Below are 112,378 nucleotides of genomic sequence, written 5' to 3'. Positions count from 1 at the left end.
ATGAGGCGACAACCATCGCTATAGGGGAACCCTATGACCATGAGGGCTGCAGCTCTCTCCAAGGTCAGACAGAAAAAGGGCCCTTCTTTTACAAGGAGGCACGAACAAAGGCTCCAAAGAGCTGGGTGTGGAACAGTGGGATGGATGGGTGGAGGTGGCAGTGATCCGCACAGATCAGAGTGGTTTACATGGAGGTCAGCCTACTTTTCTGGAGTGATGGTGAAGGAGGGCTGGTATGCTGGATGAGGCTGAGGGTGGGTCAAAGTTTAGGAGCCTGGAGGAAGGAGGGAAGCTTAAGTTTGGTCAACACAAGGTACCTGGTATTTTGTCCAGATTGGTCGGTGAGCACAAGTGGTAAAGCTAATCACTGATGAGAAAAAGGAAAAAAAAGGGGGAATTTGGACGGTCTATGTCTGACCTTGTCATAGGTAAACAAGGGGGCATCCGTGAGTAGCATCTAAATCACGTGGGGAAGGCTGGTTCCCTGCTGTCAGCCTTCTGGGACACCAAAGGGTGGGGGGATTTTTTTAACCGTCGCTTTGCAGAATCACAGGGCTAAGGTAAAGTTCAACATGGTCAGAATGCAGCGAAGTCTCTCCATGGATTCAATCAGAGGCTGACGGGGTACAGAAGTAAGCTGATGCTGAGTTCTCGGGTGAGCCCACACCTAGCTCCCGGCATTTCTCGCGCGGGGCGAAGAGGCAAGGAGCAGCAGCGCCCGCGGCAGGACGGAGGCAGCCGCCATCTGCGCGGGCGACACCGCGGCCGGAGACTGCCCGCGCCGCCGGCCCCGCCCCCGCGCGGCCCCGCGCGCGCTCTCGGGTCTGCGCAGAGCCGGCCTCGGCGCGTGCTCGGCGCCGGGCGGCGGTGACCGAGGGAGGCGCGCAGGAGCCCATCCGCGCGGCCGCCGAGCTTGAGGGGGGCTGGGGGCGGCAGTGCTCCCAGCCGGAGGGGCTCCAGCCCGGCGGCGGCGGCGGCGCCCGCGGCCCCTGAGGGAATTAAGGACGAGGCCGCGAGGCGACGACGCGGCGCGGCCCCCTCCCGCGGCCGCGCCCGGAGGTGAGTTTCCTGGGGCCGGGACGGCCGCCGGGCGTGGGAGGGCGTTTCCCGGGCGGGGCGGTGGGGGTCGTGCGGTCGGGTCGAGCCGCCGCACCCAGTCTTTGTCTCGGCCTCGGAGCTCGCGGCCGCGACCCCGGAAGGGCGCGGCGGCTGGGGCGCGGCTCCTGGCCCGCGCAGGTGAGGCGCCGCTCCGGGCCCGCGGACGGTGCTGCGCTTCCGAACGCGCCGCCGTGGTTCTCGGAAACTTCGAGTTCTCTGTTCTCAGAATGCAGAAGCGCAATACAGAAACACACAGCCTGTCTGTTTGGGGTGGATAGTCCTTAGGTAACTTCCTTCGCTGGCTCCCGCAACTTACTTTTCTTTTGCAGGCTTGATGGTCTCTGTCTTCATATGGAATGTCTTTTTTTTTTTTTTTTCCTCTGTGTCCGTTTTTATTTTCGGTTTGTTACTTGTTAGCAATCACGAACGTTACTGTGGCATCCAGCGTTGGTTCCTTTGCACTTAATTTGAGATCACTGAAAATGAAGATAGGAAATCGGCAGTCTGTATTTATGTCGGTGTGGAGTTGTACAATATGGCAGATTGTACAGGCGACGTGAAAACCAGCTGCCTTACTTCGTAGTCACGGCTCCAGTGTGGTTTTGGATTGTTGATAGGGTTTTCAATTACACTCTAGTTTTCATGGGAAAAACGCTTTAAAAGTTGACCTTGTGTCTTCCATCTAAACATGGTGAAATTCAGATTGATTTAAAAAGGACTTAAATCCAATGAATGTTGAGCACCTATGTATAACACAAGTTAGAGTACTAAAAGATCCCGCATGCCAGATTCCGCATGCGGCAACTAAGACCCGGCGCAGACAAATATTTTAAAAAATAATAAAAGGCAAAATGTTTTTTTAAAAAAAAGAACACAAACAATAATGATGCAAAGCAGAAACTACTACATATTGAGCACTCAGCCCTGCGTGTGGTAAATACGCATACTTAATTACTTAACATTTAATGCTAATCACCTAGTATACCATTCGAGTGTTTTTAGTACCTATTGTGTGCTGAGTGCTAACGATATGGTGGTTTCTATTATAGGTTTTTGCCTTTAAGGACTTTACGTTGTCTTTGGAGGAGACAAGTAATTACACATGTAAATGCCAGTCTGCCTAGAGAGAAGCTACAAAGGAAGAATGTGGGGTGTTGTGAGAGCGAATAACGGGGGTACATATCCCAGCTAAAGAAATCAGTTAAGGTTTTCCTCGGAAAGTAATCTCTGAGCTCGAGTTATCATGGGTAAGTAGGTGAAGGTGACTCCCAAAGGAGGGAAGAAAGATCCAGGTAAAGGAAATCAGTTCCACTGAGGCTTGGGAAAACAAAGTTTTGGAAACTGAAGGTCAGAGCAGTTGGATTGAGTGTAGAAAGCAAAAGGGGGCTGTGGTTAGGGCCGGAGAGATGAGGTGGGGCCTTTTAAACGATGTTAAGGATTTGGGACCAGCTTTTTTTTTTTTTTAAACTCTCATAGGGACGTTTTCAAACCACTCAGATGTAGTGAGAGGATTTAAACCTTATTCGAAGAGTAGTGGGAGGTCCCTGAAGGATTTTAAGCAGGGAAGTCCCACATCAAATTTGGATCTTAATCAAAAAGACCACCCTGACTCCTGTGTAGAAACTGAATTGTATGGGGACAAGAATGGATGTTGGGAACCACCTAGAGATGACAGTTGGGACTAGGGTTGTGGCTGTGAAGGCAGGGCAGATTCTAAGAGTACATAATTGATCTCAGCTTGCTGTGTTAGTAATTCTATATTCATGCCTTTTGGAGGAATTATGGAAGGTTTTCTAAAGGAGATTGTGTTTGAGATGGGTTTTGCAAAGTAAATAACATTTCATTATGGAGCCCATTCAGGAATGAGAATGTCTTGGTGTCAAAGGATGGCCGACTCAGCTACCTTGACAGTTTTTGCAGAAGTTTCACCTTTCTCCTCGGATTTTCGCACTTAAATTACTTCTGTCACACTTTGGTCATATAACTCCCTCGTTAACAATTTTTTCTAGAAGACAACAAAAATGTATTTTCTTTATTACTGCTAAGATAAGCTGGAACTTTCCAGAAGATTTCATTTTTTATGTATCTAATAGTTAATAAACTAGAATTCACAAAATATACAAATAAGTTGTCTTTTAAAGTGTTTGATCTGATGCTGCCATAGTTTGCTCTTGGATGCCTGATCCTGTTCCATTGAAGATGTAACTGAAAGGTGATCCTTTGGTTTCTTTCCCCTTGTGTTGAATGACTTTATCCTTAAGGAGAAACTAGCTTCTACATAGCATGCCGAGTGGCATAATATCTTAAATACATAATCTTTAAAAAAAAAAAATCCTGTGGTATATGTTTATATAAATAAGTAAAATTTGTAATATGCCAATTTTTCCTTTCAAATTCTAATGTGTACATTTCTTAGTAGTCTAAATCTATTTTGACTGGATTTTCCTTTTAGTGGATGTGTTCCAAAAAGCTCAGTCTACTCTGTCTCCTGACTGATTTTATTACTGCAGTTGTTGGGAGTAAGTGGGATAATATTTGAGAAGGTGTTTAGTAAACTGTGATATACAGTACAAATGTAACATGGTAGTGGTACTAATTGGAAGTAAACTGAAGCAAAAGAAGGAAATTCTATTCATCTGTCCATTCTGATGCCCAGCCTCATGCTGATAACTGAGATATTTGTCAGATGGCTCTTTTATTCTCTGCATACAGAACATGACTTAGGTTCATTCGTGTCACATGACTGATTATTGTAGACGCTCACTCAATGGATATAAATCTTACATGGTTCATTTCCATATTACTAATTTATGGTAGGAAATACCTAAAATAGTGGTGACTTTATGTCCATTATAGAACAAGTTTTTACTTCATAATTCTATGCCATGTTTGCAATTAGTAATAAAGTATGTCTTTTCCTTATTAGTCTGCAAATTCCCTGGTGATAGATACTGTGTCTGTCCTATTGACTCTTCTGTCATTAGTTCCAAACCAGTGCCTTGCACACAGTGGTGGGAGGGTCAATAGGTATACAAATGTTGCATAATTAGTGAAATTAAAAGTAAAATTTCATAGCCATGTGAAAATTAAAACTCGAAACTAAGTCTGAAGGTGTTTCTTACCGTAAATCCTGAGGTTATGATCCGAGACTGGCAAAAGAGAAAGGAGCATAGCATTATTGTATTCTCAGTATTTCTTTTGCTCTCAAAACAACCTTCTTAGGAGGATAATTATCTGCAAGTTACAAGTTAGGCAGCTGAGACTTAGAGAAGTTAAATAACACTTAAGCTCAAAAATGATGTAGCCATTATTCCAATACAGGTCTGTTCTTCATTCTCTTTTGCTGTTATGAAACAAGTAAAAACAATTTATCAGTAGCTTATAACTGTAAAATGATGAAAAATATTAGTAATTTGCTAGAGAACAGTAACCTATTAACGGAAAACATAGTGAGATACTTTAAGGATGGCCACGGCTTGCTTTGCGCTTGCTAAGCACCATGGAAGAAACAGGAAATGTGTAAGCTGTGATACCTGTTCTCAAGGATCTTGGATCTAGTAGAGCTAAAAGAGACAATGGTAAATAGTAGCAGACAGTATGATTTAAATGCCAAAAATCTAAATGCTGTAGAAGAGGATTGTTAATAAGGGTTTAATATTTCACCTTTACAGTAGATCTTGAGCTGGGACTTGAAGGATTCAATCAGGGTTTGAATGCCTAGAAGGATGGTTACAATGTGAACAAAGAAGTGGAATGAACATGTTATATTTATGAGACAGGATCATATCTAAACTAAAGAATTATTTTAGAGTAGTTAAAAATGTTAGAAAACTGTCAACTGAAAAGCAAACAGCACCACCAGAATGTAATGTCTGCAGAGGCTGGGATCTTTGTCTGTTTTGTTCAGTATGTATCCCAGGCACCTAGAATCATGCCTGCTATATACTATGAGCTGAATAAATATACATTTTTAATATTTTAAACAACTTTATTTAGATATAAGTAATATATACTAAGATAGATATATTTAAGAAATACCATGTAATAAATATTTTAAAATGAAATAGTATTTAACTGTCTATACTGCTTTTTAAATAAAAAAGAAGCAAATAAGTCAAAATATAAACTTCTCTGAAATCTGAATAGTTGGGATGGGTGTTTTTATTTTTCTATTCTTTTCTGTATGTTTGAAAGGAAAGGGTTTTTTTGTGGGGTTTTTTGTTTTGTTTGTTTGGGGGGGGGGGGTTGCCCATGCATGTGGCCTGTGGGATCTTAGTTCCCTGACCAGGGATTGAACCCAGGCCCAAGGCAGTGAAAGCGCCGAGTCCTAACCACTGGACCGCCAGGGAATTCCCAAAAGGGAAGTAATTCTTAAAGTGAAGCAGTTAAATAGTTTTAGAAATGTGAGATTTGAAGGACAAGGTCTTAGGAGAAAACCATGAAATTCTGGCTTTCTGAATGTATTTTCAGTTTGTCTTCTGGTTTTTAAAGTTTTTTAATCAAAATAATATATTCACATAGTTTAAAAGGCAAATATGTAGTGTCAGAAGATTTAAAACTTAAAGTGCTCCCACTCTTTCCCTAAAGACAACTACTTTGAATTTATAGCTGTTTCTTCTGTAATTTATAGCCATAATTCTAAACAGTATATATTTTGAATTATTAATTGTGAACATTGTATTTTGTATTGCTGTTAGGATAGATAACTGTTTTAGCTCTCTTATGCTTACCTGTTTTTCCTCTCACATTCCTTTAATGGCTTTAGCTAAGTTTTTTCCATACCATAAACAAAAATGTATACTCCCACCCCCCTTTGGATCTCTGATTCATCCTTGACCCAGAGATAATGTAATTGTATGTATCTAATATGTGTAATAAGCACTTGCAAACTCAAAAGAACATTGACAGTGCTGTATCTTATATTTAACAATCATCTTTGATGGTTGCATTTTTAAAGCATATAGTTTATTTAATTGGGTAATCCATTTAAGATGCTATACATTTTTGATATTTTAAAAAATATCTCCTCCTTTCTCTGATTTATTACTTTTTAAATCTAATGCAAGGTCTAGGGAATAATTTTGAAGAGCAGTACCAGAAGGATTAAGAAGTCTTTAGAAATACAAAATATCCTCTTCAGACAATAAAGACATCCAACTTGCCTTGACTGTTGGATGCTATTCTCTTGGATGTGGCTTTAGTAACTCCTCCCAAAAGCTAGCTAAAAGGGGAAAAGGTAGCCTGTGAGGTTCTCCTTGGGGGTGCTGCTGAAGGTGCCCTCCCCCACCTTATGTTGGGTACTAACTCCTCTGCCTCATTGCATTTCCTCCTTTTTCCTTCCTTTCACTTTCCCCTTGTCTTTCAGAATTGCTCACGATTTTGTTATGAAAAGGCTAAGAAATAAATTCGCTACCAGTTTATATTCAATTCATAATGAAAGGAATAGAAGTATTTAAAACAAGTTTCCATGTTATTTTCCAGAGCAGACTCCACTATCCTGTTTTCATTCCTAACAAAACAGAAGCTAAGTGGCAATCAGTGCTCCAGGCAAATTGATTGTGATTCTGAGCCCAGTTCCATTAGCAGTAGGATACTGGAAAGGAAGGCAGGACCTAAGATTATTCAGACTGATGTTATCTGGTGAAAGGCTGCTGCTGGGTCCTCAGTCACCCAGATTTAATTCATCTCTGATACTGTGGAGACTTTTAAAGTGGGAGCAGTATACTGCTGCTGCTAGTGCCCATCTTCTGGTTCTCACTGGTTTGAAATGGGTCTGGTAGCTCTTCAATGGCTATTACTGAGCAGGTCTGCCCTCTTTTCAAATATGCTTAACCCATGCCTCCTGCAGTGGAAGTGCAGTCTTAACCACTGGACCACCAAGTACTTTAAAAAGCTACAGTCAAAAAAAAAAAAAAAAAGCTACAATCACATCTTTAACATTGACCATTATTCCACATATCATCGAATATCCAATCAGTGTTCAAATGTTCCTGATTCTTTCATCGCTTTCTTTCATTTAGTTTCTTTAAATAATAATGTGAATATGGTCCATATATTGTAATTAGTTGATATATCTCTTAAATATTTAAAAAGATTATGTCTACTTTTTTCTTCTCCCCGGTAATATATATATATTGAAGAAAATGGATCATTTCTCCTGAAGAATTTGCCACATTCTGGATTTTGTTGATTGCATCCCTGTGATGTCACCTGATCATCCTCTGTGCCCTGTATTTTCTGTAATCTGATGTTTAGATCTAGAGGCTTGAATAGATTCAGATTCATATTTTTAGAAAGAATTCTTCACACACGGTGGTTGAGTTTTCACACTGAGGCATAAATATTTATGTCTGTTTTCTTTGTGATGTTAGAGCCATTGATATCATTGCCTAGGTCTGTTGCATTATGGGTTGCAAATTGGAGATACTCTAATTTATAAACCTTCATTTCGCTGAATTCATTTATAAAGGAAACTTCTTTTATTAACTCTTTGATTATTGTGAGTTAGTTCATACAGGAAAGACAGGATGAATACTTGACTCTTTCCCTTTTTTGCCAGTTTTCAAAATAGTAAATTGATACCCTGCTGTTCTGGAAAGATGACCAGTGAATGAGTTTCTGTGTTTTAATGAGTATCAGTATGAACTTGTATTTGCTGTATTTCAGTTCATATAGTTGTTTTTCAGTCCCATCTTTGGCCAGTTGTAGCCTTTTCAGATTGACTTCCAAATCTTTTTTTTTTTTTTTGGCTGTGCCATGCAGCATGCAGGATCCTAGTTCTCAGACCAGGGATCAAACCTGGGCCCCCACAGTGAAAGCATTGAGTCCTAACCTCTGGACTGCCAGGGAGCTCCCAACTTCTGGATCCTTTTGACATTAATCCAAGATGTCAATACAAGGCATACAGTACATATTTCCTGTCCCAGGCCTGGAGTCAACCATTTCTTTAAGAAACTGATTTGTTTTGGCAGGAAATGGTATTTGGAGACCACAAATCTGGACGGTGGGTGTGCTGTTTCTGATTGCTTATTGCTTTTTGGCCTTTTCAGTTGGACAGGGCTACTATGTATTTTCTTAGCAGTAAATACAGCATAAGTTCATAAAGTTCCTGATTTAAAATTTAGGATTACAGGATTTTTGCTTGGCTTCTTTGATTTTTCTATTTCTGTCTCTTTACTCTTACTCTGAAAAAAATCTTCGTTTTTAGGGACAGGTCGTAATTATTTCTTTGCTTTATCTCAGGGTCTCTTGACTTCAGCACTGTTAACATTTTGGGCAGTACTTTCTTGTGGGGGCTGTCTTGTACACTGTAGGATTTTCAGCAGCACCCTAACCTCATCTACTAGATACCAGTAGCACCCTCCACCCCAGTTGTTGTGACAACCCCAGAATGCCTCCAGCCATTACCGGATGTCTTCTTAGGGGCACAGTTGCCTCCTGGTTGAGACCCACTGCTTCATCTTTATACCATAGTTTCATATATATACACAATACTAATACATAATTACTAATAATATGATTACTAGAAACTTTATTTTTCCTCTTTGGGTTCATCCTACTAGCATATACAGTAAAGTTACCATGTTTTAAAATTACTTGAAATAATTCTTCTCTCTCAGTTCAGTTAATTCATTTCATTTTTACTTTCAGTTTTTAGATTGCTTTTTTTAAATTTAACTTTTCTTTTTTTAAAAGAATTCATTTATTTTATTTTATTTATTTATTTGGCTGTGTCAGATCTTAGTTGCGGCACACGGGATCTTGGTTGTAGCATGTGGGATCTTCGTTTTGGCACATAGTCTCCTTGTTGGCAGAGCACGTGGGCTTAGTAGTTGTGGCGCATGGGCTTAGTTGCCCCGCAGCATATGGGATCTTAGTTCCTAGACCAGGAATCAAACCCCTTGTCCCTTGCATTGGAAGGCGGATTCTTAACTACTGGACCACCAGGGAAGTCCCTTAACTTTGTTTTGTAGGTGTGTAAAATATTTACATGGGTCCAAAGTTGATCTAAGAAACAAGATATATTCAGAGAAATCCTGCTTCTGGCCTTATCCCCTTCACCCAGTGCACTCCCTCCCACTTTATAAGTAACCTTATCTATTTATTTTTTTGGTTTACTTTTTCATTTTTTCCTAATGTAAACAAATATACATATATTCATGTCCACTCGTTTCTTAAACAGTACAATATCATACATATTTTTCTCCATTTTGCATTTTTCACTTAACAGTGCATCCCACTGTGTGGATTTACCATACTTTATTCAACAAGTCCCTATTCATGGACAAGTTAGGGTTTTTTACAGGCTTTGCTGTTACAATCAATGCTGTAAACAGTACTACAGTGGATAGTGTATTCACCTTTTTATATTTTTGCTAAAGTATCATTGGGATGGATTTTTAGATAATGGGATTTCTAGATGTATGTGTCAAAGGAAAAACAGAGCTGGACAATAGTTAAAGCAGTAAGACCAGATTCTGTTCAGGAACTATTGCAGTGGGGGAAGAGACCTCAGTGTGGAACTGAACTCAATTCTGAATGTAAGATGGACAAGTGGGGATTTATAGTCAAAGAGCAAGATAGGGGTCAGTGGATAGAAAATTACTAACAGAAACCTCAAAGGTAAGGGGGGCTTCTTGCTAAACTGAACTACAGTCTTCTTGCTGAAGGCGGGCCAGGTGATCAGGTATCATGGTGGGCCAGGGGAAAGTGAGGAATTCGATCAGATATCAAGGCTGGCAGGATTCTGGGTAAAGCCACTTAACAAGATTCTTGCTAAAATTGGGCTCTACAAGGACAGAAATAGAAACCCAAGTCCAGGCCTCCTAGAGAAGGTGCATCAGAGGAGCCTGACTGTAGTTTGGTCAAGGAGAGAGTCTTTGTCATATACATACGTGACTAGGTAATACCAAATTCTCTTCCCAGGTGGTGTACCATTTTGCATTCCCACCAAAAATGTTTGAGGCTCATTTTTGCCAGTCTGATCGGTGAGCAGTGGTATCATATTATAGTTTCAATTGCATATCTCATTGTAAGTGAGACTGACGTCTTTTCACTTACTTTAGGGCCATTTGCTTCTCTCTTTCTGAGAAGTCTCTTCATATTTGTTGTCTTTTGATTGCTGGCCCTTTTCTTCTCTGTATCAGTTCTTAATAAACCTTTTAGTTGTGATGCCAGTTTTTTGTTTGTTTGGTTTGTCATTTGTCTTTTTACTTTGTAGAAAAAAATTTTTTAAATTTTTACTCTTATACAGTTAAATGTATCAGTCTTTTCCCTTATTGCTTCTGAATTTGAGTTATAGGAAAGTTGTCTTCCAGGTTATAGAGAAATTTACCATGTTTTCTTTAATCATTAAAGAGTTTGCCTTTCTAAAGTTTTTTTTTTATTGTGGTAAATATATACATATATAACAAAATTTGCCATTTTAACCAGTTGTAAGTGTACAATTCAGCAACATTAATAATATTCGCAGTGTTGTATAACCATTACCACTATCCAGTTCCAAGACTTTTTCATGGTCCCAAACAGAAGCTCTGTGCCTGTTAAGCAGTAACTCCCCATTCATCTCTCCCCCCAGTCCCTAAAAACCTGTATTTTATTCTCTGTCTCTATGAATTTGCTTTGTATGAATATCAATATAGGATTTCTAGGTGGCGCAGTGGTTAAGAATCCAGCTGCCAATGCAGGGGACACGGGTTTGAGCCCTGCTCTGGGAAGATTCCACATGCCACGGAGCAACTAAGCCCGTGCACCACAACTATTGAGCCTGTGCTCTAAAGCCCGTGAGCCACAATTGTTGAGCCCATGTGCTGCAACTACTGAAGCCCATGCGCCTAGAGCCTGTGCTCCACAACAAGAGAAGCCACCTCAATGAGGAGCCAGCACACCACAAAGAAGAATAGCCCCCTGCTCACATCAACTACAGAAAGCCTGAGTGCAGCAACAAAGACCCAACACAGCCAATAAATTAAATAAATAAATAAATAAGTAAACAAATAAATAAATAAACTTTTTTTTTTAATGCTAAGAAATATCAATACAACTAGAATCATGCAGTTTTTGTCCTTTTGTGTTTGGCTTATTTCACTTAATATTTTCAAGGTTCATCCATGTTGTAGTATGTATCAAAACTTCATTCCTTTTTATGGCTAATTAATATTCCATAGTATGTATATGCCACATTTTGTTGATGGACATCTGGATTGTTTTCACCTCTTGGCTATTGTGAATAATGCCTCAACCACCAAATTCTTTTCCACAGCAGCTCCATTTTACACTTGCACCATTTTACATTTCAATCAGCAATGTTCCAGTGTTCTTATTTCTCCACATCCCTGTCAAAACTTATTTCTGCTTTACTAAATAATAGCTATTCTAATGTGTATAAAGTGGTATCTCCTGTGACTAGTGATGTTGAGCATCTTTTTCATGTGCTTATTGGCTACTCATATTTCTTTGGAGAAATGTCTGTTCACATCCTTTGTCCAGTTTTGAATTGGTTTGTTTTCCCTGCTGATTTTAAGTTGTATTTTTCTTGATTCCTCATTTACTTGATAGCTGTAAACATCTGACTACTTTCCAGAGTCCTGACTAAGTTGATTCTAACAGTTTCTGCTTGTTTTTCAATGTTTCTGTGGGGACAGGAGCTTGGAGCTGCCTATTCTTTCATTTTGCTGACAACACCCTCAAGTTCAAGTTTTATTTATTTATTTATTTATTTTATTGGCTGTGTTGGGTCTTTGTTGCTGCACACGGGCTTTCTCTAGTTGCGGCAAGCGGGGGCTACTCTTCCTTGTGGTGCGCGGGCTTCTCATTGTGGTGGCCTCTCCTGCTGCAGAGCGTGGGCTTCAGTAGTTGCGGCACATGGGCTCAATAGTTGTGGCTCACGGGCTCTAGAGCACAGGCTCAATAGTTGTGGTGCATGGGCCCAGTTGCTCCGTGGCATGTGGTATCTTCCTGGGGCAGGGATCAAACCCGTGTCCCCTGCATTGGCAGGCGGATTCTTACCCACTGCGCCACCTAGGAATTCCACGGGCTTTCTTTTTAGTTGCGGTGAGTGGGGGCTACTCTTCGTTGTGGTGCATGGGTTCCTCATTGCTGTGGCTTCTCTTGTTGCGGAGCACGGGCTCTAGGTGCGTGGGCTTCAGTAGTTGCAGCACATGGGCTCAATGGTTGTGGCTCACAGGCTCCAAAGTGCAGGCTCAATAGTTGTGGCACGGGCTTAGTTGCTCTGCAGCATGTGGGATCTTCCTGGAGCAGGGATCGAACCCGTGTCCCTTGCATTGGCAGGTGGATTCTCAACCACTGCGCCACCTAGGGAGCCCCCAAGTTCAAGTTTTAAATCTTCTATATATCTGGAGTTTATCTTGGTAACAGTGACTTCATATGACTGTTGAGTTTATTTAAAAGTCCATCTTTTCCTGATTTTTTTGTACGGCTAATAGTATGGACTCTTCATGGGTTTTTATTTTATTCAGTGAGTTATAATCTATTAGTGTCATTATATACTTTGATGTTCCATTTCTCAGACTTGTCCAGTGGGAGCCCCTTCAGGTGGCTTCAGTGTCCTTTTGATATGTTTTCATCATTCACTGAGCATCGTCTTACTTTCTGGAGCAAGATGTTTCGGCTTCATTTGTTCTTTCTCTGCCCCAGCACTGGAATCAGCGTTTTCTCTAAGAAGCCATGATTCTTTTTCTTGGAAAATTGTATTTAGAAACCAAGATGTGGGCTTTTGGTATGCTTATTGCTTCTAGTATGTCATTGCTTCCAGGACCTCTCAAAGGGCAGATGGCTTGGACTATTTTAAACATCGATTTCTTTGCTTATTTCTTTTTCTTTTTTTTTTTTGACATACAATAAACTGCATATATTTAAAGCATACAATTTGATATTTTTTTCTTATTAGTAATGTATGTATGGCAATCCCAATCTCCCAATTCATCCCATCCCAGCACCCCCTGCTTTCCCCCACTTGGTGTCAGTATGTTTGTTCTCTACATCTGGGTCTCTATTTCTGCCTTGCAGACTGGTTGATTTGTACCATTTTTCTATATTCTGCATATATGTGTTAATATACGGTATTTGTTTTTCTCTTTCTGACTCACTTCACTCTATAAGACAGTCTCTAGGTCCATCCATGACTCTACAAATGTCCCAATTTCATTCCTTTTTACAGCTGAGTAGTATTCCATTGTATGTATGTACCACATCTTCTTTATCCATTCATGTGTTGATGGACATTTAGGTTGCTTCCATGTCCTGACTATTGTAAATAGTGCTGCAGTGAACATTGGAGTGCGTGTGTCTTTTTGAATTATGGTGTCCTCTGGGTATATGCCCAGTAGGGGGATTTCTGGGTCATATGGTAACTATTTTTAGTTTTTCAGGAAACCTCCATACTGTTCTCCATAATGGCTGTATCAATTTACATTCCCACCAACAGTGCAAGAGTGTTGCCTTTTCTCCACACCCTCTCCAGCATTTACTGTTCATAGATTTTCTGACGATGCCCAGTGTAACTGGTATGAGGTGATACATTATTGTAGTTTTGATTTGCATTTCTCTAATAATGAGTGATGTTGAGCAGCTTTTCATGTGCCTCTTGGCCATCCGTATGTCTTCTTTGGAGAAATGCGTATTTAGGTCTTCTGCCCATTTTTTGATTGGGTTGTTTGTTTTTTTGATATTGAGCTGGATGAACTTTATATATTTTGGAGATTAATTCTTTGTCTGTTGATTTGTTTGCAAATATTTTCTCCCATTCTGAGGGTGGTCTTTTTGTCTTGCTTATAGTTTCCTTTGCTGTGCAGAAGCTTTGAAGTTTCATTAGGTCCCACTTATTTATTTTTGTTTTTATTTCTATTACACTAGGAGGTGGATCAAAAAAGATCTTGCTGTGATCTATGTCGAAGAGTGTTCTTCCTATGTTTTCCTCTAGGAGTTTTATAGTGTCTGGCCTTACATTTAAATCTTTAATCCATTTTGAGTTTATTTTTGTGTATGGCGTTAGGGAGTGTTCTAATTTCATTCTTTTTACATGTTGTTTGCTTATTTCTTACATTATTTTTGTTGTAAAGGCAAAAGAGTATTGCAGAAAGTTTGGGAAAGAGAGAAAATAATCCACAAGTTTAATTCCCCCAACAGTAACTGTTTACACTCTTGCTTCTCTCTGTTTTTTCATATGCATTCAATTTCATTCCTAGTGAATGAATAAGTTTTGTTTCTTGTATTTTCACTTATGTGGTATCTTTTTCTATTTGGCTATATACATTGCTTCATAATTGTTTTTAAAGGATACATATTACCCCATCAAGGAGCTGTATCCTGACCTTTTTTTTTTTAATTTTTTTATTTTTATAAATTTATTTGTTTATTGGCTGCATTGGGTCTTCATTGCTGCACATGGGCTTTCTCTAGTTGAGGTGAGTGGAAGCTACTCTTCATTGTGGTGCGCAGGCTCCTCATTGAGGTGGCTTCTCTTGTTGTGGAGCACAGGCTCTAGGCGCGTGGGCTTCAGTAGTTGCACACGGGCTCAATAGTTATGGCACGCAGGTTCAGTAGTTGTGGCGCATGGGCTTAGTTGCTCCTCGGCACGTAGGATCTTCCCAGAGCAGGGCTCAAACCCAGGTCCCCTGCACTGGCAGGAAGATTCTTAATTAACCGCTGTGCCACCTAGGAAGTCCCCTGACCATTTACTTTATTTTCAGTTTTTCCTAACAAATAACAGCTGTGGTAGACATATGTTATGTACATAGCTTACGTTGTTGTTCTTGTAAGTTCCCAGAAATATGGAAGATCAGGGTCAAGAGATATGAGTATTTCTACAACATGTAAATATATCTGATCAGTTTGCTTTCCCCCAGAATTGTAAGAATGAGTTTATATTGATTTGATATTTTGTTACCATTGGAGATTGAGTGAAATGTTTACACTCACTATTGTTTGTTATTAAACCAAGGGGTACATTATTTTTTTCATCATAACTTTTTTTTTTTTTGATTATGCTGCACTTACAGGATCTTAATGACTGGGGATTGAGCCCGGGCCCTCGGCAGTGAAAGTGAAGTCTTAACCACTGGACCACCAGGGAATTCGCTTCATCATTCCCCTTTTATGAATTCTTTCTTTTGTCATAAGATTATCCAAATCCAAAATTTATTTTTTTATTCTTGCTTTAAGTGAAAGTGACAGCTTTGAGTCAGATCACTTGTTCTTAAGACCCCTTTAGTGCTGCTTTAGGACTACATAATAACTTAATGTGAGAGAATATTAATGCATATGTTGGAATGAATTTATTTAAAATACTATATTAAGAACTTTAACTTATTTTTCTTTTTTACTTTTACAGTAAGGCAAAAGACAATGAAAGAAGTAGATAATCTTGAAAGTATAAAGGAAGAATGGTAAGTTAATGTGTTATTTTATGTGTTTTCTGTGTTGTTACTATCTTTCTATATTTTTACTGCATTTCATTGACTTAGTAAGTTTTCATTATGGTTATCTGTTAAGTACCTAGTAGTGATACATGTTAAAGGTTTTTTTCCATAGCTGCAGTAAACGGATGTTAGTGACGTTATATATCTTCTTGTGATTAATTATTTTAAAAAGTGTTAAATTTCTCTCTGCCCACATTATTTCTGTTATTTAAATAAGAAATTAAAGTAACTGTTTACTTCATTAGTCTCTTCATTTACTTCGTTAACTCATTACTTCATTAGTAACTGTTATACTACCTTGGAGTCATAGTGGAAATGTAATGACTTTGATGTCAGATAAATCTAGGTTTGAATCCCATCTCTGTCTTGTACTACTTCTTTGGTCTTTGATCAGCTTAGGTGGATTTTTTTGAGCATCAGTATCTCGTTTAAAAGGAGGAAGGTATGCATAGGTACCTGAAAAATTTTTGTGAGAATTAAATAGCCAGTGTAAAGCACTGAACATAGTGTTAGCGCATAGCAGACATCCAATAAATGGTAGACGCAAAGTCTGTGGTTCTTATTAATATAGAATTCTTTATTCCCACTTATCTGAAGAGAAGTATTTATTTTAGTATTATGTTCTTTGTTTTAAATACTTAAAGAGGTAAATATCTTTCATTCGTAGTCTATTTAAGGAGACAGGTAAGTATTTACAAATACTTCGTGAACATTTTCTATACCGAACAAATATTATTTGTTATTTTTTCACTAGAGTACTTATTGTTTTATATAAATATCTGATACTAACTATGTAATTGTAAGGTTGTGTCAAGAGCCTCTAAGACCGCCTCCAGATGTGATGATTTGCTTAGAGGATTCACAGAATTCAGCATGTAGTCATACTAATGACTAAGGTTTCTTGCAATGAAAGGATACTTAGCAGGAGGGCGAAGTCCAGGGGAAATCAGGCATAAGCTTCCAAGAGTCCTTGCCCACTGGAGCCACTAGGACGCATACTTTATTCCTCCAGTAATGTTATGACAGCACATGAGAGATATTGTCTACCAGGGAAGTTCATTGGAAATGAGCCTAGGGTTTATATTGAGAGCTAGCCACACATTAAAATTCCAGATTCTCATAAGAAAAGTAAAAAGGCCTTTCAAAGAACAGCAAAGATTCTTTTTAATATTTATTTTATTATTTATTTGGCTGCACTGTCTCTTAGTTGCAGCACATGGAATCTTTAGTTGTGGCATGTGAACTTAGTTGCAGCATGTGAGATCTAGCTCCTCACCAGGAATCAAACCCAGGCCCCCTGCATTGGGAGCAATGGAGTCTTAGCCACTGGACCACCAGGGAAGTCCCTTTGAAAGATTTTTTGATGTGGACCATTTTTTTTTTCTTTGAAGCCTATTGAATTTGTTACAATATTGCTTCTGTTTTATGTTTTGGTTTTTTGGCTGCAAGGCATGTGGGATTTTAGCTCCCCAACCAAGAAGAGAACCCACACCCTCTGCGTTGGAAGGCAAAGTCTTAACCTCTGGACTGCCAAGGAAGTCCCGAATGACTGATTTTAAAGAGTGAAATTAACTTATTACTTCCAGCTGTTTTATGGAGATATAATTCACATACCATATAACTCATCCTTTTAAAGTATACAATTCAGTAGTTTTTAGTACATTCATAGGATTGTGAAACCATTACCACAGTCAGTTTTTATAACATTTACATCACCCCAAAGAGAAACCCCACACCTATTAGCAGTCATACCCCATTCTCCTATGCCCTACCCCTGGCAACCACTGAAGCACTCTCTTTATAGATTTCCTTATTCTGGGCATTTCATATATATGGAATTATAGAATGTGTGGTCTTTTGTGATAGGCTTCTTTCATTTAGCATAATGTTTTCAAGCTTCATAATGTTATAATGTATCAGTGCTTTGAATTTAATTAAATGATTAGTAGGATGTCTATACAAGAATGTTAGTAACAGAGTTTATAATTTTCTTGGTAAAAAAAAATAGATTTTGTTAGCAACAGCGGTCCAGTAAAAAATGAAAAGAAGACTGATTTCCTAACTGTATCAGTTGCTCAAATATTGTAAATGGTGAAGATCCATATTTACCATAGTGCTACCAAGGTGTAAGCAGATGCAAATCTTTCACCTGTTTGAACAGCTATCTGATAACCTTATTTATGCAGAACACAGTAGTGAATGAGAAAGTGAGCAAAAGAGGCTTTTCTGAACCAGAATAGATGTTTCATACTACCCTTCCTGAAGTTTTTATACTTTTTATTATTACAGAAACCCCTAGGATTTCAGCACTATTTACTTAACGTAATAGCTTTGGTAATCTGGTTTCAGAGTTCAAAGGAGAGTATTGATTTCATCATAAAATGATGATAACAATAAAGAAAAGGATCAAAGAGTAGAAAACAGATGAAATAATATAAGTTGTCTGTATGTATTTAGTATTGATACATTGTATTTAACTAGAATTTACATTTGGGTCTGTTCTTTGTGTTATACAGTTCTATGGAGTTTGACAAATTGCGCTAATGTGTGTAGTGTTGCATTTTTAATTCCATATACCAGTTGCTGGTATAAGGAAAGCACTGGCCTTTGTATATTAATCTTCTGTCCTGCAACTTTGCTATAATTGCTTATTAGTCCCAAGAGTTTTACATTATTGCTGATTCTTTTGAATTTTCTACGTAGACAGTCTTGTTGTCTGCAAACAGAGACAATTTTTCCTTTGTCTTGATCTGTATATTTTTTTATTTCCTTTTCTTGCCTTACTGGTTTAGCTAGGATTTTCAGTGTGGCATTGAAGACAGTGGTGAGAAGGGTCATTCTTGTTTTATTCCTGATCTTAGGAGAAAAGCATCTAGTTTCTCATCATTACGTATGGCATTAGCTTGAGGGGGTTCCTCTATTCCTAATTTGCTGAGAATTTTTATCATGAATGGGTGTTAGGTATTGTCAGGTGCTTTTTCTGCATCTGTTGATATGATCATATGATTTTTCTTCTTTAGTGTGTTGATATAGTGGATTACATTGATTGATTTTCTAATGTTGAACCAGTTTTACATACCTGGAATAAATCCTGCTTGGTTGTGGTGTATAATTATTTTTTTACATATTGCAGGATTCAAAATACTAGTATTTTGTTGAGGATTTTGCACTTATGTTCATGAGAGTTTTGTCTGTAGTTTTCTTTTCTTGTAATGTCTTTATCTGGTTTTAGTATTGGAGTAATGTTGTCCATATAGGCTGAGTTAGAAGTATTCCCTTCCACTTTTATTTTCTGAAAGAGATTATAGAGAATAGGTATCAGTTCTTCCTTAATTGTTTGATAGAATTCACCAGTGAAATCATCTGTGCCTGGTGCTTTCTGTTTTGGAAGATTATCAATTATTGATTCAATTTCTTTAATAAATGTAAGCCTATTCATATCATCTATTCCTTGCCATGTGAGTTGTGGTAGATTGTGCTTTTCAAGGAATTGGTCCAGTTTATTTAAGTTAATCAAATTTGTGGGCATGCATCTCCAACACACTGTACTCTGAACCTCTTAAAAGCCTAGACTGTTTCTTATTTGTGTTTGTATTTTCCCCACCTAACAGATAGTAGGTACTCAATAAATGTTTGGAGGACTTGGGTTAGCATAATAAAGTTTAGCAGACTTAACATACCAAATATATATGATAAAGGACTAAAACTTCAGCTACTCTGGATGCTCAGCTTTATTGGCTTTGTACTTAGTAATTAGTAATTAGTAATATAAACTGCTTTCTGAACAGAGGAAACAGATACCTTACTGTGTGCCAGCATGTGTACTGGTGAATACTGGGTACCAGGTTTAAATAGGCCTTTATGTGTACTCACATTTAATCTTCATAACAGCTGTGTGAGATAGGCGGTAATCCTAAAATGTAATATGGATTGTCTGAAGAGTATATATGGACAGAATTACCTAGAAGAGTAAAAAAGAATATTCCTAAATTACAACATTGGCCTGCTATCAGCATTTTAATAACAATCTAGTAATGGCTATTTTGAGAGACAGTCTAGCACAGTGATTTAAAGTAGGGGCGTTAGAAGCCCGAGTTCCATTTTCAGCTCTGCCTCCCAAGAGCTTTGTGATCTTGGGCAAATTGCTTAAGCTTTTTCTTTACCTATTAAATGAGGATAAAAACAATATGTGCCTTTTAGGTCACTATGAAGATTAAATAAGTTAACACATGTAAAGTACTTAGAATAGTTCGTAACATGTATTAATAAATGCTTAATAAATATTAGCTATTAAGAGCAGCTTTATAATGTATTATGGTTAGCATAGACTTGAAAGATGGATTAACAGGGTTTGAATTATGTTTCTGCCACTTACTAGCTGTGTAATCTCTAATGTGTAACTTCTTTGTGACCCATTTTCTTTTTTTTTTTTAATTGGAATATAATTGCTTTACACTCTTGTACCAGTTTTTGAGGTACACCAATGACTCATTTTCTTTGTCTATAAAATGTGGCTGAGAGTATCTGCCTTGTAGATCCTGGCATAGTGTAAGAGCTATGAAAGTGTTGATTATTATTTATGAAATCTGAAAATTTATTATCTCAATGCATTTATGAATTTTCTATGTTTCTTTAGAAATAATCAACCAGCAACCATATTTTTATCAAACAAAATCTTAGATAATATTTCTTATATGACAAAATATAAACATGCACACACAGACACAAACAGTAGATGGGGTGGTCAGAATGGAGGAAGGAGGTCAAAAGGTACAGACTTCCAGTTATAAAATGAATAAGTCATGGGATGTAATGTACATTGTGGCGAATTTTTTAAAAATATTTATTTATTTATTTATTTTGATTGCAGTGGGTCTTAGTTGTGGCATGTGAACTCTTAGTTGCAGTATGCATGTGAGATCTAGTTCCCTGACCAGGGATGGAACCTAGGCCCCCTGCGTTGGGAGCACAGAGTCTTATCCACTGCACCACCAGGGAAGTCCCATCACAGTGACTTTAGTTAATAATACTATACTGCATATTTGAAAGTTTCTAAGAGAGTAAATCTTAAAAGTTCTCATCCCAAGGAAAAAAAATTTTGTAACTATGCATGGTGATGGATGTTAACTATTAACTAGACTTATTGTGGTGATTATTTTGTAATATATACAAACATTGAATCGTTATATTGTGTGTCTGAAACTAAAATACTGTTGTATGTCAGTTATACCTCAATTTAAAAAGAAAGAAAAAAACCCAATAGAATTTTAAACCACTGCAAATGAAGGTCTTGAGTGGGAAATTTCATTCTAAAGTGTACAGAGGAGCAAAACTATGATTATGACTGTTCTTCACACCTTATCACCTTTAGTTTCAGGCGTGCTTTGTGTTACCAAAAAGTACATAGTAACCCCATTTTGAGACCTTTACAAAGAACACATTGTTTTTTTTTACTCTGGGCTAGTGGTTTTCAACGTGGTGGGATTTTACCCATCCCACCCCCAGAGGCCATCTGGCATTGTCTAAAGATGTTTTTTTATTATTATAACACTGGGGGGTAGGGGGGAGTCCATGCTACTGGCATCCAGTGGGTAATGGCACAGATGCTGCTAAACTTCCTACAGTGTACACGACAGCCTGCACAACAAAGAATTAACCGTCCCCAAATATCAATGGACTGAAGTTGAGAAAACCCTGCTCTGGACCAAGAAGGTTAAGGACTTCCCAGGGCCACATACCTACTATATTAATTTAGAAGAGGGTTTCAACTACAGGCATGGAGGTAGCATCTCAGTTCTAGATCCCTTAACTAGAACAATTTATGTATATTTAGAGAATTAGTGGTTAATAGTGCTTATTTTTCTTTTTTTGTATGTGTAGGGTTTGTGAAACAGGATCTGACCACCAACCTCTTAGTGATAATCAACAAACAAATTGTGAATATTTTGTTGACAGCCTTTTTGAGGAAGCTCAGAAGGTTGGTGCCAAATGTTTGTCTCCCACTGAACAAAAGAAACAGGTAAGTGTCCATAAATTTCTTCTCTCCCAGTCGTTTCTCAAAATATGGACCTTTAGAGGTCAAAACTTTTCATAATAATAGTAAGATATTATTTACTTTTTTCACTGTGTTGAGTTTGCACTGATACTGCAAAAGCAGTGGTAGGCAAAAGCAGCACTTTAGGAGGAACTGAGTGGCACTACTCTGTACCAGTAATTACTGTATTCTCTCCTTGCACTTGCAGGGGGAAAACACTAGTTTCAATTAAGAATGTCCTTGATGAAGCAGTGAAACTTACATGTCATTAAATCCCAACTCTTCAGTATACATCTTACTAATATTCTGTGATAAAATATGAAGTATACATTAAACATTTCTACAATATACAGGAATATCTTAAGGAAAAGTACAGTTGCTTCAGATACAACTGGATGGTCTGCTTTTTCATGGTGTACTGTTTTTACGTGAAGGAATTATTTACAGACAGCTGGTTATTCAGTCTTGGATATTCTACAGACATTTTCTCAAAATGTATGAAGCAAGTTTGAGACTTAAAGGAAAACAACTTACAATATTTGTTGCAAATGATAAGATTTGACTTCATCAACTTCTTTAAATTAAAGTAAGAATTTTGATAAACTGCCACCATATACTTGACAGCTTCCCAAAATTTAAAAGATTTTTCTGATGGGATTATTGTCATATTAATAAATATACATTTTTTGTATGTCATGTTATGAAATATATCAACATTTGGAAGATTTGCATAACTCCTTGAGCCAGTGTTTTCCAAATGATCAGTATGTGATGTTATAAAATGTTGCATGGGTGAAAAAGTCAAAGTGTCTCTAAAGGATTTTAGTGTAACGGGTATACAAAAATAATCAAATTTCAGATTCCACATTCAGATTCTCAACTAACCTTTTTTTTTTGGCTGCGCCAGGTCTTAGTTGAGGCACACAGGATCTTCATTGCAGTATGCAGGCTTCTTAGTTGCAGCATGTGGACTCTTAGTTGTGGCATTCATGCGGGATCTAGTTTGCCGACCAGGGATCCAGCCCGGGCTCCCTGCATTGGGAGTGTGGAGTCTTACCCACTGGACCACCAGGGAAGTCCCTCAGCTAACTTTTTTTTTTTAATTGAAATATAGTTGATTTAAAATGTTGTGTTAGGGAATTCCCTGGCGGTCCAGTGGTTAGGACTCTGCACTTTCACTGCTGAGGGCGTAGGTTCAATCCCTGGTTAAGGAACTAAGATCCCACAAACCACGTGGCACAGCCGAAGGAAAAAAAAAGTGTTGGTTTCAGGTGTACAGCAGAGTGATTCAGTGGTATATGTGTGTGTGTGTGTGTGTGTGTGTGTGTGTATAAGGTATATATACACACATACTTTTTCAAATTCCTTTCCATTATAGGTTATTATAAGATATTGAATATGTATAATTCTCTGTGCTATGCAGGAGGCCCTTATTGTTTATTTATTTTATGTATAGTAGTATCTGTTCATCCAAACTCCTAATTTATCCCTCACCTCCCCCTTTCCCCTTTGGTAACCATAAGTTTATATTCTGTATCTATGAGTCTGTTTCTGTTTTGTAAGTTCACCTGTATCGTTTTTTTAGATTCTGCATATGTTTTATCATGTGATATTTTCAGCAAACTTTTGAGATGCTAGCACTTACTACATTTTGATGTAGTATCTTGGAAAAGTTATTAACAATCTGCTTTTGGGGACTTCCCTGGTGGTTCAGCAGCTGAGACTCCACACTCCCAATGCAGGGGGCCCAGGTTTGACCCCTGATCGGGGAACTAGATCCTGCATACATGCTGCAACTAAGAGTTTGCGTGCTGCAACTAAGAGTTTGCGTGCTGCAAACTAAGACCCCATGCAGCCAAAATAAATAAATAAATACATACATACATACTATAAAATAAGATAAAATGCTTCTTTTGTAACTACGTATCTGTATGAGGCTTGATTTTTTTTTTTTTTTTAAACTATATTTCAGTGAAAACAACATATCACAGCAGACTGAAGGCAGTAGCAATTATGAGAATCCAGCTGGCTTTTTGAAGTCAGACATTAGAGATCCCTTTAATTTATCTTTTAAATTTTAATTTAAAATTTTATCAGAGTTTAAGTACTGAAAGTTTAAAGTCTAATAGTTCTGAAAGACTTATGTTGAAAAGTAGCAACCGTATTCCTCCATGGCCATGATATCTACTTCCCAGAGGTAATCACTTAGCTATTTCTTCTGGTATGAAGTCTGTATTTCTAATAATATACTAATAATGATAGTTCTTGATTTTTTTAGTTTTTCAAATTATGTATTGACTTTTTTAAAGTAGGAGATGAGACTTTAGCTCTTATTCTACCTCCTGCCCAAACCACCTCCTCTCATTTTACTAACATAACTATGTTTTGGGATTAAATCAGTTATCATTCTTTATAGCTTTATAGCTTTATAAATACTGTACAGCATAACTGTGTCATATAGAGTGTTATGATACTTCTTTTCCTGACTGTCTTTTAAATTTTCAGTAGAATTAATACTTTTTTTTCCCTTCCATATTGGCTTTATTTTCTTTGTGCCTGTTGTTAATTCATCCCCAGACTCTCGTGGTAGGCTGTATCTTATTTCAGTATGTTTGAACACATGAGATAATTTTACCAGTTTAATTTTTTCTGAAGGACAGCTGTGCTGAAGCCCTTCATCTTTCTCCAGTGTCCTGTAGCGGGGTTATACTGCTGCTGCCCTGGAATCTGTGATCCTGAGCATTCTCTTTCTCTCTCCTCTCACTTCCTGTGCACTGAATTCTGTGCCTCTCCCAGCCCACCCTGTGTGTTTACATTTTTATGAAGCCAGTCTGGAGGTAGCTTTATGAACAAAGTGTGTGTGAAAAGCGTGTGTGGGAAATAGATGGCTTAAAGCCTTGTGCACCCGAATTTGCCTTTGTTCTGCCTTCACATGTGATTGATAGATTGCTGTTCTGGCCTCTGAGCCTGTGTGTATGGCATGTTTTTGCTCCCTACAAGCTGTTAGAATCTTCTCTTTAATATGCTCATGTTCTAATGGGTTTTGATATAGTTTCTTTTTTATTCATTCAATACAGAAACTTGTATTTTACCATCCTAGGACATTTTCTCATGTTGCTTCTTTGATATTTTGCTCCCCTCTGTTGCTGGTCTCTTTAGAATATTTTTACTTAGATAATGGATCTCTTGGACTGAATCCCTTATTTTTTCTTATTTGTCCTGTTTTCCACCTCTTTGTTGTTTTGTTCTATTTTAATTGGGGTATTTCTTCAACATATATTCAATCTTTTTATTTCATTTCTATTTTAAGTTTCTAAGAGCCCTTTTGTTCCCCGAATATTCCCTCCTACTCTCTCAAACATCTTCTCTAAGTGTATTGTCATTTTTGGATTTTTGTTTTTAAGTTTCTTCTGTTTTCCTCAGTGTCTTTTTTTTTTTTTTCCCCTTGGCCATGCTGCGTGGCTTATGGAATCTTAGTTCTAGTTCCCTGACCAGGGATTGAACCCAGGCCCTCAGCAGTGAAAGCACCAAGTCCTAACTACTGGACCACCAGGAAATTCCTCTTCTCAGTGTCTTTATGTGCTCTTTTCCTATTTGTTTTGTTCTCATTCTTTTCTTTTTTTTTTGTTAATTTTTATTGGATTATAGTTGATTTCCAATGTTGTATTAGTTTCTGCTGTACAGTGAAGTGAATCAGTTATGCATATACATATATCCACTCTTTTTTAGATTCTTTTCCATATAGGTCATTACAGAGTATTGAGTAGAGTTCCTTGTCCTATCAGTAGGTCCTTATTAGTTGTCTGTTTTATATATAGTAGTGTATATATGTCAATCCCACATCCCAATTTATCCCTCCCCCCAATTTCCCCCCTGGGTAACCATAAGTTTGTTTTCTACTTCTGTGACTCTATTTCTGTTTTGTAAATAAGTTCACTTGTACCATTTTTTTAGTTCTCATTCTTCTCTGTGAGTACCATGAGAGTAGAGTCTTGACAGTTTGGTTATAGGTAAATAAAAGAGCCAATATGGTATAGTGGTGAAGAGTATGGATTCCAGCCCCAGCTCTACCCTTACTGACTGTGTAATATTGGGCAATTTACTCAATCTTCTGTATTTCTATTTCCCCATCTATAAAAAGGATAAAATAATACCCACCTTGTGTGGATTTTAAGAAGACTAAATAAATCTGTGTAGGGAAAGTGCTTTTAAACAGTGCTTGGTACATACTAAATGTACACACAAGTGCTCTCTCAGGTAGGTGGGTAGGTAGATTGATAGATAGGCAGGCTATATTCCAAAAAAGATCTTTAAAAAAAAAAATAGGTAGGCTAATAATATATGCTATTATTATTATGTTTTCTCTAACATCGTAATGAAGTGTCTGTTACATATTAGGCACTCAGTAAGCATATGTTGAATGAATACGTGCTAGAGACAAGGGAGGGTCCCTAATAGTCTGATATCTTCTTAAATGGTTTTTAATCAGTCCTTCTGTGTTCAACCTAAAGCATTTCAGCATTCTACTGTATTTCTGAACCTTTCTATATTTCTACAGTAACTTCTTTGTTTGAATAAATGAATAAATATTGTTCTTAGGAAATGATGAACAAGATGTTGAGAGATGAAATATTGATAACAGTAACACTGATAGTTTATATTTGAAGGAATAGCCATTAATTGCTCATAGTTTTTTTTCCCCTCCTTTTATTATTCTTTATGTTCAAAGTCTAATGTTCAAGTCATTTCAAAGTCCTTCTCTAACTGTTGAGAAGTCTGTTCTGGCCAGAAAGCTTTAGTGTTCTTTGAGATGGCACAGAATATTTTTGCAAATGGGTTCTCTTAAAGAAAATTTTTAATGATTTATTTTAAACTATTATTCATTATGAACCATATTGTATGTGTACATTATAATTTTTGATATTTTACATTTGAAGCTTGCTCTTAAGAATGATGTATTATAAAATTTGTAGCTATGTGTAGTAATAGATGTTACACTAATTGTAGTAATCATTTTGCAGTATATACATAAGTCGGACTTCCCTGGTGGCACAGTGGTTAAGAATCTGCCTGGCAGTGCAGGGGAAATGGGTTTGATACCTAGTCCGGGAAGATCCCACATGCCACAAAGCAACTAAGCCTGTGAGCCACAACTTCTGAGCCTGTGCTCTAGAGCCCAAGTGCCGCAACTACTGAGCCCATGCATCTAGAGCCCATGCTCCCCAACAGGAGAAGCCACTGCAATGAGAAGCCTGCTCGCCGCAACTAGAGAAAGCCCACACATAGCAACAAAGACCCAACACACCCAAAAATATATATATGTGTGTGTATACACACACACACACACGTCAAATCATTATGTCGTATACCTAAGACTAATACAATATTATATGTCAGTTATATCTCAATTTTAAAGAAAAGATTAATACATAAAATATGCACTGATAGAAGAAATTTTCAAGGGACTTTTAATCTGCTAGTACATTTTATTTATTAACATGATGCGTTTTGTTTCTTACTGCAGGTGGATGTAAGTATAAAATTATGGAAAAATGGATTTACGGTCAATGATGATTTTAGAAGTTATTCTGATGGTGCAAGTCAGCAGTTTCTGAACTGCATCAAAAAAGGGTAAGTAATCTTTGTAAACAGAAGGATGTTTTAGATATGTTTCATTTTGGAGATTCATTTTTAATGTTGTTCACACATCCCTATGTATTCAAAGATACTTTTTCTTTTGTAAATTCAGATTTTTCATAAGATGGGTTTTCTTAAGAGAGCCACAGCTATAATTTTAAAAGGTCAGGAATTTGAATTCTGATCAACCAAAATCTGACCTAAATTGATTCACTTTGCCAAGTGTCACTTAATACCACATCATATCCTACTTGTTATTTAATAATTATGTTTAAATATCTGTATAGTTTTTGAATCGTGATTTCCATTGCCCTGTACTGTGTATTTTATATATTTATGATAAGAACTTGAAAATCACCTATAATTTCATTACCCAGAGGTTTTACTGTCATTAACATTTTTGTTGAATTTCATTTTGGCATTTTCTGTGCATAGATTCATATATAATGTGCATATATATATTTTTTAATTTTGACTATCTTGAAATACTTGAATATATCTGCATATTATTTTGTTACAATGGTGACCCATAATTTTTATATATATACTTAGTTGTTGACAATTTGATTATTTCTTGTCTCCCACTATAAAAAATATTTGTGACTATCCATGTATTTAAATTTTTTTAATAATTTTATTTTTTTAAATAACTGCTTTATTGAGATGTAATTAGCCTACCATAAAATTTACCCCTTTAAAGTATACAATTCACTATTTTTTAGTATATTCACAGAGTTATGCAACCATCAGCACTATTGATTCCAGAACATTTTCATCACCCAAAAACCCCATACTAGTAATCACTCTCCATTTGCCCCTCACAGCCCTACACAACCACAATCTACTCTCTACCTCTGTGAATTTGCATATTTTGGATATTGCATATAAATGGAATCATTTTGTGTCTGATTTCTTTCACTCAGCATAGCGTTTTCAAAATTCATTCATGTTGTAGCTTTTTTTTTTTTTTATTGACTGTGTTGGGTCTTCATTGCTGTGCATGGGCTTTCTCTAGTTGCAGTGAGCGGGGGCTGCTCTGTTGCGGTGTGCAAGCTTCTCATTGAGGTGGCTTCTCTTGCTGCAGAGCACAGGCTGTAGGCGCATGGGCTTCAGTAGTTGTGGCACATGGGCTCAATAGTTGTGGCACACGGGCTTAGTTGCTCCACAGCTTTTCACTCTTGTACCAGCTTTTGAGGTACACCAAAGTGAATCAGCTGTTTTTATACATATATCCCCTCCCTCCCACCCTCCCTGTCCTGGCCCTCTAAGGCATCACCCATCATCGAGTAGATCTCCCTGTGTTGTACAGCAACTTCCCACTAGCTATCTATATTACAGTTGGTAGTGTATATGGGTCTGTGCGTGGGCTTTCTCTAGTTGTGGAGAGTGGGGGCTACTCTTCATTGTGGTGCACGGGCTTCTCACTGCAGTGGCTTCTCTTGTTGTGGAACACCGACTCTAGGCACATGGGCTTCAGTAGTTGCAACACATGGGCTCAGTAGTTGTGGCTCGAGGGCTCTAGCATGCAGGCTTTGTAGTTGTGGTACACGGGCTTAGTAGCTCCGCAGCATGTGGGATCTTCCTGGGCCAGGGATCAAACCCTTGTCCCCTGTATTGACAGGTGGATTCTTAACCACTGCGCCATCAGGGAAGTCCACACATTGTTTTTATTTTATTTTATTTTATTTTATTTTATTTTATTTTATTTTATTTTATTTGTGCAGTAAATATTTATTTTAAGCTATTGAAATATATCTGGGCAAGAAATAACATACATAATTATTAATATTCTTTTACTTTTATATCATGGTTACAATATACAAAGCACTAGTTCCTATATGGTCTCATTTGATCACTATAGTATCTCTGAGGCAGGCAGGACATCTGTTATCCCCTTCTAGAACTGAAGAACTGAAGCTCAGGAAGGTTCACACATTGCTTTTAAATGTCATGTGTTCTTTAGTCTCCTTCAGGAGGGAATGGTTCCTCAATTTTTGTTTTTGTCTTTTTTTAATGACCTTGACACTTAAAGATTATGGGCCCAAATTATGTAGACTGTCTCTCAATTCAGATTTCCTAACTTCAGTAGTGATTTGTTCTTTGCTTTCCTTTATGTTTATGGTTTTTTTTCTTTTGCTTTTCTTTATGGTTTTTCATTTTATCTGTTTTTTGAACTCTGTGTAAATGGAATGTGTTTATTGTTTGTGTCTACTCAGCTTATTTCTTTGGAATATTCATCCATGTTGTTGCATATAGCTATAGTTGGCATGAATCCCAGGAGCAATATAAGAAAGATAGATAAATTTGATTATGTAAAATCAAATGCCAAACTGGGAATACTTGTTGCACATATATCCTGTAAAGGGAATACATACACATTTCTTATAAATCAATAAGAAAAAGATGAAAAGAGTATTTTATATGTTTGTAACATTTGATCTACTTTATAACAGAATAATAGTGTGCATGTGGTAAAAATGAATGACGTACTCATATACTAACATGAGAAGTTTTCTATGGTATATTGCTTTTTTTTTTTTAAGCAGTTTGCAAAATACAGAATAGTGTGCATAGAATGATACCATCTTTGGGAAAAATAATATAATAATTATGTGGAATTTTACTATATAGAGAGAGAAAATTTAGGAGACACACCCCAAAGTTTTTTATTAGAGTGAGAGTGAAATTATAAGGAGTGTCACTTTTGGGGGAGGGGGCTGTCACTTTCTTTTTTATGTGTTGTTTTATAGAACAAGCATGTAGCTATGTTTTCATTTTAAAAAATGAAATACGAGCTTGATTTTTCTCTGACTATATTATTTTAAATACATTTAGTTTTTATTGTATAGGATATTATGTTCCTCTTATTACTGTATATATTTCTATTCTTTTTGCATACAGAATATGTTTTTCAGAGAAAGAAAAAACATATTAAGGGCTTTATCACTTTCTTTCTTTACTTTCCAAGGGAATTACCTTTAGAGTTACAGGGAGTTTTTGATAAAGAGGAGGTGGATGTTAAAGTTGAAGATAAGAAAGATGAAGTGTGTATGTCAACAAAGCCTGTGTTCCAGCCCTTCTCAGGACAGGGTCACAGACTGGGAAGGTGAGTGGGCTCATGATCGGTACCTTCCAGAAGCAGAGGCTTGACTAATATTCAGCTTGTCGTTGTTTTACTACGTGGACCACATGTATAGAGTTTATCATTTCTCCCACTGGAAATGAAATTTTTCACTTTAACTTTTATGAGAAGTTCTAAGTCATAGTCGTCTTAGTGTAAAGTAACACATGCAGGCACTACACCAAAAAGTCATGGAGGCTTTTTTGGTTTTATCAGATCAGAAGGGCCTGGCTTAATGAGGACATTGGGCAAAATTGGGTGGTTAAATAATTTTTCCTTCCTTGCACCCTCCACTTGAGCTTTGCCGTTCATGTCACAGAGTACATAGGCTGGCTTTAGGATATAGGGTTCTGTAGTATAGTTACCAGCGCCTTCAGCATTGTGTTCTCTGATCAGTATCTGAATTTTGAGGAAATAAAAGTGAAATAATGCCTGATAAAATTAGTGTCAGTATCAGAGCCTTTAATTATTTTCAGATTTTGTAGTGTTCATCTTATCTAATCATGCCTGTGGCAGAATATGCAAAGAGGTTAAATATAGGACTGCTTTTGTTTTTATGAATTCTCATATATTAATTATCAAGATTGGTAAGGTATATACATGCATATTCATCCACACATATAAAAATATCCAGATGTGACTCTCAGAGTGATCAGGAAATACTTTGCTTCCTTTCATTTCCTTTATAACCAAGGACTATTCTCTACAGGGAACTTTCCATTTTTTTTAGAAATTTTAACCTGGGGAGTAGGTAAAGGTAAAGTCCATAGATCTGTCAGCACTATAAAACTGTTCTGTAAGGCACTATTCAGATACAGAAGTATGCTATTCAAGTATACCTATGTAACACTCCACAAGCTTACAAATTACTTAGATGTGCATAATTTTATTAGATTCCTATAATCATGTATGATGGATATAAATGATGTTAATATCTTTATGTGTTAGTCAGGGAACAGCTGTGACTGGCTAAAATCTTCCCAGAAGCTGTACTTAACTGTAAAGTTTTAGTGATCGTTTAGTGATAAAGTTTTGCTTAATGAAAAACATGCATCTGACTTGTTTTCTGGATTTTCTTAGTGCTACACCAAAAATTGTTTCTAAAGCAAAGAGTATTGAAGTTGAGAATAAAAATAAGTTGTCTGCTGTCCCACTAAACAATCTGGAACCCATCACTAATATACAGATCTGGTTAGCCAATGGGCAAAGGATTGTCCAGAAATTTAACATTTCTCATAGGTGAGTCTTCCGTTTCATTATTTGTCTTATTTTTTTCCCTAAGTTTTAATTATATTTCTTCTTTTCAGATCAATAAATAGTTTTTATTAAGAACTAACCAAGAATCTTAATAAACATTTCTCTAAACAGTATTTTCATGACAGTGGAACTTCTTGGACATTAATGAAGTATTTTCAGTCTGTTCGATGGATTCTCATTTTGCTAGTTTTTCTGCTTAACTGGATACATAATTTTAAAAGAATTATTTTCAATATGTTTTAAGTTGATCATTAGCGTTATGTGTGTATTTTTCTGTTAATTGTAGAAAAAAGTAATATAGGAAAATAGTGAAAGAAACAAATCAATTTAAATGCCATCACCCAGAGATAATCACTATTACGAGTTTTTCCAGTCTTCTATCTATTCTTTTTTTTTTAATCCTTAAAATTTTTACACATTCCCATCATTTTTTGAGCATTTTCTTGTTTATTGGCTTAAAACTGTTTTTCAGGTTTGTCCTGTACATTTTCTAAGAAGCACTGGTTCTTTTTAGTGGCCAAGGGAATTGAGGGTCTGGTTACTTAGGTATACTTAAACTGCCACCACTTCCAGGCCCTCTGAGCGAAAGAGCTACAGGTGTCTATGCATACATACACATATGTGCACGTGTGTGTGTGTGTGTATATACTTATACTAACACACACACACACATTTACATCTATGTTTCTGTATCTTTGCATATTGAAAACCATGAACTCACATAGATACCTCTAATTTCAGTCCACCATCACAGGGTTTATTCTAGTCTTCCCTTTTCCATATTTGTAACTAACTTCTTCGCTTTCTCCACTTTAACTTTCTTCCGTGAGAAACCTGGCTCCAGTTATTCTCAGTATATTTATTTATTGATCTGTTCTCCTGTATGTAACCAAGCTCCTTTTTCTCTGCTGCCTCCCCCCCACGTGGAAGGCTCCCTCTTCCTGCTGGGTCTCTTGACACATCACATCATGCCAGTGACCCATTCGTGCTCTTGGGCTCTGGAGACAGTGCTGCCTATCCTCCCCCATGCGTGGACGCTCTCCATCTCTTTCTGGTTCTGACACACTGCAGTTGGCCAGTTCTCTGTGTGAATGCTCTTTTTATTCTGCTGAGACTGCCTGCTGTGCACCATCTCTCCTATATTCCTAACCCCACTTGGCTTCTGACACTCTGCACTGGACAGCTCTTCTCTGTGGACATTCTCCTAACCCTGCTCCTACTCTAACCATCCCCACCTGCCTCCCTCTACATAGATGCCCTCCTTGTACTTGTCAGACTCTGACACTAGGAAGGTGGGCAGCTTTCCTCTGCAGATGTCCTCTTCACCTTCCCTGGACTCTGATTCCCTATTCTGGGTCACCACAACTCCCTCTCATATCTGGTCTGTGTGCGGTCATAGTATTGTATGTATGTCAGTCCCAGTCTCCCAATTCGTTCCCCTTCCGCCTACTTGGTAACCATAAGTTTGTTCTCTGCATCTTGTTTGTTTCTTTTTAGGGAAATAAAATATTTTAATCCCAACATGTTTGTCTAGAAAAATACTTCTGGCATTTTCAGTAACAAATAGTCACCTAGCATTTTTTTCCGCTGAGTGACTTGAAGCACTTAAAAAACTTTGGCCAACAGTATTTATTAAGTGATAATTAACCAACCTTTGTTTTTTAATTGGAATATTTAGTCCACTTTTAATAATGTTACATAATATCCTGAACTAGTTAGGTTTAAGGCTACCATCTTGCTCTTTGTTTTTTCTTTACCCCATATCTTTTTATTTTTCATTTCTCCTTTCTTACCTGTTTTTGCGCTTAAAGAGAATATTTTTTTAATCCTCTCATAGCTTTTTATTTTATTTATTTTTTATTTTTTTAACATTTTTTTGATGTAGACCATTTTTTGAAGTCTTTATTGAATTTGTTACAATAGTGCTTCGGTTTTGTTTTGGTTTTTTGGCTGAGAGGCATGTGTGATCTTAGCTCCCCGACCAGGGATCAAACCCGCACCCCCTGCATTGGAAGGTGAAGTCTTAACCACTGGACTGCCAGGGAAGTCCCATCTCATAGCTTTTTAGATTGGCATTTCTTTATTCTCTTAGTATTATGGAGATCACAGTACACATTTTTAATTTTTACTGCACAGTTCCTTTTATCTTTATTGTTTTCTTTTTATATTTACATTCTTTGCCATAAGGTTTAGCCTTTAGTTATCCAGTTTTTGGTACCCAAATAAATACAAGTGACCATTTTCTTGACTTTTTTGATAATCTGCACAGGTTAACAAAGTGGCAATTAGTGAACTTAATTGAATGGGAGAATTCTGTCTTTGGTGATGTCATATTTCATTAATTCTTGTTTGCACATTTTAGCATTTCTGAAATGGGGGTACATCCTATAATTTCTCGTTGGCCATATGGCAGTCATGACACAATTGTCTTTGCCTTGGCATATGCCTCAAAGCATGCAGAAAAAGTGTCAGCTTAATGAAAGATCATCCCAGAGACAGTAGTGGAGTACTTTTTTAAAGTATGCTGTATCATCAACACACTGTTGATACAGAAGGGAGTATTATATGGAAAAAAACATGTACATTAATGACTGAAACAGAAGTGATTTGAAGGATCTGAGTCTGAATAACATTCAAGTGTTAGAAATGACTTAACTATTTTATTCTAATCTTATTATAGAAGTAAATGTGATTTGATGAATGTTTATGTGAAAATAAGTTAAAAGTGCTCTTTCAATATATTTAAAAATTCTATGTGTTTAAGAAAGAATTTTTAAAGTAGTATACAAGATGACAGGGCTTAGAATCAATGGCATCTTAGGGGGTATTTTTTGGCCATGCCACATGGCTTGTGGGATCTCAGTTCCTCGACCAGGAATTGAACCCAGGCCACAGCAATGAAAGCCCAGAATCCTAACCACTAGGCCACCAGGGAACTCCCAGTGGCATCTTAGTTTTGATGAACTGTATACATGCTCTCCCTCTCAAAATACACACAAAGTTGCATAAACATAACTTTGAGCTACCTTCAAGATTGCAGTGATTGTGTTACGTTATAGTGTTCATTATACTAACTGAAAATCTACCTACACTGGGTTAAGAATTTTCTTAATTAGATTTGAAGCACAGCCTGACCTGGTATTTAAGAGATAACAGCCTCTGTCTGTGTAGCATTACTGGTTGGACCATGCAGAGCAAGATATGTAGAGTTTTCTGTTACAGAGACTTTCAGGCGTGTGGAAAAGCGCAGAGAAGATATAATGATCCCTCACTCAATTCCCAAAGAACTATGTTTAAGCAAACCCCAGACTTCATATCATTTCACATGTAAATATTTCATAATGTGTTTCTGAAAGATGGAGACTCAAAATGTAACCATAATACCCTTGTCACTATACCAGGGGTCAACCTTTAAAAGATAGCCCAAGTGAGTATTTATATCATCATTATTTGATTATTCTATGTATTAACATAACCAGATATTGTCACAAGTTATTACCTTAAATTAGCTAATTCAGGTTTTCATAAAATTATATTAATAGTTTGTGCTATTTTACAGGATAAGCCACATCAAAGACTTCATCGAAAAATACCAAGGATCTCAGAGAAGTCCTCCCTTTTCCCTGGCAACAGCTCTTCCTTTCCTCAAATTGCTAGATGAAACACTCACACTGGAAGAAGCCGATTTACAGAATGCTGTAATCATTCAGAGACTCAAAAAAACCGCTGAACCTTTTAAAGAACTTTCATAACATTGATTTTTGATACACTAAGTGGGAAGTTTCCAGAAAAACGATGGTCATAAGTAGACATGCAAACCAAAATGGGGGAAAGTCAGATTTGCTGAGCTTTGAACTATTTAACTCCTTTCTGGTGAGAAGATTTTAAAATAAGTAACAGGAAAGTGTAAACTATGAATGGAAACTATATTCAATGAACTTTTCCAGAAGGCTACTCAGAAAGAAAAATATACTTATTTTCAAATACCAGTTATGCAACATAAGATATATTAAATAACTATATCATTTAAAATCTTAATATGATATAAATTAGCAAATATGTTCACAGCATCTTTCATTTAAACATCATTTCCAGACATCAGTGATTCGTTTAAATGTTAGCTGTCTCCGATTTTTAAAATAGCAATACATTAAAAAATTGTACATGGCAGGTTAAAAACATCAACATAATTTTTTTATATCTGAGATAACAGTCAAAAGGCTGGAAGGAACTGCTTTCACCACAGTTATGCTTAAACCTCAGAAGTGTTCCCAGTTTGCATTGTCTGATGGCAAGATAAACGCTCAAATATTAATTTGGCAGCAGTATCTGGGATGTATTTTCATTTAAGAATAAAATTGTGTAGCTTAGTATAGTGTCAGTATCAATCTGCCGATTCACATTTCAACATTTTCAGAACATGTAAATTTAAAACAATTCTTTCTTCTCTCGGAATCCCAGTTTATCCCCTACTTTATTTTCTTTCAAAAATTAAGGGATTGTTCTTAGCTAACATTTGGAGTGAGCCATTTGTTTGCTACCACTCACGTAGACGCTAATGCTAGTGGTGTCACATTACTAATTAACATTTTTTAAATGCGTCATATAAAGTTATGGTTTTCTATTTCATACACCAGACAGCCTATTTATATATTATAGGGTTATTTATTACATTCTAATGTCACTAAGGAAAACATGCTAGATTTTTAACTAAAACTGGTTAGACTTCAGTATTTCACTGTCAGATTAAATCCCCTTGCCTCAAAATAAGTTTAAGAAGCTTTTTGCAGATGACATATTGAATCATATTTAAAGTGAAATATACATTGAGTGTGCCAAGGAACTAAGTGGCCATGCCAGTCAGCAGTAACGTTCATAGGGTGCTGGACGTCTGCTGGGAAGAGCAGTTCTCAAACTTTTTGGTCTCAAGGCTTTTTGTTTATGTGGGTTATATATATTAATATTTAAAATAAAAAGTTATAAAATATTCATTAAAATAATAAACATGTGTTAATATAAAGAACATTTTAATGAAAAATGTCTATTTTCCAAAATGTAAAAAGATTTAGTGAGAAATGTAGCATTGTATTTCATTTTTTGCAAATATCTTTACTGTCTGGTGTAAGGAAGACAGATGGAATCTCATCTGCTTCTACATTCAGTCTGTTGCTGTATCACACATCATGTAGCCTATAGTAAATGCTGCTGTACATTCATGAGAAAGTGGAAAACAAATAACATCTTAGTATAATTATGAAAATAGTTTTGACCTCACAGACCCCTTGAAAGAACTAATCTTTTAAAGCAATGATTTGCAGTGATTCTCAAGCCCTAATGTGTAAGGATCACTTGGGAAGCTTTTCAGCATGCCTGTTACCTGCCACATACCGCACACATTTTAGCAGTTCATTATATCTGGGATGGGTTCCAGATCTCTGCATTTTTAATCTCAAGTAATTCTTAGGTATGTAGTAGGAGAACCAGTCTTCAGGAAATCCTGCACTAAGCTTTCACCCCAAGAAAATAAAACCTGCGTGCTTCCCCATGGACAGTGCAAGACTTGACTAAAATAGCACTAAGACTTTTGTATTTATCCTAGTCCCCCACCACTTAACTCTGAACTAATCATGAGGTAAACCTATGCTTTATATTCTGTAAGCACAGCTGAGACAAGGCTGCAACATTTAAATGAGGTTTTCGTTAAAGGCTCAGGGATAGCAAAAGGGAAATATACACATGACCTGGTTTATAAAATATATCTTCTGTTTGAAGCTTTAAGAATGCTTCCTTTTCTAGTTCTTAGCCTTCCACATGGCAGAGGTCTATCTGTGTATCAGGAAGAAAGGGAGAACAAAGGAGAGCCTTTTCCTTTTGTCACTTACCTTAAGAAATGAACAGATATATAATAGAAAATATTTATTGTAGGTAATGTTTACGGCTATGGTAGAGCCCTCTAGTGAAACAAAAATAATGACATTCTTAAAAAAATGAGGGGATGGTAAAATCAGAGATAACGATGATTGTTAATTTTCAAGAATCTGTAAGAAAATGTTTCATATAGGCCTATCATGCAGCATTTTATAATTTTTATTTGCATAAATATAAGTCAATTTGTAATTCTCCATATATTCTGTAAAGGGGCTTCTTGTTGGAAATATTTTTCTTGTACATATAGAAAAGCCTCTTTTGTGGATTTTCCAGTTTATAGTAATTATTAACCAGAAGACACATTAGAGGTTTTCTTGTGTGTACATGTAGGATATACCCCAATGAGAAGTTCTATAAAGACCTGTCATCAGCAATAACCCTCATGTTTATAACTGTGAAAATTAACGTAGATTATATTCTTAAAGGTTTTCTAAAGTGAGAACCATCTGATAAAGCTTTTTACATTAAAGTTTAAAATTTTGAAGTCATTAATTAAATGTGTAGAATATCCAAAACATGTTGACTTTAGAAAACAAGCTGAATTTAGCAAGGGAAGGCAAACTTGAAAATAAGCCAGCATCTTAGATGTGGAATACAATTTGACCTAAGTAGTTATTTCAAAACTGGCATCAGTCAGTTTAAAACCATTGTTGGGGCTGATACATAGAAGTGCATATCTAATTTTACAGATTCTGGTTTATTGGTTAAATTACTATGCATTATGCAGGTTTTAAAGGTGATCTTATTTATTTTATGTACTTCTGTCATTCAGAGTACTTTTCATTATACTTGGTTGTGTTGAAATTACGTGTGCATCTGTTTCAGTGCCTTAAAGTATTTCGAAAGCAATCTTAAAGAACTATTGTCTTAAAGATGAAACACTGTTCATTAAAAGAATCTGTGAAATAATTTACATTTGTTTGTTATAAAATAGTTACATATGGATGCATTTGTCATTTTTATTTGGCAAAGTCATTCAGTTTGAGAGTCAACAAACATTTATTAGGTGCTTCCTGTTTGCCAGGTACTTTAACCAGTGTTACTTTCATTTAATACTCAGAAGTGTTAAAATGTGATATTTTTAATACTAACTCGGTGGTTGTGTTTATTTCTTACACCATCCTTTGTGTCCTTAGTTGAACTAGCATGAAGACTCCTAAGTAAGATTTACCCTTTGTTCTTTCTCAGTACAAAGCATTTAATTTAAACATTGCTCATCACACTGTCTTCAAATAGAAGTGGCTTACTCAGTACACTAATATTTGACTTTTTGTCATTCGATTTAAATGTATGTTTTTTGCGCAACAATTCATATTCATTGGAGAACATTATACAGTTATGCCAAAATGATCTTTAGCTCACCTATTAGTCCACCATTCAGAGATAGCCACTAGTAATGTTTTGGTGTGCATCTTTTCAGATATTTTTAAGTGTATCAGTCTTTAGTTTTATTTTGAAAGGCAGACTTCTTGGTTATTGTAGGTTTGTTTTACTTATTGAAATCTACTTATTTGTCTTTAAAAATTGCATTTGGAATCTGCCATCACTTTAAGTAGAATAGGAACCGTTAGGGAGAAAAATGTCTTTTAGTTACATTTCTGTGCAAAAAAGGGGAGGAAGGTTTCTGTGGGGGGTTTTTTGTGGAGTGTTTTTTTTTCTATTGCCCACTTCCTTTCTAAATTAAAATTGTGGTAGTATATGCAACAAAGTATAAGTATTGTGAGTGAAGTGTTTCCAAACCTGCTAAAATTGCTTATAAAAAGTGTCATGTTAAAACGTAAATTATCCAAAGAAACTCACCTTGAGTTCGTTTAGTTTCCAAGAAATTAAACCTTTAACACATACATTACCTAGTTCTCTCTCCACTGTTTGCTAGGGCTGCAATCAAGGAAACTGAAGGTACCCATTTTCTAGATTAAGGAATTGAGGCATGGAAAATGGAATGACTTGCTTTATACTGGGTAGTGTATACTTTAGGATTAGATTTAGCTGTAATAGGAAATCCAAAATAATAATGACTTACAGAATAAGTTTTATTTCCCATGAAAAAGTCCAGAGGGAAGCAGTTCAGAGCTGCTACATCAACTTCAAAAATCATGACTCCAGTATTGTCTTTTTTTTGGGGGGGGGGTGGAGGTGGGGGGGTGCCTATGTTGGGTCTTCGTTGCTGCGTGCAGGTTTTCGCTACTTCTGGAGAGCGGGGGCTACTCTGCCTTGTGGTTCACAGCCTTCTTATTGAGGTGGCTTCTCTTGTTGAGCATGGTTTCAAGGTGCATGGGCTTCAGTAGTTGTGGCGCATGAGCTTAGTTGCTCCTCGGCATGTGGGATCTTCCCAGAGCAGGGATCGAACCCATGTCCCCTGTATTGGCAGGCGGATTCTTAACCACTGCATCACCAGGGAAGTCCCATGACTCCAGTATTGTTAATCAGCTGATCTCAGCACCAGTTAACTTGAGGTCTCCAGATAGCCTCGCTAGCACCAGCCATTGTATTTGCATTTCATCATTTCATCCAGTAGAAGAAGCATATCCGTTCTGTTTCTTAAAAAGCTATTGAGATGTAATTCACTTACCTTACAATTCACCCATTTAAAATGTACGACTCAATGGTTTCTTAGTATATTCACAGAATTGTGCAGGCATCACCACAATCTGATTTTAGAATATTTTTATCTCTGTAGGAAACCTCATTAACAGTCTTTCTCCAACCTCAGTTCTAGGCGACCAAGAAGCCTACATTCTTTCTATAGGTTTAGCTTTTTGGACATTTCATATGAATGGAGTCATACATTATGTGGTCTGTGACTGGCTTTTTTTTCACAACATAATGTTTTCAAAGTTCATCCATGTCCTTTATAATACTAATAGTCCATTATATGAATATTCCTAACAGTCTAAACATTTATCCATCAGTTGATGGACATTTGGGTTGTTTCCTCTTTAGCTATTATAAATAGTGCTGCTATGAACATTTGTGTTCAAGTTGTGTGATCATGTTTTCATTTTGGTTAAATTCTTAGGAGTGGAATTGCTGGGTCATAAAAATTTTCTACTTTTGAAGGACTGCCAAACTTCCAAAGCACCTGCACTGTTTACGTGCCCACTTCCAATGTATGATTTTCCACATTCTCCCCAACACTTGTTATTGTCTTTTTAATTATAGCCTTCCTAGTGGAGTTTTGTATTTCTTGTAGTTTTGTATTTCTCTGGTGACATGAGTATCTTTTCATGTGTTTACTGCCCATTTGTCAATCTTGGAGAATTATCTATTCAAATCCTTCGCCCAGTTTTTAACTGGGCTTTTTACTGTTTAGTTTTGAGTTCTTTATGTATTCCAATACAAGTTCTTATGATTTACAAACATTCCTCCCATTCTGTGGGTTGTCTTTTCACTGAATGCATGGTTTGCAACACAGTTTTTCATTTAGATGTAATGCAACTTATGCTTGTGGTGTCCTAAGAAACATTTGTCTAACCCAAGATTATAAAGATATGCTCCTATTTTCTTCTAAGAGTTTTATAGTTTCAGCCTTTACAGTTAGGTCTGTGACAGGTTTTCAGTTAATTTTTGTATGTGATATGACCCCTTCCCTTTTAAGGACCTTTCTGGGAAATTGCCCACACCACTCAGCTTCCATTCACTGGCCAGGACTTAGTTACGTGGCGATACCCCATCATCTGTATTAGGCTGGAGAATGTGTATTTCGGGCATCCTAAATCAATTTTTTTAAGAGGGTTGTAACCTACTCAGTCATAAACTTAGTTCGAGCAAGTCGATTCTATTGCTTCGTTTTCCTAATGAACCTGTTTGTCGCCTTTCACGAGGATTTAGCAGGAGAGCTTAGCGCGAACCGCCGCTGGCTGTCACTCCCTCGGAGTCCCACCCCAAGGAAAACTGTCCCGAGTGACTTGCCGGCCCTTTCCCCCAACAGATATGGGCTCTTGGCGGTTTTCACTTCGGGGACCCGACCCCAGGCACTTTGCGGCTTCCCGGTTTCCCGCGCGTGGCCCCCGGCCCGCGGCGCGCCCGCCAGCCCGCCCCTCTTCGCGCCGCGCCCACTCGGCCCCGGAGCCGCCCTCCCGGTGGGGCCGGCCGGGCGATAACACCCAGGGCGACGGCCGCAGTGCGGGTGCAGCCGTGCGCGATGGCAGCGTCCCCGGAAGGGACCTCGGCCCCGGCCGTGGAGACGCCGTCGCCCGCGCGGCAACCGCGCGCCTTGGAGCCGGGCTCGGTGAGCGCACAGCGAGGGGCGCGAGGGGAGCTGGGGCTGAGCCGGGCGCGGGGCCCCGGGGACCTTCCGGGCGTCTGGGAGGAGCCCTTCAGCCAGCCAGCGGCAGCCCCGCAGGGTCCTCGGCCCGAGCCTCCGGGTGCTGAACCGCTCCTGGGGGAGTCTGACAGTTGAGAGGCGCTGAGGGTATTCGCCGCCCCAAAGAGAACAGGATGGGAAACCGCGTCCTAGGCAAGTGAAGGAAGCCCCTGATTGCTTCGGCTAGTCAGGCAGGGCCAGGGCCAGTCTGGGGCTCTCGTCCACCACGCTCCGGGTACTTTCCGAGGTCTCTTGAACCCTGGGGCAGGCAGGGCTTTCAGTTGTGCGTGAGGAGGCTGCCTTCCTTCCCCCATCTCCAGGCAGATGCTGTGGGCTTAGCCACCCGCTCAAACCGGGCCTCCTCCAGGCACCAGGCTCTCCTTGAGGAGACCGCCCCCAGAGATGTCCTTCTGGGTAACCAGGCTCCGAACTGAGGGTAGAGGGCCGCTGGGAGCCCAGGGGCGTCCTTAGCCCCTCCGCGTCCCCCCTCCCCCCACCCCCTGGATGGGTCTGGGGCGCATGTGATTCAGGGTGGCTGTGTTGGAGAGGAGTTCGGACGTCTGAGCGTCCTGCTGAGTGCAAAATCCACGGCCTGCTCTGTGCTCCACGCAATCATTCTGTCTGTGGCTTCACTTCATCGCCTCAATTCCCTTTTGTTGACTCAGTGCTCCCTCTCAGTCACCTTGGAGCTAAAGACCGTGGCCTCTAAGAAAGAAAGCTAGATCAAGAGGCCCTCTGGGGACTCTCATTTCCCAGGGAAGTTTAGACATTCAGGGTGAGATGAATGGCTAGAGGGGTATGTTGTCCATGAAATGCTAACGTTTAATTCTCATAACAACTCCATGAGGTATATTATCTCCATTTTACATGTGAGGAAATGAAGCTCAGCCTCACTAAGTACCTTGTCCTGGGTCACACAGCTAGAAATGGCAGATGTGGAGAATTTGCATTCAAATTTGCCAAGTTTGTCTAACTCTGAAACTTGTTCTCAGTTGACTGAAGGGCTTATGATTTAAGTAGGCAACTGTCTTTTTCAAGATTCCAAGATTATATCATACACCTAGTTTCAGCTGGAATTTCTTTTTCTTTTCAAGTGCCTTCCATGTACCAGAAACTGGATGGGTACGTTTAGGAGAGACCAGAGTCCCATTATGGAGGGCGCGGGGGTAGGGAGAGCTATCATATTGGACTCTGACAGCTGTTAGGTTTTCTGGAATTGAAATAATGTCCACCAAAATGTCAGGAAAGGAGACCACATCCTGCCTCATGTGTGGGTAAGAAGAGTGCAGAGGATTTGATAAACCCTTATCCGGGAAGACCTTCCTTTGCAAAGAGCCCATTTGGGGTGCCTGGCAAGATACCAAAATGGGTGAAGCCATAGTTGCTCTCCACTCCCCCTCCCATCTCCAGGCAAAAGATGAAAAAGAAGGATTCCCAGCATCTTTGGAAGAAATAGCACTTTACACAAGTGTCTTCATGGCATTTATTCTTTCAACAAATATATATTGAGCATTGTTCTAGGTACTGCGGACATGGTGGTGAAAAAAGTTATATAGTTCATGCTTTTAGAGAGTTTATATGCTGGTGGCAAGAGGCAAGAAATAAATAAGCATATATCCTGTAGTAAGTACGACTGAGAGAGATTTGGGTGGTCAGGGAAGGCCTTTCTAAAGAGATGACATTTAGGCTTCAGCCTGAATGGCAAGAAGTCAGCTCTTGCAAAGACCTGGAGGAAGAGCCTTCCAGACAGAAGGGACAGGAAGTGCAAAGGCCCTGAGGCAGCAGCAGACAAGGTCATTATGATCAACAAGAAAGAGGCTACCATGGTTGAGGAGGGCTATCTGAAGTGAAGTGGAAAAGGGAGTAGGGGCTGATTGGATGGGCTCCTGTAGGCTATGAGGGAAGCACTTGGAGTTTTATTCAAACTGTAATGGCAAGCTGTTAGAGGGTTTTAAACAGAGATAAGACACAATCTGATTTATGTTATGAAAAGATTACTTTGGCTGCTGGACGGAGAGTAGATAGTAGGGTATGAGAGTAGAAATAGGGAAGCCACTTAGGAGGCCCTCACTGATAGGTTAGACAGGGGAGTTAGGAAAGAGGAATCAAGGATAACTCCTAGGTTTGTGGCCTTAGCTGCTGAGTGGACATTGGGGCTATTTCATGCAACGGGGGTAATAAGGTTAGGAGGTTAAGACAATGGGAGAGAAATCATGAGCTGTGTTTTGACCATGCTAAGCTGAAATGCTTGTTTGGCAGCCACATGGGGCTGTGAGTAGACAGTCTGATTTCGAATCTGGAATTCAGTGGATAGCTTAGGGATATATACACATATCCCTAAATGTGTGTGGGGGGGTGTGTGTGTGTACACACATATATTTGGGGTCATATGCATCACTTCATTTCAGTGGTTGGTTCGCAGACAGTCTCTCCAGAAAAAAAAAAAAAAAAAGAAAATGCTCTGATTTGTAATGTTTGCTGATTTCTATGGTATAAATACTCACACCATGGCTGATTTCAGGCTACCAGTAACCACTGCCTTGCAAAAGTCCCGGACATTTAACAATCAGTTCCCAGAGCCATTGCTTCATTTGTTCATCAAAACATCCCTTGAAGTTGGCAGGAATATCCATTTGACAGATGAGGCTTAGAGAGATAAAGTGATTTATTCAAAGTCACACAGGAAGTTGGTGGCAAAATTAGGGGCCACCTGACCCCCAGTGGACTCTGGCTTGCTGACTGGGACAATAAAACAGACCGCAGCAGGAAGCACTGTGGGAGAAATATAAGGAAGAACTACCCCCCCCCCGCTCCCCCCCCCACCCCGCCCTGCCAAATTTTTAGAGGTCATGGTTTAGGATTTTTTTTTTCCTTTCTCTAACTCACTTCCTTTTACAATGATTTGGGACAAATTAGGACTGAGAGGTTGCTGGAAAAGCCCTCAAGATATAGGGACCTCAGGATGCTTTTGGAAGTCAGGCGACTGTAGGGAGCTGTTGTGTGTCTGTGGCGGCTTAGCTCCTGTGTCTCCCCCAGGACAGCAGAGCTGGTCGCCTCTCCTTCTGTACGAAGGTGTGCTATGGCATTGGAGGGGTCCCCAACCAGGTGGCCTCCAGCGCCATAGCCTTTTACCTGCAACTTTTCCTGCTTGATGTGGCACAGGTGAGTGTGGGCAGCAGCCTCGGGGCCCCCTACTCCCATCTTCCTTGGTGTCTGGCTCTTTCCCCCGCCTATACTTCCATCCTCACCATCCTTGGTAGATGGCATTTCTGACCCAAGCTTGACAAAAAACTAAATACTATTGAGGGCAACCTCCTCCAGGGTATTTATTACAGGCTGTTTGTAGTGGGAAAATGGGAAACAACATGAATGCCCTAAAATATAGAAGCAGTTGGATAATAAGTTGGGCTATATCCACAGAATGGACTATTGTGTCGTCCCTCAAAAGAATGAATTAGATCTGTACCAGTTGACTCAGAAGGATTTCCATGACGCACTACCAAGTAAGAAAAGTTAGTTTTAGAGAAGAGTACATAAAATGATCCCATTTCAGCAAAACAAAAATATGCCCCATATATATGGGTGCATGGGTATGTGGATGTATATATGTCTGTACATGTGGAAAGGATGAGCATGGAGAAAGTAAATTCCAGAAGAATATCTGCCAGATTCTTAATGTTGGCTCTAGGAGGGAATGGTGGAGGATAGAGGGTAAACAAAAAAGAAGTTTTCAATAAGGTACCCATGATTTATTTATTATTTATTTATTTATTTATTTTTCCCATGATTTTTTTAATGACACTGATACGATCCCATTATGTGTAAAATTATAAATTGCAAATGGACATAAGGAAATGCAGGAAAGCATGATCAAAATGCTCCTGTCGGTTGTCTCAGGATGGTGGGACTTCAGATGAGCTTTGCTCAATATTTTTCTGTACTGTTTGAATGTGTTTGTAATGAGTGTATCATTAATGTAATCAGAAAAGTCAATAAAACATTTTCATTGTGAAACACAAGGTCCGCCTCTGACTGTCAGCTTCGGTGTGCCCTTTTTGCACTGAGCCACTTCAGGGGGGCGTCTCTCAAGTCTTCTCCAAAAGTGACTGGGCATAACAGGAATGTGCTAGTATACAGCTGTCACTCCCTCCCCCTGTCCCTTCTCTACTGGTGCAGATATGCCCTCAGAGCTTTCTAGATTCCTGTCCTGGAAGAGACCAAATAGCTCTTTACACCATGGCTCCGGCCCCTGCCAGTTTCCCAGATCTTCCTCCTGATGGGCGGCAGGACCAGACACCCTCTCTAACTCTGCCAGACTTTGGCTTTTCAGATCCCTGCTGCCCAGGTGTCACTTGTCCTGTTTGGAGGGAAGGTGTCTGGGGCAGCTGCCGACCCTTTGGCTGGGTTCTTCATCAACAGAAGCAGGAGGACAGGGTCTGGACGACTCATGCCCTGGTGAGCAGCCCCTCGGTCCTCAGGGTCCCGGCACCCACCCCTGGCTTGAGATCACTGTGTTTGCCACAGCTGCTTCTTAGTGGAAAACGCTGTGGATGGTTAGAGGACAAGACTGGACAGAAGGTGACAGGAATGGACTGGGTCTGACTGAGTCATGCAGGTGTTCAGAGGCCTCTCCCTCACGGGTGGCACAGAGCTGGACCAAGCCTCCAAGAGTCGCAGGCCTGGCCCTGGGGGTCTAGGAGTGTGGCCGGGCTGAGCTGGATGTCTTGGAAGGTCTCCAGAGGAGATATGACTTGCTTGTGCCCCAGGGTCCTGGATACAGAGAACAGCACCACCCAGCCCCTAAGTGCTCCAGCCCCTGCTCCTGGCTCCCTTCTTGTCCCCTCAGCCACCTCTCCCCCTCCATGGCTCCCACTCTGAGAGCCCCGGCCCAGGGCTTCTCCAGGGGCCGAGGGCTTAAGCCCAGAGGGCTCAGGTTGCTCTAGACCCACCCTTTGCGTGCCCTGTCCCGGTGCCGTGGGGCGCTCCACCCGGACGGTGTTTCCACAGGGTGCTGGGCTGCACGCCCTTCATTGCCTTGGCCTACTTCTTCCTGTGGTTCCTGCCCCCCTTCACCAGCCTGCGGGGCCTCTGGTATACAACCCTCTACTGCCTGTTCCAGGCCCTGGCCACGGTAAGCAGGTGGCCCTCCTCCTGGGCCCGGATACCTGGATCCCCATTGCTGGCTGGAGGCTACTCTGAAGTGTTCGTGGTGGGGGCAAGCGTCCAGGTTCCCGCTGCCCACCTGCTCACCAGGTGGTGACCGACCATTAGCTTTTCTCGTGGGCTCTAGGCTGGGTGCCCCTCAGCCCCTAACTCTGGGTTGAGGGGGTCCGTGGGGACGTGCCAGCCTGGTGCAGACCTGGCCTGGGGAAGCTGCCAGCCTGGGTTGGCAGTCTGGGGGTGGGCTCCCTCCTAAGCTCCGCCTGGTGCCCCAGTTCTTCCAGGTGCCCTACGCAGCGCTGACCATGCTCTTGACCCCCAGCCCCAGGGAGCGGGACTCGGCCACTGCGTACCGTGAGTGCAGGAGGGCGTGGCGTGGGGTGGGGTGGGGTGGCTCTATCCTGGCCCCACAAGTTCAGTCACCTTGCTTCACAATGTGTCCCAGGGATGACCTTGGAGATGGCAGGGACGCTGATGGGAGCCACTGTCCACGGACTCATCGTGTCTGGTGCCCACGGGTCCCACAGGTGCAAGGAGGATGCGCTCCCAGGACAAGTGGCCATCTCCCCCAGTGCGGTGAGTGCCCAGGTGGCCCAGATCCACTGGGACCCCTGCTTTGGGGTCACCTCTTTCTTCCAGGGCTGCTTCTCCCCCGGATCTCTTCGTGGTTGTCTGGGGGCTCGGCTTTGCACACCATGCCCTCTCATTCCTAACCTGCTCCTCTGGCTGAACCCACTACCCCCATCCTCCCTGCTAAATCTGCTTCTCCTGCTGGGTGCCTTCTAAACATGGAGTCAAACAACAGATCAGCAGGCCATCTGGAGGGGAGGAATCAGACCCCAGAGAAGGGACAGGGGTCGGGAAGGGCCACAGGCAGGGGCAGGGGAGAGACAGCAGAAGGGTTTGGTGTCCGGGCAGAGCTCTGGGCAAAACGCATCCTATGACCAGTGCCACCCAGCCCTGAACAGGGGACCGCCAACCCCCACACCACCCTCAGCGTGAGAGTTAGCCTCTCCCCTCAGAGCAGGTCCCTTTCCAGCGATTAGGGGACATGTGTCTATTTATCCATCAAGTTCATCTTTTATTTCAACCCCCCCCCCACCCTTCTCCTTAAGCAAATGACATCACTGACCTCCACCAACATTTGAGAATTAATGGTATGAGAATAATACCACCAATACCCATGGTTCACCACCCGTAAGAAAACATTACAAGGAAGTCCTTGTGTATGCATCCCCAGACCCACCTGCAGCCCAGCCACAGACTTTGCCTGTGTACAGGGCAAAATGAAGCTGTAGGGCCCCAGAAAGAGTGGGGAAGTCAATCTCCCCTTCCCATGGCCCACTGCCCCAATCAAGGCATTGCCTGGATGGGGGTGGGTGAGAGGCTCCGCCCTCAGAACCCATCATGGTGCTATGAGCCTATGACCAGAGGGGTTTTTTTACCCTCCCTGCTTCCATGCCTAGGCCCCACTACAAGCGCCCTCCCCGAAGCTACTGGGTCACTGTCTGGGTGAGGGTGAAACAGAGGGTGGCAGTGGCTTTGGGTTGGGGAGCAGGAGGCCAGGCGGGGTCTGGGGTGCCAAGAAGTAGAGAGCAGGAGGCTGAGAACCTACCCCTCCAGGAGGTGGAGTCTCACGTGAGCCCAGGTGAGACACATTCAGGTGCCTCTTGGTAGTTCCGGCTCTGTTGTCGCATCGACTTCACTCACAAAACACAAATTCATGGATGAAATCATCATGAATTTCAAGGCAGCAGAGCATTAACCCCCAAGTGCAGCCCCTTCTGAATGTGGGACCCTGTGCAACTGTGCTGGACACACTGGTGAAACCTGCCCATCTCCCTCTTTCCTCCCCCACCAGAGGCGACCCCTATCCTGAACTGGGTGCCTGTTACTCCCATGCACGCCTTAGATGTATTTCATTATATTTGTGTCTTCCGCTGAGTGCAAAGTAGCACCGTTCCTGTTTTTGACATTTATCTGTGACATCGGGCTCCACACTGTAGCTGTCTCCTCAAGGATGTCCCCCCCACACACCCCAAGCCCCTCATTGTGGATGCACAGGGTCCCTCATTCGTCACTGCAACCTCAGAGTCTAGCACGCAGAAGTCAGCAGCAATGAATATTTGCTTAAAATAAATGGGGGTGGGCTGGGGAGGGTGCTTAGACCCAAGGAGGCATGGATGCACACAGGAGGCACAGGGCCAGCAGAAGGACCACCCTGGGCCCTTAGATCTCCCTCTCCTGCTGGGCTGACTGGGAGGAGGGACACCCAGCATCCTTGAGCTTGGGCTGAAGGTGCTGCTCCCATTGGGAGATACTCCTGCCCAGCCCTGGTATCCCCACTTCCATGGGTTGAAGACACCACCCCTACCAAAGTTCTGTCCTGCCCCACAGAGTCGTCTTTACTCCATTGCAGCCGCCGTGGTTACTGTGACTTATCCCGTGTGCAGTAGTCTGCTGTACCTGGGGGTGAAGGAGCAACCAGGTAGGTATGGGGATACAGGCAGAGTGTGGGAAGCAGAAGCTGGCGGCAGGGCTCTTGGGCATGGGTCTTGGTTTTGAACTCCACCAAGCCAAGAAGAACCCTTCCTGTGTTGCAGACACCTCTGCCCCAGCCTCAGGCCAGGGCCTGGGCTTTCTAGCTGGGCTGGGCCTCACGGTTCGGCACCCACCCTACCTGAAGTTGGTCATCTCCTTCCTGTTCATCTCAGCAGCCGTTCAGGTACCTCTGGCCAGGCTGATCCCCACTGGTTTGGCTCTGGCCATACTGACCCTGCATAGATTCAGGTTCAGTCTCTCGTCCCCACTGCACCGCAGAGAAACCAGTGGCTGACAAGCCTGGCGAGACTGGTGCTGGGAGGAGAGAAACCTACCTAGAGCTTGTGGGGCTGGGGAGGGTCAGGGCCCAGACGCCAGGAAGCTGATGGTGTCTGGGGTGGCAAAGTCCACTGATCTCAGCTGTGCTGGGGAAGGGGACTAGGAATGGTGTTTATACCTGTGTCAGGGATAAGAGGCCTTTGTTGGGGAGGGGACTGCACGATGGCGGCAGGAACCAGAGCTGGAGGTCCCGAAGGCGAGGCCAGACTTGAGACCTTGGCTTTGCCCTTGACTTCCAAGTTTCTGCCATTTCCAGTACGTGCCCACTTCCTGTCGACCTTCTCAGGTGCAGCAGAGCTACCTGGTCCTGTTCTGTACACACGCCTCCCAGCTGCACGACCACGTCCAGAGCCTGGTGCTAACCATCCTGGTGAGGGGACCTGGGGTGATGGAGGCAAGGTCACCGAGGGGCCTGAGCTGGGGATGTGTGATCCTTGACATGACAGGTGTGGCCGGAGTTCTGGGGGCCAATATTCTGGACTCTGCTGTGGTCTTAGTCACCTGCATTTCAGCAGAGGGTGGAATTGGGGCCAGAGTCATAAAGTTCATAGCCACTAGTCCCAACCAGGGGGCAAGATCAACATTGGGCATCCCACCTAAAAGCCAGGGCTTTCAGAACCTGGCAAAAGGCGCTGGTGGCGTGTCCTGGGCTGTGATGATTCTGTCTGCTCACAGGTCTCGGCAGTGCTGAGCACCCCGATGTGGGAGTGGGTTCTGCATCGATTTGGGAAGAGGATGTCGGCCCTGGGGATCTTTGTGAGTGAGGCAGGAAGCAAGGCCTGGGGGGACTTGGGGCGGGGGGGGGTACCTTGGAGCCTGAGTCTCCTGCGGGCCGGCAGGGCTGCATCTGTATTCTCCATGTCCTCAGTGCCTAGCACTGGACCAGACGCAGGGTGTCATAAGTAAAGAGTTGTGAGTGTGTGAATCAAAGAGCAATTGGGGCAGGGGTGCAGGTACAGGGAGCAGCTCGTGTGTCTGTCTCCCTAGGGGATGGTGCCATTTGCAATCCTGCTGGCTGCTGTGCCCACGGCACCCGTGGCATACGTCGTGGCCTTTGTATCTGGCATAAGCATTGCTGTGTCCTTGCTGCTACCCTGGTAGGCTGGGTGAGGGGAAAGGGGAGTGGGAGCTTCACGTCCTTCCTAATGGGTGTCCCTCCTTCACACCACCCCGCTGTCCCTGGCCCCTCGTGCACAGGCTGTGCTGGGGAGGGGCTCTCCCCCTTGTGGTAGATGGAAGCTTCCAGCTTTGTCCACGGAGCCCTCCTGAAAGAGCACCAGGTGGCAGGAAGAGTGGACAGCTGGGTGTTGGGGAAATACAAGCACACGTATTGCTTGGCTCTCTGTGGGCCAGTCCTGGACCTGGGCAGAGGGGACCCAAGGGTGAATCTGTCTCACTCTCTGTCCCGAGAGAGCTTGTAGGCTGGTGGCTGTCAAGGGGATAAAAGGGATAATTCTGCAGCCCCCTCCCCCAGGTCCATGCTTCCGGACGTCGTGGATGACTTCCAGCTGCAGCACCAGCACGGCCCAGGGTTGGAGACCATCTTCTACTCATCCTATGTCTTCTTCACCAAGCTTTCAGGTGCAGGTGCCCTGGGCATCTCCACTCTCAGCCTGGAGTGAGTCCCAGAGTTGGGCTGTACCAGAGGCACAAAAGACTAGTGGTGTAGGAAGCAAAGGGCAGAGTCCCCACCCTAGCCAGCCGGGGGCCACCCGTGAGTCCAGCTTTGTGCACATGACTGGGAGGGCCCTTCTTGGCGGCTGTACCCCTTCTGAAGCCTCTGCTTCCCACATTCTCAGCTCTCTCGGAACTCCCCCTGGTCTGCTAGTTCCCTCACGATCCCTTCCCCCGTAGTTAGGCTGATCTGGCCAGGACATGAATCCAGTGTCAGGATAGCATGGGGGTTGGGCATTTGGAACCCGTCCATCAGGAAGTCAGGCTCTGAGCGGGAAGCACGGGATGGTGTCTCTCCAGTTTTGCAGGGTATGAGTCAGGAGCCTGCAAGCAGGCGGAGCAGGTGGTGGTGACCCTCAAGGTCCTCATCGGTGCCGTGCCCACCTGTATGATCCTCGTCGCTCTGTGCATCCTCATGGTCGGCCCCACTCCAAAGGCGCCGAGTCGGGACAGCTCCCGCTCCCTTGGGAGGTAGGCACCTCGCGCACAAGGGTACACACAGGAGGGCTGCCAACATCCAGGAGGCACGCAGACGTGCATGGCTCTCATTTGGTCATCTCTACCTGATGTCCCACAAGCATGGCAGTCAGTCTTTTTTTTTTTTTGTCCCTAAATATTTATGTATTTATTTGGCTGCACCGGGTCTTAGTTGCGGCACAGGGGATCTTTAGTTGCAGCATGTGGACTCTTAGTTGCGGCATGCATGTGGGATCTAGTTACCTGACCAGGGATCAAACCCGGGCCCCCTGCATTGGGAGCGTGTAGTCTTAGCCACTGGGCCACCAGGAAAGTCCCCATGGTAGTCAGTCTTAACGGGCCCCAAACTGAGTCCATCTTCCTCCCCCATCCCTGCTCCTGCCCCGCCCCCATCCCGGTGAATGGCACTGCCCTCCAGCCTGGGAGCCGACCTTGGAGTCGTCTTCCACTCTTCCCCCTACAGGCTGCACTGAGCAGCCCTCTGACCTTGTTCTTCCCCCTTCGAAGCACCCATCCCGCTGCCTGGGGACGATCTGCTTGCTGCCTGGCTTTCGCAGTAGACTGTGGGGGCCCTTGAAGGCTGGGGCTGTTTTCTTCACTTTTGTGTCCCAAAAGCTCAGCCCCGAGCCGGGGGCCAAGCAAGCGCTGCAGTATCCACACGTCTGGTCCAGCAGACGTTCGCGAGCCATGTGCATGGTTTTGCAGATGCCCACAGACTTACAAACACGAGCCCGTGTAGATACAGAGGACCACACAGGAGAGGCAGGAAGTGGCTCTGTCATGGGTGCCTCCCTGCTCGGTATGGATGGCCTGGGACGCCAGCCCATCTTACTGAGATCATACGTCATGCTTGGGGAGTGACGCGTAGATGGGGAATTGCTTGATGAGACTTGGAGAAACAGGGTCATAGCTTCCTTCACAGGGTTGAGAAGGGGAGGAGTTGCTAGGGAGACAAGCAGCAGCCACTGATACTTCCAGGGGCCCCCACCCACCCTCATCCCGCTCTTTGGCTTCTTCCCTTTCCAACAGAAGGACCAGCTACAGCCTTGCTTGAATTTGAGACTCCTGTGAGCCTCAACGGCAGGAGCAGCGTCTTCTCGGCTCCAAGTCCCCCTTTCCTCTCAGCCCTTCGGCACCCCTGCTTCACAGTTTACACACGACCCGTCTCTTCCCCTGGGTTTTGGAATCTTCAGTGACTCTCCTGAAGGAAGGGGCCTGGGCTGCAGGACCCCACCTGTCATGTCTTGCCTGTTGACCACAAGACATCTCAGATAGGCCTCACCCCAGCTCCAAGCAACTTGTGACCTGGAAAGCATCCTAGTAGCAGCTCTTCCTGGAAAAAGGAAGCCCCTACCCGTCTGGTCTGCAGACTTCACGTCGGAGCACCAGGCCCACCAACCTGCTTGTATGGCAAAGCTACCTAATAGGACAGACACAGAACTCTTGTTTCCCCTTGATGGTCCAGTGGATATCTGAGAGGCTGACAGACCGCACATGAATGGGCAGAGTGGGGACAGATGGACACGCTGCGATGTCCAGTGAGGACACACAGATGCAACGAGGCCAACAGACCCCACGGGGAGTGAACGGGGCCAGCAGTGGGGACAGACTGAGCAGGGCATGAGGGGTTTCTCAAGCCTCTCCCTTCGTGCAGCTAAACTGATGACACTGTTTCTTGAAGTGGACACAGACTGATATCGTGCCACCAAAGATCAATCATTTTTATGAACAAAAGTTATTTTTGTGGAAGTATTTTCCTGAAAGCTTATCGTTTTTTGTTTGTTTTTGACCTCGCCTCTTGGCATTCAAGATCTTAGCTCTCCGACAAGGGATGGAACCTGTGGCCCCTGCAGTGGAAATGCAGAGTCAACCACTGGACTGCCAGGGGAGTCCCCTGAAAGTTTATCTTATAAAAGCACAGGAACCACCGTTTTCTATAGGCCATGTCTTTGGGAAAGAAAGATCCACTGAGATTTATTTTTTCAGAAACAAATTAAAGGGTTTATCTTCTATTGAGTCTGTAAAATTTGACTGTGGCCAGCCTTCTCATCCCCTTCCTGGGACAACCCTGTCCAGAGGAGGGAAGGGGAGGGTGCCTGATGTCACTGAAACTGGCTATGGCCCCTCAGCCATATGTCCCAGAATCTGCATTTCCCCAGACCAAAGATGCCATGTGGGAGGTGGGTTCCTTCCTTCCTTTGGAAAAGACAAAAATTGAGACTCGATAGCGGCCAGGGCAGCAGACCACGGTGGCTCATGTGGGTTTGGGACCTGGGGAGGAGTAGGGGAACCCGTGGGGGGCCCTGAGGCCCCAGCAACTTCTTCTAGAGAAGCCTGGATACCTAATGGGGGATCAGGAGGTGCAGACCTGCCCCCCACGTTTCTCCCCAGCCCCCAGCTCTAACCCCTCCTGAGCCCACTGCCCAGGGCTAGGGGCCCTTCCACTTCCTCTTTAGACCTCTGGCTGCCTCTTAGGTGTAAGATTAGGTGCAAGGTCTAAGATGGCCAGAGCTCAGACACACTCAGACAGGATGTGCTCCTCAGAGCTTAAAGCATTTAGCTTCCTCTACAAATGCGGTAGCACAAGAAGGAATCTGACCTCAGAACCTGACTAAGAGGGCGTGCAAAGTGTGACCCGGTCTGTTTGATGCCTGAACTTTCTGGCCCTGTGACACTGACATGGGTATCTAATCCTTGAGGTCACAGGGCTCCAGGGAAAGAGGTGGGCTCAGTCTCTCTTCCTTCCCCATCTGATTGACTCCGGAAGAGGCTTACAGGAAGCTCTACTCACCCCTTGCCGTGCATAGGCACACACACCACACATCCACACACAGAACTCTTGACACTGGAAAATCACTGGCTGTGTGGAGACAGTACCTGGTATGACAGAGGGCCTGGTAGTTTCTACCATGTTATGTTATGCTGTGCTTTGGAAACCTAGGCAACACAGGTGGGATCAGAGGCTTGTGCCACATTTTGTTACCTATACTATTTCCCAGGAGCGCAGTCTCAAGGAGCAGAGCTCCACTGTACAAAGACGGCTGCAGGGGGCCACCTCTGGGGGTCAGGGGTTTGACCTCAGAGACAGGAGGCGATCATGGGTTGGCCAAAAGCTATAATTCCATTTCTTCCTCATAGCAGCCCTATGAAGGTATTATGATTCTCATCTTCAGATGAAGAAACAGAGAGATTAAGCAACTTGCCTAAGATCCGTTGATGGTAGAAATGGTCTTGTATTCTAGTTGGCCTGATTCCAAAGCTTGTGGAGATGGCCAGGAATGGCTGATCCAGGACTTTGGTATCACAGGACCGCTCCTCCTCTGAAACCAGACGCAGCATCCTCCCCATACCCCATGTCCACATCCCTCCTCTGACCCCCACCCTCCTAGAGCCCATCCTCCTGCTTGCCACCAAGGTCTCTCCTTGCCACCAAGGCCAGCCCTGGGCCTGTCGCCGGCAAAGGCAGGCATCTCCCCTTGCCCCTTCCCTCTCCACTAGCTTTTGCATCTCCACTTAAATCCAGGAGAGCATGCCATTCATTGCTCAAGACCCTCAGGCCACCCTTGCATCCCATCAACAGTCCCTCAAGGCCTCACAAGATCAGGGCACTGCTAAAGTGTCACTTCCTCAGGAAGGCCTTTCCTGCTTCCCCACAATCGCCTCCTCCACCCCCAGCTCTCGTTTCGCTCCACCCGCGTTGCTTGCGCTCAGTAGAACCTATCTCCACATACAAGTCTATATTTATCAATGGCTTTCTTGTTTATTGCTTGACACCCGTTAAAACTTAAATGTCACGAGGGCAGGGGCTTTGACCGCTACATCCTCAGTGCCCAGAAGCGAACGTTCAACATGAACGAACGTTTGCTAACTGAACAAGTGAATGTCAAACAAACAGAAACAGCCTTTCCTGTTCCCTTCACTTTCTCCTCTCCAAGTAATCTGCCTTAGTCTCCTCCCCCCACCCCCGCTCCACAGCGTGTGTCCTCACCCTCACCTGCCATTTCTTCCTTAACCCACTGAACCTGGACTCAGCCTCCTCACTGAGGAGAGCGCAGCCTGGCAGGCACACTCCAGCATCGGGAAAGGGAGAGGGGAGTTTGTATGTTGCTTTCCTCTCTTACGTGTGGTTTTAGTCAACTTTTTAAAACAAATCTGAGCCTCCACTTATTTTTTTGAAAGAAATGTGTACACTGTTACCTACACGTTGGGACAGCTCTGATGATTAAGTGGGGGGACACTGACCAAGGAAACCTCAGTCTGCGGTAGCTGTAATGCTGACCTTGCCTCTTCAAAACCCTGTCCTCCCTTGGTTTGCAGGACACCTCCCTCCTGGTTCTCCTCCACCATCTCTGACAGTTCTTTTTCTTACTTTTCCTTTGCTGCTTCTTCCTTCGATGCTCTGTGGTTGTCTCGGGCTTCCCAGGGCCGTGTGGTCTCATTCACTACCAGCACCTCTACCCCACTCTATTTCCAACCCTGAGCTCTCTGCTGACCTTCAGGTCCCCAGAATCGAAGATCAGATGCCCATCTCAGTGTCCTCCAGGCAGGTAAAAGATCACATGTCCAAAACTCCTCACCTTCTCTCCACACTTGTCTTGTCTTCTGCATTTTCAGTAAATTTACACCAACATCTATCCAGTCACCAAAACTCAAAACTTGGTCTCTTCTTAGTTTTCTTTCTCTCCCATTCACGCCACCACCCCATTCCCCATATATACCAAGTGTGGATTAAGCAAGGGAAAGTGTTGCAATTTATGGGTTCTACCATTATCAGATGGTAGAAGTTATCTGAAACTGAACAGAAAGCTGTAACACCAGATATCGATGGGTGTGGCTCATAACACACATGGTGAACTGATATAGCTATCTGTTAGGTGTTTGAGGTGTATGTGTGTATGTGTATTTGTGTATCCCTATGGGACTCAGTTCAGCTGGGTACAGTTATCTGTGTTCACCTAGTGTTTCTTAAGGACATAATTGGTGCTCAAGCAACAGGAAATTCAAGTTATGCTCTAACAGTTCCCTAATGTAGCAATTGTGTTGGAACAAATTTGTTTTCAAAACAAACATTATAACAGAACTGAGTGTTTATGTGTGTGGGTGTAAATATACAGAAATCCTAAATGGCACCATAAATATTAAAGGAATAAAATAAGTATTTTAAAACATTCCCACAAAAAAAAAAGAAAAGAAAAGAAAAGAAAAAGGCGTACTCTGCAACTCATTATTTCAGGCCAGAATAAGCGTGATACCAAAACCAGACAAGCAAAGTCAAAAAGAAAGGAAATTTACAGGCTAATCTTATTTAAGAACATAGAAGCAAAAATCTAAAACACAATATTAGCAAACTGACTCTGGTAATGTCTAAAAAATAAATACATCATGAACATATTGGGTGTATTCAACGATGCAAAGTTAGAAAAATCCACTAAGTGAGATTTACCACATTAACAGATTAAGGGAGGAAAAAATTATAATCTCAATAGATACAGAAAGAACCATTTGATAAAAATCTAACAGCCATTCATGACAAAAGTACTTAACAAGCCAAGAAGAAAAGGAAAATTTTAAACCTGAGAAAGGATATCTACCAAAAACCTATAGCAAGCGTCACTTTTAATGGTGAAATAGTTCCTTTAAAATCAGGAATAAGGAAAGGATGCCCACTATCCACAAAACTGTCATTACTTGTGAATGATATGATTGCCTACATAGAAACCCCAAAGAATCTACAGGTAAATTATTAGAATTAAAAAGACAGTACAGCAAGGCAGTTGGATATAAAATTAACAAAAAAGAATTGCATTTTATATACCAGCAACAGTTATAAAATATAATTTTTAAAAGATATCATTCACAGTAGCAACAAAAAATATAAAGTACCTAGGAATAAATGAACAAAGTGTGGAAAAACTCCTTCTGGCCATGATGGAGCAATAGAGACCAGATCTCACCTCTATGCTAAAACAATTAAAAATAAAAAACAACAAAAACCAAAACCTGGACAGAACATATGAAACAACAGTTTTCAAGGCACTGACATCAGGCAACAAAAGAGTAATAATCTCTGAGAGAAGGGAAACAAGTTAGGTGAAACTTACAACTGCCTCACTTTACTGCCTTGAGAATTTCCACATGACAGTGAAGAGAACCATTTGGGGTCCAGAGGGCTCCTTGAGTTGACATGAGTTGGAAGGGACCAAAGTGGCTAGAGTCTGCAGGACAGAATAGTGGGGGAGTGAGTTACTCCACAAAAGAAAACTCGGAACATCTACAGAGGGTTCCCTCAAGTACCCAACAGAACGTTGATTAAAGAAATAAATGTGGAAGACAAAACTTTCATAAAAGGAAAGATAAATGTGACTTCATTACATTGTAAATCAACTATCCTTCAATAAAAGTGACTTCTTTAAAATTAACTATGTTCAACAAAACACACCATCAAGGAAGAGAAAAGACAAGTCACAAGCGGGGTGAAGATATTAGCCACATATGAACAACATCTAGAATATACAAAGAATCCCTACAGCTTGGTAACATAAAATTGTAAATCAACTACACTTCAACTTAAAAAAAGAGAATCCCTACAACTAGACAAGAAAAAGAAAACCCAATAGAAATTTGGGCAAAAGATAAGAACAGGCATTTAGCAAAAGAGAAAACTGGAATGGCCAATAAACACATGAAAGATGCTCAATTTCATTGTTGGTCTGGAAGTAAAAATCAGGATCACAGTGAGAAACCATATAGAACTACTAGAGGGTCATAAATTAAGAAGCCTTGAGCCTATAGAACAACAGGAGCTGTTGGGAATGAAGACTGATATAAGCACCTTGGAAAATAACCTGAATTTACATACACCCTGTTCTCCAGCAACTCCACGTCTAGGTAAAAGACCCTAGGAGGGACTTCCCTGTTGGTCCAGTGGCCAAGAATCTGCTTTCCAATGAAGGGGACACAGGTTCGATCCCCGGTCAGGGAACTAAGATCCCACGTGCCGCGAGGCAATGAAGCCTGTGTGCTGCAACTACTGAGCCCATGCGCCACAACTAGAGAGGAGCCCATGAGCTGCAACAAAAGATCCCACGTGCCACAACTAAGACCCACAGCCAAATTAATTAATTAAAAAAAAAAAAAAAAAAAAGACCCTGGAGAGACTTTTCAAACACCTGCATCAGGAGTCATTTAACAAGAGTATTCAAAGCAATACTGTTTGTAATTGCAAAAACAGAACCAGGGAACAATCCAAATGTGCACAGCAAGAAAATGGATAAACTGTGGTAACTTAAAACAGTGAAAGCAACAGAACATGCACATAACAAGTATGAATCTTAGAAACAATACTGAGTGAAAAAAAGCAAGTTGTAGAAGACTACATACAATAAAGTACCATCATATAAAGCTCAAAAACAAGGGAAAGTAAACACTACATTATTTAGGCCAATGTGTATAGGTAATCATGGTGAAACTCCTTTTTAAAAAGAAAAAGGGAATTCCCGGGAGGTCTAGTGGTTAGGACTCAGCACTTTCACTGCAGCGGCCTAGGTTCAATCCCTGGTCAGGGAACTAAGATCCTACAAGCCTCATGGTGGGGCCAATAAAAGAAAAAGAAAAAGAAAGAAAAGAAACGATAACTTATAACAATCAAGAGATTAGTCACCTCTGGGGTGGAGCTACCTCTATGGAGAAGCATCTAGGAGGGATACACAGAGAGTTTGAATGGTTCCTAGTAATGTTCTGGTTCTTAAATTAGGTGGTAGGTGGTTCACTTTATTACTAAGCCTTCTTACACTGTACATCTATTGCATTTATCAAATAATTCCATACACAATTTTTAAAAATCTGGGTGCAAAATAAGATTTGTAAATAATGCTTTTATGCAAAATATTCTCAATGTAACATTAAATAAAGAATTTAGCTCTTCTCTCCCTGTTTCCTTCTCTCCCAAAACCAACAAATACTGGATTATCTTCTATGATTCCAATGATTATAAATAGTAGAGGCCAAGGAGACATCTTTTGTTTGAGAGCTGTCGTGGAATCAGATATGCTGCAAAGAAATAACATATTCTGGACTGTCCACCAGAAAAAATACAAAGATGACCTACACATATGTAAAATCAAGAACATTCCTCTATACCGGAAATAATCACAAAGCAAACACCATCAAAACACTCACAAAAGCCACAACAACCATTAGTGATTTTATTGAAGACTCATTCACATTTTGCTGGATTCTGACCAGCGAAATGATTACATCATACCCCTTGAGGCACCTACACTGATCTTACTACGGGGTACCCCAGACTCCCTCTTGGTGCTTCACGGTTGTGTGCTTCCACCCCACCCAGACACTTCCTTCGAAAATGGAGGCAGGCCTCAGACTGTCCTCAGCCACTGCTCTCAGACAACTGATTCCAGACAAGTGGCCTCCACTTCCATTATTCCAGCAGCTCCTCTAATGCATTTCTACCACAAAGTGGGGCCTGGCTCCTTCCCATCTCAGCTCCACCTTCATAAACTATAGCAGACAGACAGGAGTCCTCAAGGGTACAAAATACTTCTTTCCAGATGATTTTAAAAGAAAGGGGGAAAAACATGTATTTGGGCTCCTATGCATCTGAGCTTCTATGGCTGAAACAATTTATCTGCACATGTGCTCTGACCAGCCACACACCGATCTGTTTGTTATGCTGCAATGGCTGAAGGTTATGACTCTGAAGGCAGTGAGAAGTGGTGAGTCTATCTGAAGCTGGACTCAGGGCTCCTTCCTCTATGCTAAGCTGGCGCTGCAGCCCATAATTATAATAAACTATCTCAGATTCAGTGAAACCTCCAACTTTCTGAAAATACTCTCGCAGATTCTATTCTGGCCTTTAAGAACTGAACACAGGGCAAAGAAAAATACCAAAATTAAAGTGACAATGTAAGGGAGTTGATTACTGGGGGAAAAAATAGGACATTTTCATGATTCTCAAAATGGGGGTGGGGAGAAACCTATCAGGGAGAACATCATGAGTGTTGACAGCACAAAATCATGCCGTAGGCCTCACCTATGCTTGGCATTATACTAGTAACATCAGGACACACTCAAAGGGTCCAGAGGGAGTCAAAACACTTGAAATTTGATTTGAAATTTGCCCAGGGCCAGGTTTTAGGAGTACCTGGGCCTCTGTCAGCCAGAATTCTCTAGGGAAGTGAGAGGGTTAGGTTTAAACCCTGGGAGGTCCAGCCAACATTAGAACTACCTCCTGTTCTAGGTAGCCCTGGGAGCAGCAGTCGATTCTTTGTCTTCCTTTGAGCTCTGCTGATCCCTGCTCATTTGGGGTAAAACAATACACCGCAGCAGATGTCCTCCAGCACTGCTTGCATGCAACTTTAAGCCAAGAAAAAGATCTGTAGCAATGCTGAGGTACCTTTTAAGTGCATCTAAGAGCTTTAACACCGTTTGGGGCAAGGGACAGAAAGCCTCGAAAAACCATAAAACACAATCCACATGGCACCATGATACTGTTTTGTGCCGGGAATTCTGCCCTTAGACAAAACCACACAGTCATGAATACACAAGTAATCACTTTCTGAGCCATCTAACAAAGTCTGGGCTCTGCCGCAGGGTAGGGAATGTCAGCATGAAGGGAAATGTGGCCGGGCCAGCCTCAGCAAGTGCTTCGCCTTCCGGCGACAGTGCAAATCCCAGCTGGGGAGTTTCCATCTCGGAAAAGAGGCCTGGTTTGTAACAACCTCATCTGAAAGGCTATGCAGCAAACAGTCTGCAAACAAGTGTCAAACTATACTGCCAACATGGTTAGAACAGCCCGTGATACCTACGCTTTGGGCAGCAGATCCTCTAAAGATGTAAGAGAAGGACCAAGATCAAGACTCTGAGAAAGAGTCTCTAAAGTCATTTGATCTGCCATCTCTTATGATTATTTCCTGCGCGGCTATGAAGGTTAAGGGGATGAAGCCTTCACTATCAGCACAGAGAAGGATCCAGTGGGAGTCTGCAAGGTAAAACAAACACACAGGCCATTTAGGATATCCTGTCTTACTCTATAAGGGAAAATATGACAAATATGACTTTTCTGAGGGAAAGAATGTAGTTGTTGATAATCTTGAACCTGACCATCACAAGACTTTACAGAGAATGGGAAGATGGAGGGATCAGGTATAATTTAGGGTCAGGTTATATGGCAGGAAGGGGATACTCACAACAGGTTATAGCTAAGGGACACATATTTTCACACAGCCTAGGCATTAATCACTCAGTGCTCTGCATTTGAGCTTGTGTGTGTATGTGTGCATACGGGTGTTAGGGGTTGTATGTAGTGTCCCTACCTTACCTACATGCTGTTAAGCAGTTTCTCCAGAAACCATGTAAAGTTGGGAACAGCTACCCTTTGGAGGAAATTTCTATATTCTAGAGACCCATACCAGCCTCTAGACATCCAAGGAGGCTGAGCTGACTAGAGCTAGATTAGAATGGCCCAGATAATCCTAAATAGTTTGTTCTGGGATAACCTAGGGCCACTAGCATAACACATACCTGGACTTTCTCTGGTTCTTTCAAGTCTACTGTGTCTCACCTGTTTACCCTGTAATTTCACTTCTGAAAATCTACACTTTCTAAAAACATGTAAAATATGCAGAGAGTTTTTATTATTTATGGTAGTGAAAAACTGGAAACTGCCTAAACATCAAGAAAACATGGCAAAGTAAAACATGGTACTAAGATTAAATCCTTCTTATCACAAGGAAAAAATATTTTTTCTACCTACAAGGGTGAGTCAAAAATTATGTGTACTCCAGTTATATTAAAACTTCTGTTGGCTGCACTGTCTTATCAGCGCTAACCGTTCAAAGCTACTGTTGCCCCAGTCACTGCTGCTGCAGGTGTGAATGTGTAACATCAGTTCACTTGTAACTGTGGTGCAAGCAAAAATGGATGCCCCACTTGTGACTTGCACAAAAGAAGAGCAGCATGCAGTGATTCATTTTCTGTGGTCTGAGGGTGTACCTGGCCGTTATATATCAAAGACTTTGTGCACAGTTACGAAGAAAGTGTTTTGTCGCAAAGAAGAGTGTATTAATGGATAGAGAAGTTCAAAGAAGGTCGCACAAGTGTTAGCCATCAAGAAGGAGCGGATGCCCATCCACGGCCATGGCTGATGACAACATTGAGCGTACACGTGAAATGATTCTGTTTTCTGGGATTCTCAAGGGCCAGTATTGGAACATTATCAGGAAAAAGGTTCAACAATCAACAGTGCCTGTTACAGTGAGATGCTTATTGAAGCACTTAAGCCTAAACTTCGGATTAAATGCAGACGACTGCTATCCAAGGGCGTTGTGATCTTGCATGATAATGCACGTCCGCACACTTCCGTCCACACTGTCGACACTCTGTAAAAACTTCATTTTGAGGTGTTAGAGCATCCTCCCTATAGTCCTGATCTTGCTCCATCGGACTTTCACCTGTTTGGTCCCCTGAAAGCAGCCCTAAGAGGATGAAGATTCACTTCTGATGAAGAAGTGAAGATAGCAGTGCATTCGCGGCTCACAGCTCAGCCTAAAACATTTTTTAATGAGAGAATACGAAAGCTTGTTGACAGAGGGACAAAGTGTGTTGAAAAGCAAGGAGATTTTGTTGAAAAATGATGTATTTGTCTTTTCTAAAAGTTAATTGAAGTAAATTCTACAGCCAGAGTGTAGATAAGTTTTGACTCACCCTCGTATATGAGATAATGGATGTTCACTAAACTTACTGTGGTCATCATTTCATGATGTATGTAAGTCAAATCATTATGTTGTACACTTTAAATTTATACAGAGCTGGGAATTCCTAGCGGTCCAGTGGTTAGGACTTTGCGCTCCCACTGCAGGGGACATAGGTTTGATCCCTGCTCGGGGAACTAAGATCCCACAGGCTGTGCAGCATGGCCAAAATAAATAAATAAATTTATACAGTACTGTATGTCAATTATATCTCAATAAAACTAGAAGAAAAAATTTTACAGTACACCCAGGATAGAATTAACCCCACCCAGTAAAAATGAAAATTATGAAGTCATATCATAAATGCATGTGTTATGTCAATTATATCTCAATAAAAGTTCAAATAAATAAATAAATAAATACATGCATGTGTTAAAACAGAAAAGTGCCGATGCTACACTGTTAAGGGGGAAGAAATGAAACAAAATTTTATGTTCAGTGTAGTGGCTGTCAGGAAAAGACTGACACGTAAGAAAACCACCATGCTCTCCATCGGAGGGAACACAGGCATGACTCAGTCCCTTGCCATCTAGGAGTGTCCTTCATGTCCAAATATTTACTGCATACTAAAATGACAATCCCTTAAGAAATATTCGGCAATGCTGTGATCTTTATGTTTCAGTGCAACAGGTAAATAAGGTTTTTTGTCATTTCCTTGCAATTGTTACATATTGTTTTGTAATTCTAGTTTTTTCATGTGTACATTTAGGTTTTCCAGCTAGGCTGTAAATTCCTTAAGGGCAAACCCCTTATTTTCCATATGTTTTGGCACCTATAATAGGCCTGGGTATACAGCAGACAACTAATAATACTTTTAAATTATCTAATGAATCACTGAATGGTTGGTACACTTCATTTTCATTACCAGTGAAAGTTATAAAATAGACGGAGAGGGTATTGGGTAGAGTCAATTTCTGAATTTTACCTACCATGCAGCATTTCAATGAGAGAGAGGCCAAAAGTCTGTTGGACTGTACTGAGTCTTAGCTTGCCATTGCAGAGAAGCACAGCTCTTTTTTCAACATCAGGACCTAAAAAATAAGATTTCTTCAAATATAAAAATAACAGTTGTTAAAATGATTGCATAAGCAATGGAGTTAACATTTCCCAAGAACAGAATCTATAGTTTTAAAAATTCTTATCTATTACCACTATCAATTAGACTTGAGTTTTAAATAAGGAGCTTTTCGCTGCATTATTTAACACAACTAAAGAATCAGACAAAACACAACCCCTAATTTCCTTTTTCTCTGTTCTTCTCCAGGGTTCTGTCTTTATTGTTAAGAACTGCCTTTCCTAGAATACGACTAATAGCACTATAGGATGATAGACGGCAGCCTGAGAGACACAATCTGATAGTGAGGATCAACTGCTTGGCTGTTTTAGATACACGCATACCTCAGAGATACTGTAGCTTCGGTTCCAGACCACCACAATAAAGCGAATATTGCAATAAAGTGAGCCACATGAATTTTTTGGTTTCCCAGTGCATATACTATAGTCCATTTAAGTGTGCAACTGCATATGTCTAATAAAATAATGTACATACCTTAATTAAAAATGCTTTATTGTTAAAAAATGTTAGCTATCATCTGACAATGCAGGGTTGCCACAAACCTTCAATTTGTAAAAAACACAGTATCTGTGAAGTGCAATAAAACGATGTATGCCTACATAACTGAGAAACTTTATGCTTTCTTTATTGGGGAAAAAATGCCAAGAAAGACTGCCCTAAGTCGTGGAGTGGCAGAAGATTTGCCTAAGTAAAATAAACTGTGGTCAAAATTCACTTAGTTTAGAAAACGTACAAATAACAGTGATTTTTAAATTTTAGAAGTCATTAAAAATTAATTCAACTTTAAAAATTGTTTCAAATAAATAAAATAAAATAAAAACTAGAAAAAAAAATTGTTTCAAATATCCATAGAGAAAGAAAATATAAAACGATTATAGCTCTCATTTAAGACACATTGAGTCCAAAGGTATATCCATAGAGCATAGAATGAAAACCATAATTTCTAATTTTATATTATTTGAAACCATATCTTCACATAAGCATTTCTAAAAGTTTTTAAGTTATGTCTAACTTATTTTCTTTTTTTTTTTTATAAATTTATTTATTGGCTGTGTTGGGTCTTTTTTGCTGTGCGCGGGCTTTCTTTTTAGTTGCGGTGAGTGGGGGCTACTCTTCGTTGTGGTGCACAGGCTCCTCATTGCCGTGGCTTCTCTTGTTGCAGAGCACGGGCTCTAGGCACATGGGCTTCAGTAGTTGCAGCACATGGGCTCAACAGTTGAGACTTACGGGCTCTAAAGCGCAGGCTCAATAGTTGTGGCGCACGGGCTTAGTTGCTCCGCGGCATGTGGGATCTTCCTGGAGCAGGGATGAAACTCGTGTCCCCTGCATTGGCAGGTGGATTCTCAACCACTGTACCACCTAGGAAGCCCCTTATTTTCTTCTTAAAGTTATCACTACTCATTTTCTGACTGCTAAGAAATATAATTTCAACGACAAAAGGTAAACTGTACTCCATTTGTGGTAGGATCAACAACTCAAAAGATATGTCTACCAAGTAATAACATTTTAAAAGATATCACATAAGTAAACTGTAAGGGCCATAAGTAACTAATCTTTATCTTAACTCTTATGAAATGTGGCTTCTGAAATTATAGGGGGAAAACTCTTCACTGCTTTTGATTATTTTGCTTTTTTTCTTTTATTTTTCTCATTACAAAAGGAATATATGCTCAACATAAAGAAGTAAAACAGAAACTTATAATGCAGAAAGTAAAGTCCCTAAAATTCTACCTTCCACGAGTCCTTACTGATAACAGCTTGGTTGGATTAGTTCATTATAAACTGAGAAATTAAGGAACTGAAAGGCAAAAAAAGACATTATTTTTACTTTAAAAAAATGCAGAGACTTCCCTGGTGGCGCAGTGGTTGGGAATCTGCCTGCCAATGCAGGGTACACGGGTTTGATCCCTGGTCCAGGAAGATCCCACATGCCACGGAGCAACTAAGCCCGTGTGCCACAACTACTGAGCTCTGGAGCCCGCAAGCCACAACTATTGAGCCCATGTACCCCAACTACTGAAGCCCATGCCCCTGGAGCCCATGCTCCGCAACAAGAGAAGCCACTGCAATGAGAAGCCCATGCACCACAACAAAGAGTAGCTCCCACTAACCACAACTAGAGAAAGCCCGCACGCAGCAACAAAGACCCAATGCAGGCAATAAATTAATTAATTAAAAAAAAATCTAGGATTGAGATGTTAAATGTTTATAAATATTTGTTTCAATTAGCTTTGATATATAAAATAACTAGGATCCCTAACGTGGTTGTGAAATTAAATGGAACAAAAAAATTTTAATCAGTGATATAACTGATTTTTAATTGCTTTATTTGTGATTTAACTGGTTTTAGGGACAATTTAGGAATTTGAAGAAGGACTAGGTATTAGATGATACTAAGAAATTATTATTGTTATCAAGTGTGATAATGGTACTGTGATAATTAAAGAACATATGCTTATACTTTAGAACATCATCCCAAAATACTTATGGCTGAAACACCATGACGTCTCTACTTAAAAAATATTTTAGAAAACAAAAAAAGAAAAAAAAAAGGAAACAATTATGGCAAAATGTTAACAATCATTAAACCCAAGTGACAGATATAGTTTCATTATGTAGTCTTCTCATATGTTTACAAGTTTTCATAATAAAAAAGGTATTTTATGTATTTGAAATTTTTATGATAAAATAATTTTAATTCAGTTTTAAATTATTCTTTGGTTCTTTTAAAAACCTACAACCTTCAGTCAGTAAAACAGTAGTTTTATGAAAAAAACTAATTAAAATAACTTTTTGAACATTCTTTAAATAGTATCAATAATTTACACATTATTTATTATTGATTTCAATACCAACTTTCTGCAAATATTTTTTAAAACAAAGATTTATAAGTCCACGGTAAACAACTCAGTGTGGTATTGTTAAAGTTTTAGATAAAGAAACCAGCATTACAGTAGCTGCAGTAAGAAGAATCCAGAACTAGATCTCAGTATATATGTTTATGTATGACAAATGTGGTAGATCAAGTTCAGTGGAATTAAGATGGTTTTTTATTCCAAAAAAAAAAAAAAAAAGATGGTTTTTTAATAATGTTGGTAGCACAACTGGTTATCTAACGTTCAGGAAATTTTAATTAAAGATTAAAAACTTAAATGTAAAAACTAATGTAATAAAATAATTCAAGAAAATCTAGACTATTATATATATATCAATTTCTAGAATAATAAAAAAACCTCCTGTAAACTGATAACTCCATAGCAGTAGGCAATTCACATTCAATTGGCCAAAAAACATGAAGACATATTCAAATTCACTAATGGTAAAGGAAATACAAATTAATAAAAAGTGAAATACCACTTCACACTCATCAAATTGGTGAGGATGTGACAAAAAGGACAGTCCCTTAGGTTGCTGACAGGCATGTGATGATGCACTGTTTAGCAAAAACTCTTTGAAAGGCAATCTGGCAACTATATTAAAAGCAGAAACATATATATATTTGCACTTGCATTTCTGGGAACCAAGCCAACAGAAATAAAAGTCTGAATACAAATAGATACTTATGAGAATACTATTACAGTACTATTTGGAGTGGCTAAGAACTGAAAACAAAGTGAATGTCCTTCAACAAGGGAATGGCTGAATAAACATCATACTCAGCATGAAGTAAAGAATGCACCGCATGACCCCATTTTTGTAAAACAATGACAAAATCACCACCAACACCTCTGCCTCTATATACCTATGCATACAAAGATCTGTGCGTAATAGTACGAAGTAAAATATAGAAGGATCCACATTAAGCTGCTAGTTAAGGTAGGTTATAGAGAGGAGGAGCAGGGCCAAATTTGATGGGGAAGGAAAGTGTTCATGATAAAAACAGATATGATATGATCCCATTTGTGTAATATTTTATGTTTGCCTATGCTGGCATAAACGGATGCATTAAAAATTTTTAATGACTATGACCTTTCTTATAAACGGAAGAGTGTCTGCAACTGAATAAGGAAAAGGTTTTCAGCATGATTTAAAAACATTTTTCTAAATATAGATTGCCAGAATGAGTGCAATCATGTTTTCACACCATGCATATGATGAAATCACGGTGTGTGCTGGTATGTATGCCCGTCTGGATGACAGACAACCAACCTGGAAAGATGTAACAACTTGCCTGAATATAACATGCCCAGGTCAGTGAAGTTCAATTAGAACGCCATCTTCCTCATCAACAAATTTCTCTTGCAGTACCTACTGGCTTCTGGAGCCAGTGGTAGCTCCTCAAAGGAGAAGTTACCTGGCAAGTGATGTGAACATAAGGCAGATCCCAAGAGAGTGGATACACTGGAGAGGATTTCTTTCCATTACGCAGAAAGTCTGTGAGTTCAGAAAGACGTTGCTGCACTTCAATCAGGTTCCTAGATAAAATTTCCAGTTCCTTAGATAGCTGATAAGTTTCCTTTTCTCCTTGTAAGTTAGGAGGTTCCGTGGTACTGGTGTGGTCTGGTGTGCCGCTGGGTCTGGGCAGTGTTACTGACTGGTTAACAGGCCCAGCATCTAGACTTTCTAGGGCTGTGGAGGCATCACAGATACTGGGTGAAGGACTTTTGATTTCTTTAATAAGGGTTCTTCCAGGCCTTCCACTTGGACTGCTGCTATTACCTGTTAACAAGAGCCCTCCGTTTTGGTGACAAAAAGCTGGGGAAAGACTTTCGATTAGCTTTTTTCTATTGGCTTTATTTAACAGAGTACTGAAAGCAGAGTAACCACTCTGGTTTTCACTCAGCGTCATTGGAGATTCTTCTTCCAACATAACTTCTCTAACAATCAAACGAATCATATACTGATCAGACTTTGAAGAAGGAAGAAATGCCAAATCAGAGGATTTTTGTTTTCCTACCAAAATTAGTAATAATTTATCTGTCAAGAAACACATGCCTTTTGGTTTTTCATTACTCTCTAACCGAATTTGCTGGATGTTTGGCATAAATGATGGAATGACAGCATAGATAAAAATTATATTACATGTATTGGAAGCCACTGCGACTACCTGTGCTTTAAGATTAAATGCTATCAGATCAGGAACCAGAATGCCTGGGATGGTGACTTTTCTGTTCTGGGTAACCTCCTCCTCAAAGGTCAAGAGGACCAAATGTGAAGAATCCAGGCCAGTTCCTGTCAAGCAGTCCTTTTTTCTTAGGCAAATAAGAGAACTAGTCTCAGGTTTAGATCTACTGAAGTGTATATGAGTTAGATCCAAAGGATCAGAAATGGATGAAGAAAAGGGAGAAACTGGTATTTCAGAATTTGTTTCAGAGGAAACTTCATCAACAACTGGTAAAGTACACAGACAAGCGTCTTCACCACCAGGGGAAACGTCAAAGGTTCCAGTTGCATTTAAGCCACAAATCTTATCTAGTGGAAGCTCAGTGGCTATAGCGACCCGTGAGTCCACAGTGGCTCCTATTGAGCGGACGTAGCTGTCCACATCAAATACTGGGCAGACGGAGCATCTGTGAAGAGTCTTCTGAGCACTGTCCCAGATATAAGAATGCAGGCTGCTGCCTACTGCCACCACCAGCCTCTGGCCATCCTGGGTCCAACATGCACAGTGAATGAGGCCTTGGGTGTTGATGTCCACTTTGACCTGGGAACTGTCGCAGTGAACATTGTGGAAAATGGAGACATCCTGTGCAGTCAACACAGTAAGGACAGCACTTTTGGGGTGCCACACACAGCCCTGGGGAAGGACAGGGAGTGACTGTCTGATCTCACAGGTCTGAGATATCAGCCATTTGCTTGTCTCCGTAGTGCCAGGACACAGCTGCCACACGATGATATGCTTCTCATGCTGGACAGCGAGCAGAGTGGGTGTGTCAGCTGTACCAGATGGGGCCCAGGACACTCTATATACATGTTCAAATTGTCCAATGACCGCTGAGTCCCCAAACTTGGCCTCCCCACTGTGAAGGTGTAAATCGGTCAGGACTACTTGATTCCCATCAGTCCAGGCAAGGCCATGAATTGGGTGTATTGCTTGATACAGTGCATTCAGTCCAGTCCTGAGAAGTTTTCCTTTTCCCAATTCCATCCTATCTGATAAAGGTTATCTGAAATAATTAAGAAGGGAAGTTATACCACAAGAATATAATCAGACAAATTCAGGATGCAGGACATTTTACAAGACAACTGGCTCAGCCCTTTCACAGGTTATTATTGGGAGAGAATAAAAGGATGGGAGGAATTTGGCAGAGTAAAAGCCTGCCTGGAAGCGCTGAGAAATTATTTTTCCTGCAACATAAGTCAAACTTTTGAAACCTAATGAGTAAAATATTTTAATAAAATTTTAATAATGGGGATGAAATTTCAGATTTTGTTGTTGTTGTTCCACAGATTTATTCTATGATCGCCTCTGTGGAATACTGGTTTTTAACACTTGGCTATTTAGGCAGCCAAACATATATTCAGGGCACCTCTAGTTCAAACTTCCCTGATCACAGATACTAAAATCAGCAATATAGGCAAAACAAGAGTAACGCTTACGGCAGCAGTTCTTGGTTCAAAATTCCAAGCCACTCATAGGAAATCAGGTAAACAAAAAATGTACACTCTGATTACCAACCCTGTGTTTCTTTAAGTTACTGTAATCACAATTTTTAATGTAGCCTCACTATGACACTATGATGAATGAGAAAGTACCAATAAAATATGCAAGATGCACATAGGGCCTGAAATGAGCCAACTCATCATGGAGTTGATCAATACTACAGATGGCTGCCTCTAGTCCTTTTGTAAACAGAGTAGGTAACAATTACAGGTATATGATAAGATCAGAAGTGTGTATAAAGATTAAAATCTTATTAAATGCCAAAACCTAATTGCAAAGTACATCATGTAATCTGAAAGAGTAATAATTTTTATTGCACTTAAGGATCTAAGATATTTTAAAAGAATCTCATTTTTTAAGGCTTTCAAATAGCTTTATTTCATGTATATTTTTCTTTTAGTTCGCTCAAATCTGACTCTTGTCAGTATGCTTTATTTCATTTCATTTTGAACACTGAAGGGAGAGCAAAAGACAACACTTAAACTCCCATTTGTCATCAGTTTAAAATATGGTAGAACCTTACTAACTTCCATCAATTTTGATGGTAAAATTTCGTGGTTAGCCTTTCTATGAAATGTGAGACAGGTCAAAACAGAGGAAATCAGGATCACATTGTTACTGAATATGCAAAACCAGACCATATTCTATAAACACACAAACATACTACCTGAATTTGCTGACCAAACTAGAAGGAAACGAAGGGAATAAACGTGTCCGGTATGTGCCACACATGGTGCTGGTCATCTAGAATTCAACACAATCCTTGTAATTGTCCTGTGAGCGTAGCACTGTTATTCTTATGTGAGAGACAACAGAGCTGAGCCTCTAGAAAGTTAAGAAACTTGCCCTTCATATCTTATAACAAAACACCTTCCAGATAGATTAAAGATCCGAATGTGTAAAATGAAAATTAAGAGATTTAAGACTTTTTACACTACTATAGAAATACTCAAAAGTACATGTATGTGTATAAGGATTTACCATAGCATCTTTTGTAACAGAAAAACCTAAATGTACATCAATATGGAAATAAATTAAAAAATAAGGAGGTTCCACCATGTGCTGCAACTACTGAAGCCCACACGCCTAGAGCCTGTGCTCTGCAACGAGAAGCCACGGCAATGAGTAGCCCCAGCTCGTCGCAACTAGAGAAAGCCCATGTGCAGGAGCAAAGACCCAACAAAGCCAACAAATAAATAATTAAAAATAAATAAATAAATAAGGAAGCTCCATGAGTACTGATATGGAACCCCCCCCCCCAAAAGCAGTGAAATTCACAAGATAACATGCCTAGTAAGCTCCTATTCATGGAGAAAAAAAAATCCACCTGTATATGTCCATATGCATGTGTTTGTATATATTTACATAAAGATGCAAAAAAAGATCAGAAATAACACATACCAAAATGTTCACAGTACATACTGAGATGGAGTGAGATGGTAGAAGAGAGAAGGTGGGACCTTCTTTGTATTTTCTGCATTTTTTGGAAAGACTGTTTTTTGGGGTGTTTTTAAAAAATATTTGCTTGCACCAGGTCTTAGTTGCGGCACATGGGCTCCTTAGTTGTGGCATGCAAACTCTTAGCTGCAGCATGCATGTGGGATCTAGTTCCCTGACCAGGGATGGAACCCAGGCCCTCTGGATTAGAAGCGTGGAATCTTATCCACTGCGCCACGAGGGAAGTCCTGGAAAGACTGTTTTTATAATAAATATACAGTCAAATAGTCCTTTTCTCATTGAAAAAAGAAACTAAAGATTCAAATGTAAAAAATACTTAATTTATAAAAAGCTCTTACAAGCCAGTTAAAAAGACAAAATTTTAAGTGGCCAAAGAATATAGACAGGCAATTTACAAAAAAATTATGATGATTAATAAACACATTCTAAGTGATGTTTAATCTTATTAGTTACCAAAGAATTGTCTAAACTTGCGGTGTCCATTTCTTCACCACTCATTCTCTTCTGAACCCACCCCAAATTGACTCCATTCCCATCTCTTCTCCAAAACAACTCTCACCAACCCACCAGTGCTATCCATGTTACTGAATCCGATCGACATTTTTCAACCTTGTTTTACTTAGTAAATGTCAAAGACAGAACTTGAGAAGCTGCCTTCAGACTCTAAATCCAAAGAAATGTATTCTCCTCCAAACTGGTAAATTTGCTTTTAACTTTTCTGCAAATTTTTTTCTCATTCCTCTTTGCTAGCTTCATTCCTACTCTTAGAATCTTTTACTAAGACAGAATGGTCTGTTATACTTCTATACATGATGTCAGATTAAGTGGTTCTGCCGTGGCTTGCTAAATTGAGAAATATATCCTCTGTCATTACTAATGAAGAAAACTGCCATCCTAAACCCACTGGTCTTGTATGAGATAATATATGTTTTCCCCTAATATCTACTTATGCACTTTTAAAAGACTTTTATTGATAAATAATGCATGATACATTTTCCTTGGCAGAGAAAATTCCTAATGGGCCAATTACATCAAAAGCAATTTATCTGATATGTTTTAGGCCACCCAAGTCAGTCTAATGTCATTGAGGGTATGTACAGTCAAGGTTAGCACAGGGTAAGGATTTGTGAATAAAGGAAAAACAAATTTGATAATAAAGTTACCGAGATTTTTTAGAAGAATTAATTTTAATATTTTCCTTTAGTAACAAGAAGAAATTTGGTAAAAAACTAAAAATAGAGTTATCATATGATCCTGCAATCGCACTCCTGGATATATATCCAGAGAAAACTATAATTTAAAAAGATACATGCAACTCAGTGTTCATTGCAGCACTATTTACAATAGCCAAGACATGGAAGCAACCTAAATGTCCCTCGACAGATGAATGGATAAAGATGTGGTACATACATACAATGGAATATTACTCAGCCATAAAAAAGAATGAAATAATGCCTTTGCAACAACATGGATGCACCTAGAGATTATCATACTAAGTGAAGTAAGCCAGAGAGAAAAAGACAAATATATGATATCACCTATATGTGGAATCTAAAAAAGAAAAAAAAAAAAAAAAATAGAAATTAACTTATCTAGAAAACAGAAATAGATCCACAGACATAGAAAACAAACTTATAATTACCAAAGGGGAAAGGGGATGCATTTAAATTAGGAGCTTGGGATTAATGTATATACACTACTATATATGTTGATGTAAGATGTTATGGAAAAACCCAAACAAACTTTTTGGCCAATCCAATCCAATATCAATAGATAACCAACAAGGACCTACTGTGTAGAACAGGGAACTATACTTAATATTTTATAATAACCTATAAGGGAAAAGAATCTGAAAAAGAATATATATAATCTTTTTCTGATGCTTATATATGTATGTAAACTGAATCACTGTGTTGTACACCTGAAACTAACACAACACTGTAAATTAACTATACTTCAATAAAACTAAATTAAAAAATAAAAATTAAACAAAAAAAGAAATTTGGTCTACTTTTCTCAAAAACCCAATGATAATTACAAAAATCCATTCCAATCCTTTCTACTCCATTATTTGTCCAGGTACTGACCACCTATTCCTTTTTAGTAGGGAAGGACAAGAAGTCCTCTTCATTTCAGTCTCTTCTCTCCCACAGAACCTGGACTCTACGTGTGTTGGGTAGAATTATCTTGAGAAAAGTCACAGCTCTGGTAATTTTACATTTCTGCTCAAATATCTTTGATGAGTCTCCACAGTCTATGTCTATAAAAGTTCTTTCAAAATATTTTAGCAAAGCACTGAAGGCTTTAAATTGTCTTATACTGCTCTACCTTTCCAATCTTATCTCCCTGATCATAAAGGGTCTGCTGAAGAATTTGGAATTTAGAGGAACCAGCACACATTCATGCAACAATGTGCAGAACAAACCTGAGAAACTAGGAAGTTGACAGGTTTAATAAGAGGCCATGAAATAGTTTGAATGTCACGATAAGAAAGTGAGCCAAGTTTGTAGCTACTCCAGTAGAGAAAGAGGGCCAGGTTCAAGAGATACTTCTAAGGTAGATGAAATAGGTATCTGTAGGAAAACATTCAGAAGTCTTTCTGAAACCTTGAAAATGTTACTAAAAGTAACTAAAGTATGTAGGCCCAGCAACTGGATGCAGGATGTCCTGCTCCAGCAGCGGAGGAACTAAGGGTGCTGAGCGTGGAGGCCATGGGGACATAGGCTACCGTGGAAACAGAAAATTGACCCTCTCTGGGGGCGCAGCCCCCTTCTCACCTGCACACATAGACGGGTAAGATTCCTCAGGGAAGGAACCACCTAAGACAGGAACAGTCACACAGGGGCCAACAGGGGTGGAACACAGACCCTTAATCCTTCTGAGAGAGGTCTCCTGCCCCCAACGCTGCTTTGCTTTCCAGGCCCAGCTCAAATTCACGCCCAGCTCAAACTGGGACCCAGGAGGCAAACAAAGATCATTGCCCCCAGTCATGTGAGGCCTTTGTTTGTTTACTTCAAAGATAACCTTGATTATGGGAAGAAATTGGGGGTGTTAGACCCTTAAGCTATGCCGAGAGCTCAATAAAAGCAACGTGGGATCAATCAGCGAGGCTCTTGATCCTAGAGGTCTTGAGTCCCCGGGTCCCATCTTTCTCTTCAGTCTGTGTCTGTGTTTTCTTCAAGCTTGCGGCACCCGTCACTCACCTCGAGTCGCCTGGGCAGGTATCAAGTAGGATGAGTGGTGAGGAAGAAAGGAGAATTAAGGATAACATGCAAATTCTTAGCTTGGGAAATTGTTAAACCATTAATCAGAGATATAGAAGGTGGAGCATGCTTCAAAGGTAAGAACAATGTATAGTGTGTGACAGGTTTAGTATTAGATGTGCTTCATTTAAGATGTTTATAGGGTAGCACTGCACCTTAGACAGTCAGCAGTAGGATATGGGAGTCCTGTAGAGTTGGTAGTTAAAAGATCAGAGAGGGACTTCCCTGGCGGCGCAGTGGTTAAGAATCTGCCTGCCAATGCAGGGGACACGGGTTTGAGCCCTGATCCAGGAAGATACCACATGCCGTGGAGCAACTAAGCCTGTGTGCCACAACTACTGAGCCCACGTGCTGCAACTTCTAAAGCCTGTGTGCCTGGAGCCCATGCTCCGCAATGAGAATCCCAGGCACCTGCAACCAGAGTAGCTCACCACAATTAGAGAAACGCCCAGGCGCGGCAACAAAGACCCAACACAGCCAAGAAATAAACAAATAATCTTTAAAAATTAAAAAAAAATAAAAGATCAAAGAGCCAAGACAGCAAAGGCTGAAAGGACCTTCAGGTGTTCCCCAATTATTTTGTATCTTTTTAAATATTTACAATTTGCCTGAAGCTAACTGTATACCTTTCGGTCTCTCAACCCTCACACTATACGATTTCTCAAATCAGGTGCACTGGTTGTTTCAAGAGAAAAGCAGACTGTATTAATTCAGGGGAAAGGTGGTCAGAACCAGGACCTGGTGCTTAGTCTATGGCCATTTAATCCTTCTGTTTTTAATCTTCTTTAAAGACAACTCATAGTGAGAATCAAGGGGCTCAGGTGAATTGGAGCACTTCCAGTAGGTTTAAACAGTTACATACTGCCCAACTTGTTCTTCTAAATGTATTGTGTTTTCACTATAAAATAATTCCAAGTTCTTTACATTTATTATTGTTTTAAATTAACACACAAGAAAGGTCAAAGGGAGCTAGAGATTCTCATACTGAGTTAAGTCAGAGAAAGACAAATCCCCATATGACATTGCTTATATGTAGAATCTTAAAAAGTGGTACAAATGAACTTATTTACAAAACAGAAATAGAGTCACAGATGTAAAAAACAAACTTATGGTTACCAGGGAGGAAAGGGGGGTGGGGGGGTGAGGATAAATTGGGAGACTGACATATACACACTACTATACATAAGAGAGATAACTAACTAGGGAACTCTACTCAATACTCTGTACTGATCCATATGGGAAAAGAATCTGAAAAAGAGTGAATCTATGCATATGTATAATCAATTCACTCCGCTGCACAGCAGAAAATAACAAAACATTTAAAATCAACTATACACCAATAAAATTTTTTTCAAAAAGAGGTCAAAAGGTAAATTCACAAAAAAAACACTCATCCGAAGAAAATTATGCCAACATCCCTCAAGACATTTTTTCTACGCAGTTTGGGTTAAGCTTTTTCAATCATACTGTACAATTTCATACCATGATGTTTTCACTTCACATTATACAGTAGGATTTACCCATGCTATTTAAAAGCTTTATAAATCATTTTTAGAAGCCACTTAATATTCCCTTTTCCTCACTGTTTTGAGGAAGTTCCAGAATTTTTCCTCACCGGTGAGATACCTGGTGATAGCCAATTTTATCCTTTTAAAAATAACCCTGAGATAAAGGCGTTTATGTGTAAAGCATGTTCTTCACTTTGAATGGCTTCCTTAGGATATATTCCCAGAACTATCACTCCTGAGTAAACAGGGAATATGTTCTTTGGTGGAAACCCACCCCCTCGCTCGCGCTCCTCCGCCAGCCCTCGCACGTGGCCCCCCACCGTTCTCTCCTTGGTCTCCGCACACCTGGGACACTTCCACTTCTCCCCCGTCCCTCACAGTGCCTGTCCCTCCACTTCCCTCCCCGCCCACCTACAGCCTCCCCACAACGGCCAGGCCGGTAAGCAGTGGAGACAAAATACCTTTGGTATCACCGCCCTACAGAACACCAATCTCCCGGGGGCCGCCGGGACTCACAGCCCGCAGATCCAAAGCTCCGAGAAGGTACCGGAAGCATCTGCTCGCAGGCCCCTGATAGGTTAGCGGTGGCTGGGCAAGCTCGGCAATACCCCCTGTCTATTGGCTATTGAATGCGTCCCGTTATGAGACGGTCCTTCCCATTGGTCAATAAGTTCGGGCTTTGCCGCACGGACCTCTGGGAGTTGTATTGCCGGTGAAACACCACCGAAGGTAAGCCAGCTACAATTCCTGTCTTGAGAGGTTTAGCGTCTTCCCCAACTTCTCATCGGCTCTCTTAGTCTAAGAAGGAGTCCGGGGGCCCTAGAGTCAACACGGTTTCTTAACCTTTTGGGGGGGGGGGTAGGGGAGTCGAGGACCTCTTTAAAATATGATAAAAATCTCCTCGGAAATGTTTTCTTCTGCGTACGCAAAATAGTGTGTATTTAACTGAAGCCGCTCCATGGACCTGACCTAATTACAAACCGCTATTTCCACACTTAGCCCGAAAGTGCCTACCCGTGGCCAGGGCTCAAGAAGCTAGTGCGTCACTAGACTTAAGACCAGCTATACTCCTGGGAGATGCTGGGCCACACCTTGGGGCCGCCCATGGGGAATTTCAGATCCTGACCCTCACAATACAGTTGACCATCATGGTTCTTGAACACACAACCAGCCCTCCTTCAACGATGCTGATAACCTTTAGTCTCTGCCTTGACATTCTGGGAGAGTGGGGGGAGGGGAAGTGGGACATCTAGGGCCCACTCTTCTTTGCTCAGGCTTTCTCCCCACGCCTATCTTCCAGCATCACTTGTCAGAGGCATACCTTTATATCAATTTTTGCAGCAACGCATGAAGAATGAGAAAAAGAGACAGAAAAATTGAAATCCCGTTCAATTTTCAAACTAATGTTACCTCCTCGAAAAAAATATCTTTCCAGATTCTTGGGTCTCCTGTGGGTGGAGGTGAAGGGTCTGGTAGAATTCATTCATTCATTCATTCATTCATCTCACAACTTGAGTCCCCCCACGCTGTAACTGTCTGTGTCCTCACCCATCACAGATTCAATTCCTCAAGGACAGCGATTCTGTCTTAATTCAGTTGGTATCACCAGGGCGAAGTTCTCTGCCTTGAAAGATGGGAACCCACCGGTGCGTGCGTCAGAACTACGCAGTATGGAGAACAGGAGTTTAGGGTGGGTGGGGGAGATTCAGTAATTACTGGTTTCTTCTCCACCACCCACCCCGCAGCTTGTCCTTGCAGATTCGGACAGCCTAGCTGGGGTAGGTAACTTTCTGGTGCTTCCATTACGTTCTGAACTCTATGGCAGGGAACGCAGTTAATGAAAGTGTTGGTTTAGTTGCCGGCCTCTCCCCCTAGTCTGTGAGACATAGTTGACCGCGCCCCAACCCCCCTCCCCAGCCAAACACAGAGTAAGTGCTAGATAAATGTGTTAAACAGATGGATGGATGGATAGATGGATGGATGGATAGACGGATGGATGGATAGATGGCTGGGTGGGTGCACGAGTGTCTGCATGCCTCCCTCACCATCCTCGCCAGTCAGTGGGTTAATGATCTTTAGCTTGGTCAAGCTCCCAAGCAGCCGCGTCAGGGTCCCTTCCCCCGGGCCCCGCCCCGGTCGACCCCACCTTTCCGCGCCGCTCCGCCCCGCCGCCCCCTTCCCGGTGGCCCCTCCCCGCGCAGGTCCCGACTCCAGCCGCACCTCCTCCGACTCTGCAGTGGCGGCGGGGAGGCGAGCCGGAGCGCCAGCGGGCCAGGGCCGGAGCCGAGCCGGGGTCGGGGCAACAGCGGGGACCCTCGGAGGCGGGGCCAGTGGGACCGTGATGGGCGTGGAGATCGAGACCATCTCCCCGGGAGACGGTACCGGGTGGCGGAGCCGGGGGAGGAGGAGGGGTCTCGGGGCGGAGCCCTGCGGGCGGGGGTCCGATTCCGAGGTGGCGCGGAGGGTACTGAACAGGGGGAGCGGGCCTAGGATGGGGGCGGCGGGAGAAGACCCCAGATGGGATTGTTGGGGGTTCAGCAGACATCCTTCGCCATCCCCTTCCGCGCCTGCTCACCTAGAGGAACGAAGGTGGCGGCTGGGAGGCTGGGGTCTGCGGCCCGCCACCGCCCCGGGGGCCTCCTGCTGCTGCTGCCGCGGCTGGAACCACTCGGTTATCCGCTACTCCTGATTTCCTAGGGCCGTGTTTTAGCTCCGCTTTCCCTGTCCTGCTCGGTGAGCTTTGGAAACAGGCGAAAGGACATGCTTTGGGGTCTCTTCTGCCCCGGGCAGCCCCCTTCTAACGCGCCCCCCTCCGGGCCTTGCTTGGGCGGCCCCCTGCGATCTGGGCGGTGAGACGCCGTAGAGACCGAACCAGTCTGCGAAAGGAGGAGCGCTTCCTCCACTACCTCTGCATCTTGCTTTATCCTCCCTGTCCCACTCAGCCTCTCCGGCCATCCTGTCCACTCCCATGGCTTTCATTATCGGCTTCAAACCGATGGCCTCCAAACTTAAGCCTCCAGCCCAGGCTTCCAGTCTGAGTTCATGGTGGTCTATTTATCCAGCTGCTGCTCAACCTCTGCCTGGACGTCCCACGGATCCCTCAAAGTCAGCAAGTCCAAAACAGAACTCATGCTCCTGGTCTTCCCCACTCCCAAGCGCTACTCTGTGTTCCCTTGTTTCCTGCCTCGGGATTGTCACCAATTCCCCAAGCCAGATATTACAAGCAACATCCTTGTGTAATTGAGTTTAGATGTGCCAGGAGTAGCTATTTCTTTATTTCTTAAGCCAATCTTAATTCAGACTGGAGTCCACATTTCTGCAGGATTTGACAGGCAAACAGCATGTCAGACGTTACTGACACTCCACCCCCCTCAGGAAACTGGAGGGACTCTTGTTTCCCGGCCAGCTTCCTTATTTAAAAGCAGTGGTCCCTAGAAGTCCCAGCCACAACCTTGGACCACTCATGGGGTACAGGCTTCTTTTTCCGTACTGGACACCAGGTGCTGGGTCCCAGGAAGCATGTCCCTGAAGCCTTGTTACCATCTCCCCAACCCCTCTGCCCACACTCCGCCGCGCCCCCCCCCCCCCCCCCCCCCCCCCCCCCCCGCCACCACTGTCATCGAGTTCTGCCAGGGGCCTCCGGGCCTCGTCTCCCTTCCCTGGCTCAAATAAGCCTTTAGAGTTTTCTCTCCTTATCCTCCCTCCCTGACTAGGGACAAGGGGTATTTTCTCTTGAAGACTCTTGAAGGGGATCAGAGTTTTAGGGAAAGCCTGGAGGAACTTTGACCTTCTGCTTTTAGCTCAGTCTCAACCCCTGAGTCAAGGAAGCACAAAAGGGCCAGGTACTGTGCTATAACCCAGAGGGGGGAATGTACCAATTAATATTTCATCAACTATGCTGCCATGCTGGGGATATCTGTCTTGGTCAAGCCCACACCAAATCCTGCCAAGTTCTCCTAAGGTTCCATCTCCTCACCCCCTGCCCTACTTCAGGCCAGCATCATCTTTCATCTGGATTTCTTCACAGTCTCTAAACTGGTCCCCCCACCTCCAGTGTCACCTCCTGGTCTTCCGTGTGGCCTCCCACCTCACCCCTACCATTTTCTCCACTGCAGCCTTAGCACTCTTTAAAATGCATATTTGACCCTACCCCTCCCTGGGCATAAAATGTTTTAATGAATCTTCCTTTTTCTCCAGACAGACACTGATATAGCCTCTTGTTGCCTTCCATGCTAGAGCCTCATCTCTTACTACCAGTCCCTACCCCCACTACCAATTTTTCCTCCTGCTTTATCGAGCTGCTTTATTGAGCTGTCTGCACGTTGTTAAACACACCAGTCATTCAGCAAATATTTATTGAGCATATACTGTGTGCCAGACCGTAGGGTTACATCAGGGAACCAGACGGGGTCCCACTATTGCTTGACTCAAAGCCTTTGAACATGTGGTTCACTCTTCCCAAATTATCTCGCTTACTTCCTTTGGCAAACTACTCATCTTTTAAGACCCAGTTTAACCATAATCTCCTCCCTGGTACTTTCCCTGACACAGTCAGTCAGTTGCTCCCTCCCAAGGGTCCCCATCTAAATGCTGGCTCAGCTGTTAGCCCTCCCAAGGCTTTGTTGTCCAGTCCCATGGCTTTAAATCCCACCCAAATTTATACCTCCAGTGCAGACTCTCCATCTGCCTATTTGCAATACAAACTTTTGTCTTAATAGGTATCTGAAGATTGCCACCTGCGCAAATCTGTTCCTCATCAGTCTTCCCCGTCTCAGAAATCAACTCCTCCACGCTTCTAGTCGCCCAGCCTAAAACCCAAACATCGTGCTTGTTTTCTCTTTCTCCCTCATCCTGGACCCCATCTCCACGCCATTAGCATGACCTGTCAACTCCAATTCCAAAATATATCTCCAATCTATTTTACTCTCTTCTCTGCTGCCAGCCACTTTAATTCAAGCCATCATTGATTTTCTGTCTAGATTATTGCAACAGGCGCCTAACTGTCCATCCTACCCACAGGAGCCAGAGTGATCTTATAAAATCTTAATTCAGATTATGTCATCCTCTTGCTTAAAACCCTCCAGTGCCTTCCTGTTGCACTTAGAATTAAATCCAGCTCTGCAAGGCCCTGTATGGTCTGGCTCTTTCCCACTGTCTCTACCTCCTTTGCTTCTTTCCAGTCATGTAGGCTCCTTTCCTTTTGCAAACGCACTGATCCCTTCCTGCCTCACGGTTTGTGCTCTTGCTGCTCCCCCTTCCTGCAGTGCTTTTCCCACCATATTGCTCACCCTTCAAGTCTCAGCTCAAATGTCATCTTCTCTGAGAGGCTGTCCTGGACCACCCATTCTAAATTGGCCTGCCCTACTGTATCTCTCTATAATTCATCATTGTGTTTATTTTCTTTAGCGAATGTATCACAGTCTATATTGTCTTGTTTATTTGAGTATTGTTTGTCTCCCTGCATTAGAATGTAAATTCCAAAAGAGTAGGGATCTTGTCTGTATAATTCACTTGGTGTATCCCAAGATCAGGTCCAGGCCTTGCACATAGCAGGTATCTAGTAAGTATTTGTGAATGATTGTGTTTATTCATCCTTGTGCACAGTCATCACCCTGCATTATAATCTATTATTTATGTGTCTGTTTCCCTAACCTCATCGTAAGTTCCCAGATTGCTCTGTGTCTCTGGAATCTAGTCCAGGCCTGGCAGAGAGTGGGCTGTCAGCAACATTCGTGGAATGGATGAAGGAAAGTAAAAAGAGCAGTCAAAGAAAGGAAAAGGACCAGGAGAGAGTGCAGTTTTGGAATCCAAGGGAAGAAAGTTCAAATCAAGGCCAGAGAAGTGAAGTGACTAACCTGGCTCATACAGAGCACAGAGCCAGAACTGGTGCCATGGGTATCTCCATGGTGTGGAGGGGAATGTAGGCCAGAGTTCTTGGTCACAATCACACCTGGAATAGGTGGGTCCCACGTCCCAGGTGATGAATATGCTGTTCATTCATCTATCCTCATGTCTCCTTGCAGGAAGGACATTCCCCAAGAAGGGCCAGACGTGTGTGGTACACTACACAGGTAGGCTTCGCTCCCTGAGCCCTCATCCAGACCTGCCCCTCCACACGCAGGTCTCTTTTCTGATACTCCTCTCCAGAGGTATCAGCTCCCCTGGACCAGACCCAAAGCCCAAGGCAGCCAAGTCTCGCTCTGACCAGCTATCCCTAACTCCTCCAGCCAGCCTTGAGGGAATGAGAAAGGGGGCTTGCAAGGTTAACCCCTCCCCTCTTATACCACCTCCATCCCCCTTCTGTAGCAGGCAGGGTGGAGCCCTGGCCCTCCTGGTTCTGTCTCATACTTGGAAATTCTTCTTACAGCTCTGAGAGCCCTGACTCTCCCTGCAGACTCCCTTTTCATCATACAGTGTATTGGAGAAGAGGAGGTCAGCTTCCTCAGAACTCCCTTTCTTTTTTTTCAGCAATAGACTATTCAATTTAGCCTACTATTATTGGTCCCCTACTGTGTGCAAGATGCTGTGCTAAGCAGTGGGGGCACAAAAATGAAACAAGAGGATCCCTACCCTCATTGGGGGTTGGGGGAGGGCAGACAAGTCAACTGGAGGCTCTGACGCAGTGTGAGGGGTGGGTGTTGGCAGTGCTTGTCTCGGTGATGTGGGAGCCAGAGGAGGGTCCCACGTCTCTGCTGAGCCCTCCTGGATAATCTGGATTGGAAGGCCAGGTGGGCTGAGGAACATTCTAGATGAAGTTCCTGAAGACTGCTGGCAGGAAGATCACGAGCAGATGTTTGTTCTGGGGGAGGGGGTTGGTGGTGAGTGCTCTACCTTGTGACCTGCTTCCCAATGTGGCAAACTTGGTGACAGCCACTTAGGAGACAGCAAGGCCAGTTTAATTCCTAGGACATAGTCAGATGGGGCCATTTTTAGCAGTTCTCTGGGCCAGTGTGAAGTGCCAGGTTAATTCTAGGCAGACAGTGTGGGTATTTCTCCACAGCTGTGTTGCTGGTCGCTGACGTCAGTGGACTGGAGCTGTGTTTTATCTCCCGGTGATGTGGCCTAATTACCATGAGTCTTCTGGGGCCTCTGACCTGTGTAATTGATTTATCTGTTCTACATGTTGCAGACAGACCAGTACTTATCAAGTTACTGAAACCACAACATCCTTTTGCAAAGACTTTTCACAATACATACAGACAGGAGGCAATGTGCATTAAACACTAACATCAGCCATGAGTGATTCTGAACTGGGGAGGGACTGTTTGATGAGACCATCAAACCCAGCAGGAGACTGTATGGGACTTTTTGGTAAACTTTTTTTATTATATATAAACACAGTAGAGAACATAACTGTAAGGTGTACAGCTCGATGAAATTTTTCAAAGGTGATCACACCTATGTAGCTGCCCCCCAGATCAACAGACATTTCCAGCACCCCTAGGACTCTCCCTCTTGCCTCTTCTCAGTCATTGCACCTCCCTAAAGGTAACCAGCATTCTAACTTTTTGTCCCTGTGGATTGGTTTCACCTGTTTTTGAACTTCGTACAAATGGAATCATAGAGTATGTACTCTTTTGTGTTTGGCTTATTTCACTCCTTATGTCACTTATTTCACTTTTTACATCTATGAGATTTATCCAGAATAGTTTGCTCTTTTTTATTCCTATAAAGGTCTTTGTATGAATATATTGCAATTTATCCTTTCTAAATGTTCTGATGAACATTTAGATTGTTGTTGGGTTTTAGCTATTGTGGATTCTGTTGCTTTGAGCATTCTTGGAGCTGTCTTTTGGTGCACGTATGTAGACCTTCTGGTTGGCTATACACACAGAAGTGGAACTGCTGGGGCACAGGGTTATGCCTGTGCTCAGATGTAGCAGATCCTGCCCAACAGCTTTCCAAAGTAGTTGTGCCAGTTTGCACTGCTACCAGCAACGTATGAACATTCCAGTTCTCCTGCATCCTCATCAGCACTTGGTACTGTCAGGTTTTTGTTTTGTTTTTGGCCTACTCTGGTGGGCACCTAGGGTATCTCATTGTGGTTTTGATTTGCACAGCCCTGATGGTTAATGAAATTGAGTACATTTTCAGGTTCTTCCTGGCCATTTGGATATCCTCTTTAGTTTGCCCAAATTGTGTCCACTTAAAAAAAAATTGGGTTGTCTTTTTCTTATTGATTTGTAGGAGTTCATTTGTAGTCTGGATATGAGTCCTGTGTTGGTTATACCCATTCAGAACATCTCCCACACTGTGGCTTGCTTTTCTACTGTGTACTGGCATCTTTTGAACAGAATTCTTAATTTTAATGAAGCCCTACATATCAACCTTTTCTTTTATACTTAGTACTTTTGTGTTCAGTTCAGAAATCTTTGTCTACCCCTAGGTCATGAAGATATTCTTCTATTTATTATTTTATAGAAGCTTTATTATTCTATCTTTCATATTTAGGTCTGTGATTCATCTGGAATTGATTTTTACGTGTGGGTGAAATAGGGGTTCACTTTGACGTCTCGTTTTCCCCTGTCTGCATATACAGTCAATCCAGCAACATTAATAAAAAGAAAAAATAATCTTTTATCCATTGCATTTCGGTGGCACCTTTGTCAAATCAGGTCACCATGTATCTGTGGGTCTGTTTCTGGACTACATGGTTTTGGCTGAACCTGCAGCAGTAGATAACAGTATATGGTCTGAAGTAGATTAAGTCATATGAAACCTGAAGAAACTGGGGAGTGAGCACATCAGTCTTTAAATGGAGAGTGTGAATGTGTGTGTGCACATATCTGTATGTATATTGTCTGTGTGAATGTATTATATCTGTGTATCTAAATATTTTCCGAGCATCTGTTTGGCCATCGGGGTTTTCTTCTGAGTGCCGGTGCATAAACACATGTGAGCATGCGTGTGCATCTCTGCATATCTTAGCAACCTGTGTGTATGCATGAGTTTGTATTTGATCTCCTATATTTGATATAGAAGTATCCGTGTGTCTCTGTGTAGCGATATGGTTTTCTTCTTTGCCTGATTTAGCACCCAGGGCAAGAGCCCACTTTATTCTGCCCAGAAAATAGGTAAATAAGAATGTCTCTTGTATACATTTATGTTGTAGAAGTTAGGAAGTGGAATCATAGATGCTCAGACACTGAGCAGGCCCAGACCTCTCATGTTAAACATCGCAAATCTGAGGCCATGAGAGAGAGTGACTTGCCTGACTTCACACGAGTTAATGCCAGAGTGAAGTCAGAATCCAGTCTCTGAAATTACAGGCTAGGCCTTTCTCTGGTCCCAAATTGCCTTCTGTTGTAGTCCAGGGGCCACAAGAAGTCATGGAATAGCATCATTTACAGAATGTCTGATTTTTGAACTAGAGACACCAGTAAGAACTGAAAAAAGAAAAGCAGCTCTTGGGTCTTAGGCAGCTGGACTGAGACAACACATGTACATCAGGAATGACAAAGTATCTGCAGCTGGAGGCTGAGGGATGCTCCAAACTGCTAAGACAACACTCGCGGTGTTCTGGGTTCACATAGCCCTTTTGTAGGAGGTCAGGAGGTCACCACTGACTGGCTGGGTCACTTTACAGTTACAGTTCACTGCAGTAAAGGATGAAATGACCTTTGGGTTTTGCATGTTGGGGGAACCTTGGGAAGACCGGCTGAGGACTCAGCCTGAGGATGAAATGCCTGGGAAAACAGACCTTCAAGCTGAGGCAGCTCCATGCAAAAAGTTGCAATGTGCAGAAGTACTTGAGAAAGGTTTGACCTGAATAGGGCAGGGGAGGGAAGGAAGGGGAGGGCAGAGAGAAGGTTAGCAGGCAGACAGTAGCTAGATCTTAAAGTGCTGGGATACAATGTAGGCATTTGGATTTTGTCTCTGGGGAGTTACTGAAGTATTTAAGCAAGGGAGTAATAGGATCAGATGTGTGTTAAAAAAAAAAAAATCATTCTGGGTGCAGTGTGGAGAATGGAATGGAGGCGTAAAAGCAGAGCAAAAAGACCAGTTAGTTAGAGTTGGTTCCTGTACACAGGTGAGACATGATAGTGGCTTGAAGAGGCCCCAGAGTGGTGGTAATAGAAATGGAGAAAATAGCTGGACTCCAAAGATACGTAGGACTTGGTGATAGGCTATATGTGGAAGTGTCCAGGTTTCTTGCTTGGCTAACAGGACGGATGGGGAAGACCGGAAGACAGAAGGTTTGTACAGAATAGGAATTCCATTGTAGACATGTTGAGAGTTAACGCATGACCACAGCTCTTTTCCGCCCTATCCTTGCTTTCACAGGAATGCTCCAAAATGGGAAGAAATTCGATTCATCCAGAGACAGAAACAAACCTTTCAAGTTCAGAATTGGCAAACAGGAAGTCATCAAGGGTTTTGAAGAGGGCGCGGCCCAGGTAGGATGAGGATCCTTATTAAGGGGGATTTGAGGAGCTGGGGGTCTGGACTCAGCACTCTGCCCTCCACTCTATCACAGACCACTGCTGCTTTGACTCCACTGCCAGGGCATGGCCATGCCACCTCGTTTCAGTCCTGGCTTTGTGTCCCCACCCCTTTCGTTGCCAGCATGACTCCTTTCTCTCACTGGGGGCTCGCATCCTAAGCACACCTCCCCAGCTAGTTCTGAGCAGGCCTGTGAGCGACCAGCTGTTTGGGACTGAGGCAGCAGAAGAGTTGCGCTGGGGAAAGCCAAGGTGTTTCTGTTTTTGTGGTTTTTTAACTTAAAAAAAAAAAATTCAGACTTGCAAAAGTACTGCAGATGTAGTAGAGTTCCCATATACTCTTTACTCAGCTTCTCCAAATGTTAATGTTTTACGTAACCACAGTGTAATGATCAAAACTAAGACATTAACATTGATACAGTACTATTAACAAATCTATTCAAAGCTTTGAGTCAGTTATTCATAATTTAAAAATTGATTATTCAGATTGCACCAGTTGTCCCTCTAATACCAGACAAGTTCTTGAGGACTGCTGTGATGAACCCTGGTTCAAACTCTTCTTCCTTGATCTATGAAGTCATGTGATGCTCCTTGCTGTGGCCTCTAATCTCTAAATCTAATGAACTGCTCCTATCACCTACCCGACTATGTACATGTACCTGTACCCTTTATACACCCTCTTTAGGCTTCCTTGGAAGAAGAAGGAAAAATTATGAACAAATAGAAGTGCTGGGCCATACACTAATTGAATAACCAACAGTGCTTGTTGGATGAATGAATCTGAGACTACTTTGTAGAAGTTATTTTCCCGCAGTCAAGTCTCTGCTAGTGTGAGGCACAATCTGCATTTGTTACAACTCTTAGCATCACTTCAATGTGCCACGTATAAAATTCATCTCAGATCTTCAGAGTTACCGTGAGGATGGTTTGGGAAAATGCCATAGTTATCTTACTTTTTTCTTTTAAATCAAGCTGGGTCCTCTTTCTCCTCTCCCCATCTGCCCCCATCCCTGCTAGATGAGCTTGGGGCAGAGGGCGAAGCTGACCTGCACCCCTGATGTGGCGTATGGAGCCACGGGCCACCCCGGTGTCATCCCTCCCAATGCCACCCTCATCTTTGACGTGGAGCTGCTCAACTTAGAGTGAAGGCAGGAAGGAACTGAAGGTGGCTGGAGATGGCTGCTGCTCACCCTCCTAGCCTGCTCTGCCACTGGGACGGCTCCTCCTGCTTGGGGCTCTTGATCAGTGCGCTAACCTCACTGCCCCACGGCACCATCCATTCTCTCTGCCCAAGTTGCTCTGTATGTGTTCTGTCATTGTTCACGCGCATCTTTGCTTGAGGAAACTTCGGTTGCAGATTGAAATGTTTCAGGTTGTGCATTTTGCGTGATGCATGTAGTAGCCATTCCTGATCACAGATTTCTTGTTCGCACAATCTACACTGCCTTACCTTTACTTAAGCCAAACACACTAGGTGCTCAGACATGAAATGTACATGGTGTACACAGAGGGACTTGAGCCAGTTACCTTTGCCATCACTCTCTCTCGGAAATTATGATGACTTAAACAATGTCCTCTTTGGAAATATGTAAAATAAAGGCTCTGTGCTTGACAAATTCCTGTCCATCCTTATTGAAGGTAGGAAGTGCTTTAAGGACCACATGAGTCAGTTGTCCTTGGGAAAGAGTGGAAAGAAGTAGCCAGGAGAGTGATAATAAATACAGTGCAGGTTTCCCCCACTACCTGAAAGTAGAAAGTAGAGAATTCCTTTGAAACCTTTTGTACGCTGAAATGGTGTAAAGGGAAGAAGCAATTACCTTCAGGCACATCTTGCTAACGGATGCATGAAATAAATCAAGATAAAAGCATAGATGCTCAGATGCAGTTCAGAGCTATGACGGCCTGATGCTGAGATGCTGAGTGCAGTTCTTGGGGAAGGAGCTTGGTGGTATCAGTTTCACTGCTCAGGGTTCATGCTGCCTCTATAATGGCTCTGAACACTATTTCTTTTTTCTCCTTTTTTCTTAAAAGCAAAAATCCTCTCTGGATTTCTTTCGTGTAGCGAAAACAGGTACTCATGTAGGTCTTTCCAAAAAGTGAAGTGGCGTGAATCAAACTTTTGAAAAGCAGGGGACACCTGTAGCTCTGAAGTACCTATTGCACTTGCTGGGCTTTGCTCTATTTTTAATTTTTTCCAATTTTAAAATAAAATTACCACCAATCCTCTAAGCAGCCCCACAAGGTAGGTTATTACTTGCCACTCACCTCACAGGCTCAGAATTCCAAGTAACTAAAGGAATACATTGTGTTAAAATCCCACAGCTTAGCAATCACATGTGGGATCTGAGCACTTTAGGTGGTCCACCACAAAATCTACATTTCGACTTAGAGTAAGAGGGATGAGCTCTCTTCTTGGAAAAGATGGAAAAGTGCATTTTGTATACCTAAACAAATGAGGGTGTGTTAGGCCTCAGAGCCATACACTTACATTGGGACGTTACTTCTGAAAATAAACGTGTGCTTCTTTTCATCTAGATTTGCTCTGACTTTACAGTGGGGAATTACTTCTGAGAAGAAATGTATGATTTTCAACTTGTTTCCACATATACTGCTTATTTTTACCTACATTTACTGTAACTTACAGGAACTTCCAGTTAGGTTTTACAACCAGCCTGCTCATTGATATGGGTTATGTGTACGTAGGAGAGCCTATGGCAATGTAGCTAAGAGATTTTTCTTTTACTTGGCATGGGTGAGAAAAGCTCTTGGCCATAGTCAGGGTTATTCTGTCAGCAATGTCTTGGAATTGAGGGGAGGGGCAGGTAACAGGTACTGTTAGTTTCCATCATACACTCATTGATGATACATCACATGATGTCTTTTATGTGATATGGGGACACAACATCTTGGCTATTTTATCTATCCCTTTTGTCTCCAAGAAGTCCTGGGTGTATTCCTGTGCTGAGGACTGAGGAGTTAATGAAAAGGCAGTGCTTTAAGATGGAGAAAAGGAAATGAGAAAGGCGCCACTTTGCTTTTAATCACCAGTCCCTGTGTTCACCTCTGTGTGGGATCAGACCAGTCAGAAGGTGCTGCACTCATTCTTTTCTGGGGGGTTTCCTTCAGAATGTCTTGGTTCCTAGCTTTCCTCAATGATACAAATGCCTATGATAATTTCTCAGAACTCAGCCTGTATAAAAGACATAGTCATGTTTTCTGCTGTGACACCAAAAGGATAACTAAAAATAGCACCAAGGACCATTTTAGGCTGCCCATTATGGAGTCACATAAAAGATCTCAGTCTAGAGTATTTATAGCCAAGGTGGTAATGGAGACACTAAGGGGGGGAGGGAAGCAAATACCTACTGGCTAGCACCTGGAGAGGACATGATGCTAGGCTTTACAGGCCCTGCTTTACTGATACTCTTAAAAGATAATGCCGGGACTTCCCTGGTGGTCCAGTGGTTAAGACTCTGCACCCCCAATGCAGGGGGCGCAGGTTCAATCCCTGGTGAGGGAACTAGATCCCACATGCAGCAACCAAGATTCCATGTGCCGCAACCAAGACCTGGCGTAGCCAAATAAATAAATAAATATTAAAAAAAAAAGATAATATAATGCAGAAAACTATGATGCAATATGACAAGAGTTGGGCATCGTCCTATGAGAGCCACTGAGAGCTGTTAAGCAGGAGAGTGATGATGAGTCATATTAGTCATTTTCAAACTTTTGGTTAATAAATTCTCTATTCATACAAAATCTTTCTCAGAAACTTGGAACTTAACCTAGATGAACGTAAAGCAGCTCTGGCACACATGTGTATGTACATACATGCATGTGGACACAATCATTCCCTGTATGCTTAAAAGCATTTTGAGAAACCGCACCTTCAATGCCTGGTGCATAGGACCAATTGTAACTATGTCCTCAGCATTTTAGTATACACAGGTGTGGCACAGAGCAGACGCTCAGTATTTGTCCACTGAATTCAAGTTCTTATAACTGGAACAGGCTAAAAAGTTTCCAAACAATTGGAGGGCATTTTTAAACTCTTACCTTTAGGTTATGAAATTCAACGAACAGATATAGATATATATTAATCCAAATGATGCACCAACTGTAACTCAATAGAAGGAATTTCCCCTTGTTGTTAATGTAAAACAACTCACACTAGAGGCAAGTCAGTCTGCTACTTAGACAAATTACACTATAAGTAAGTCTAATTTGTTTTTCCCTTACAAAAAAGTCTTTTAGGAAATTCTTTTTACATTTGTAAATACCTAAAAGCACACTGTGCATTACAAAAATTAATAAGGAACTCATAAAAGCAGTCACAACAAAATCACAGCTGTGGCTCCTTTGTCATCTGCCTGCCTTCTTAAAAATGACCCTTTCTACTCTTTTACAGTGCTTTTGAAGAGCACTCAGACATAATTAATAAATAAGACAATTATTTCTTCATTTTCAATAGTAGGCTTTGAGAAGATAGTACAAGAATTATAAAATAGCCCATTTCCTTAAAGTAACAATAGATTTCAAAGCTAAATGCATTTAAAAGTAGAATAGTCTTTGTCCATTTAAATTATTCAGTGCTTGTACCCTTCAAACTGATTTTGGGTTATAGTTACATACAAAACAATTAAGTCCATGATTTTCCATTTGGCCCATGCGTAAACTATAAAAAGAAAATTATAGCTATCTCCTCCAAGCTGCTGAGCTATGATGAATGTGGTAATAACCATACTATTTCCATGCCATGGGAGTTTGTGATTATAAGAATAAGCATTAAGTATTTTATTTATGGCAAAGATATACTATGAGCTAAGGTCCAAAATATACACAGACACTTATTAACTAAAGAGAAAGAGTACATAAATACATATTAGACATGTAACAACGAATACCACCACCCACCCAAGCAGCTTGCTCTCACATTTCTAACAATGTGCTGTCATCTGAATGACCATTTCTAGAATAAACCTCCAAGGACAAGGGTACCTATATCGTCAAAAGTGTTTTGTTAACTGTAAAGCAAGTATCATTCAAATGTATTCACGTGGCTAATAACTAGTTGATATTAAAAAGCAACCTTCATGTAAGCATTTTATTCATTCACTCAACACAGTAAGCTTTGGTTTCCTTATCTGCAAAATGGAGATACCTACCTTCACTGGGTTGTTATGGAGATTTCATTAGTAATAGACAATCAATAAATAACAATACTCTACCTCTGATGGCTAAGCACTGGACTGGTCACTGGAGGCATTAAGAATGTCAAAAGGTCCCCATCCTGAAGAAGCTCAGTCTCTAGGACCACCTATCGCTGAACAATACTTGATATGGTTCAACTGCTGTTTTATTATTTTTTTTTCTGGTATAATACAGGAGAGGAAAATTTAAGAGAAAACACTAACGTGTTTTACAAAAAGCTACAAGTTTATTAACATAATATATTCTAACATATATCAAAGTTTCAAGCAGGTCTTTTTAAATCTCAAATAAGAAATCATAATATTCAGTATTAATTAAAAAAAAAAAGGGTAGTGGTGGTCATTCATGGGTTTTAGTCCAAAATGAAAATGCAGAAAATGTTTACTTTGGTGGATCTGTGTTGATGCCATATTTCTCCTTGAGAAGTTTCAACTGTTCTTCCTTCTTCTTTGTGTCCATCTTCTGAAATGCCTGAAAATGTGGTAAACACCAGAGTTAACAGTTACCAATCTACAGTCCAACGAATTTTCCCAAAAGCACTAGCTAGAAAAGAACTCAGGGCACATATCTCCCCTAATGGTATAGCTCCCACGTGATGAGAACCATGGCCTTACTTACCCTGTTGGCATTATAGTACAAAACCACGAGGTATCTGTTACAAACATTGAATCCTGACAGGTGATCACACGCATTCTTGGCATCAAAGATGTCTTCGTAGACCACATAAGCTGTTCCTCTAGTTTCAGGTGTGTTCCCCCTACAGAGTTGAATCGGACTTAATTAAAATACACATTTACTTGAAAACCATTAGAGGCAATAGATATGATGGACAGGTATGCTGGATAAGCCTATAATTTCTCAAATTAGGTAATTTAAAAAAAATTTTAAATAGCTCAGGTCAAACTTACTGTTATATTAAGAATACGAATATGGCTTCTAAAGCAATAGCAGCAAAGAACTAGCTTGAAACATTCAGTCTTCATGTTCACTGCTCTAGGCTTTCCTTCTTCTCATACTAACAATCAATTTTCAGTCTTACACTGGAAAGTATAGTACCTTAGGAGTGATAGCTGTTATTAGTCAGCAATGTCTAGGATGGGATTTTTCTTACTATGCATTTATGCAGCAAAACCAATACTTTAGTTATTTACCACACTAGTTCCTTGTTTCTAAAGATTATTTTGTCCCTCACTCTAATTTTAGTTCCAATCCTTAAAAACAAGACAATTTCCATCAATGTACAGAACACATTGATGTTTCTGGGTAATATTTTACTAAAGTTTATCAAATCCATAAAAATAAAAACAATGTTGTGTCTGTAGAGGGAGGTGGGGTTGGAAGGAAGCCCCTACCAAGAAGATGACAAAATTATAAATATACAGGAAAACAGCCAACCACCATCCTTTATGGCCAGGAAAGGATGTCCTTCAATATAAAAAGAGAGCTAATGTAGTTTCTTCTACTTTTCTTAGAAGATTCAATGCCTATTTATTTATTTATTTATTTATTTATTTTTAAGGGTTTTTTTTTGATGTGGACCATTTTTAAAGTCTTCATTGAATTTGTTACAATACTGCTTCTGGGTTTTTTTTTTTTTAATGTTTTTTGGCCACGAGCCATGTGGGATCTTAGCTCCCCTACCAGGGACCAGGGATTGAATACAGCCCCTGCATTGGAAGGTGAAGTTTTAACCACTGGACTGCCAGGGAAGTCCCTTCATTGCCCTTTTAAAAATAAAGAGTCAACTCCCAACTTTCACACATTCATTTTTATTTATTTTATTTTAAAAAATATTTTATTTATTTATTTACTTATTTAATTGGCTACGGCAGGTCTTAGTTGCAGCGTGTGGGATCTTTGTTGTGGCACGCAGGCTGTTTTAGTTGTGGCATATGGGCTCTTAGTTTTGGCATGTATGTGGAACCTAGTTCCCTGGGCCCTCTGCATTGGGAGTGTGGAGTCTTACCACTGGACCACCAGGGAAGTCCCAACACACTCATTTTTAATAATATTTGCACTTTTATGCATTACATAGCCCTATGTAGCTGGGCAAAAGGGCTGGTTTCTGGAGGGACTGGGTTTGAAGTGTGCCTGTTGGTGGGGTTACATGTGAGCCAAAGCAGAATGCTGGAAGGTGGCTGCAAGTGGAAAGTGGAAGCTGGATCTCGCTCATGGATATATGGGGCCTGCTTCTTGTGTAGGTGTTCCTTGCCATCTCCTCTCTTTACCTCACCAGCTTCCGTTAGGGGAGGTGCCAGGGAAGTGTGAGGAACAACAAACTGCAGGTGGCAGATGGCCACATGCTTATGAGTGGGGACAGTGGGCAGAGGTCCCATTTAGCTTATGCTCTGGTATGCTGAAGATGGATCCCCTTGCCTCTAGCTGTGTTCCAGGCACCAGATGCAACTGTGGAATAAGGTTTATTAACTGCCATAGTCCCTGCATAGGGTCAAGGAAAGGCAGTGGACCCATGGGAAGGGGAGGCACCTGCTTAGATTTGATCTACAGTCTTGGGCCCTGCTCAGAGCTTGTGCTTCCTGTAAAAGGGGATGGGATAGGCATAGGGTGCTGGGGTGGCTGGATAGTGCCAGTGGCATTGAATGCTCTCACTATGTCAGGCTGCATGGGCCTGATGAAGAATTTTATAACAGTATTTACTCTCTGCAAATAATCTAACAACTTTTGACTTCTAACCATTTTCAAGAATGCTTTAGGTATGAAAACTGGGGACTACCGAAGGAAAAAAACACTGTCCCAAAGGTTTTCCCAAAAAGTCTACCTAATTTTTCTCTCAGAATAAAAGCATAAAAAAACTTAACAACAATTTAAGTTCCTAAAGGGCAAATATGATTTTTGTTTTACTCCCACAGTGCTATGCATACAGCAAGTGCTAATAAGCATTTGAAGGGTAGAGATCTACTTTCTCCTATCAATTCTCTCACACATCTTTTCTCCAGGAAGCTAACAAAACAAAACAAAAGCATCTCTCTCTTTTCCTTTTACACCCTCTTAGGAAGTAGAACAGGGATAGGCACTAACCCCATTTTAAAGGTTCTCCATCTCAAGCGCCTGAGCCCCTAATTATCAACCTAATATCTTGAGATCCACATTGTAGTTTTAATTAAAAACAGGTACTTGGTACCTACTATATGTTAGGCACTGAGTCAACATTATTTTCTTGATTGGTGGGAAAAGCTTAAAGTATAATAAAAATAAGAAGATCTAATCATGCAACAACCTCTCTGAGCTTCAGTTGCTTCATGTGTCAAATAGTGACATCAGGTTCTATCACCTGTCCTACCTTAATGTGGTTTTAATAATCAAAATATGTAACAAGTATGAAAGGGCTTTAAAAAGTTCAAAGCACTGAGAGTCTGCTACAAGCCAGGTAAGGTGACCAATCATCCAGGTTTGCCCAAGACTGTCCAGGTTTTGGCACTGAAAGTTCATGTCCCAGAAAACCCCTTGGCACTGGGCAAACTGAGAAGACTACTCACCCTACTGCTAGGTGCCACAAACATGATCACAGCTACAGAACAGAAAACATCTGTTTCTCAGTCTATGACGCAGACCCAAGTTCCTGCACACCAAACTTTTCTGAATTAATTCAACAAATATAGTGTTCTTTCTATATGACAGGCACTGGAAATCCAATAGTGAAAAAGATGAGCCCCATCCCTTCCTTCAAGGAGCTTTATTCAAGCAGGAGAAAGATATTACATAACTAAATACAAAATAGTTACAGTTAATGAGAAGTATTATAAAGGAATTAGACAACTGGGGCAGAGAGTAATGGGAGGACAAAGGTTACTTTAGCTAGGATGGTCTAGGAAAACCACTCTGGCACTGAAGCTGAAACCTGAAGAATGAGGAGCCAGATACGAGGCGAGCTGGGTGAAAACCGTCCCAGGTGACAGGACTAAAAGCTACTCTGCTCTCTTCGTCTTGGCTTAACTCCACTGATCTCTTAATTGTGTACTATCAATAAATTTTGTAATACCTTCATAAATTAATCACAAGCACACTGCCATTTTCCTTATGATTCATTTACTTACATGCATGGGGTGCTTCACATGTATCAGGCATAACAACAAGAGTTGTCAACACAGAGTGAAAAGAATATATGGTTACCTGCCCTGGAGGAGCTCAAAGGCTAGCAGGAGCTGGCAGGAGACAAGTGAACACACGGACAACAGCAAAATCATGTGTCAACTAAGAAGAGAAGCTATGGGAGCACAGAGAAGGGGCGGCTAATGCACACTGGGAGGGAGCTACTCGATGACAAAGTGCTCTCACAGGCACTATCTAATTTGATCCTCAGGAAAATTCTCTTAGAAAGATTCTAAATCACAGATAATTGAAGCTCCAGGGGGTTATTTTGCTGTTTCACGTGACTAGCAAGTGCCCAGTTAGTATTTGAACCTAGGTTTTCATACTGCCTCCATGTTACAAGCTGAAAGGCACTGTCCACTCAGATTATCTTACATGTGAGGAAAAGGCCAGGCAACTTGTCTAGGGTTACATGGCTAGTAACAGGGCCTGAAGTAGAATTGTGTCTCCTGAGCCCCAAGTCAGGGGATCTTCTGTACACCATTCTTGTATGTCTAGAACAGGAGTTCTTAACCTAGAGTCCATGTACTCATTGAAATCACAAGCAAAATACATGTATTCTATAGAAAGGGTCAAAAGCTTTTATGAAATATGCAAAGAGAGTTCCTCAGAAGGACAGTTGATCTATAACACTTCATTTTCATCCCTGTTTGAGTACCAATGATGGTATATTTCTAGCTCTTGGTTTACTTTTTGGAAGGACAGTGATCATAGAAAAGGAGAGTCCTCAAGATCTCAAAGAGTTCTCAAAGCCAAGAAGGAACTCTCAAGTTATAAAAGAAAATTTATTAGGAAAGGGAAGTATTCCAATTAAAAATAAAAACCTTAGAAATCCTCTTAGATGGACTCAGGTAATTGGCTCATGCATACTAGTGAAAATGACAGCAGCTGTGGTACTGCACAGAGATTCAGTTAAGAATCAGATTTTATCACTAAATAGCTGTGTGAAGCTAGAAGGTACTTTTGCTCTCTGAGCCTTAGTAGTTTCACCTATGAAACAGACACACTGTCACCTCCACACAGGGCTGTAGTGTGATGCAAATAAAAGCACCTATATGACAAGTGTCACATAGTAGATGTTCAATAAATATCACTTGAAGGTATGAGCCCCAATCTTTAGATTAAATTAAAACATGGATTTACATTATAATTATTTTGCCCTATGCTTTTAAACCTTCAATAGAAAGCTATAGTTGAAAAAAAAATCATTTTTCTCAGTACTTTATACAGCTTATTCAGAAATTCTAGAGTGAGTAAAGCAGGCAATGAAGACTATTGAGAAAATTAGAGTTAACGCATATAAAAACCATAGTAGAATACTTCTTTACAAATAGTAGGCATGTGATAAATGTTGGTTCTTTCTCTTCCCATCCATTCCCCTCAGACCACTCACTACTTCATGCTCTCTATAACTGCATAACCACCATTCCTGGCTCTCACTAAGCTGGATCATGAAGGTGTCTGTAGGTACTTTTCCCTCAGTCTCTAGGCTCTCGGTTAGGCCCCCTGTCAGCTATAATTCCGAGATAATAAATTACACAATCATTTTCTTCAAACTTCATTTCAAAAGTCTCAGTAAGACTCACACTCTGATTTGACGAATAGGTCCATATTTCCCAAATATATCATACATTTCTTCGGCTGTGATTTTGTAGGGCAAATTTCTTATATACAAAATCCGATTTACTTCAGGTGGAAGTCGAATCTAAAATGAAAAATAATGTATTGTCATTATAATCAGAGGCAAGAGTGCTATCATTTTTTTAAAAATTCTCATAATAAATTCTAATAAAAATGATACATAATTCTTATAAGCTAAGAATAAGAATTATAATCTGGTATTACTGAAAATGGCATGCTCTTTGGAAAAGCAACTGGGCCCTGGTTTTAGGGATGGCTGTTAGTAGGAACTAATAAGGGGCTACTACAAAGCCCAGGTTTTCAGTCACTACAGATAAACAAAGATCTCCGACCTCATTCAAAAGGCTTCAATGCCACAGATGTGTGGGAAGGAATAAGGGAACTGTTCCTGTTTGCTGAATAATAAAATTCCCACTGATGACCCTTTCCTGGTCTTCTCAGGAACTTGTTCTATCAATGATCTATTCTCTCTTTTGAATTTACAGCCTTTCCCTCACCACTGGCTTCTTCCATTCCTCATGTGAGCAGCTGCTTATGTACTCTCAGTTGTTACACAAAACAAAACACTTACTTGGATCCTTCCTGGTTCAAATATTTAGAGAGTGCCTTTGTGATATATACACCAGGCGAGCTATTAGGACTACAGAATGAAGGGGAAAAAGACAAGGTTTCTGCCTTTCCTGAATTTATCAGCTCTCTATTTACTATCCTATCTTGCTCCTTTTTTTTCCTTTTCTTTCAGTCAAGCATCTGAAAAGAGCCAGGTTATACTCACCGCCTCATATTCTTTACTTCATGATGCCCATCAACCTACCACAACCTAGCTTCTACCCCAGCACTCTGATGAAAAGTACTTTTATGCACTAAGACCTTTCACTTGCAGTGTTCAGTTCTCTCTTTTTTGCATTAAAAATTTTTTCTTATTGGAGGACAGTGTTCAACTCTCATCAACTTAAGTTCTCTGAGGCGTCTGACACTGTTGACTATACTTTTTTGACTATTCTTGACACTATTCCCTTGGCTTCCTCCTAACTCTGGCTAGTTGTTATCAGTCCTCTTTGCCATTAAAATAGCCTCTTCCACAGAGTTTTACGTTTAGAGTTCTTTCCTTGACTCTCTGTACATTCCCCTTAACTCTACATTCTCTTCGGTCTCTTAACCACACATATGTTTGCCACACTAAGTCGATGACTCTCGAATATTGTACCTCCAGTACAGATTTCACTCCTGTGCTCCTTATTAACACACTTAATTACACACTGGACATTAATCCGCTCAAAACTATTAAACTGGCAACTATTTCAGGCATTAACCTAAGTGCTGTATAAATGGGAGAATAAGTTACTTATTCCCTGCCCTCAAACCAGTGGTGGTGGCGCTTCCCTCGTGGCGCAGTGATTAAGAATCCGCCTGCCAATGCAAGGGACACAGGTTCAATCCCTGGCCCACGAAGATCCCACATGCCACAGAACAACTAAGCCTGTGCGCCAAAACTACTGAGCCCACGCGCCGCAACTACTGAAGGCTGCACACCTAGAGCCTGTGCTCTCCAACAAGAGAAGCCACCGCAGTGAGAAGCCCACACACTGCAACAAAGAGTAGCCCCCGCTCGCTGCAACTAGAGAAAGCCCGTGTGCAGCAATGAAGACCCAATGCAGCCAAAAATAAAATAAATAAATAATAATTAAAAAACAAACTAGTGGTGGTGACAAATGGTAAACAAATAAGTACAATAAAGTTTTAGACTTCAAGATTTAAGGTTGAGCTCAGATGATAAACACTCAGAGAATAACAACATACTTCTCTAGTAAATCTGCTTTCTCACTCTGCAAGACACTATATCACATTTTCTTTTCTTTCCTCAAACTTTACCATCACCACTCCCTCTAACATCTGAGTTGAGCTGTATCCTCTCTTTCCTGCTCATCCCAGGTGATAACCTTGGCTGTTGCTTACTGGAGAAAGGAGACATGACCAAACGCTAAGTACCTTATAGTCAATGTACATTCATCCATATCCACCCACTTTCCCTCTCATTGCTATGTCAACCCCTCACCTACCCCAAACTACTCCTGAACTTAACCCATCTTTCTTCTACATCATCATTTTCTCCCACTCTACTGGATCATTCTCACTGGCATACAAATACACCTTATTATCATACATCTTAAAAAAGTTAACTATCATCCAGTTTCTCTTCTCCCTATTTACACGAAAACTTGTGAAAAGAGCTGTCTCCATTTTCCCAATTCCTACCTTCTTTTCATCCCACCGCATCCCACATTTCATCCACTGAGATGCTTATCATCAAAGTTACCAAAAATCTTCATTTCACCACATTCAATTATGTCTTCACCTTACTCTATCTCTCAGCATCTTAGAGTTGACCACTCTTTTTCCTGGGACAATTTTTCTTAGGTTTCTATAACACCCCACTCCCTAATGTTACAATGTAAGCAGCAGGGCTTTTTGTTTTATTCACTACTGTATCTCCAATACCTAGACGAGTGTCTGGCACATATTAAGTATTCAATAAATATGAATGATTTATTGTATCCTATTTCTCAAGTCTGGCACATACTAGGTGCTCAAAAATATTATCGAAAACATTCACGAAGGATCCAAAAAGCTCCACGATCTGAGACTTCCAGGTTCCAGTTGCCTGTTAAGCATAAGTAATTTATTGAGGATTCAACTGTGCTACTGACTTTTAAGCCGAGAAGATGATCCTGACGCCAGGTCCTAGGTGCAGGTGAAACAACATAAGCTGTAACACTATCACTGACACGAGGAAAATGGACAGAAAGGAACTCTCAAAAAGGGTAGGGGCCGAAGTATGGCTCAAGGAGCACAACCCTGAGGACGGGACTAGGATGGAATCCCCTCTGCCAGGTCAGCAATTTCTGGGCTTCCCCGCCTAGGGCACGGAGGAAGGCCAACAACGCTCTGATCACGCCGCTGAGGAAGTCCAGCAGCGAAATGCTCCCGCTCCTCGGCAGAAGTCCCCGACACTCACGTTCGCTCTCTTGGCCGCTTGCATCGCCATCTTGGCAGGCTGATGAGGTTACCGCAGCAAACACCTGAATTCCTCCGCACTCCGCTGGAGCTCGCTCAGCTTCGAGCGCAACACCGCGTCAGAGGCAAGACATCAACATCCAGACCCCGCCGGAAGCTGTTCTACCACGCCGGAATACCACCGTCTCACGTCGAAACGTGCTGACGTAGTCTCCCCTTACGAAAGAACTCCGGGGCAAAGCGGGTCTGAGGTACTTATGAGTCCGGAAGATTGAAAGGCGAGGGACCAAGACGTTTCCGCGATCTGGACCGGAAAGGGCGGGCCCTGGGCTTAAGAAGGGGAGGTGTTCCGGTCGGGGCGGCCCTGAGCAGCGGAAGCTGGCAGGAGGGGGCGGGGCCCGCGGAGAGCTGCGAGAGGTGAGTCTGTAGCCTTGGTAAGTTGCGGGAGAGGGCGGGGACCAGAGTGGGTTCTGGGCTGCAGGACGCTCGCTAATGCGCGCGGGACGCGGAGGTGCGCCTGGGCCTCTGACAGTGCGCGAAGCCAAGCCTGCAGGGTTCTGGCTGGTCGTGTCGTGGCCGACGCTGTACTCCATATTCAGAACCCCTGGCGCTGGTGCAGCCCCCGAAGTTGAGCATCAGTTGACCGGGCCTCTTCCGTGATCCCGGCAGCGATGCCTGTCCCGACCCCCACCTCACCCCGACCCCCACCTCACCCCCACCCCGGCGGCGCCAGTCCGCGCGCCACACTTCAAGTCCACTCTTTATTAGAATAGCTTTACACTGATCATTGGAGGCTGGGGGAGGAATGGGGGTTACAGGCGAGCCTGGGGTAGCACCAGGTCGCCTGACTACGCACAGTGAATTTTCTCCAAGTTTGCTCTTGGAGGACATAAGGTAGCCTTGTCCTCTACTGCCCCTCCTCCTTCACTGGGGCAGCTCCAGGACGATTTTGCCCACGTTCTTGTTGGCCTCCATGTACGCATGGGCTTCTTGGATTTCAGTCATGGGGTAGACTCTGTCCACAACCGGCAGTAAACGTTGAGGGTCCTCCGTGGAGAAGTGGGGCAGAATTTGCTCTGTGAAAGCCTTCACCAGCATCTGTTTGTACTAAGATAAGGAAAAGGGAGACCATCAGCCTGGACAGAGGCCTTACCTTGCCACTCCCCACTCTGCTTAGCCCTTCTGCTTTCTCTGAAACTTACACACATATAAAGATTCACACGAAGGTATTAATCCCTTCACTACCAGCATGTATGTGCATGCCCGTAGATTTGTAAGCTCTGTTCTGTCCCAGATAAAGATCATGCTTGGAGAAAATATTAGTGTCATTGGAAGCTGAAGGGCTGCTTTTAAATAAAGACTTCAAGCAGGAGGTAGCTGCAGACAGGACTTATATAGGTTCAATTCAAAAGGGATGCTTAACCTCTGCTATCCCTTAACAGGTGTGAAACCCTGTTAGGAACATTCCCAAAGCTGGCACCTGCTGGAATGCCACACAGAAAAGATTGCAGGAACGTATAATCTCTTAAAGGTAGAAGTTTACTAATCTTAACTTACCTAAGAGGCTTTCTTAGCACGCTGAGAACAGTTCTGCCTTTGAGAACAAAGTCTTGGAACTAATAGAAGTATTTCCTAATATGGTCAATGCTTTGTTCACTGTTATATAGTTTATGTAATACATTAAGTATTAGCTACCCTCTTTCCAAGATGTTGAGGCCTTTATCAACCAATTTTAATTAGTTCTGTGAAACTAGGTTAACTATTTAAATGAGGGGGGCCGGGGGGGGGGGGGGGGAATGAGGATCCTACATAGACTTTCTAACTTAATATGTGATCTTACTTTCTCAGGAATATGTGAATGAACCGTACTTTTCTAGATAATAGTAATCACATGTTTTCTTTTCACCCATCACTCACCTTTTTGTCCCTAGATCTTAGCAGACTGGTGATCAGGCTTCCTCTTTTAAAAAGTAGCTTTGAAAACAGAGGCCCACTGACGTCAGCTCCTCCCAGCAGACCATAGAGAACCCAGCGACCATCAAGAGCCAGGCAGTTGACATTTTTCTCCCAGTAGGAGCCACCTATGCAGTCTAGAATAAGGTTGACTCCAGCACCTTTCACATGAAACACAGATTTGTGATGCTAGTTAGACACAGAAAGCTTGATGTAAAATAAGAGTCCATGGTATATTTGTGTAAATGTGGGTATAAATAAATACAAGTGCAAGCAGTAAATCTACAGGTTGGAACTCAAAACATTGCTTATAGAAACATGGTTGTAAATGGAGTTTAGGTAACTGAACTCTATCATACATGTGTGATATAGTTCATATTTTATGATCCTTGCCACAGCAAGAGGGAAATGGGGCAACACCATGATCTGGTATTTCCCCTGACCTCCACATAGGTAGAGAAGCCACTGGCACCCAGGGGAACAGGGGAGATCCACCTCAGGTTACAGGACAGGCTAGTCCGTATCTAAGTTATCAAGTGTCTGCACTGGGTTGTCTGAATCATGGCTTTGCTAGCTTTGTTTTCATCTCTCCTTTTTGACTCATGTGGAACAATGGAAGGTCATGAGCCAAATATATGCAGATTTGGCTTTGGAATATGTAGGCATACACATCTACTCACCCATTTAAGGAGCTAGCTACCCAAGTCTACCATGACCAACTCCAGACTGGTTTCTGCCCCATGCCTTCTGTTAATTCACTGCAGAGTGGCTAGTTGATAAAAAGAGGTCCTGAATAATTCCAGGCTACTCTGTGGGATTATCTGCTTTCTAAAAAGTGTATGAATCATATCACTTATAAGGATGCACAGAAAAATCATCTTAGTCCCAAATACTACCTTCCTGTCTCCAGTGGTCAGACACCAAAGTACTGGAATTTGGTCTGGGTCCTAGAAGTTGTTGTGCTTCTAGCACAGGGAAGACTGATCCAGAGGCAACTTTGAGGCTGAGGAGGATTTTATTTAATCATCTCTGAAACTCCTGCTGAATTGCAGAAGCTTTGTTTACCTTTGGTGAATTTCAGTGTTGCTTCAGAAAAATCCTCTTCTCTGTAATTGAATCCAGCAGCTGCTCCAAGCTTTCCTGCCATTTGAAGCTTGTGCTGGGAGCCAGCTGTGACCAGAGGAGTAGCTCCAGCCATCCGGGCAAGTTGGATGGCAGCTGTGCCCACACCACTCGCTCCTGCGTGGATTAGCACAGAGTCTCCAGCCTGAACATTTCCTGTGACAGAAAGTATAGGAACCATTCTCTTTACTTTGCAAGTGCTACACATTCTCCACATAGGCTTATTCTACCATGATCACCTGGCCCTGGGACCACTAAATGTCAAATCTTGCTGTTTTAAGAGACCATGTTGACACTTCTTTTTTGTCTTATTGCCTCTGATCAAAGTGGGAAACAACTTTTGGAAACAGAGTTATTCGCAGCCACATCCATCATCTCTGTTTTACCTGTGAAATAATACCAAACATACCTCTGACCTACACCTGAATAAGTACAAATAACTACCATTCCCACTGCCGCCACCTAAAGCCAGCCTTTCTTCAGTCTGAAACTGGCCTCCAGCTGGTCTCACAAATCCAGGCACCACACACAGCCACCAGGCTCCTCCTGAAATGGAGCTTTCATTATGTCTCTTTCTCTCAAAATGTCAAGTGGTTCTTGATTGGCTTTTGTGTCAAGTCCAGATAGCCTGCCATTCAAGGCCACCAGGATCTAGTCCCAGTCTCATCTTTCACAAATTATACCAATAATTGTCATCCTTCAGTTCTTTTTTTTTTCTTTTCTTTTCATCCTTCACTTCTGAGTGAAGCAGCCAATCTCACCTTGATGCTCTTAGGCCACTTTGGTATCCCTTCTGTGCATCACAGCTCTACCACCCTTCAAGTCCTGCTATTCCAGAAAGCCTTCTCTGACCACCTTTGACCACACCAACTTTTCCCATCCTGAGCTTCTACTGTAGTTAAAGACACAGCGACCCTTCCAAACACTATGGTTGTTGTCCCAGTTACACTGATTCCCCAAAGGCAGGGACCCTGGGTGCATTCTTGGCTGGCCTCAGTGAGACTGGAGAGGAATCAAAGAGTTGATTGAATGGCTCCTGCTGCTGCACTAAGGCTCCCAGAGAGAAGCTTAGCGTGACTGAGAAGCTGGGACTACTACTGAGCTTACAGTGTTAACATGCGCACAGGCCTTCTATCCAGTGCTTTCCGGGTCTTCTGTTTGCTAGCCATGATTTTCAGCCTCAATATCAAGCCATTGCTACAGAGTATGAGGACCTGATACTACTGGTGGTACAGTAGGGTGAGGGGCTAGGTTGGGTGTGGCTCAGTGGCCAGATCAAAGCTGCCCTGTAGGACTGCTGGGTTTTGAGGTGGCTGAGTCATGAAGAAATTGAACCATGTTATATGGAGTGAGGGTGGGGTGGGGTGGGGTGGTCCTTACCCAAGAGATGTAACAGCTGGAAGGCAGTGAGCCAGGCCTCTGGGATGGCTGCAGCCTGGGACATGGTCAGTCCTGCCGGGATCGCCATGAGGAGCCCTTCAGGGACAGTGACGTACTGAGCCTGGCCCCCACTAGGCAGCAGAACCATAGCTGGGTCCCTGATCTTCCAGTGTCCCTGGCAGCCAGGCCCCAGCTCTGCCACATGTCCAGATGCCTCGAGTCCCAAAATGTTGCTGGCTCCTGGGGGTGGGTCATACTGGCCTTGTCTCTGCAGAGAAAGGTTGCACTACGTAGTAAGCATGATCAGAAAGCTGTGTGTCACCATTCCTGTCCCTTTTCCTATAGCCCCCTTTTTTTTTCAAGACAAAATTCAGGGACTTCCCTAGAGGTCCAGTGGTTAAGACTTTGCCTTCCAATGCAGGGGGTGAAGGTTCCATCCCTGGTCCGGGAGCTAAGATCCCACATTGCCTCACAGCCAAAAAAACAAAAACATAAAACGCAAGCAATATTGTAACAAATTCAATAAAGACTTCTAAAAAACAGTCCAGATCAAAAAAAAAAAATCTTAAAAAAGACAAAATTCAGGATAAAGTTAGGTTAAGTCAAGTAAAAAGAGAGGAGAGGTAATTTGTTTCACACAAATAAGAGAGTGTAGGTCCCATAATCAGTGGATGTCTAACTGGTAGAGTCCTTCAGTATTTCTCTCATCTAAACCCATTGTTTTACAAAGGAAGAAACTGAGGCCTGGGCAGGGAAATGCCTTGTCCAAGGTGGCAAAGCAAATTAATAGCACAACTAGGAACAAAACCATGGGCTCCTTAATGATAGTCCTCATATATCGAGTGCCAGGCTCTGTACTCACTCATCACAATCCTCAGAAGCCTCTGGCCAGAGGGTTGAGACCACAGGGACTGAACTAGGAGTGTGCATCACAGCCATTTGAGGAGCTTTTTCAAAGTATAAATGCCTGGGTCCCGGTCCTGTTTATTTTGAACACGTGCTCCCTCTGATTCTGGTGGACATTTCTTAGCTACTTCAAAAAAATGCAGCTGGCTCAGTTTAGTGCTTCAAAAAGAAGTCAGAAGAAAATTCTTGGAGTACCGCCCCCTGCCAGCTGTGGGATGCTCAAAGGGGAAAAAATACAGGCTTTGGAGCCTTAAGACAAAGACCTCAGTTTGAATCACAGCTCCCCCGGTTACTAGTGTTGTGGCCTTGGGCTCATTGCTGACCTCTCTGACCCTCGGTTTCTTTATCTGTAGACTACAAATGGTGAACAGGGTTGCCTGCGTTGTAAAGGAGATAGAGCAGGTCTAACACACACCCTCAACAAATGGTAGTTCCAGTCTCCTTATCTGGAAGCCTGAGCAGACAATGGATTGATGCAGAATGGTCTCTGCTGTGCAAATCCCCGTCATTTGTGTAAACAGCGGAGGCTGAGTGGTTCTAGTTTCAAACCCCCAGCACGCACATCATGATGAGCGTTAATGGCAGTGCCCTAGGTCTTTCCTTCATCTGGTGAATGTTTATTGAAGACCCTGGAGTCCCGCCCAGTCCCAGCCGCCGCCAAACCCCTGGGCACCTGGAGTAAGTCCGCCCGGTTCAGGGCGCTGGCTGCCACCTTCAGGAGGACTTCACCCTCCCCTGGGCTTGGCTTGGCCACTTCCTTCAAGTAAAGGTTTTCTGGTCCTCCCGGCTTATCAAAGTGCACAGCCAGCATGTTCTCTGAGGACACAGGGTGGACAGAACGAGGTTCTTTGAGGGGCACAGCGACCCCTGCCGGCCCGCGGCCTCCCTCAACCGGCCGGGCCCCCGCCCCCGGCTCTCCTTCCCGCGAGGCCCCTGCTGCCTCCAGCCCGACCGCGCGCGGAGGACACAGCCCGGGTCGGGGGGCAGAGAGGATGGCCGTGCGGGTCGGCTGCGGCGGGGCAGGAAAACACTGAAGCGCACGATGCAGGTTTCACTCCCTCTAAGTGGGAACCCCCCACCCGCCCGGCTCACTGGAGCACGTGCGAGTTACTTACTTGCTCCGGGCGGGCCCTTTGCGGCCGCAGGTGACACAGCAAGGTCCTGCGCGTCCTGCAGGTCCTCAGAAGGCTCAGAATCCCGGAGCAGTGGCGGACGGCCGCACTCCGGGCAGTGCAAGGGGTGGGGCTGACGAGAACCCACCCACCCTCGCCTTCTTCCTTCTCCTTCTCCTTTTAAAATGCAAAGCTAGTGGCGACAAATCAGATTTCCTTTAACTTTGAGCCTCTGGAATCTAGTCTTTCTCGGTTTGGCGAGAAATGCTGCTCCAGTGCTCACTTTGAGAAACCTTCTCTCTCTCTAGGGAACTCTTGAGTGCGCTTGGCAGGCGACCGGTCCATTTCCCAGTCAGGCCAGGCTTTTAGCCCACTTGCGCTGTAAGTCTGGCTTCCTGCCCTTTTGGGCAGGCGTCTCGAGTAGGGTGGGCAAGCAGGGTGCTGCTGAGAAAAAAAAAAAGGAGTATTAGGGGAAAAGGGAAGGTAAAAGCAGTCCGGGGGTTCTTGTCACTTCTGTGGTTCCTCCTGTCTTTCCTGGGGATGAGGGAGTAGCCCCTGGAAGATGCTGAGGACGTTTAGCCTGGTTAAAAGCTGTGTAAATAGGCTACATCAGGGTTTCTCAACCTTGCCACAATTGACATTTTGGATTAAATAATTTTTTTTTGTTGTGAAAGACTGTCCTGTGCAGCATGGGATGTTTAGCAGCATTCCTGGTCTCCACCCACTAGGTACCAACAGCACCCCTAAACAGCTGTGACAATAAAAAAAAATGTATCAACATTGTCAGATATCCCCTGAGGGGCAAAATTGCTCCTGGTTAAAAACCACTAGGTTAAAAGAATACACATGTATGTGAGCATGTATGAAAACAAGATAGGTAGCTTTTTTTTTTTTAAACAGTGCCTTGTAATTTATCGCCTCTTGTCTTATTTGATCTTCATAACACTTTACTAGAAAGGAACTGAGATATAAAAAGTTTAATTTGGTTTCAAGGAGTACATAGCCAATGAGTGTTAGAGCCAAGAATCAAACTAATATCTCCTGGTCCTTGTCCAGGGCTCTGGAGTAGAAAGAAAGGCTGCCTGGGGCAACAGTCTTTCCTATCAATTACAAAACCTCCTTTCTCTCTTTATTTACATCCCTCTGCTGAGCACATCTCTTGCAAGAGGGTTATCCGAATTACATATTTTCATAAGGCCCATTTTCCAAAAATGCCTGTCAGCCACCGTCCCTCCTCTTGCCATCTATGTCAACCCTATCATTGCAAGAAAAGGGATGGAGGAAGCTGAAGAGTGTATTCAGAGAGAAGGTTCATATGAGGCCTTTTCTGGTACTTTTGTGGTGGGTATTTCTTGCTACTTTTGTGGGTAGGCTCTAGTGGCTCAGCGGGACCATGTCCCAGAGAGGGTGGGAAAGCTCTGCTGCTGGCTTCCTCGTAGTTAAAGAATAAGATCCAAACTCAGTAACCTGGCACTTATGGTCTTATTCTCTCTCTCTAGAGAAAACCTACTCATCCTTCAGGACCCTGCTTATGCATCTCCTCTGAGGATTCTCCAGAGGGCATTTTCTCCCGCACCCTCACCTCTTTGGTCTGGGTAAAAACCAAATTTGAAGAATAACATCAGAGTTTCCAGACAAGGAACGGAAAGCAATGGATGCTGGGAAAAGCTGGACTTGTAGAGATTTATAGGAAGGTGACTGTCTTGTAAGAGTGTATGCCAAGTCTCTAGCTTAATGGTTGGGCTGGGCCCTCTTTGTTCCGGAGAATGGGCAAGTATACAGGGAGTCAAAAGAGCGAGGAGTCTTCTTGACATTTTATATGTCCGCAACCTACAAAGGTAGAGAACCACTTCCCCTTTCACATTTGTGGGCCTGCCATAGTAATTTAGGGTGTTCCAGCAATCAGAAAATAACTGATCTAATGGGAGCCAGCTGCCAGTCAAGATATGTTGGAATGAATGGAATATATGCCCAGCAAAACAGAGCAACTGGAAGAAAAATGAAAACTTGAATTAAAAAGAAAAGTAGTTGAGAAGATTCAGGAGTACTACAAAAATATTTATAGAATTAAAAACAAAAAGATTTCCCAAGTAAACCATTCAATAGATGATGCTTTAAAGGAGATGGTCATTGTTGAGAGCTGAATTAGTGGTTTAGAAGATTAAGGTCAAGAAATATCTCTGGCAACAGAGCAAAAGCCTAAAGAAATGGAAATTCATAAAAGGGTAAGAGATTTGGAGAATAAATTCAGGAGACCATGCCATGAGAATAATAGGAGTTTTAGAAGGAGGAGGAGGATGGATGAAGAAGATTCAGTAGTTGAAAAAGTAATAAAATAAGGCTTCCATGGTGGCACAGTGGTTAAGAATCCACCTCCCAATGCAGGGGACATGGGTTCGATCCCTGGTCTAGGAAGATCCCACATGCCGTGGAGCAACTAAGCTGGTGCACCACAACTACTGAGCGTGCACTCTAGAGCCTGCGAGCCACAACTGTTGAGCCTATGTGCCACAACTGCTGAAGCCTGCGCACCTAGAGCCCGTACTCCGCAACAAGAGAAGCCACCACAATGAAAAGCCCATGCACCACAAAGAGTAGCCCCTGCTCACCGCAACTAGAGAAAGCCGTGTGCAGCAGTGAAGACCCAACACAGCCAACAAATAAATAATTAATTTTTAAAAGTAATAATAAAAATTTCCTAAACTGTATCAGGTTCTGCAAATTGAAATGGTTCACTGAGTTAAAGGATGGACTGATAAGAAAAAAACCACACATACCTATATTTTGTAAAATTCTTACAAATTTTCAAGTCAAAAGAATAAGTTACCTACAAAAGGTTAAAAAATCAAAATGGCATCAAGTTTCTATCTGCAATCTAGAAGCTAGAAGAGAGCAGACTAGCATCTACTGACTAGAAGGGATGCAACCCAATAATCCTATACCCAGCAAAGATAGATAATTTTTGCACTTTTCAGGGCTAAGAAAAATATATTTGAGAATATGCAAGAATTCAGAAACCCGTTGCCCAGATCCACCTCTCAATACTTGAGTAAAGGCTCTAATCAAATAACAAATGTCCTAGAACAAGAGGCAGATGGAGAGGAAACAATTGTAAGCAACAAACTTTGCAAAATATGTAGAATTAAACTGATTGGATAAACAAAAATCTGAATGGATAAGGATAGATAAGGTATGTATAATGTAATTGGTAAATAAGAACTTTTAAAATGTAAAAATTACTTTGAGGGCAATTCTAAGTAATAATCAAGCACTAACTGTACTAAACTATCTCCACAAAACTAGGAGTAGAGGTGCTAAAGACTTTATCTCATTGGTGAATGCTTTGGTGGGAAAAACAAAGAAGGGAAGAGGGGATACAATCTTAAGGGGAAATAGATTATATTCAGTAGAGATGTATCTGATTATGAAAGTTGGGAAATGGACAAGAGAACCTCCAAATTAGCAAGGGGGAAAAATGGAAATGATAACCACCTAATAAAGCCAGTAAAGGAAATAAAAGGAAAAAGAAAATAAAAATGTTTAATAATAAAATGAAAAAATAAAATCAAGCATAGTAATTGTTTTTCTTTTTTGGCTGTGTGTCTTGTGAGATCTCAGTTCCCCCGATCAGGGATTGAACCTGGACCATGGCAGTGAAAGCCTAGAATCCTAACCACTAGGCCACCAGGGAACTCCCAGCAATTTTTTAAATAAATTTAAACAAATAGATTATCCTATTATAAGTCCCAGATTGCCAGATGACTTTAAAAAGGTAAGATCTATGGAGAAGATATAAT

General features: G+C 41.9%; 6 protein-coding genes across 18 annotated transcripts; 3 read left to right on the top strand and 3 right to left on the bottom strand.

Annotated features, from left to right (window-relative positions):
* Positions 1-825: 825 nt before the first annotated feature.
* On the top strand, positions 826-38,415 carry UBXN2A (UBX domain protein 2A). 3 transcript variants are annotated; one of them, XM_057741440.1, is made up of 7 exons: positions 826-1,059; positions 15,449-15,503; positions 21,417-21,555; positions 27,095-27,201; positions 30,176-30,313; positions 31,409-31,567; positions 35,145-38,399. In XM_057741440.1, exons 2-7 carry the CDS (start codon positions 15,463-15,465, stop codon positions 35,335-35,337), a joined length of 777 nt encoding a protein of 258 aa, XP_057597423.1. In that variant the 5' UTR covers positions 826-1,059; positions 15,449-15,462; the 3' UTR covers positions 35,338-38,399. The 3 variants fall into 3 exon arrangements, with proteins under 3 accessions (XP_057597423.1, XP_057597426.1, XP_057597424.1); XM_057741441.1 differs by lacking the exon at positions 826-1,059 and adding an exon at positions 1,252-1,383 and having other exon boundaries at positions 35,145-38,404; XM_057741443.1 differs by lacking the exon at positions 30,176-30,313 and having other exon boundaries at positions 35,145-38,415.
* Positions 38,416-39,700: 1,285 nt separating this feature from the next.
* On the top strand, positions 39,701-53,189 carry MFSD2B (MFSD2 lysolipid transporter B, sphingolipid). Of its 2 annotated transcripts, XM_057741438.1 has the most exons (14): positions 39,701-41,744; positions 44,856-44,981; positions 46,150-46,274; positions 46,827-46,950; positions 47,255-47,333; positions 47,425-47,555; positions 49,377-49,467; positions 49,583-49,704; positions 50,146-50,229; positions 50,535-50,615; positions 50,847-50,956; positions 51,334-51,477; positions 51,834-52,004; positions 53,040-53,189. In XM_057741438.1, exons 1-14 carry the CDS (start codon positions 41,658-41,660, stop codon positions 53,062-53,064), a joined length of 1,500 nt encoding a protein of 499 aa, XP_057597421.1. In that variant the 5' UTR covers positions 39,701-41,657; the 3' UTR covers positions 53,065-53,189. The 2 variants fall into 2 exon arrangements, with proteins under 2 accessions (XP_057597421.1, XP_057597422.1); XM_057741439.1 differs by lacking the exon at positions 39,701-41,744 and having other exon boundaries at positions 42,502-44,981; positions 47,302-47,333.
* Positions 53,190-59,642: 6,453 nt separating this feature from the next.
* WDCP (WD repeat and coiled coil containing) lies at positions 59,643-78,254 on the bottom strand. 4 transcript variants are annotated; one of them, XM_057743526.1, is made up of 5 exons: positions 78,151-78,254; positions 69,151-70,963; positions 64,711-64,828; positions 61,838-62,010; positions 59,643-60,059 (listed from the first exon to the last, which is right to left on the bottom strand). In XM_057743526.1, exons 2-4 carry the CDS (start codon positions 70,942-70,944, stop codon positions 61,883-61,885), a joined length of 2,040 nt encoding a protein of 679 aa, XP_057599509.1. In that variant the 5' UTR covers positions 70,945-70,963; positions 78,151-78,254; the 3' UTR covers positions 59,643-60,059; positions 61,838-61,882. The 4 variants fall into 4 exon arrangements, 2 of the variants coding, with proteins under 2 accessions (XP_057599509.1, XP_057599508.1); XM_057743525.1 differs by lacking the exon at positions 59,643-60,059 and having other exon boundaries at positions 60,199-62,010; XR_009054855.1 differs by lacking the exon at positions 59,643-60,059 and having other exon boundaries at positions 61,882-62,010; positions 64,711-64,812.
* A 153-nt stretch (positions 78,255-78,407) lies between these two features.
* On the top strand, positions 78,408-89,747 carry FKBP1B (FKBP prolyl isomerase 1B). 7 transcript variants are annotated; one of them, XM_057742076.1, is made up of 6 exons: positions 78,408-78,418; positions 79,247-79,467; positions 79,927-80,067; positions 83,713-83,760; positions 87,974-88,086; positions 89,149-89,747. In XM_057742076.1, exons 3-6 carry the CDS (start codon positions 80,031-80,033, stop codon positions 89,275-89,277), a joined length of 327 nt encoding a protein of 108 aa, XP_057598059.1. In that variant the 5' UTR covers positions 78,408-78,418; positions 79,247-79,467; positions 79,927-80,030; the 3' UTR covers positions 89,278-89,747. The 7 variants fall into 7 exon arrangements, with proteins under 7 accessions (XP_057598059.1, XP_057598063.1, XP_057598060.1 ...); XM_057742077.1 differs by having other exon boundaries at positions 78,410-78,418; positions 79,299-79,467; XM_057742079.1 differs by lacking the exon at positions 78,408-78,418 and having other exon boundaries at positions 79,248-79,335; positions 79,435-79,467.
* A 3,799-nt stretch (positions 89,748-93,546) lies between these two features.
* Positions 93,547-102,431, bottom strand: SF3B6 (splicing factor 3b subunit 6). The gene is made up of 4 exons (XM_057740436.1): positions 102,110-102,431; positions 99,039-99,157; positions 93,961-94,099; positions 93,547-93,813 (listed from the first exon to the last, which is right to left on the bottom strand). The coding sequence occupies exons 1-4, from the start codon at positions 102,137-102,139 to the stop codon at positions 93,724-93,726; spliced, it is 378 nt and encodes a 125-aa protein (XP_057596419.1). The 5' UTR covers positions 102,140-102,431; the 3' UTR covers positions 93,547-93,723.
* Positions 102,432-102,855: 424 nt separating this feature from the next.
* Positions 102,856-108,716, bottom strand: TP53I3 (tumor protein p53 inducible protein 3). Its single transcript, XM_057740426.1, has 6 exons — positions 108,585-108,716; positions 108,143-108,285; positions 106,564-106,831; positions 105,127-105,339; positions 104,026-104,222; positions 102,856-103,215 (listed from the first exon to the last, which is right to left on the bottom strand). The coding sequence occupies exons 2-6, from the start codon at positions 108,278-108,280 to the stop codon at positions 103,033-103,035; spliced, it is 999 nt and encodes a 332-aa protein (XP_057596409.1). The 5' UTR covers positions 108,281-108,285; positions 108,585-108,716; the 3' UTR covers positions 102,856-103,032.
* Between the last annotated feature and the right edge of the window lie 3,662 nt (positions 108,717-112,378).

Source organism: Hippopotamus amphibius, chromosome 7 (assembly GCF_030028045.1).
Source record: "Hippopotamus amphibius kiboko isolate mHipAmp2 chromosome 7, mHipAmp2.hap2, whole genome shotgun sequence".
Classification (NCBI taxonomy): Eukaryota; Metazoa; Chordata; class Mammalia; order Artiodactyla; family Hippopotamidae; genus Hippopotamus; species Hippopotamus amphibius.
The sequence above is the reverse complement of the archived record's forward strand: the minus strand, read 5'-3'. Positions and strand labels throughout refer to the sequence as shown.

Excerpts from the sequence above, each read along its gene's own strand:
- UBXN2A (XM_057741441.1), top strand. The coding sequence starts at position 15,463 with ATGAAAGAAGTAGATAATCTTGAAAGTATAAAGGAAGAATG. Across the intron at positions 27,202-30,175 it reads CTGAACTGCATCAAAAAAGG|GGAATTACCTTTAGAGTTAC; the intron begins GTAAGTAATCTT and ends TTACTTTCCAAG. Across the intron at positions 30,314-31,408 it reads CAGGGTCACAGACTGGGAAG|TGCTACACCAAAAATTGTTT; the intron begins GTGAGTGGGCTC and ends GGATTTTCTTAG.
- MFSD2B (XM_057741438.1), top strand. The coding sequence starts at position 41,658 with ATGGCAGCGTCCCCGGAAGGGACCTCGGCCCCGGCCGTGGAGACGCCG. Across the intron at positions 41,745-44,855 it reads GCGCCTTGGAGCCGGGCTCG|GACAGCAGAGCTGGTCGCCT; the intron begins GTGAGCGCACAG and ends TGTCTCCCCCAG. Across the intron at positions 50,616-50,846 it reads TGTCGGCCCTGGGGATCTTT|GGGATGGTGCCATTTGCAAT; the intron begins GTGAGTGAGGCA and ends CTGTCTCCCTAG.
- WDCP (XM_057743526.1), bottom strand. The coding sequence starts at position 70,944 with ATGGAATTGGGAAAAGGAAAACTTCTCAGGACTGGACTGAATGCACTG. Across the intron at positions 64,829-69,150 it reads ATGTTCACATCACTTGCCAG|AAATCTTATTTTTTAGGTCC; the intron begins GTAACTTCTCCT and ends TTATATTTGAAG. Across the intron at positions 62,011-64,710 it reads TCTCATTGAAATGCTGCATG|ACTCCCACTGGATCCTTCTC; the intron begins GTAGGTAAAATT and ends TTTACCTTGCAG.
- FKBP1B (XM_057742076.1), top strand. The coding sequence starts at position 80,031 with ATGGGCGTGGAGATCGAGACCATCTCCCCGGGAGACG. Across the intron at positions 83,761-87,973 it reads GTGTGTGGTACACTACACAG|GAATGCTCCAAAATGGGAAG; the intron begins GTAGGCTTCGCT and ends TTGCTTTCACAG. Across the intron at positions 88,087-89,148 it reads TTGAAGAGGGCGCGGCCCAG|ATGAGCTTGGGGCAGAGGGC; the intron begins GTAGGATGAGGA and ends CATCCCTGCTAG.
- SF3B6 (XM_057740436.1), bottom strand. The coding sequence starts at position 102,139 with ATGGCGATGCAAGCGGCCAAGAGAGCGAAC. Across the intron at positions 99,158-102,109 it reads AAGCGGCCAAGAGAGCGAAC|ATTCGACTTCCACCTGAAGT; the intron begins GTGAGTGTCGGG and ends TTTTCATTTTAG. Across the intron at positions 93,814-93,960 it reads TGTACTATAATGCCAACAGG|GCATTTCAGAAGATGGACAC; the intron begins GTAAGTAAGGCC and ends CCACATTTTCAG.
- TP53I3 (XM_057740426.1), bottom strand. The coding sequence starts at position 108,280 with ATGCTGGCTGTGCACTTTGATAAGCCGGGAGGACCAGAAAACCTTTAC. Across the intron at positions 105,340-106,563 it reads CCAGCTGTTACATCTCTTGG|GAAATGTTCAGGCTGGAGAC; the intron begins GTAAGGACCACC and ends TTTCTGTCACAG. Across the intron at positions 103,216-104,025 it reads TAAGATCTAGGGACAAAAAG|TACAAACAGATGCTGGTGAA; the intron begins GTGAGTGATGGG and ends TCCTTATCTTAG.